The following is a 143,743-nucleotide window of genomic DNA, read 5'->3' as shown; positions in this document are numbered from 1 at the left end:
CACAGTGTGGGTACAGGTCACCCAATACACCAGCATGTGCAGAAAATTATGCCCAGTAATGGATTAATCCACTGCTGAAGCTTTGGACATGAATCCCACTATAGAAGGAGAGAGCACTATGGCTTCACAGGGGATTTACAGTAAGGACAGCCACTATTCAGAAGTGAGTGTCCTATCACCTTACACCTGGGCCTGTCTCCATCCGAACTCATGGCTCTGGTGGGTTGACTTTTTGATTCTCAGCTGAAATTTCACTGCATAATCCTGTAAACCGCAGCAACTTTCTGCCCATCATTTGTCAATTTCATCATTAGTAAAAGTTACTACAATTTCTGCTGGATCTATTCCTGCTAATTGACCAAAATCTCAATTTTCCTTTTAGAATTATCTGAAAGACCTTTTCCACATATGTTTTTAAATTTTTTACTCTGTTTATGTGGTAAAAAAAAATCTATTCTAAGATAACATCTTCTCTCTATGTTAATATCCCTGTAAGAGAATGCATAGAGGGTAAAATAATCAGAGTGTAATTAAGATCTGGATCCAAATGGTCCACATGTACATCCTGTAACTTCTTTTCTACCAATGCCAGTTCTCTCTCAGCTTCAGTTGATAATTCTCTTGGACTGTTTAGGTCCTTGTCACCATTTAAGGTTTTAAACAAATTACTCAATTCATCATTATTTTACCCCAATAGTGGGCCAAAGATTAGAAATGTCTCCTAGCAAACTTTGAAAGTCATTAAGAGTCCGCAATTGATCTCTCCTAATTTGCACCTTTTGTGGCCTAATTTTTTTGGAGACCTATATCTTAAATAATTAATAATTAAAAACTCCTCTTTGTAGTTTTCCAGGAGTAATTTGTAATTCCTAGCAAGGCAAAGTTTTTTTTTCTTCTTCAAACATTCTAAAGTATCTACATTTGAATCAGCTAGCAAGACATTGTCCATGTAATGGCAAACTATAGATTGAGGAAATTGCTTACATATTATTTCCAATAGCTAACATACAAAATAATGGCACAGGGTGGAGGCTATTTAACATTCTCTGTAGGATAACCTTCCAATGATACCTCTAACAGGCTGAGAGTTACTATAAGTAGGCACCATGAAGGCAAATTTTTTCTCTATCTTTTTCTTGTAAAGGAATATAGTGAATAAACAATCCTTTAAATAAATAACTATAAGAGGCCATCCTTAGGCAATAGGGAAGGCAAAGGAATTCCAGACTGTAAAGAGCCCATTGGCTGAGTCACCTTATTATTAACTCTTATATTTGTTATTATTCTCCATTTTCTAGATTTATTTTTAATAACAAATACAGGAGAATTCCAAGGGCTGGTTGATTCTTCAATATACTTCTGTACCAGCTGTTCTAAAGTCTGCAATTTCTCTGATATTAAAGGTCATTAGTCAACACATACAGGTTTGTCTATTAACCATTTTAAAGGTATGGCTGTTGGTGCCTTTGAACGATCAGCAGCTGTCATGCTCTCTGTTCTTATACAACTTAAGTGGTTGGTGATTGGTCTATATAACACCTTCCAATATTTTCCCCAGAGACATATGTTAATTTATGGTTTATTTCTAGGATTGGGGGAATGTTAATCTGAATATTCCATTGATGTAGCAAATCATGTCCCCATAAATTCATTGCTATGCTAGCTACATATGGCTTTAATTTTCCTCTCTGTCCTTCTGACCCCCATACATTAAACCTATCTTGTGCTCTGTTTTACCTGAGTTAAAGTTCTAATCCCTAAAAGCTGAACATTTACCTCCTGAAGAGGCCAGTCTGGATGTCAAGATTCTGGTGCAACTATCATTACATCCACACCTATATTTACAAGACCTTCAATGACAACATCATTTATTCATATTTTTAATTTTGGTCTTTGTTCATTTATAGACATTTGCCAAAATACATGCTTTATGGTTTCTCCCAAGTTTTTTGTTCTCTCATCTATAGTTGTTATATTATCCAGAGCAGTATGGTTTCTTACATAGGCATTCGACTCTTTAATTGCTCTGGGAAGGAGTTTCCTCCATGATTACAGGAAATGGTTAAACTGAATTTGGCATGGGAGCCTACAAGAGGCCCCTCAAGGTATTTCTTAATGGCAAAGGGTTATCTTGACTGTCCCTTGATGATTGACATTCACTAGTCTAATGCCTACCCTTGCCATACCTTCTGCATAATCCAGAAAGGAGGGCATTCTATTTGAATTATGCTTAGAAAAAACATTATCTCTAGGAATGCCCTATTTAAAACCCCCCTCCTTTTATTTTTTTTGGTTTTTTTTTTTTTTTTTTTTTTTTGAGACAGGGTTTCTCTGTAGTTTTAGAGCCTGTCCTGGGACTTGCTCTTGTAGACCAGGCTGGTCTTGAACTCACAGAGATCCACCCACCTCTGCCTCCTGAGTGCTGGGATTAAAGGCATGTGCCACCACCTCCTGGCCTTACAATCCCTTTTTAGGTGACCTTTCTATTGCAATTGAAGCACTTGACATTTAATTTTTTTTAAACCTCTGGAATCCAAGCATCCTTTCCTATCCAAGCATTAATGGGCATGAGATTCAGTATTGATTGTATCTTGGATCCATTCCTCCAAGGATGCTAATTTTGCCTTTAATGGCCTAATTATCCCTTTCCGTTGTACATTAGCATTCTCAAAAGTCAGAGATTTGATTATTATTTGTCTAACTTTTGAATTTGGAATCATTCTAATTATTGCTGAAGTCAATCTTTGTAAGAAATCAGTGAAGGTTTCTTTTGGACCTGTATAACTTTAGCAAATAACTCAATTTTCTTTCCTACTTCTTCAATTCTGTCTCAAGCATTCAAAGCTGCTGCATGCATAAAGCATCGTCATCATATAGAGATTGCCTTTATACATTAGCATAGTCTCCCTTTCCAAGAAGTTGGTCTTGGGAGATTCTCATACCTCTAGCCCTACTTCGTTGTTCAATGGTCTTAGCCTCATCTTTCCACCAGGCACTCTATTGTGATTGAGGATCAGGATCCAGGTCTGCTGTAATCATGTCTCTCCAGTCTTGAGGGATAATTCTATTACAAGTTGACAACAAGTTTAACATCTGTTTCACAAAAGGTGAATGCATGCCATATAAGACTATCGCTTCCTTGAATCTCCTTAAATATAACATTTCCACAGGAGTTCATTCAGTCTTGCACAGCCTTGGGATATCTATCATTTGGCAGTTATTCCTGTAAGGTGACTGGATAAATAAAAGTTTGTTTGTTTGAAAAGTGTAAGCTGTTCCTTTCCAACCTTATAATGTAACACTGAAATTGGTTCTCCTTTAAATTCCTCTGTCTGGATGTGAATATCTCTATGATCTGTTTTAATAACATATCTTAGCACACACATTAACCAACTTTTTTAGTGATAAAAAATGATAAAACTGATAATGTTTATAATTGACATTACAGAAATCCCATCTAAATTAGTTATCCTCTCATTTAATTGTTCCATTTTCAAACTGTCCAGTATATTATCATGCAGAGACCTAACTACCTCCAATGTAATAGTGCTTTCCATTTTAATTTAATTTTATTGTGGGGGAAAAAAAAAACTTTCTTTTAACTCCCTTTAAGAACTCCCAAGCTGGGCGGTGGTGGCCCATGCCTTTAATCCTAGTACTTGGGAGGCGGAGGCAGGCGGATCTCTGTGAGTTCGAGGCCAGCCTGGTCTACAAGAGCTAGCTCCAGGACAGGCTCCAAAGCTACAGAGAAACCCTGTCTTGAAGAAAAACAAAACAAAACAAATTCCCTGTTGTCTCACCAAGTCTGCTGCTCATGACGATTCAGATGAAGGTTAAGTGTGAGGCTGATTGCTGCTGCATAGAATAGTAGAAGCTTGAGTGGGTTTCAAGGCAGCTACCTAGTTTGGCAGCAGCCCCAGGAGGGGGGTCTCCAGAATCCACCTGGAGAAAAAAAGAAGCTGCCAGCCATCTGTATGGAGGAATGTGTGAAAGCGGCTAACTCCTGCAGCATTTGGAACCCAAACACCTGCGGAGTTTGCTGCAGAGAGACTGCCACAGAAGAAATCAAACTCGCTCAGAGGGCTTGGGGAGACGAGGAAAGGAAAACATCACAAGTGGAGCGGTGACCCAGCCGCGCAGCTCCAGCCTGTGCTGATGGCTGTAAAGCCACAGGCAAGCGGCTTTTTTGTGAATTCATGACCTAATGTTGGATGCCAGATGTAGTGCAAATTCTAATTGGTCTTAATAATAAAAACCCAGAGTCAGATACGGGGTAAATGTTGACAGATCAGAGAAGGAGAGCAATCAGCCGTTAGAGTTTTTACACCTCTATGACTTCCCCAGACTGAAAAAGAGGCTGAGCTACCGTCTCCTCCTGCCTTATATTCCTCTCTCCCGTCCAGCCACATCACTTCCTGTCTGTCTGTACAGACCTCCAGACCTCTATGGTTAACTAGTGGCTAGCTCCTTCCTCTGATCTTCAGGCAAGCTTTCTTTGTTAGAGTACAAACAAGACATCAGCACACAGCACAGCATTAAAGGGTCACGGTGTTGGGAAGGCTGAGAACCACCGGCCTGCGCCTGCGCTGTCAGTTCTTGGGTGAACCCAAGGTGCCCCGTATCTATTTATGTGGGAAGCATTCTGACTGCAATGCTCAGGTCTAAGGCTTTCACCTTAGTCCTTTCTGGCTTAGCGGTGTGACTGCCAGGGGCCACATGAGATGTCTGTAGCTTTAATATACAGCCGAGCTGCTTGGATATGAGTAGGCTTGCAGATAATCAAAGCGTGGCTCGAGGTAGAAATTGAATGTGAGAATCCCAGGAAGGGCTGGCAAGCCATATGTGTGCTAATGTGGCAATTTCAACCTTGGACTTAAGGTCAAGACTGATTTAGTTAAAAATATTATTCTGCAGTGTAATAGCTGCCTTCAGATTGGATTGTGGGGGATTCTGGAGGACGTGTGACTGTGGGGTGTAGACCACCCAGATGGCTGAAGTAAGAACTGCTTCAAGGCAGGGTGCGATGGCTCACAATAGTTTCTTCTCATGCATAAGAAAATACTTTTGCTGGTCGGCTGCATTTATTTTGGCAATTTTGAGAAATAACACTTTTTTAAAAAACACTTTTTATTATAGAAAATGTCAAATATTCTTTAACTTACCCGTAGCTCAACTTCTAACTAATTTTTTTTTGACTTTATGATGCTGTGAAAACAATACATGCCAGCGGAAACCATGCTTGGAAATTGAAACTCGGATCCTTTCCCTGGTCATCGCTAGGCTCTCTAATCCTCGCCAGTTGCACCTGTGGGTCCCAGTTCACCTACCGACCACAAGAGGACAAGGCTCCACAGTGCAGTCCTGGGCCGTGGGGTCGGGGAGATGAACTCAGCCACTTTCAACTTGACAATATGGCCAGTTTAAAGTAGTTTTAGCAGGGCCATCCTGAGTCAAGGAGTAGACACACTGAGTGAATGTTCGGCTGAAGTTGGTCCGCTTCCTCTGTAGTGAGCCAAGAGCGCATGCTTGGGTTTCTCAAGCCACGTGCCTCTGTCTCTGTGATTCAGCTCCGCTGTTCCAGCACAGACGCAACGCCAGACGGAACCAACACGGACAGATCGGAGTGCATTCTTTTTTATCCCTGTGAGACAGAGTTTTTCTGTAGCTTTGGAGTCCTGGAACTAGCTCTTGTAGACAAGGCTGGCCTCGAACTCACAGACATCCGCCTGCGTCTGCCTCCCGAGTGCTGGGATTAAAGGTGTGTGTCATTACTGTCCAGCCAAGTTGTTTTTTGTTTTTTTTCTTAATCTTTGAAACATTTGTCTCTTTCACAATTTTGACCTCTTGGGGCTGGATCTCTGGAAGTGGCATTGGGGTCTTAAAGGGTAGACGCATACGTGACTTTGCTTGTTGCTACTAAATCCCCCTCCATAGGTGTCACATCATTGTTGTGGGTTGTATAAGAAATGTCCCTGTAGGCTCAGACATTTGAACACTTGGTTCTCGGTGAGAGGTGCTGTTTGGGGAGGTGGTGTGGCCTTGATGGAGAAAGTACGCTGGACTCTGAGAGTTCATAGCCTTGCCCTATTTCTAGTTTGCTGTCTGTTTGTGCTCATGGTTGAAGATGCTGCCTGTATGCTGCTGCGCCTCCCCGCCACCGCTGGCTGTATGCTGCCCTGCCTCCCTGCCACGCTGGCTGTACGGGTCTGCACCTCCCTGCCATGCTGGGCTTTTACCCCCTGGAACTGTAAATCCAGATAAACTCTCTCCCTAAGTGTCCTTAAGCCAGTGTCTTGTCACAGCAACAGCAAAGGAACCGCCATTTTGCATTTGACTGGAAGATGAGACCCTGAAGGTTTGATTCTTATGTTTGGCCTCATTAAGTGTTTTTCTTAAAACATACATGGTTTGTCTTGGCAGCGTAGTGCTCACTCCGGTAAGATTCCTCCCTCGTCTTCATAGGTCATGGCACGGCTAGAATATGATTTTTCCCTACTAAAAGGTTCATGCTGACCCTTTTCCTCGAGGCGACAGTGTTAGAGGTGACGCGGCTAAGCTCCGAAAGTGAGTTCAGCTCTCTGTCTTTCTTGCTTCCACTGTTGCGTGGGTGTTTGGTCTTTGCCGTGTGTCTGCTTCTGCTGTCTTGTGACACACCGCAAGGCTCTTACCACAAGCCGAGAACACCAAGAAGATGGGGGCCTCCACTCTTGAACTTCTCCATCTCCAAACCCACCACCAAAATTAGCTATTTTTTTTAAAAAAAAAATTATAAAATGTTTGACCTTAGGTCTCTTGTTACAGCAAGAGCAGACGGGCTAAGGCAGACAGGGAGATGAAGGCCCCCAAGACCTCAAATGCCCTGCTTCACGGTGTGCTGGTGCCACGCTCAGCCCAGGAGGACCCTTGGGCCAGTCCCAGTGTCCTGCCTTGGGTATTTCCAGTGTGGCTCTCCACCTTCTGGTCTTGATTTTGTTTTTCAGGTGCATTTGCTTTTCTCGCAGCCTGAGGGGGAGAGCTGGTTCTGGCAGAGTCCCCTGACCGTTTGTGGTCACTGTTTGAACGCATGGCACTTGGCCAGAGGCAGGCGTCTGACAGTGAGGATGTCGTGTGGTCCTGTGTGAACCACAGCAGAGCCTCAGTTCCCAGGGAGGCTCTTCAATGAGCAGGCATTGACCGGGATGGGTAGGTAGTAGGGTGGCCCAGGGGTGCTGGGTCCATACAGAGGGGAGGCTTAAAGAGGAAGAGAAGTCAAAGGGGTTTCCCGGAAGATGTTGTCACTAAGCTGAGCCCTGAGAGTTAAAATCTGGACCTATGTAGAAGGCCATTGAAAAAGAGACTCTAGAGAAAAACTGGTCCAAGAATCTAGAGGCAAAATAGTTCATACAGAGCATGAAGAAATTGCGTTTCTGGGGGCCTTAGGCTCCATTGGTTATGATCAAAACTGTAGAAAAACGCACTTCTAAAGTATCGTCTGTGGGATGGATCCGTTTAGAACTATAAATCCCCACACGCTGAGTTCCTTCCACCAGCACACTCCGGACACTAGGGAAGACATGTCCACCCCTAAACTTCCTTCTCCCAGGGGTTGCCAGTCCCTGTGGGTCAGCATTGGGAATGTTGCCTTGCCAGTTAAAGGCAGCCTAGAAATATGCAGAGTATGAAAATATCAAAAGATGATACGATTATAAAAGCATTCAATTGGGGGCCTGCCTCCCGGAAGACAGAGGAAGGAAGACGTAGCTCCTAAGTGTGCTGGAGAACCTGAAATTGCAGTTGTTGGCTATACCAGAAAGTCAGCTGGCGAGTTAATGGGCTGATAAATACTCTTCTTCTCTGTCAACAGGTTCTCAGGGTGCAGGCAAACGGAAATCCAGATCTCTGCTCGGAGATCAGCCATATCCTGGACATGCCTGAAAGGGGTCAGAAAAATTAAATGAGATAAATGAACAGAGAGGATTGAGTGAATGCCTTTGATTTGTGCAAGAGAGCCATAGAAATAAAATCTCTGGGGCCATTTCATCTTACATCAGAAACCAAGCTTGCCTCCCACTATACAGGGTCAGCATGGTGTCTCTCTCAAATGTTCAAGGAAGGGGGCTGAAGGCCCGGGCACATGAAAGCATCCTTGACTGAACCTGTGATAAATGGCTTTCAGAACATTGGAACCTGGTGCTATGAGCGTGCCCTCACAAAGCCTCACGTGTCCCAGCTGTAGGACAATAGCCCCAACTGGAGCTGTTACAGAGGGGGTGCCTTGCACGGAACAACAAATGAGTTTGGACAGAACACTGTGAGACGGACTGACTTCTGCTGGCCCCACATTCCAGAAGCCCAAGGCTTTTTATTCCCCCTCCTAGCTGGGCTAGCTGGCCCATGGGTGACACCGATGACAATGACGAACTCCACATTTGTATCCATAGCCCATGCTCCCCTCTGCATGTCCCCAAAGGTCTGCTCCACATCACCACTTGAATATCTCACTGACCCCCTGTTTGTCCTTTGATTTGCTTCTGGTGAAAGGCCCTACCTTCAACGACTTAAGTCAAGTCAAAAATGTAACAGTTTTAATGCCACCCCTCTTTGCCATAAACTTTCTCACTCCCAGAACTTGGGGTTTTTGTTGTTGTTGTTGTTTTGTTTTTTGTTTTGTCTCTGATGTCAATTTCGCATTCACCCTCTTATTCCCACCAGCTCCCCCATCCCAGGCTAAGTTAGCTTCTTCGTTGTTCTCCCTGCTTCCCTCTGCATTTCAACTCCGAGCTCAGCCTGGCTCATGAGTGCAATACTCATGGACGCCGACGCCATCCCATTCCCTGTTGGGTCTCACGAACTGGCCTGGACCTTCGTGTGGCCAGAGACTGTTACATGGAATGCAGGGCACAGTGCATCCTGGTGGGTGAACGAATCAATCACTCAGCTCACCTATGGAAAGAATCTTTGATGTCTCCACAGGTTCACCCAAATGGTTTAAAAAGAAGCTCTGGGGACCGAAAAGAGAGTGTTTGACACCATGAGGCATTCTGAGACCATTTCAGATGTTCCAAGGCACACAGCGCAGGAAGACATGTGGGCATGAATGTCGTCAGTTTGGCGGTCAGCTCTCTGTGTCTTTTCCTGCGGGACCGTCACTGATGTTGCAGGACCATGAGTATAACCAGCCATGGTGTTCCTGACTCACCTCGCACACCTGTCAATTTTCACTGAAGCAAATCTTGTCTCCGACGGCTGTCATCAAAATGTGTTCTGAAATGGCAATGCCATCGTGGATGGGTTCTTCAGGATGGAGCTTTTTGAAGCTGGCGCATGTGACAATCTCTCCTCTGTGCAGTGTTCCTGGGCTTCCATGGTCATTGCAGGGCTGGTCATTTGTTAAAATGATTTAGGCACAAATGTCAGAGGAGAATTCAGTGTCATCAAATAAAAACGTCCTCTAAGCAGAGACCGATGAATGTGCTGAGATCTGCTCCCAGCCATTCAGAACGAACCCTGAATGAATAATAAACTAGCCCATCAGTGACGTCTACAGAGGGGAAGGACACCATCCAAGCCATTGAGATCTCTGATGCTGCAGAGGGGGAGAAATGAACCAATTTTCACATTCTGTAGCCACCTCAGGGAATTCAGCCAGACCACAGATAGGTCACAAATCAACTGAACTTTGGTGTCTTGTGTTAAGCAAGAGTCAAGTTTGCGGTGAAGAGCAGATGTGTGTGTGTGTGTGTGTGTGTGTGTGTGTGCGCACGCACACGTGTATGTGTGCATGTGTGTGTACAAATATTGTATATGTATGTGTACATGTACTTGCTTATATGTTTATATGTATTATATATGTGTGTGCACATATGTATATATGTATCTATCTGTATGCAGGTACATTTGTATGTATGCGTATGCTTAGTGTCTGTATGATTGTATAAGTATGTGTGTATGTGTGTTAGCCAAGGAAGATTTTACAAGTCGCTTGCAATGTTTCAGTCCAAACATAACTCCCAGAGGCAATGACAGAAATAGAACATCCAGGCTAAGAGGGGACCTCAAAGCAACCCTCAGCACAGTGTGCAAATCAGCTGCGGAAAAGAAATGGGCCTAGAACTCCCTAGGAGAATCTACGGGGACAAAAGCAGCTCGCAATGCCAAGAACTGTGGCCTGGGGCTAGATGGACAGCTCAGTGGTTAAGAGCACTGACGTCTCTTGCAGAGGACCTGGGTTCATTTCCCAGCACCTACACTGGGTGCCTCATAACTGCCTGTAGCTCCTTGCCCATGAGGGCATCTGAATTCTGAATGCATGTACACACACACACACACACACACACACACACACACACACACACACACACGCAAATGAAAATACATTTTTTTCTTTTAAGACTTGAATCTTTATTTTTTGAAAAACAGGTATTTCATACAATCTTTACCATGTTAATGCAAAGTAGGCATGTGTTTTTTATTTTCCAAAAGATGCATCACGGACATTTTCAGGAAGCTGGTGTGATTTATTCAACTTTTAAATCTTAAATACAAGCACGAAATTATATCCATCAGGAGGCATTACAACAGAAAGAGAGAGAGAGAGAGAGAGAGAGAGAGAGAGAGAGAGAGAGAGAGAGAGAGAGAGAGAGAGAAAAAAAAAAATGAAAATACATTTTAAAAAGAAAAGAAGTGTTCCACACTAAGCAGGACAGAACTCCGGGACAAAGCCTGGCACACACGGGTCACAGCTCTCCTCTCTACCCTCTTATGGGTGACTGGGATGGCATTATTCTTCAAGCAATGCCTGTGACCAAAGACGATACTCTTCCTGATTTTTACATAGAGAACTTTTTACATAGTGTTGGGCATTTTTTCCCCTGGAATGGAAGACACGAAGTGACCTACCTAGTTAAGGGTGGGAAAAGAGCTTGGTTGTCAGATTTAGCTCCATGTTACAGCTTCATCTTTCTACTACGTGAAAGAAAGGCAGACCTCTACCTTTCTTCATCCATCAGGCAGCCTATGCTGCAAAGGTAGATTTTAATTAATCAGGCCCGATCTTGACTGTGTGATGCACTCAGGAGGTCATAGGAGGACAGTTTGTTTGAATGATTTCTTTCTGCTATGACTTCTCCAGATGTTCTCCATGCATGTTTTCGAGATTACAGACCTACATTCTGCCTACATCCTTCCCTTTCCACACCTAGGAATAAGATGGAGAGTAGCTTTAAAGTAATAGAATGAACAGTATCCCTTAGCATCACCGGTGAGCTCTGAAAATACCCTGGAGCCTGGACCACTCCCTCCCACATTTACAAATCTGAGACTCTGGGGGCAGGGGCAGGGGCAGGAAAATGGTTCCAGGTGATCCCGAGGCCTTCCCACTGTAGACAGAGTTGAAAGAAGCCCACAACTTCTCTCTCAAGACCAAGGTTTAAAGGAAATAGTCATAGGTTTATGTTTTGGAGGAGAAAAACTCCTCCAAACTTCATTTTTGTGGCATCAACTAAATATTATTCCAACGCTAACTCAAAGCCTTCTATGTGAGTAGAGTAGCCACATACATTCCTTGTGAGCATTTCTGATCCAATGTGTAGCCAGCATCTGCAACCTTGGCTTTCCTGCAGTGGTCCTGGGTAGCTGCCCCCCTTCTAGGGATGTTCTACTCTCCCTCTTTGCTCTGCTCCTCCAATCCAGGGTATCCTCCCAACCAACATCATTTCTTCTGCGAAAACACTGGTGACATTAGCTGCCTCTCTTCCCGAGAATCCCTTGGGCTAGTCAGAGGCATATAATTTAACACTTAATTGTTTTCTAATTGCTTCCGATCTGTTCTGTTCCCTCACCCTATTATCAGCCGCTCAAGGGTGGGGACCACGGCTCCTTCACGGTGTCTTTAATAAGGCTCATTCCCTGCCTGGCTCACCATGGTGGCCCCTGAGGCCCAGCCTGGCATGAAATTGGCTTTCCACGAATATTAGTTGAATTAATGAATTTGTTGACAGAGCAGGCATTGGAGAGTTTGATCAGAAAATCGCATCCAGAAACAAATGGCCAGCTCCCTTCTGCTGCATTTGTACAACATTTCATAGTCAGGAGCTAAGATCCAACTTCGGCACTACTCTGGGAAACTGGGAAGATGCTTTATTGACGTAATAAATGTGAATTTCCAAAGAAGGAAAAAATCAGTTTTTGAGAATGGAGCTGGTTTTCCAGGCTGTAGACACTCACAAACAGGACAGAGAACACTCTGGTAATAGCCACAGCCTAGAGAGATTTAGGGCGACAAACCTTGGCCTACCTGTGACTGGGCTCTGTAATCTCCTAGTTTTATGTAGCCCAATTTGTAAGCCAGAGCCAGAAGCAAGGCAGTTTTCTCTTCTTCCATGGTTCAGGGCCTTCCTCTCCACATTTTCAGAGTGATAAGACCCTCTACAAACTGGGCATTGTTGCTTCTTTAAATGTTGGATCGGTAAGTGTACACGAACACACGTGTACACACAAGTGCACACACGAACATATGTGAGATGGGGTCTTGCTATGCATCCCAGGCTTGCCTTAAACTTGCAATCCTCCCGAGTGTTGGGATTACAGATGTGAGCTACCACCATGCCCAGATGTTTGGATGCTTTTCCCATGGAAAACTTAACTCTGGTAGTGAGAACCAGATGTGGCCATGCCTTGTCTATCGGTCTCTTTTGGTATCGTCTCTCTTCATGGAAGAATCTAGAACCAAGATTTTGAGGCCTCCCTCTAGGCCCTTGATCTGCGTGTATCCAGAACTTGGCAAATCGGTCCCAAGGAGTGCCAGTGTTCATTCTGCAGAAGCGAATCCTTCTGTGCTCACAGTGACTTTGGTTTTTGAAGCGTAGCAGGTCTGTCTGTCCTTCCGTTGTCACTCTCTTTTGTGCACACTCTGCGGGCAGCAGCAGGCATGCCACCCTAAGCCAGTGCCGCTCTTCTGCGAGAACTCGGCTTCAGCTGCTCTCACTGGTGGTAATTATCCTGTGACCTGATGATGGGAGATGCAGCCTGCGGAGATTTCAACGGTTAAGTAATTAGGGCTGGAGCCGTTCCACAGACCATTAGTGTTGCCTTGGGAAGCGGGCTTTTTACAAACAACGTGGCAGGTACTTCATCTGAGATCTTGTATCTTTTCAGATAGAAATGGATCTCAGAAAAAAAGAGCGAAAGGGGCTGAGATGTGACTAAGAAATGAGAGAGATAAATCCAAATATGGGTGAAAGGGGGGAGGCAGAGGGCAATGGAGGTTTCTTAGTTACTATGGCCGTGATGAAACCCCATGACCAAGCTGGGGAGGAAAGGGCTTATCTGGTTTATAGCCCATGTTGAAGGAATCAGGACAGGAACTCAAACAGGGCAGGAACCGGAAGGCAGGAGCTGATGCAGAGGCCAGGGAGGGGTGCTGCTTACTGGCTTGCTCCTCATGGCTTGTTCAACCCGCTTTCTTATAGAAGCCAGGACCACTAGCCAGGGATGGCACCACCCACAATGGCTTGGGCCCTTTCCCATCAATCATCAGTTAAGAAAATGCTCTCCAGCCGGGCGGCGGTGGCGCACGCCTTTAATCCCAGCACTCGGGAGGCAGAGGCAGGCGGATTTCTGTGAGTTCGAGACCAGCCTGGTCTACAAGAGCTAGTTCCAGGACAGGCTCCAAGGCTACAGAGAAACCCTGTCTCGAAAAACCAAAAGAAAAAAAAAAAAAAAAGAAAAAGAAAATGCTCTCCATGCTTGCCCCAGCCCATCTTAGGGAGGCGTTTCCTGAGTGGAGGCTCCCTCCTCTCAGACTTCTCTAGCGTTGGCAAGCTGGCACCAAGCTATCCTCCATAGAGGGCACTAAAGGGTGGAACTGAGTTACTAGCCCAGCCTATAGGAACACAGGTCTGGGGTCTGTCACCCAGGTAATCTAATTTGCCCCGTGGGACTCTTGTGCTTTGGCTAGGCAGTGACCCCAAAAGTCTCTATGTTAGCCACCTGAAACTAGCTGGTGGCATTATTTAAAAGTGATTGGACCAGATGTGGTGGCACACGCCCTTAATTCCAACACTCAGGAGGCAGAGGCAGGCAGATCTCAGTGAGTTCGAGACCAGCCTGGTCTGCAGAGTGAGTTCAAGGATAGTTGTGGCTATACAGAGAGATTGTCTAAAGATGTGTTTTGTTTTGCGAGGTGATTGGAGCTAACCTCATCATTGGATTAATCCGTAGATGAGTTCATAGCTGACTGAGCTGTCGGGAGTGATCACTAAATGGAGGAAGCAGGCTATTGGGACCCGTTTCAGAAGGGCGTCTACTTCCCTGCTTCTGCGTTCTCAGTTCCCTGACCTCCACGAAGTGAGCCACTAACCCCACTGAACCCTCTCACACACCATGGGCTGAGACCTCTGAAAGTGTGTGCCCACACTAACCTTCCCTCCTTTTAACACGTTTCCCTTGGGTGTTTGTCACAGAGGTAAAAGATAGCTAACAAAGGAACCCAGCCTGATGCCCGATTCTGTGCTCAGCGGGGCTGAGAGTCATGGGGCTACTGTCTAAGATCCCTTTGATCTGTTGAAAGCCAACGATAATGAAAAGTGGTTCGGGGTGCAGCAGACAGTAGCATGGGGAGGAAAGAGAGGTTCTGGCGGGATAGTTAAGGTACATGCCGGCAGGTCTTGCTCTCATTCACATGTCTGGGAAGGAGGCAGGGTTGCGGCATGATGATGTTTTGGAGACTACGCATGAGGGTAGAGATGAGTCTAGGTATGCCACCTTTCCCACCTAAAGTGAGGTGAGGGAGAACACACTAGCAGATGGTAGAACCACAAGGCTGGGTCCTGCCTTTTTTTTTATTCTTTTCTTGTCACGGGTGTTTTTGCATTAGTTTTGATTTGTGTGAGAATATTATTTTTCATCGTTGGGTTTCCTTTCTGTTTTGTGTGGAGGGCTGGCTCCCCGGGGTCCTGGGTGAATCTAGCAGGGGTACCCATCCTCTAGACCTTGTAACATGGTCCTTGCCATTTGCAAATATGTTGGGTGGCATTCACAGCTACCCCGGGGCAGCTGGTGTGAGCCTGCGGATTGGGTACACATGCTAGTGGAGGGACGTGGTATTTAGCACGGTGTGGGTGGGAACAGTTCTAGAGTAAGGGAATGGGGCTGGTTTGGGGCAGGACCCACTTGGATTTGAATCTCAGCCTCGACTCTGCCTCATTTTCTTTCTCTGTGGATTGTAACTTGTCCTGGTTGTTTTGGGGCAGCTGTTGGGGTGAGCATGCCAAGTGGAACGCAGAGGTAGCAGAGGACACAGGGCCCACCTAGCACCCAGGGATGACCTGGAGAGGGTGCCTCAGCCCCTGAGGTCCTGGGCATAGGGGCCTTGAAAAGAGAGAGTAGTGGGATGAGAGGGGGCAGGGCGCTTGCCCTTTGTCCCACGGGGTGGTAAGCAGCAGATGGCTCTTTCTTTCTTGGTGGCAAGGTGTGAGTTTCCTTGGCAGGCGGTACCCTCCAGGCCCTCTTTCGGTCTGCCACCACCAACCCTTCTGAGGGTTCCACGACACCATTGTCCAACTCCAAAAGCCACTGCGCTCCGGTCCCCACAGCACACAGAAGGACCCTTCGTCTCTCACCCCCCACCTGACTGTTGCGGAGATGAGGTGCTGACGGGCGCTGCTGGCGCTGGGCCAGGGCACTTCCAGCTGTGTCGTTTGTCATGCCTCTGCCAGAAACCGCCTTATCCAGGGGCAGCGGGCTGGGTGGCCCTGGGAGGCCTACTCGGGCGTTTTTCATTTCCTCTCCCTGTTGATTTTTAAACAACAGCTGTCTGCTTTTTGGTTCCAGGGACTCTCTGGGTCGGGCCTAGGCCAGCTCATCAACGCTAGCCCGGCAGGACTAAACACCAAGCTGCCACCCTGTGTGAGCTGCCGCCCAGAGAGTTCCCTGGCAGGAAGGGATGTCCTCTCACCTCCTTGGCAACTCTTGTGTTCCTTCCTGGAGGCCTGTGCCTTCAGTGGGCACTGGGAGGTCTTTGGATTCCAGGCCACTCTCCATTACTGGTTCTACAAATGTAGGAGGCTGTGTTAAGGGAGGTGGGGACGCCTATGGAAAAGACACATAAGCAGCAGGAGCCCTTGTCTGGGTGTCCGGACTAGCAGCTCCCAGAATCCCTGAGCATAGCAGGGCTCCGGGAAGGATCCAGTGATCTTCGCACTGGGAGGGCTCCGCCTGGGGTTCTTATGTTAAGGAAGTCCTGGTATTTCCGAGCTCTTTCTCTTGGGGGAATTTGTATGTGGGGTCCTTGTTGCTAAGTGGTCCCTGGAAAGTGGGGGCCTTTGGTACAAGGGTTGTCATTGGGGGTTCGTAACATTAGGGATTCCTGGCATTGAGGAGCCCCTGGCACTGGGGAAACCCCTGGTTCGGGGATCCCTGACTATTTAAAGCTAGTTATTGGTTCAACTACACATGTGAGATGCCCGAGGTAGCTTCAGTGAGAGATTTCTGTACCCAGAAATTAAGTCTCTCTGCCGAAGCAACAAACCAACCCAAGCCAAATTACAATTAAAAGTCCAGGTTTATGGAGTAAAACGCTCCTAGATGGTCTTCCAGCCCACAGAGAGGAGACAGGGAGAAGGAACCAGAAAACCATGTGGCCTTTCCTTAAGGGACTGTTTAAATACACTGTAGGCGTAGTCTTGAGCATTTCTGGGGGAGAAGCTGTCGTTTCTGGGCTTTCTGAAACTGGGCAGGGTTTGGAGTTGGGGGGGAGCGGGGGAGGGCAAGGTGGAGCGCCACTCAAATATTCAGAGTGAGAGTTTCCATGATCCCTGGCCTGGGATGGTACTCGATTTTCTCATTTAGTTGAATATGGCCAGGCGACCTGTGATCAAGGAAAGTGACTGTTCCCTCTATTTTCTTCTTGAAAAACCTGTGCCTTGCTTTTCAGCATCCTTTCCCTTTGCCATGGTAACCTGCAAAACTCTCCATAGTACCCGCCTCTTCCTGTACCTCCTGCCCCATCAGCCTGAGTCTTGGAGTTAGGATGAGGACCTGCTGGCCAGGCTCTGTTTCAGCGGGGGGTTAGCTAACCCTTCCCATTATGTACTGCCAGGGTGCCCCCACCCCCACCCCTGTAGGCTGTGGGACTAAGGAGAAGAAAGACCTCCTCTTGTCCTATTGCAGATTTGCAAAAGGTTTTTCTTTGTGTCCGTGCAGAGGGAAGTATCTGAGGCAGGTCTGAGGAGTCCTCTGGAAGCTCGGAAGCACAGCTCCCCCGCCTCCTCTGCCTTGTCTAGCTATTTTGAGAGGAAATATTATTTGTGCCATGAATCCTCCACAAATAGGGTAAACAGGCTTAGCCTGTAAAACCCCGGGACATCTGGTTTAATTTGAATCTCACATAAACAGTGTGAACAATCCATATTTTTTTGGTATAAATATAATTGCCCACCATATCCGTGGGTTCGGTGTGCAAGGAGTCAGCCAAACACAGACGGAAAATGTCCTCCGGTTGCGACTGCACTGAACATGTGCAGAATTTTTTCTTTCTCGTCATCATTCCCCAAACAGCACAACTGTTTACATACTTTACATAGCACGAAGCCTTACAGCTCGTTTACCGAGAACGCCAAATCTCCCCGCAAATGTATGGAGGTCACATGCCAAACTGTACCCTTCTGTACAAGGGGCTCCGGTGTCCATGACTTTGGCATCCTCGGAGAGGTCCTGGTGCCAGTTCCCACGGCATTGTATTCCAAGCAATATTGGTGGCATCTGTGCTCTAGGTAATTATGCAGCTAGCTGAAGTTCAAATCTCACCGCTCCCCTGTGTTCTCTGGCAGCCCTCTCTACAGATGCTTCTCTCCTATGGACTAGTTTAGCAACTCTGGCTGTTAATGCCTAATTATATCTTATTATATCATCCTATTGGGTTTAGACTTCTTGAGACCACACCTATATCCCCCATGTAGGTCATGTGTGTGATGTGTGTGTGTGTGTGTGTGTGTGTGTGTGTATTGAGGGTCACTATCTCTCACTTCTCAAAAGACTGCCCAAGACGCAGTTGGTATTTCCAGGGTCCCTGAATCCTCTTTGGGAGAGTGTGCTACAAACTTTTGTGTCAGGCTGTGAGAGGCCCAGGACTATCTGTTTATTTATTTATTTGTTTGTTTAATGTGTATGGACGTTTTGCCTGCATGCATTTGTATGCATCACATGCATGCAGTGTCCTGGGAGGACAGAAGAAGGTCCCTTGGAACTGAAGTTATGGGTGGTTGTCAGTTTCCACATGGGTGCCGGAAACTAAAGCTGTGCCTTCTGAGGGCAGCAAGTTCTTCTAACTGATAGCTGTCTCTCCAGCCTCCACTTTCTGGGCTGGGAAGACAGCTTAGTTAGCAAACTGCTTTCCTTCCAATCGTGAGGACCTGAGTTGGCTCTTCAGATCCAACGTGAAAGGTTGGCCATGGTTGCAAATGCTTGTAATCCCAGAGCTGGGAGGGGGAGTAGGAGGATCACTGGGACTTGTTAGCCTAGTTAGCCTAATTGGTGAACTCCAGGCCAACACACGCACATATGCACGCACGCACGCACACCCACATGCACGCACACATAACTCCCTTGACCTAGCACCTGAATGCACCCTCCACGGAACATGTTACTGACACTATCTATTCTGAGGCTTCCTGGGAACAAATTCATCAGTAACTGCGCTGGTGTTTAGCTCACACTCTTGCGGGCTGGCCCCTGGGCAGGGATGTGCCTTTTGCCTCCACGCTGCCTTCATTCTCCTTCCCTGGTGGGAGCCAGCTTCTCTTCCCGCTCACGTCTCTACAGCCACATGATTCTCATGCTTCTGGGTTATTACAGGGAAGGTGGAAACAGACCTAATTTTACTGACTGATATACCTGCCAGGAATGGATGCTGCGTTCCCACAGGGGGAGTTTCTTTATCCTGGAGCATGTCCTCAAATTCTTCAGTCCAGTTCTCTCCTTTCTCTCAACAGCTCCATCCCAGAATAAACAGGGACAGCTGTTACTGGAGTTACAACGAGGGGGCTCTTGGTGTTTTATGGGGTCCTGTATTTTCTTCTGGAGAGCTTTGAGTATGTCATCTGCACTAGACCCCTTAAAACGAGCCCCGATGGATCTGACAACTCCCAACATTCTTGGCACTTGGAGCCCTGGGAATGTTCCGCAGCTGCCAGTATCCATGCATTGTGTATGCACAAGCAGCCACAGAAATCACAGGCCTGATGAGAGGACACGGGGAAGGGAGCCTGAGCTCTGATTTTAAACATATGGGCCCATCTTTTACATGGTTGTACAATTTTCACTGCTAAGATTCCTTCCCTGATGGAGACATAGGCAACATCTACTCCTCATTCTGATCTGCTGCAGCTGGTGGCTGTTTCTCTGGAGGGAGGGATAGTCCTGTACAAGTATAAAGGACGAAAAGCATTGACATTGTCAAGTCAGACAATTAGGGATTAATATAAAGCCCCTTCTCAAATCACTATCCCAGGACCCAAGTGAAGCCTAGAGCAGCTTCCTCCTGCTGCGGAGACGCCATCCTTCCTCACAGATGCCTGGAGGAAGGGCCTTTAGGGAGGTTTTCAGCACATACACGGAGAAAGAGAGGGACATAAGTCCCCTGGGCCAGGACTTGCACTGTTTTGGTGCCCACTGCCGCCTCAGCCTCTGTACCAAGTCCACTGTGTACCCCACAGCTGCCGAAGGAGAGATGATGAAGACAGGAACACCATGAGCTTTCCCTTGGGTCCCCGTTCCTCCTGTGAGTCCCCTTTCACCCACAGGGACCAGGAATGATGGGTTGTGTTAAGATGTACGATTACAGAAAGGTCTTGGGGATGTTGCCCCCATTGGGCACTTTCAATAGAGCTCCCATTTGTTCTGAATCTCACTTTGCTCTTGGCACCTGCCCCTGAATTGGTATCAGAATCTCTGTGGAGGGTCGGCAAGAGTCTGCATGGGGCAGATACAGCACCCTGGAGCCCTTGCATGAGGCAGATACAGCATTCTAGAGTCCTTGCATGGGGCAGATGCCATGCCTGGGAGCCTTTGCGTGGGGCAGATGAGGTGCTCCGGAGCCTTGCATGGGGCAGATGTGGTGCCTGGGAGCCCTTGCGTGGCACAGATACAGCACCCTGGAGCCCTTGCATGGGGTAGGTACAGCACCCCAGAGTCCTTGCATGGGGCAAATATGGTGCCCCTGAGCCTTTGAATGGGGCAGATGCAGTGCCCCAGAGTCCTTGCAGCCCACTCTACCCCTAGGTTGGTCATCAAATGCCTAAACATTTTTTACAGAAAACTGAGAGGAAAAGGGTCTGCCCACCTCCAATGGTGGAATGAGAGCAGCACACGGGCAGCTGAACAGTTACCGCGTTTCTTGGCCATTTCTACTTCCCACCATGCCACTTTTCTCTCTGGGATTTGGCTGAGTACATAGCAACCATGTTTTTCAGCATTTGTTCATCCATTAATTCATCCATTCATGTTGTTTAAGTGCCTCTGGTGCGCCGGCTCTGTGCGCAGGCTCACTAGAGGCTCCCCAGCACACACATCCGACCAAGTCGTTGCCCAGATTGATTCTGTAACTGCTGGATGAAACAGATAACTAAAAATATAAGGTAAGACAAACACAGAATTACAAACTGTGATAAACAGCAAGGGAAAAGAGGGAAGCCTTCCAGAGGAAATAAAGGAGACCAAACTTAGGGACATGTCGGTGGTATGAAGAACCACAATCTGAACTAAGCTACATTAGTCCTAAGGAGGAGAGTCAACCCCCAGATCTCAGGGACTCAGCATAATTCCGTTATACCTTTTGTTCACATCACTGGGCTGAGGGTCCGGGAAGGTCTTCAGGGCAATTGTCCTCCATATGTGACCCCGGGTTCCAGGAGGCTTTGATGTGCTGGCACTTCCACGTTAGCTTGCCCGTGACAGGGAGAGTCAGAAGCTTGGAGGTGACACATGTCCCTTCCACTGACATGTCCCTGGCTGTAGCAAATCCCACATCACACATAATTCCTAGGAGACGGGAGCCTCGCAGGAGAGAGAACCAGAGATCTTATTGAGTGCTGGTGACGTCTGCCATCTGGGCCCACCTGGGCTAAGCGTGCCTCAAAGGGCATCTGATGTGGGGAAAAAACAAACTAGGAAATGGGGGGGGGTGACTACCAAAGATGGAAGAGTGAGAGCAGAGGGGTGGTCCACAGGTGTGCTATGAACTCTCAGTACACAGCCCAGGCTGACCTCCAAGCCTTGATCTTCCGGACTCACCTCTCCCTCTCCCAAGTGCTGAAGCTACGCCTGGCTGACCACTGACTACTTTACAGCAGGGTGTTAGGGTAACTAATTTACAGTTTACAGTGGTCATTTGGCTTATTGCGTGGAGAGATGGAGAGGGAGGTATTGAAACCGCCATGACTAGCAAGGATAGCAGTTACAGCTTTCTAGGGTAGCAAAGGTGGAGAGCAGCAGAGGGGTTGAGTGGTGGTAGAGTTGGCGGGGTGGAGTGATTGACGGGGTGGAGTGATTGACAGGGTGGAGTGATTGACAGGGTGGAGTGATTGATAGGGTGGAGTGATTGACAGGGTGGAGTGATTGACAGGGTGGAGTGATTGACAGGGTAGAGTGATTGACAGGGTAGAGTGATTGACAGGGTGGAGTGATGGACTGGGACAGAGAGAGAAGGGTCTAGGACAGCAGGGTCTCAGCACTGAGAAAATCAGGGGCTAGAAATGCTAAACATGGAGGTAGGGGCCTGGGGGAAGGGCACGATGTGTGTGTGTGTGTGTGTGTGTGTGTGTGTGTGTGTGTAGAGCTTGGATTCAGTCTGCTACCGTGTAGTGAGAGATACGTCAAAACACCCCTCTGGGGATGTTAGCTCCAGGAGACAGGACTCAAGTCCCAACATTACTGTCATAGGGGTAAAGACTGTGCTATTACAGTAACAGAGGGAGATCCTAAAATGACGATGATGGTTCTCTGCCCTTTTTCCCTGGGCACGTGCCTTGCTGTCTATTTCAAAACATAGCATTTTCATAGGAAATTAGAGCCATAGAAAGACCAGCAGATGAAGAGATGCCTGTCGCTGAAAAGACAGGGCATTGCTCACAGCTCCATTAGGGGGGCATGCCATGGCATGGGACTGGGCATACGGGGCAGCACCCATGTCTGTCAGGAGGTAGGAGCATAGGAGGAGCCGAAACTCATTATTATGGCTTCTACAGGAAAGAATAAACGAGGTGAGGCAAGCAGGATCAGGTTGGGCTAATTCCGAGTATTTTCAGCAGCCCCGGCCTGCAGAAGGCACCCCTAGTTTTCGAATCTTGGGGACTGAGGTAGCAACGGCAGGTGAATCGTGGCTTTTGGATAAGAAATCCACAGAGGAGTTTGGACTCTGGACCTGAGACGGACTGACCTGCATTTTCAAAACAGTTGGTTTTACTTCGTTACCCCCCCCCCCCAAAAAAAAAAACCAGCTGGGTGAGTTGCTTTTTCTCTCTGGGACAGGGTATTACCTGGAGGAGCTGTCCCTGCATGGTCATCAAAGTCCAAAATGCCAAAGATGTATAAAATTTCACCCCCCCCCCCACACATCCAAAACAGATGCCCTCAGTGATTAGAAACAGAACACACAGGGACAATGAACGAAGCCTTGGTTTGAATTTGCTCTTCTGAGAAGTGATTTTTTTTTTTTTTTTTTTTTTTTTTTTTTTTTTTTTTTTTTTTTTTTTGCTAACAGAGATGGGTTGCCTGGGAGATGGAGCTACCAGGTCAGGTTTTCGGTTGTCTCTAAAGCAACACGGACTCTATAAAGCAGCATTTTCACACACTGGACCAGCTGCAGAGAACACCTGGGGGATGGAGATCCCAGGAGGTGGCCTCTGAGCGCCCCTGCTCACGCTCACCTTCTCCTGATGCCTGGCCGCATCTGAGCGGGTCACACAGACACAAGACAAGTGTTACGTCTTAACACTCCACAGTGTTGAGGAGTTCTCAGCCCTTGACCCTGACTTTGAGGCGGCTGTGAGTCTCAGTGGGTAGGTAGGCTTCACTGGGGTGTGGGTATCACGACCTGGGACTTGAGGCAGAGCAACTGGCACAAATACACACCATGAGAGTGCCACAGATTCCATCTCTGTGGGTGTCCGTGGACTCGGATGACTCCCAGGTGGTGTGCAACCTCACCCCAGCCTCAGGGCATGATACAAGAACCCTGATCTTACATTCAAATATAAGTAGCGTGTCTGAGGACACATCCGTCAGTCTACGGAACAGGGGACCTTATTCCTGGGTGAGCCCAGAGCTCGCTGTTATACAGGGGAGTCCAACTTCTAGTCCACTTGCATCTTAAAATGTTGGTTATTCGCGCGTGATGACATTCGTCTAAAGAAAGAATCAAAGTGTGGACAGAACATTCCACTTTTCAGCCTTGGTTTATGTTTCTGGCAATTAAAGATGATTTGTTTGGGAAGAAGAAGAAAAGGAAGGTGAAGAGGAGGAGGAAGAGGAGAAGGAGGAGGAGGAGGAGGCGGAGGAGGAGGAGGAGGAGGAAGAAGAAAAAGCAGAAGACTCCTATTGCAGGAATCAGTCACTGGAAAGGGAGACTTTAAAGCTACTGACAATGTGTGGGCAACTTCCCTGGGTGGAGACCGACATTTGCTCTGGTGGCTGGCTTTCTGTGGAATTCATTTTGAAGCCAGCTGACTAGGCTAGTCTCTCTCTCTCTCTCTCTCTCTGTCACACACACACACACACACACACACACACACACACACACCACACACGTGCGCGTGCATTCCTGTGAGCAGGTGTTGAAGGGAGCAGAAATAAGGCGTGCTGAGTGCAGTGAGCAGAGAGTTCTGCCCTGCAGCCTTCTCTGCCTCAAGTTTCCCTTGCCTAACCACGGAACTGCCCTTAGTCGACAGGGCCTGCCGGCGGCTGCTCTTCCTTGTAGTGGGCAGAGCAGCCCAGCATCGCCTTCTGTCTTCAAAGCATGGCAGCATCACAGCTGCGTTCACTTTTAGCCTCGGCACCCGTGCTTAGCCACGGGAGGCTTACATTTCTGAGAACCGCATGGTTAGAAGACGACAAGCCCCATGAGAGCTGATTTACTCTCTCTCCAGAATTCTCCACTTCAGGCCTGCCAGTGAGAAAGGGATGGCGCTAGGAGGGGCCGGCTGTGGCTGCCCTTACTGGTTGGGGGAAACTCCCTAGCCCGGCAGCAGCCCTGGTGCTGCACTAGCGCTTTCTAGGGGACACAGGAAGAGTGGACAATAAAGCGGATGAGTCTTGCTGTTCTCTTGTCACACCGGCCAGGGCTTCAGGTCACGTTCCTCTGCAGTCAGAATTCCCCACTGCTGTGGCCTCATTGCTCGGGTAAATAAGAAAGACAGAACTGTGGGTTGCTCAGTCCTTCCGTCAGTGCGCTGGAGCCAGAGCACGTGATGCTACAGCTCCGAGTCGAGGGGCTCTGAAGGAAGCCTCACATTTTGCATCTTCATAAGCTCTCAGATGATGTTGATGCTAGTGGTTCAATGTCCTAGCCCCAAACCCCCAGCCTTCCCATCATCTTTCTGCTCTCCTCTTCCTGGTCCCTCCCCTTCCTCCTTGCTCGTCTACTTTCATTGGCCTCTCTGTGCTTCACCTCAGCAGGTGAGTTCTACCTCGGGGCCTTTGTACAGCCTGTTTCTCTTTCTGTCTCAGACATTTTTTTCTATATAACAAGCATATTTAAAAGCCACTTGTGTCTCTTTTAAAAGGAAATCCACTTGAGGAACACTTGACAAGTGACCGAACAGCTATCGGCAACCTCACATGATAAAGTAGGCCGTTGTAACATGGGTTTACAAGCGTAAGCATTCAGGTCTACCGTGACAGTTACATGATATACATGGTCGTGAACAGATAAATTGTGTTCTTAAAGAGAGCTGTCAAAAAATGAAATGCTTGAATGCATCCTACTAGGGCCGACAGTTCTGTGTACCCGACACTGCAATTGGTCACCTGCGATATTGTAAAAGATACCCCAAGTTGTTCGATGGGGTGCATCAAAACTGAAAAGGGCAACAAGCCATCGGAGGAGCCAAAGCTTGTGAAAATTCTGCCCTTCACAAGTGTAGATACACAGAAAGGGCATGTCTCCATTTATTGAGAAAGCCTGAACCTTTTCACACACACGCACAAAGATCATATATACACCTCAGGAGCACCCCACAATACTTCCCATATTTCTAGCATTTATTTCACCTAACAGCAAGTAGCTCGCCGGAGTGCAACTGAGTTTGTACTCATCTCTCCCCAAGTTTCTCCTCCCCTTGTGGAATCTTCTTATAAGAAATGAATTGCAATTTCCAGGATTTCAATTTTTAGGATTTTCGACTTGTAGAGATTTAGACTTTGGAGACTCAGATCTTTCAGAATTACGATATTTGAGATTTTTTTCATTCTACATTTTTTTTTTGTCTTTCTGGATTATGACTAGTCACCGCTAGCCACTTCATTTTAGCTTCTTATCAGTCTGTGTTCACTGCCTTTGCAGCCGAAGGACGGGCCACGAGTTTATGTGACTCATTGCCGTGTTGTAAGCAGAACACTCAGTGTCTGGCATGTGGTCTGTCTCATGTGACCGTGTGGATGGCAGGCACAGAGAATGACTTTGTTCTATGATTTGAGCATGTCTCTATCCTGGATATTTTTCCTAGCTGTGCAGAACGGGTCTCAATTGCCAGTCAATGACCTAGGCCTCGCCTCGCCTCATCAGCAGCAAAGACCTGTGCCTTGTAAGGCAAAGGCGGAGAGCATCACGGTGCTTCTGGGTGGTGGCTCTGCTGGAAACACGCTCGCTCTGTGCCCCTCGAGCACACTGTCAAAACCAGAAAACTGGAGATGGATTTGTAAGGGCCTGTCATTTCATGAGTTGGGAGAGCAAATCTTTAGAAAAAGGGCATTCCGTTAGACTCAGAAAGCATTTGCAGGCTAGGCAGAGGTTGGCATTTCGAATAAGGCCATCTGGGACACAAGAGTGGGGAGAGATGGGTGTGGAGCCCACGAATGTTATAGGCTGTCACCTGGAGACGGGGAACTCTCTCAGAGGTGAACGATCCGGCCTAACACATATAGGATTGTGAAAGATTAAGAAAGAACCCTAGCTTGGGGGAGTTTGATGGTTTGTGTAAGTTCGCTACCCTCCTGATAATCATCTCATGATTAAGGTAATGTCACCAGGGACCTCCTTGGGGCTTAAGTCAGGCTTGCATCAAAACTCCACTTCTACAGCTTGGCCAAGTCCTCACCAAGTTCGCGCACAGCCCTGGATGTTTCTGCTTCTTTTTCGCTGCCTCTGGCAGCCACCTTCCTTTCTCTGGGCACCCAGGAGGGATCATCTCCAGTGTCCTCTTCGCTGGGTTTGGAGTCCCATAGAAGACACACCTATGGATGTCTCCTGGGCCCTTAGGTGACTTTCCAAAGTGATGAAATGTTGTGAACCCAGTACAGTTCCTATGGCTTGCTGTCCGAGAGGTGAGACCCTCCCTTTCTTCCTCCCTTTCTCAGCCTGGGATGTCTGTGCCCAGGGGCAAGTCCATGAAGACAGGCACAGTTAGTTCTTGTAGCCAAGGCACACCACTGCACGGGGTAGTCACAGTGAGCTGGAGCCTGACCTAGTGACCTCTGCCTCCAGCCCCCAAGGGAATCTCCTGAGACCCACATGGGGGTGGGGGACCATTTCCTCCGCTGAGGTTTCTCAGCAGGTGGGTGCCCTGAGCCCTTGGTGTCAACTGTGACACAGTGGCTCTGTGGTTCTGCACGAGCCCATGTTTCTGCTCTGTTCCCTGTGGTCTCAGAGCAGGAGATGAAGACTTGGGTGAGCAGGGTGATATAGGCTACCTTTAAGGCTTCCAAGCAGAACCGGGATAGCACTGGCTGCCTTTGGCCTTGTCACAAATTGTCCCTAAGTGCAGTGGCTTGGAACTACATGCTTTGAATATCTCCCACCGGAGTCTGCGATGGCTTCTGAGGTACTTGTCCTGGCTCTTTCCTCGGGCCAAGCCTGACCCGACTTTAGGTTGTTTGCTCAGGGCGAGGCTGGAGCTGCCTGGCACAGTGTCCACTTGGGTCAGATGGTTCACCGGAAGGGGTCTGTGTCTGAGCTCTTGCATTGATTGGTGTCCTCAGAAGCTGTTGGCTTGAGGGACTCTGCACCATTTCTGGCCTTCCTCACAGTGAGTAGTGATAGAGTCAGCGCGAGTTGATCAGATGGCTCTCTCACCTTAGCGATCCACACTGGAGAAGCTAGGAGACATCTGAACAAAAGTTGCTGCAAGAGCCACCTGACACAATCCATAAGCCGGGGGGTCTTGGGGATGGGCAGCAGACAGCCACCGGTGTCTCTAAGTCAGGGCTTCTATAGAGAAGACACTGGGAGATAGCGTCTTTAGAGAGATGTGCTGAGCCTTGGGCTTGGGATCTCCACCCTTCAGGAAGCAGAATCTAATAAGAGATAGACAAAAGGAAAAGGAAATGATGCAATTGAGCCATAGAAGTGCAAGGTCCCATTTCATGTCAAGAAAACTGTTCCCTGAGAAGTTTCCCCACAGTGAACCTACCAGTTCTCAAAGCTCAGCGAGAGTCCTCCCGCCGCCCCTCTAACAGATTTTCCTTTAGATAGCCATTGTATCCGGAGGGTGGGCAGCATAAATACAGAATCAGCCACATGGAAGGGAGAGGGGGCAGACCTCCCCCCACATCCCTTCCTGGGTCTCTGTAGGTGAAGTGCTGAGCCAGCAGCCGGATGTGCTGCTGGGAGCTCGCATTCAGCATTCAACGTGGCTCTGCCATCCTCTGGAGATAAATCCCCAGCCAGGAAGCCAACTGAGAAAAGGGGCAGTAAAACAAACAGAAACAAAGGACAGAACCATAGCCAGACAGTGAACGCGACTGTGTGTGGTCTGCCTCCTGCTTTCCCGGGCTTTCCCCAGGCTCAGGGCTCTGGCTGTTCTTGCCTTCATTCTCCAAGTAAATGTGCACAAACTACCTTATTGCATACATTCAGATCTTAAAAATGTATGCTTTTATTTTCAGTGCTAGCAACTAGGGTTTCATGCATGCCGGGTACGTGCACTAGCAAGGGGCCGCAGCCCTTGGCCTAGGCAGGAGATGTTTGCTGAGCACCGCCAGTGCTGCAAGTCCCAGGGCAGGTGCTGGTGTGAGGAAAGGAAGCCAACGGTGGCCTTGATTTCTAAGAGTTGTCGGTCTGGAAGAGTAGACACACATCACCATGTGACCATGCCGCTCCGGAGACCTGGAGCAGCAAAAACAGACCGTCTCTCCTTAGACAAGCTTTGGTCAGGTTCAGTTGAGTCCTTGTGTAGACTTGGGACTATAGGTTCAACCTTGACTCTCACCCTGTCCTTGCCCGATCTGGGTCCCTGTTAGCACGATTCCTGTTCAGTCAGCTTAAGAAGAGACTCCCACACTTGATAGGGCAATTAACTTTTTATTCCCCACTGCCAATCTCTGATTACTGCGGGCCTGTCTTCAGCAAAATTCTTGTTCAATGGTGCTGTAGTTTGGATCATGAGTGTTCCCCGGAGCCTATGTGTTAAAGGCTTGGACCCTAGGGTGGCATTACTGAAAAGTATCAGGACCTTTAAGAGGATGGGGTCTAGAGGGGAGTCTCTGAGTCATGAAAGTGTGTCCTCAGCTGAGACTGTGGGACGCTGCCCTCTTTCTTCCTACCCCCGATATGACATAAGCAGTTTTACCCTGTTGTATGTTCCCATCATGTGTGTTCACGTGTGTTCCCGAACCTGGGTCTCAAAACAGTCATCTATTAAAACCTCTAAGACTTTGGGACAAAAGAACCTTTCTGTTTATAGGTTGGCTCTCTCAGGTAGTTTAGCATAGCAATAGAGGGTGGACTAACACACCTAGTTAGAGAGGAGCTTCCCATCTCTTCTTAGTAATATTCAACCCCCAGGCCCTTTTAGCATGATTATTGATCAGAAAGCCCCACTCGTGATGGATAACCTTGGTTGTCAACCTGAAACACCGGGGACGTGGTCACCTCAATTGAAGAATTGCCTCTATCAAGAGGGAGGGCCCAGCCCACTGTGGGCAGTGCCTCCCCTAGGCAGGTGGGCCTGGGTTGCGTCATAGCATCTATTGTGACAGTCCCGAACAAAGTCTCCCTTGCTGCTTTGACAGGTGTCAGGATGATATTTTACTGCAATGGCTATGAAAATAAAACATTTGATTTCATGGAAGAAAATGAACAGGCAATCCGACATTGGGAGGCCAAGAAAGGTTGGTGTGAGCGTTTGGGGTGTTCTGTCCTGGTTAAGGCTCATGCTGTAATCGGGTGTCCTGGTAACAGCTTTGGGAGGTGTGGCCAGCCACGACTGGACCCGCTCTTGAGAAAGTGGACTGTGTAAAGTAGCCTCTTCAGTGCCTTCATCTTTCCCACAGCGCCATTCCTGCCCATCTCCTCATCACATGATAGATGTCATCTCCTTCGTTGTGATGTAGCAGGAGGCCCTCACTGGATGAGGCTGTTCCAAACTGAACTTCCTACCTTCAGAACCATGGCTAAATAACACCCTTTTCTTCATAAATAACCTTGTCTCGGGTGTTGTGTTACAGCAATAGACAGTAACTAGGATAGTTTCTTTTCTTTTCTTTAATATTTATTTATTTATTTATTTATTTATTTATTTATTTATGTATTATGTATACATTATTCTGTGTGTGTGTATGCCTGCAGGAGGCCAGAAGAGGGCACCAGACCTCATTACAGATGGTTGTGAGCCACCATGTGATTGCTGGGAATTGAACTCAGGACCTTTGGAAGAGCAGGCAATGCTCTTAATCTCTGAGCCATCTCTCCAGCCCACTAGGATAGTTTCTTGAGAAAACAGTACTGGAGGTGAGCTCCAACTTTCTAAGGCAAGACAGAAGTTAGGAGTTACCCAAAGCTTCGATAGAAACAAGAGGACGGTGGCTGCCTTTTCAGGGCCATGCCTTAGGGCGTCATCCAAGAAGCCCATGCAAACACAACCCAATCCTCTATTAAGTCTGGCCTACTGTTAACTATCAATTCGGTATACAACTGTGTGACATTAGATGTTAACTCGCAGAATACTGCTAAGTTACAAATTATGATTATTGTTATTTGAATGTATGAGAGTGGCAGAAACTTCTGTTCTGTAGAAAAGATATAACCTAGGGAACTGCAGGGGTGGCTCAGTGGTTAAGAGCACTGCCTGCTCCTGCAGAGGATCTGGGTTCAATTCCCAGCACCCACATGGCAGTTCACAACCATCTGTAACTCCAGTACAGTACCAGGGGATTTGACGCCCTCTTCTGGTCTCTGCAGACATTGCATGCACGAGCGGTGCACATATCTTCATGCAGGCAAAACACATACACATAAAATAAGAATTAAAAGAATTAAGGGCAAAAAGCTAAATTAAAAGGCTAGCTTGTCTGCATCCATCTTAATGAACATTTGAAAATTCTTTCCTGAGAATGCAGGCAGAGCCAATCCTACACATGTTCTCTGAGCCTGGGTTTCCATCCTTTGGCTCCAGCATGCATTTTTTTTTTCTCTTAGCTCTTTGGGGGCCCTGCCACCCAGCTCCCAAATACATACATGGAGACTTATTCATATCTATGAATGCCCAGTCTTAGCTTGGCTTGTTTCTAGCCAGCTTTTCTAACTTAAATTAACCCGTTTCTCTTCTTATACATTTTGCCTCTGGGCTTTTTACCTTTCTTTATTCTATGTATCTTTCTTCCCTTCTTACTCTGTGGCTGGTAGTGTGGCTGTGTGGCTGGCCCTTGGCATCCTCCTTTCCTTTTGTCTATCCTCTCTTTATGCTCTCTGACTGCCAGCCCCACCTATTTCTCTCTCCTGCCTAGCTATTGGCCATTCAGCTCTTTATTAGACCAATCGGGCGTTTTTAGGCAGGCAAAGTAACACAGCTTCACAGAGTTAAACAGATGTGATATAAAAGAATGCAACACATCTTTGCATCGTTAAACACATGTTTTACAGCGTAACTAAACAAAACACACCTTAAACTAACACTCCACAACACCAGCGGCAGGCAGGGAGGCAAGCCCTTTACAGATGCTCAGAGAGTCAGTTGTTTATCCTCTGCCATCTACACTGAGGCAGAGGTGGGGGAAGATCACGGAGCAAGTGCTACCGGCATCTATTCACTATGCACACGGGACCATGACTTTGGAGAGCTCTGAGGATACCCAGGAATGTGGTACTTGTGTCTGTAGAGTGGCTGACCACATGGGTGAGAAGTGAGAGCCTTGATGGCTTAGGAGAGCATCGCCGGCAGAGTTACATGGCTTCCTGCTGTCGCTGGGGGCCGTTGCTGTGTGCCTTAGTTAACTTAGACTGTCATTCTGATTGGACTGAGAGCCACCCAGGAGACTGAGAGTACACCCATGGGCAAGCCTTTGAAGGTGCATCTAGAGACAATTCAATGGCAAAGGCTCTTAACTAATGAACACTCTGATCCATTTGATGGATTCAAAATTTCTAGATGCTTGGGAGGCATTGTGACTTCCTGCCCGACTAGAGGAAGCAGGTCACTGGAGGTATGGCCTTAGGGGCTGTATTTTACCTGGTCACTTTTGGTGACTCCCCTGTTCATCCTGTCTGTTCTGCCACACTATGCCCTCCCTGCCACGATGGAGAAACCCCTCAGAAAACACAAGGCCAAGTCAGTCTTCCTTCCGGTAGGTTGTTTCCTCAAATATTTTGGTTACCAAGGTGCAAAAGTAATCAATCATGTGTCCATCATTAAACACAACTCAATGCCTCCTGCCTCTGTCCCCTTTCCATACGTCGCTGGGTTTTGTTAGTGAGACATTCTTCTTCTCCCTCAACACTGTGCGTTGTTCTCTCTCCGTCCTTGGCCAGTCAGCGAGGAAGCCCTGGGGGGCATTTCCCTCAGCTGGTCCCTCAGCTGCCCTTCCTCCTCTGTACCACAGCCGGGACCTCCTCCAGTTGCTGGGGTCCTTGAGGGCTGTCCATAAGAGCCTCACGGATCTTAAAGTTTTCAGCACTTTCCTCTCTATCCTATTTTGCAAACTATTACCAAGATCATCTTCTGTCTAAAATTGATGATTCCACCTGTCACCTAGTTTAGAGCCCTCGGACGCATTTGCCACCACGACAAAGACTCATTTCCTGGTTTCCATAATCTTGGTATGAGGTAAGTAAGCCAAGTGCCGGCTCCTTATGTTTGCTCGGAACGCTCAGAACATCTTTCCCGATGCAGCCCCCACCCTCCCGAGGAGGGCATCTCAACATAACTTGCCAAGCTGTGAGACCCAGTAGATGGACTGGACCAGGGGTAAGCACTTGATTCACGGGCAGCTAGCATGGGCGGCTCATAAAGAGCTGCCTGTGCAGAACAGCCGGTGCTGGACGGAGGCCACCGAATCCATTTCAACCTCTCCTGGGAGCCTCATTCCTGAAGGGAGCAGCAGAGGCGAGTCAGCGAGGGGCTGAGCATGAGTCACCAGATCCAGAGCCCTGGAGTGACAGCCGTAAGGATAACGAGATGATGGCGCTGCGAGACTCTCTGTCCCGCATGATCTCACGCGGCACTGACCAAGCATTTATTTTCTGTATTCTGAAGATGTTTTGACATCTGGGGGCTTTGCGGACTCTGGAGCGGAAAGTCCGGGAATTAGTAATGAGTTGCCTTCTCCTTTCCCAGCCCTGCACGTCTTTCAGATGCAAACCAAGCAAAGTCCCTACCCCAACCACCTCATTCTCTAGGGTTCTCTGCTGGCCTCCTTTCTTGCTCACTTCTAGTCCAGATACCAAGCTAGATGCAGTGCCTAGATCCCAGAGTTATGAAGCATACATTTTAGCCTATGCCGAACCTGCTTATTTTGCTGCCCCCTCCTCCTGACCGGGTGCAACCCAGTGCTCTCCCTCTCCCCCCCCCCCCCCCCCCCCCCCGCCCTCACCGCATAGCATGCTACATCCTCTTGGAACTGGAATGAACTATCATGTCAGTAGCAGCATCTTCCTGATCTGTTAGCTTTATCAGGTCTCGTGTCTAAAACACTGGGTTCTACAGTCATGCCCGTATTTGTGGGGTCTGGCTGTGTGGTTGTGGTTGTCCCCACTCTTCTTTGAGGTAAGACTGGGGCTCTTCCTGTCTTGCCCTAGGTGAATATACTTAAACGTGGTCCATCTGCCTTTAGGTGGCTTGTTATTCTCCTTCATAACAGATCTTTGCTGAGTGGCTCACCCCCTGCTCAGCTCTCTTCTGAGCTCCACCATGGAGCTCCCCAGCCCAGCTCCCCAAGCCTGGGAGTACTGCTGTCTTGGTAAACAGCCTTGTGTTCTTGTCTCCTGTGTCTGATCAATGTAAGGCCACCTTTCAGACCAACTCCTGCCCTCTCCTGGGCTTCAACTATTCTCTTTAGTCAAGATTTCACAGTCAGCGTTCCCGTGATGGCCCCTGTGACCTCATGTGTCCTTCTCTTCACATCATCATTACCCGTGTGCGTGTGCGTGTGTGTGCGTGCATGTGTGCATGTGTGTGTGTGTGTGTGTGTGTGTGTGTGTGGCCGTTCCCTGATCTGTTGTCCAGAACTCTCTCTCCACAAGATTTTCTGTGCTCTCGGTTCAGGGGACAGACAGATGTTTGTTAGTTTGCTTGATAAGAGGATGCATTACTATCTAAGCAACTGACATCTTCCTTCTCATCAAGCTGGATTATAAAATCCCCAGATAGACCAACAGTTACCACGGATTGACTCAGAGGCTGCCCGGAGGGGAAGCCCCATCTTATCTCCCTTCTAGACATCAGGAAGGCCAGCACCTAGCTTTCTTTAGTGGAGACGGTGTCCTTCATTTCCCCACACTTAGGGAAAGATTTAAGTTTCTTCATTTTACAGTCAGGCCTGGAAGGGAAGGCGAAGTACAGAAGAAGGAATGGGGATGGGGCGGGGTCAGGGAAGCTGGAGGGGGTGGCCCAGTGGAATTTGAGGACTCTTGGGTTGGGGAACTGGGGCAGAAGGCAGGACAATCAAACGTGTCCCTCACAGTTCAGGTCTGGCTTTGACCTGTTTGTAATAAAAACATTTGGTCTTCCTTGGGAGCCGACCGTGATGCAAACGATGAAGGATTTGGGGCCACATTCCTGATAGTCCCCCTGGGAACTCCTTGACAAGGGGGTGGAACTGAGGAGTTCCTGGAATCGTCTACCACCCTAGACATCACATAGAGAGTTACAACTACGAAAATAATTCAGATACTATAACGAAAGCCCTAACCATCCCTCAAACCCAAAACAATTTACTTGTGTCCGGTTCTATGGACTGTGTCCCTTTAAATGTACGTTCCATTCCTGGTTGTACTGTAATCAGCAGATGGCCCTACCTCACCGGCTCCCTCCTCCTCTCTTAAAACAGACCCTTCTAATAGCTAGCATCCTGCAGTGACCAAAGCCATTAGAAGGATTAGACCATTACTATCCTGTCCAGCACACACATAATGCTCCCGGGATTGCCTTTCTTCCTCTTTGCTTGATGCTTTTTTTTTTTTTTTTTTTTTTTTTTTTTTTTTTTTTTTTTTTTTTTTTTTTTGGATAAAATCAGGGCCTAACGGTGAAAAATCAAAAAATGAGGAGGGCAGAAGGTGACAGTCATTCTTTTTAAAGGACACCTCCCAAGCAGCTTTCCCTATTTGAGATTCCTTTGTTAAGGTGACAGCGGATGTCAGCCTTGTGTCTAAAGCAGGCACTGAAAGCACGCGGACAGGTTACAGACCCCTCTTCCGCGTTACCATAATGCTGAATGCTCATCCTTTCCCAAACACGACAGCAAATCTGTTCTCTGCCTCCTCGCCCACTGTTGTTTGTGCTGGAAAGAACCTGGGCGCAGCCCAGAGCCACGTTGCAGGGTCTCAGGACAGCTCTGAAACACTGCCACCAAGTGGCGAGATGAGGTACGACAGTTACGCAGCAAGGACGACGGGACTTTTGAGCTTTTGAGCAGAAAAAGCTCAAAGGGGAGGGTGGCAAAAAAATCAGTCACAAAGACAGTAGCCGACTTGGAAAAGGCCAAACAGTGCAGGCGACAGGAAAAAGGGGCGGCGGGGGGCGGGGGGCGGGGGAGATGGAGCGTGAAGAGAGGAATTAGCAGTAACGAATTGGTAGGCGTGAGCAGTTTTCCCTGCGAGCTAGCGATGCGGGCAAGAGCTTCGAGTCAGCCTCCATGCGGATGGCTCAGTCAGGCTTGCAACGGGTATTCTTAAGGATCCTGGGGCTCTGTTGAGCTCGGGGAGTCACAGGGCCTCAGTGTCCTTGCTTTGTGGGCTGAGTCAGCCCTCTAAGTCTCCCTTCAGGTGAAACATTGTATGAATTTGTAATGCGGTACGGACTGCAATCCTTAAATCACTTGTGCGACTTCCGGTTGTTGTAAGGGGAGACCTAGACACTTCCATCTTGCCTGTCTTCCGCATTCTGATGCTCAAGACTCCTCGGGAAAGTGTAGCAGAGAGTCCTCCAGGAAGTGGTAACTGGGAACCTGCTGTCAAACCAGCTGAGGAGAGTCAGCTCCCAGCGATCTGGAAGCTTCCAGTACTTCAGTTCAGGGGGAGGTGGGGCGGTGGGGGTGTTGGGAGGGAACTGGCCTAGAAGTGAAGGGGGACTCTAGCCTCTCTTTCCCGCAAGATTCACTTTTTCAAAGGAAAATTTCCGTTAGAAGGCTCCAAGGAAATCGGAAACGCAAGGATCCGGGCAAATAGTCGGGAAGCTTCCCGGTCCCCCCACATTATCTGATGATTCTTATCTTTTGTCACTCGCTGGCGTTTCTTGGGGAAAATCACACTGGCTGGCTGTGTGATTTGAAACACCGGGAGAGTCTCTTTCCTAGCCAAGATCTGGAGGAAGATGCCGGCTTAGGCTCTGTTTGAAGAGATCCCGGTTTTATTTCCTCCTCCATTTAGGGTTTGATGGTCCCGCTTATCTAAAGTGTTCCCCTTGAGAACACAGCGGCAGGGCTCGGCATTTAAATTCTGTCCTGATGGAGTTCGAACCCCAACAAGCTGCCCAGTGCCACCCTCTAACCGGAACCGTCAAGCTCGCTACAAATAAATACCTCGAGGGGTCCTTGCTCGCTGTTCAACAGAAATCAGTAAAATGACAGGCAATTGACTTTGGAGATAGCTCTCTCATGGCTGAGTGGCTGGAGCTGCTGGAAGCAGATGAGCCATTTTCCTGTAAACATGCTTGTGATTAGCACCAGAGTAAACAGTGGGTTGGGCTGTGTCTTCCAGACTCCTGCCTACCCTGGGTTCCTCATTAGGCAGAAATCAACAGGCCCCTCCGTGCGCATGCGCGTACGTTGTCAATGGGGAGAACTAAGTTTGTGTTTCAACACCTGGTGGGTGTTTCCCCCAAGGAAAACAAGGAGACTTGGTTTGACCGTGGAGAGGTAAAACAGGAGTGGCAGTAGCCCCTTCAGTGTGAAAGCTTGCTGATGCCATTTTACAGTGTTTGGCGGGGCTCGGAGTTTACCTTAATGGAAAGGAGCAATTTTTTGAGAGATTGACACCTGACAGTGTCCCATGATGTTACCAACTTAAATACCTAAAGACACCAGGAAGGTCACATGGACAGATACGTGGATGGTACAGAGCAGGTAGGGACTGTCTGAGGAGGCCTGTGGCCTACTGAGCCCTGGGTTGTCACATCAACCGAGTTTCTTCAACGAAAGTTGGGGGTTTTCGTGGAGAACATTAAGTGTGCCAAAGCAAGTAAGTCTGCAGAATGTATGTATCCAGCTTATTTGTGACCTGGACTTTGAACTGAAACGTGCCCAATGCCACTGTATAAACTGGGAATCATCAAGCTACCTACAAATGCCTCAAGGGGCCCCTCATTTAGATTCCACTAAACTCATTCTGCCTATAGCAGGACTTTCAGTTATTTAAAAGGAGAGAGAGAGACAGAGAGACAGAGACAGAGAGACAGAGAGAGACATGCACACATACACAGACACACAGACACACACACACACACACACACACACGGGAGATCACAAGATTGCAGACTTCCTTAGTAGAGGAAACCTTACTACAGCAGGATAAGACCCCCCCCCCAGCTCCCCAAACCTAGTTGTTTTCTTGCTTTGTTTTAAAAATCCCAATTTAAAGCCGGGCGGTGGTGGCGCACGCCTTTAATCCCAGCACTCGGGAGGCAGAGGCAGGCGGATCTCTGTGAGTTCGAGGCCAGCCTGGTCTACAAGAGCTAGTTCCAGGACAGGCTCTAAAAAAAGCTGCAGAGAAACCCTGTCTCAAAAAACCAAAAAAAAAAAAAAAAATCCCAACTTAAAACCTTTCATGCTACAACTCAAGCCACTTAAGAAAGTTTAACCAATAGAAACAAATCAATAAAAATGTAAATAAAATGGCTCAGCGACACAAGGATGCCCTGAAGTCACATGGACATTCCATGCTCAGCTGGCTTTTGCCAGGAGGAAGCCCTGGTGGCTGCCTTGGGGCCCCATTCCTCAGAGGTTGCTGTGTTAGTGGGAGAAGCTGGCGCTGCTGGCCCAGGGCAGGTCCCACCTGCTTTGAACTTATTTCCTCTTTAGAAAGTGGGGTGTCTTCACTCCCTGGATTCCTGCCCTGGAGAAGGCATGGCTTAGCTGACTGTAGGGAGATCATACCATCCTGCCCGTGATGTGGGATGCCTCTCTTTATGCTGTGAATATGTTTTATTACCATTGGTTAATAAAGAAGCTGCTTTGGTCTATGGCAGGGCAGAATATAGCTAGGTGGGAAAACTAAACTGAATGCAGGGGAAAAGAAGGCAGAGTCAGGCAGATGCCAGCAACTGCCCAAGAAGCAAGATGTGAGGTAACAAACCACAGGCCTCATGGTAAAGTGTAAAATAATAGAAATGGGTTAGTTTAAGATGTAAGAGTTAGTTAATAAGAAGCCTGAGCTAATAGGCCAAGGTATGTAATTAATGTTAAGCCTCAGTGTGTTTATTTTATAGGCAGCTTCGGGATCAGGCATTCAGAGAAAACCCGGTCCAGGGAGACCAGCTGGATGGAAAATATTTGTAGCCACAGGCCTGTGGAGCAGGGATCTGTAACCACTTTCTTCTTGCGAGTCTTGGCACACCCTTTTTAACCATTCTAAATCAGAATGGCTCTGTTTCCAAGTCGGGGTTGAAATTGGGTTTTCTCCATAGCTGGTGGCAAGGATTAAAGGGAGCCTTCTAGTTTCTGGGCTTGGCTCAAGACCAGCTGATGGGGAGGGCAGGAAGGCTGGGTCACCGATGGTCATGGCCAGGAGGGAGGAGCGCAGAATCATTCTGGGTGACCCTGTGGGTGACGAAGGCCTACCTTGTGTTTGCCTTTCTGAGCACTCGGGATCAGGCCTGACTCCTGGGAGCAACAGTGAGTTGGGCACCACACTGTCTGGGGGGTGGAGGTGGGTGATCCAGGTGCCCTGAGTGGGTGTGTTCCGTGGGCATGAGAACACAGGCCATATGTGTGAAGGGATCCTGCCTGTGTCAGAGACATGAGGAGGGGCGTCAGAGAGTGTAATTCCTTCTGGCCTGCTGGGAGGCTCTAGCTGGTTCTGACCAAACATGCTTGTGCTTCTTCTCCTCCCTGGCTGCCTTTGAACTTTGAACCCAGTAATATCCCCAAATGGCAGCAAAACCACGCAGGGAATCAGTGCTTTGGGGGGACTGTGTCCACGTGGCCCGCCTTGATTTCCCGGTTCCCCATTCAGCTGCTCCGGACGCACAGTGGCTCTAAGTCCCAACGTGGAAATAGAGTAGCGTGCAATATGTTGTTTTGGCAGAAAGCTAGGAGTTTTCGTCTAGGATGTCTGTCACCCGAGCCCATCCAATTAACTCGCTTGTCGGGGAAATCAGAATAAATAGCTTCAAGGAAGCAGCTGAGGCTATGCGTGCGCGCGGCCTTTATTTCTTGTCTGTCTTCCAGGGTAGGCTGGTCTGCAGTTGCCGGGTCAGAGAAGGAAAAACACGAGCCTTAGTTCCGGCTTCGCCCTTGCAGGGAAGAAAGGGGAGAGCTCCCATGCATTTTTGGAACTAGGGCATTCTGCCAAGCTTCCTTTTTAATAGGAAGCACAGAGACACCTTGGCAGAGTTCTCCTGGCTGTGACTTGTGGTAGGGATGAGTCACGAGCAAGGCCTGGAGGAGTTGGTACCCTCCTTGACAGAGAAGGTGCCAAGTTGGCAGTTTATTGGGTGGTGTCATGGCCCTGAGGGCACCAACTATGCTGGGAACCTTGGCACCCGCGGAAGTCCCTGTGAGAGATGCCACCCCACTGTGCCATCAGAAATCTGTTTGTGTGGGTTCCCAAGGCCAGCACCCACCAGCTGCACAGGGTGTTCGCAGAGAACTCTGTGGATAAAGCCTTGGCACTCCCTGGACATGTTCCTTTGCTGTTCTTCCTGGGGCTCTCAGAATCCTTGTCACAGTGAGATGAAACCCAAAGCCATTTTCCCAGGTAGCCTGCCATCTCCAGTTCTGAAGGAACCTAAGGCAACAGGGTTGCCGGCTAGGGGAGTGTTTGCAGCTGTCCCGGAGCCAGGGCATCGTCTGTACGCCTTTCATAGGTCCAGGGTGCTTCTCACAACCCTCCCCGCAATCTCAAAGACCTGACCTCCCTTTCCCAGGATGCACCCCTGGACCTTGCATGGGTGTTTCTTCAACAGTGATGGGAGAGCCCCGTCCAAGGCAAAGGCGTGGTTTGGACCTCTCCTCTCTGCAGCCAGGCACCTCAAATAACGGCGCCTGAGAGCAGAGAGGGGCACGCCTGCTGTCTGTTGTTCCCGGCTCATGGCAGGCAGGAGTCAAAGGCGCTTTCTTCAAGGACTGCCCATTAAGTTTGTCTTTGTGCTTCTAGCTGCTTCCATTTCAAAGGCTCTGCCAGTGAATCCAGGGAGTCATTCCTGGACCCGGCAGGCGTCTCCATGGTGACAGCTGAGCAGGCCTGAGGGAGAGAGGCTCTAGCGGCGATTTCCCACAAACAAGTTCCCTTGTTTGATTTTTTTCCCCTCCTATTTTTTCAGCAGTGACTGAGGCTGAAATGGCTTAAAATATAGGATAAAATGGGAACTCCCTAACTAATCTTATAAAAAAATCTCATTGTATATAAATACATCCTTGTCATTACCCCACCTCAGAGGACTATAACATAGCCTGAGAAACACAATTTCTCCTTTTCCTCTCTCTTCCTTACAACTGTCTGAAGAAGGGATGGAGTCTATTTCTCCTGTCTTCCTCTGTGTACAGGCTCTGGTGAACCGCTACAACCTGTTCGCTGATGCCGGCAGCCCCTACTCCCACCCCAGAGAGTGGGATACCTGCCCAACCAATCGCTGCGCCAGTACCCAGAGGCTGACCCGGAGTTTGTAAACATCCCGTTATTGCTTGGCAGACCCACCAGAACTGGCGTGTTGTTATGTTACTCCCGGTGTTCACGTGTGTAGAGTCTGCCCGCAATACGCTGGGAGAGTCGCTGTTGGTTGATGTCACTGTGCAAACACTGGAGAGGTACTTTACAAACTAGAGTCTGTAGGCCGGTCTGTCACAAGGTCCATTTCGTACAACGAAGAGGCTTCTGCAGCTGGTAGCAGCCGAGGGCGGCTGCTGTTGTGGCGTGGCCACTATTTACAGTAAACTTAAAAAGAAAAAGCTTTATTTATAAGTAGAAGGGATGTATTCTAAGTATCCATAAAATGTAACAGAGAAGCGACATGAGGGGTAATGTGGTTTATCATCTGTTGAGGAACCAGAGTTCTCCAAAGAACCACGCTTATAGAAGATTCCGCAGGATGACTGGCCAAGTTGGTATGTTGCAGATGAAAAGTCAAAATTATCCGGGGCTCTTTGTTCCCCACCTCTGTATCTAACACGGCATTCTTTTGATGTTGTGGGCATTGAGGTTCCATGATTCCCTCCGAAGGATTTCCACGTGCTTTTGTCTCAGAGGGCTGGATTGGGCGGAGACCTGTGGGTGGCTGGTAGCGCTGACTGGAGAGCTAGCCTTCACTGAGAAAGAAGGCACTCCTAAGGGAGGAGGTAGGCCAGCCCTGAGGGCAAGTCTGGAAGCTCAAGGGCATCCGCGGTACAAAGGGCGGAGACTTTTGCGTCGCCCAGCGTGGCTTTTGGCTCATTTGCATAGCGCAGGATTTCCCACAACCGCAGTTACTAGCTCAGAAAATTAGCATTTTAAATCTCCACCCAGGGGGTGTGTTTTAGTATTAAAATGAGCCGCTGGTCACCTTCACACAGGCTGGGGTGCCCTCTGCGTTCCAGCCAGTTCTAGCTGTTTGGGACTGACTCTCACTCTCTGACCTAGACTGCCCCATTATTTTGACTATCCGGTTAAAAGCATTTGTAATGCGTTAACTTAGCAGACCACTAGCAGAACTCAGAACCTACGGCAGAACTTCCCTTGTTTGCTCTGACCCGCTCACGGAATGCATTCAGTCTTGTTCCATGACTGCTAAGTTGATGTAACCACTTCCGTGGCAGAACGTATTATTTGAAGCAGCTTGAATCTATGTCTACGGGCCATGGCCACTCATACTTGGCTCAGAATAAACCATTACTCCCTTTGGAGGGAGAGCTGTTTGGTGTTGACGCACCATGATCAAGAATCACGTAGTGTGCACAAATGTATACGCTGAGGTACAGGAGGTGTGTTTGCACTAGCGTCAGCCCAAACGTGAGTGACATGCTGTGCTATCGGCCGTGCCTTCAACTGAAACGCTTGACTAATTAAAAGATATACACATATATATTTTAGTTTTATGAATATGAGTCTTTGCTGGCATGTATTATTGTGTGCAGAACCCAGTAAATCCAGAAGAGGACGTTGGATCCCGTGGAGCTGGAGTTATAGACAGTTGTGAGCCACAGTGTAGGTGTTGGAAATGGAACTTGGGACCTCAGCCAGCACTCTTAAAAGCTGAGCTATCGCTCCAGCCTCACCTCTGGCTAATATTTTATGCTCCATGACACACAGATATTACTGTTACCATTTTGGCCACAAGAATCTTAGCATGAATCTAAGGGATGTTTCAGACTGGAACTAAATGCCAAAATTGTCACTAATTTACTGCAAAATGATTAGCATGCGGATGTTTGTATGATCTGTTGAGAAGATCTTTTATATATTTATATAAAATTTGCATCTTTTATATACTTATATATCTTTCATATTGCTTCAATACACCCACATCGGTGGGTGGAAATAGCTCCCAGCAACATGAAAACTAGAATTCCTTTACTGCTATTATTCCTTCAGGCTGACGCGGGACATTTAGCCTGGAGCTCTACTTCCGTCTTTTTCAGAGACCCCAGGGGTCCAGGGGTGCCTCTCCATGCTCTATTATACACCGCATGCCTGTTTTCCATAAGCGGCTGTTGTAGGAGTGTGTGTGTGTGTGTGTGTGTGTGTGTGTGCTAGAAAGATGCCTATGTTACTCATGAGAGGGCAGCCCCAAGGCAGGCTGCTTAGGCCTCCCTCCCTATCCCAGATTTTTAGTTTTTCCTCACAATGCCGTCTCCTTACGTCATCCGCAGTGCTGCCCGTCCTACGGGCTCCAGGGACCCCAGCAAGTACAGTCCATATCTTTGTACCTAGGTTCTCCCAGACAATGGAGCCTTTTCTAATGGGTCAAGCTAAGGCAAGCTCGCTCTCAGATCTTAGGACATGTTTTTCTGGGAGCCAAAAAAAAAAAAAAAATCTCTGAAAGATTCCTCACCCTTTCTCAGAAAACTGTGCACACTGGGGACATTTCACAGAGAAACTGTGGGGTTATGGCCTACCAGGAAGAACAATCTTGCCTCAGCAAGAATTTTCTCTCTAGAACTTTCTAGGTCCAGCTGTGGAACTCACAAGCTGCCAGACACACCCAGCCATAGACAAGTCCCTTGTGGGTGTGGCTCAGGCCCTCAGAACATGTGCGCTTATTTCCAATATTTCATAGTTTTGTATCTGCTGAACATACATAAGCAGGAAAAGTAATATTGCTTATTTAAGTCATCCCCCAAGGTCTGCATATGGAAGCCTCATTCAGGATTCCTGCAGCTGTGAAGGGAGACTTCCAGACAGTGTCTCTTCGAAGACACTCATGAGAGTCCTGTGTTCTTCCAAAATCATACATGCACAGCCTGGTCTACAAGAGCGAGTTCCAGGATAGCTCCAAAGCTACAGAGAAACCCTGTCTCAAAAAAATCACATGTATAAGATGGGATATGATGATACACACTTGCAATCCCAGCACTCAGAAGGCTGAGGTGGGATTGTGGGGTTGGTGCTAGCCTGGGCCACACACTAAATCCCATCTCACAAAGCAACAGACAAGATCACACGCACCCTTTTATGTTTCTGCTTGATGTTTTCTTGGTCACAGTCTAAGTTTTATCTCGCTTTTTCTGTCCTGCACATCCTTCAGCTCCTAGGTACTGTTTGTATTCATCGGGGAAAGCAGCTGTAGCTAATTAACCCAAACGTGGTGACTTGAAATAACAAAAATCCATTCTCCCACAGTTCTGGAGGGCAGATGTCTGAAATCAATGTGTCAGGAGAGCTATGTTCCTCCTGAGAGCTCTCAAGGGGATCTTTTCTAGTTTTGTACATCTTCTGATAGTTGCGGAGATTCCTCTCCAGTGACTGGAGAATCTCAGACTCAAACTTTACATAGTTCTTTTCTCCTCCTGAATGCCCCTCCTGTGTGTACCACTGAATTTAGGTTCTGCGCAGCTACTCCAGCGTAATCTTCCTCGTCTATGTCACTGGACTTGGAGTCACCTAGGAGACACACCTCGGGTCGTATTGTGAGATGTTTCCAGGGAGGCTGACTTGAAGAGGGAAAACAAACCCTAAAATGTGGGTGGCATTGCTCGGTGGGCTGGGGTTAAGGGCTAGACAGAAAGAGGAAATGGGGAAAGGGAGTTCAATGTCAGCATTTATCTCTCTGCTGACTGACTGCAGACATAGCGTGGACTGCTGCCTCTGCTCCTGTTTCTCGCTGCCGTGATGGATCACCCTCAAACTGTGAGCCAAAACAAACCCCTCATTGTTTAAGTTGTGTGTTTGTCACAGCGATGAGCAAAGGAACCAAGGCACCAGGGTTCTTCATCTAACGCCGTGTGGCTTGTGTAGATCTAAAAAGGGCCCCCCTTCCCAAGTGAAGTTAAATTCACAAAGAATTCAGGTTCAGTGTGTGGGACACTTTTCCGAGGGTCACTGATGTCCAACCCATCCTAGTGTTGTGTTCATAGCTAACAGGGCCTGCACGTGGTCATAGTTCATTGGTTCTGCTGGTTTGAACTTACACTTGGACCCAAGGGCTCTATCTGCATCATTCCAGGGCTCCATGTCTTTGCATGCCTTGATTATAAAAATAGCAGCTAGACAAATTAGTTTCCTAGCTCCCCTTGGGTTTCTGTTGAAACATTTTATACCATTGTTTTACTCCACCACATTTCAAGTATGCCAGAACTTCCTAGAACTTCCTTTTTTTCTGTGAATCGAGTCTTCTTAGACTTGGAGAATCTGAAAGTAAATTGATTTGATTGAGATATCTTTCCGTGTATGAATTTCATTATGCTTAGGATAAAAGGTATGCATTTATAGGCTATGTATGGCTATATACATTAGAGTATACACGTTGCTACGGTGATATTTCGTTTGTGCTATAACAAATAAAGCTTACTTGAAGATCGGAGTGTGTAGCTAGCCACTAGTTAGCCATAGACACCAGGCAGTGGTGGTGCACATCCTTTAATCCAAGCACTAGGGAGGTAGAGATAGGAAGGGAGAAGGCTGGGCAGAGAGAGGAATATAAAGCAGGAGGAGACAGGAGCTCAGGGCATTCAGTCTGAGGTTTTGTAGGGACAGGATTCCTCCAATGATCTGAGGATTCAGTAGGGGGAAGAACTAGTGGCTGGCGGCTCTGCTTATCCAATCTTCAGGCAAGCTTTACTTGTCACAGCACAAACAAAACATCAGCACATCCTACCCTATTTCTGGCAGTGACTGTGGTGGTTTGAATGCGCATGGCCCCTGTATGCTCATGCATTTGCATGCTTAGTTCTCTGTTGATGAGCTGTTTGGGAAGGATTAGGAGGTGAGGTCTTGTTGGAGGAGGTGTGTCACTGGGGGTGGGGCTTTGAGGTTTCAAAAGCCCACACCTGGCCTACTCTTGCCTGTTGTGGGACAATGGTCTTGTACCCTGTAAAGATTTGTAACTTGTATTGGTTTAATAAAATACTGGTTGGCCCAGTAGCCAGGCCAGAAGTATAGGTGGGGAGACCAGAATATGAGAATTCTGGGAAGAGGAAAGGCTTCACCTGCAGTTGTCACCCAGATAAAGAGGAAACAAGAAGAGAATACCTCACTGATAAAAGGTACCATGTCACATGGATACCACAGACAAGAATTATGGGTTAATTTAAGATGTAAGAGTTAGCTAAAAATATGCCTAAGCTATTGGCCAAAAGTGTTGTAATTAATATAGTTTCTGTGTTATTATTCGGGTCTGGGCATCTTGGAAATGAACGAACAGCCTATCTCTATTTCTCTACCTGCTGCCTATGCATCAAAACGTAAAGCTCTCAGCTACTGCTCCAGCACTGTGCCTGCCTGTGTGCTTCCTCCCATGATGGTGACAGACTAACCCTCTGAGACTGGAAACAAGCCCCTAATTAAATGCTTTCTTTTAGAAGTGTTACCTTGGTCTTGATATCTCTTCACAGCAATAGAACAGTAACTAAGACCATGATTTCTATGTGTTAGCAACATACTTTTTATTTTTGTAAAAACACAGTCTTGGGTCTGGAGAGACAACTCAGTGTCGAGAGTGTTCGCTGGTTTTGTGGAGGACTTCAGTTCGCTTCCCAGCACCAGCATGGCAGCTTACAACTGCCTGTAACTCTAGTTCCAGGGGATCAGTTTCTCTCTTCTGTTCTACACATGCCTCAGGCACACACATGAAGGGGAAGCCTAGCCCAAAACCTTGTTTTGTAAGGCGTGTCCCCCTTGGTTTAAAGGCGTGCCCCCCTTGGTCTAAAGGCGTGTCCCTCTTAGGCGTGTCCCTCTTAGGCGTGTCCCCCTTAGGCTAATATTGACTTATAAAATCTTGCGGGCCTGCAGCCTGCCTTCTCTTTGTTTTCCTGCCCTCCTCGCTGGAACCTTGGATTTGTAAGTTCCCTTTCCTTTCCTTTATTAAAACTGAATTATATATATTAAAGCTTGTCTGGTGAATCATAACTGCCGATCAACCACGCACCTACATTTGGCGTCCAACTCGGGCATTTGGGAGCCTTCAGCTCCAGTTCCCACACTGCGTGGCAAGGATTCGGCCTTGGGCTCTTGATTGCTTCAGAGCAGTTTCCCAGACTAGCCTGTCCCAGCCCCGCTTGTACGGAGCAAAGGACGTGTGTGTGACTCGGTTTGGCCGAGCGGTTATTGCCCTAGCGACCTACTGGCAGGGAACGGTCATTTCAGGTAAAATTTCTTTTGATTAAAAAAAAAAAAAAAATGTCTGACCATATCACCGTTGAAAGCTTCTGCAGTCTATTTAATTGTACTATGGTAGAAATATTACAGGATACATATGATATTCCCATAACTTGGATGTTTATAGGGCTTGCAATTTTTCTCGTATTTGGTTTCTCCCTTACATGGTTTGAAAATAGAAAAATGATAAAGTCCTTACAGAATGAAACCAGGATTCTTAGGTCAGAGGTTGAATGCTTAAGAAAGGGCACAACTGTTTTGAGTAACAACTTTAAGTCGGTCGAGGTATTTGCAAAAACAATTCAGACGGACTCCAAGAAAGAGTTTGAAGGTCTCAAGGAAGGGAATAAGGCTTTGTCTGATATGACTCGGTCAAATGAGCAAAATTTAGAAAAACTACAGTCTGATATTAAGGAGAGACTCATTGCTGCGGAGGAGAGAACAGCTGATTTGGATCGTAAACTTCAGTCCCTGTCTGAAACATTATCAGAGAGAATTAAAACTGCTGAATGTGAAAATCGGACTTTGTCTAAAGGATATGACAGATTGGCTGACAGATTGTCAATACAAGAAGGCACAATTCAGGCCATGAAAATTCTATCCAAGGATGAGACACTAACTCTACTGGACAAACTTCATGTTTTGGAATCCTCCATGAAGGCCTTGGAGCATAATTCTGGACAGGAGATCCAGGCCTTACAGAAGGCAATAGTAAGCAGATTAGAAAAGATTGAGGAAATTATAGAACAGGAGCAAACGGTACAAAGGCGAAATTTAACTCCGTCAATGAGTAAAACTCTCCGGGATAATTTCCATAAAGTTCTACCTGCCTTTCCAATAGTAACGTCAGAAAAGGTGACTGGTTCCAAAAACCCTAAAGTCATCAAGGAATATACATGGGAACCCGTCCGTATGAATGATCTCAAAGAAATTAAACAAGCTATTATGAACTTTGGGCTACATTCGTCCTTTGTTAGAGAGATGCTCAAAACTTGGTCTATAAGCAATAAGGCAACGCCTCATGATTGGGTACAATTAGTATCAGCTGTTCTAGAGAGTGGGTCACAATTAAATTGGAAATGCATGTTCAGACAAGAGGCTAAACTTTTAGAACAGCAGGAAAGAGCAAAGGGAATTGAGATCTCCCTAGATCAAATTCTAGGTGAAGGACTTTTCTCCGATCCTCTGGAACAAGCGAATTATGATGAACACACCTTATCCATATGTACTACAGCAGCTTTAAAGGCTTGGGACAGGGTTCAAGACCCAGGACAGAGACTGGAATCATATATCAGAGTTAAACAGGGTCAGAGAGAACCCTTTAGTGATTTTTTACAAAGGCTAACTAAAGCTGTACAGATAGGGATATCTGACCCAGAAGCAAGACGTATAATAATTGAATCTTTGGCTTATGAGAATGCCAATGTGGAGTGTAAAAGGATCCTGGGGCCTTTAAAGATGAGATCAGCGCCCTTGGACGAATGGGTCTTACATACAATGAATGTTGAATCATTTGACTATGGCACTGAAGCATGGGTCGAAGAAGCAATTTCTAATGCAAAAAGGAGGCATCAAGTTACCAAATGTTTTAATTGTGGCAAGATGGGACATATTAAAAGGAATTGCAGACAACGGATTTTCAGAAATAATAATAATAATAATAACAACAATAATAATAATAATAACAATAATAATAATAATGCCTCTTCTAGAAATAACAGACGTAGGAGGACTCAGCCTTCAGGTATATGTAGGAGATGTGGAAAAGGCAGACACTGGACAAATGAGTGCAGGTCAACAAGAGATAGACAAGGCAACCTGTTGCCACTGGGAAACTCAATGGGGGGCCTCTCGCAGGCCCCCATGGCGAATGTGGTCCAGTCATTTCCAGTTACTGCCGAGAACATGCCTCGTCAAGAAAATTAGAAAGCCCCATGCCTGCTGTTAAAAGCAAAAATGGCCTGAAAGATGAGTTACGTGTATTTTGGCAGACTTTTATAAATGAACAAAGACCAAAGTTAAGAGTGTGTGTAAATGGCGTTTTTATTACTGGCCTACTGGACACAGGTGCGGATGTAAGTATCATTACTCCAGAATCTTGGCATCCGCATTGGCCTCTTCAGGATGTAAATGTTCAGTTCCTGGGAATTGGAACCCTATCTCAAGTAAGGCAGAGCACGAGATGGGTTGAATGCATAGGGCCAGAAGGACAAAGAGCAAAATTAAGGCCATATGTAGCCAATATTGCAGTGAATTTATGGGGCCGTGACCTGTTGCAGCAATGGAATACCCAAATTAACATTCCTGCTGCTTCTAGAGCCTATATCACCGAGGGAAATATTAAAAGATATTACAGAAGGCGGAAACCGGCTGTTCGGGCTGTACAAGAATGCAAAGCAATTGATGGCCCTTCAGAGATACGAACAGCACTGCCTCTAAAATGGTTGACTGAGAAACCAATATGGACAAAGCAATGGCCTTTAGCTGAGGAAAAGTTGCAGGCTTTAGAACAGCTGGTACAAGAGCAATTAGATGCTCGACATATAGAAGAATCTACCAGCCCTTGGAATTCTCCTGTATTTGTTGTTAAGAAAAAATCTGGTAAGTGGAGAATGGTGACAGATCTCAGGGCTATCAATAAGGTTATTCAACCTATGGGCTCTCTGCAATCTGGAATTCCTCTGCCATCTTTATTACCAAAAGGATGGCCTCTCATAGTAATTGATTTAAAGGATTGTTTCTTCACTATACCTTTACAAGAAAAGGACAGAGAAAAGTTTGCCTTCACAGTGCCTACTTATAATAACTCTCAACCTACAAGGAGATACCAGTGGACCGTCCTCCCACAGGGCATGTTGAACTCTCCCACCCTGTGCCAATATTTTGTAAATCAACCATTGCAAATAATACGCAAGCAATTTCCCAAGTCGATAATTTATCATTACATGGATGATATTCTGTTATCTGATTCAAACATGGCTACTTTAGAAAGACTGTTTGAAGAAGTAAAAATACTTTTACCTAAATGGGGATTGCAGATTGCTCCTGAAAAAATTCAGAGAGGAGATTCTGTTAATTATCTAGGTTATAAAATAGGTTTACAAAAAATTAAGACACAAAAAGCACAAATTAGGAGAGATCGGTTACGGACTCTCAATGACTTTCAAAGGTTGTTAGGAGACATTTCCAGCTTACGACCAGCTGTTGGCATAACACCTGATATGATAATTCATTTAAATAAAACCTTGGATGGTGAAAAAGACTTAAACAGTCCCAGAGAATTAACAGCTGAAGCAGAAAAGGAGCTGAGAATGATTGAAGAGAAATTACAAGAGACACATGTGGACAGGGTGAATCCAGAGCTCAGTTGTATTCTCGTCATATTGCCTTCCAAAATTTCTCCTACAGGAATTTTAATGCAGAGAGATGATATTATCTTAGAGTGGATCTTTTTACCACATAAACCAAGTAAGAAAATAAAAACTTATGTGGAAAAAGTCTCTGAATTAATTATAAAAGGCAAATTGAGACTTCGTCAACTAGCAGGCATAGACCCAGCAGAAATTATAGTGCCTTTCACTGCTGATGAACTAAAAAAATTGTGGGAAGATAACGAACCATGGCAAAGAGCTTGCGCTAATTTTTTGGGAGAAATCAATAACAACTATCCGAAAAGCAAGAGGCTTAACTTTATAAAGAGAACTTCTTGGATTCTCCCCCGAATCATCCGTGATGCTCCAATAACTGGAGCACGTACATTTTATACTGATGCTAATAAATCAGGGAAAGCAGGTTACGAATCAGAAGATTTGAGTAAGGTGGAACAAAGCCCTTATGATTCTGTCCAGAAGGCAGAATTATATGCCATTCTTATGGTGGTAAGGGATTTTAAAGAACCGCTTAATATAGTTACTGATTCACAATATGCAGAAAGAGTAATCTTACATATTGAAACTGCTGAATTTATACCTGATGATACAGAACTAACCTCATTGTTTATCCAGGTACAAGACATGATCAGGAACAGGCTTTGCCCTATGTATATAACACACATCCGATCTCATACGGGTCTGCCAGGTCCTCTAGCAAAAGGTAATGCAGAAATTGATCAATTGTTGATTGGTAGTGTGCTGCAGGCCTCTGAATTTCATAAAAAACATCATGTCAATAGCAAAGGCTTGAAGAAAGAATTTTCTATTACATGGCAACAAGCTAAGGAAATTGTAAAGAAATGCCCTACTTGCTCTTTTTATAACCAAACACCACTGCCTGCAGGGGCTAATCCAAAGGGCACTCAAAGGAATGAAATCTGGCAGATGGATGTGTTTCACTTTGCAGAATTTGGCAAATTAAAATATGTACACCACACCATTGACACTTATTCAGGTTTTCAATGGGCAACTGCTTTAAGCTCAGAAAAAGCTGATTCAGTAATCACTCATTTATTAGAAGTTATGGCCATCATGGGTATACCTGCACAAATAAAGACGGATAATGGTCCAGCTTATGTTTCTAGGAAAATGAAACAGTTTTTTGCTTATTACAATATTAAGCATGTTACAGGTATACCATACAATCCTGCAGGTCAAGCAGTCATAGAAAGATCAAATAGAACTATAAAGGACATGTTAAACAAACAGAAAGGGGTGGAAAATACCCCTAGAAATAGGTTACATAGTGCTTTATTAACCTTGAATTTTCTCAACGCTAATGAGAAGGGGACAACGGCTGCAGAAAGACATTGGATAATGGAAAAGTCTGCTGAATTAAATCAACCAGTTTATTTCAAGGATGTGCTGACCTCGCAGTGGAAGCCAGGAGATGTGCTGCGTTGGGGAAGGGGTTTTGCTCTTGTCTCCACAGGAGAGGAAAAATTGTGGATACCGTCAAAATTAATAAAGGTTCGGTTTGAAGAGAAGAAGCCCCTTGGAAAAGAAAAATAATTCATTCACAAGGATGATGATCATACTGATGGTAAGAAAAGCATATAGGTTGGGGGCAGGGTTCTTTTCTTATCTCCACAGGAAACCACTCATCTTCAAAGAACTTAAGGGACCCTGGATATTTAAATACTGATGCATGGACACTAGTTACAACCTAATATGGATCAACACAGAACCCGAATATGTTTAGTAAGTATAAAACATTTTTTTACATATATACTGTGCCTTTATTTATATGTATATAGAGCTGGTTTTGGAGTTGGACTATGGCTCAGTCCTTCTTCAATTCCAAGCCTGTTTATAAGAGATATCTCAGAGTTTCTGTCTCAGGTCAGGAGCCATGAAATGGGACAGAATAATAATAATAATAATAATAATAATAATAATAATAATAATGATGATGATGATGATGATGATACTTGATAAACTTTCTTTGCCTTTCCTCATATCTGTCTGTCTTTATTATACCTTCCATCGAATATATATGTCTGTATATGTCTTTGTAGATAATGTTTACCTTTCCTGTAACAAACAACAAATTTTCCTTCAGTAATCTTTGAAGTTTCCAGGATGAAGATGGGGCCCCACAACATCAATTTCACCTGGTTACTATGACGTCATGTTTTTTAATAGTGCTAAAATTAGACCTTTTTTTGGTTTTTTTTTTTTTTTGGTACCAACTACACAAGACAGTTTCAAATGGTGTACAATTTTGACAACACTCTGGCCGGACCTCCTCAAAACACTCAGAGGCTAGTTACAATTTCCTCGACAAAATGTTATTCTGGGAATTTTACCATCATTTGCTTTCATGGAACCCCCTGAGAAGAACGTCGCCCCCATGTCAGCTAGAAGCAATCTTAGAGGACGACGCCCCCTCTCCCAACAGAGTTTGCCCTCTGGTTTAGGGACATCATTTGGTAGATGGTATAGGGTTGAGGGGATGGGGGAGGTATTATATGGACTCAGGGGTGTTTAAAAAAAAAAGGGGGGGGATTACCTGGTTTGATGGGATGATTGGTATTTGTGAATTATTGTTATTAGAAAATTGCATTGGTGTTGATTCTTGTATATTGAACATTGTATGCGAGTATGCTTCTACCTCTATTGTATGAGAGTATGCTTCTACCTCTGTTTAAAACAATTGTTATATTGAGATATTTATCATATTGCAATGTACATTTCTACCTCTGATATTATTTGTATAATGACATTGTTTACGTTTGGGGATATTGTCCTCATTTATTGCACAGTTGTTTTTCAGGTTTTTTAGATACATAGAAATTATATTTAGTATAGATAGTATAATCTTCGACCTCTTTGAAGAGCTGTAGAACATGGCCTTTAATCTAACCTAGAGTTTGGTACTTATGAGACACAATCACTCCTGGCAACACCACTCTACTCCCGAGAGAATGTTGAGCACCAAAGACACTCCACTGGGAGCTTGTCTTCTTCTTGGCAGAAGTGGCCTTTAGGCAAAGAAAAAGCCCATACCTCGACCACTGACAGAGTTTCAGAGTATCCGTAAATGGATAAAAACAGGATTGTCTTATCTTGCCAAGACAGGGTTGGACAGTTCTACAAAAAGTTCCTTGCCTTTGAAAAATGTTATGTCAGTTGTGTTAGGCCTTAGCCAAAGTTGGTTGCCTCAACATTGCAAAACGAAACTTTGGGTGACTGCCCAGGTAGTTAGTTGTCTCTGTCATTTGTTGCACATTTTGGAAGTTTCTTGTTTGTACTTCCTGGTTGCTTAAGTAATATTACTTCCCTTCTCAGATCTTTGATGGGGTTGAAGATTAGATAATTGTAGTTACCCTCTACATTATTTAGACTCCTTGAAATAGAATACTTAGTAAAACTTTTGTTATATGTTTCTTCTTAATATTGTTTGTAATTTTATATTTATTATTTGTTCCTATTGAATATAGTTGTATTTGGTTTGGTTCTGTCTTATTTAGACAAAAGGGGGAGATGAAGGGGAAGCCTAGCCCAAAACCTTGTTTTGTAAGGCGTGTCCCCCTTGGTTTAAAGGCGTGTCCCCCTTGGTCTAAAGGCGTGTCCCTCTTAGGCGTGTCCCTCTTGGGCGTGTCCCCCTTAGGCTAATATTGACTTATAAAATCTTGCGGGCCTGCGGCCCGCTTTCTCTTTGTTTTCCTGCCCTCCTCGCTGGAACCTTGGATTTGTAAGTTCCCTTTCCTTTCCTTTATTAAAACTGAATTATATATATTAAAGCTTGTCTGGTGAATCATAACTGCCGATCAACCACGCACCTACACACACACGCACGCACGCATGCACGCACGCACTGGGTATATATACTTTGCAGAGCATCCATAGAAATAAAAATAAATGAATCTTCAAAAACAATAGCTAGGTGTGACATTTCTAAAAAGTGAAGGACAAATTTTAAGCTTTCATATTAAAATGTGCTGGGATAGTGGTTTTCAACCTGCATAATGCTGCAACCCTTTAATACAGTTCCTCAGGTGGTGGCGACCCCCAACTAGAAAGTTATTTCTATTGCTACTTCATAACTGTAATTTTGCTACTGCTATGAATTGTAATGTAATATCCAATATTCAGGATATCTAATATGTGATCCCTGTGAAGGGTCATTCAGCCCCAGAGGGATCATGACCCACCGGTTGAGAACCTCTGTGCTATGACTTTATTACTAGCCTTTCAACTGGAGCAGTGTTATTTGACAGGGTTAAAAGCAGCACTGAGAACAAGCTTGACTCTACTGGCAGGAACTTTGAAAAACAGCCTGTCCCTTTTGTGTGTAACTCGCACGGTATGTACCTTGACGCCGAACAGCTGGTTGTGTTTGATTTATGAAATGTTTGGAGACTGGAATCCCAAAACAGGAAGCATCTGAATTTTTTTCTTCCTTAATCACAGTGACGATTATTTCAATTTGCTTCATTTCCACGGTTTTTATTCCAAATTCTTTTCAAAATCATGCTTCTGGGAGCAGAGCCGTATTAACAATTTTTTAATCATCATTTATCCATTTCCATCGAGCAAGCCACAGAACAACCAGAAAAGAGACAGAGGAAAAAACAGATCCCCTGTCTGCAATGCCCAAAGTGTACCACACACAGCTGATCAAGAAACACTGGTCTGTGGGGCCACGCTTCAAGGAAGCGTGCGTTGTGGTCTCAAAGTTTAAGATGCATTAACATCAAGCCCTTCAGCCTTATGCAGTAATAAAAGCCAGTAACAAGGGCATCAATTGACTAAGACAGACTTTGCTATGTGAAAAAGCCTTCACTTTGACCCAAGGGAGCCAGGGTCTATCTATGTCCAAGAAGAAAGCATGGTCAGATCTGTCTTCTTGGTGTCAAGTTCCCTCTTCTGCACGACTGTAGGACCCCTAGACATCTGTCAGATTATATGCAATGAGGTTAGTTCATCTGTAGAGAACCAAACAACTGGTCAACCACAGAGCTGGACGCTTTTGCTGTTTCAGAGTACTTTTGTGTTTTAGTTTGAAACCCATTGTCAACTCTGTTTTGAACTTCTTGGGTTTAGTTGTTTGAAACTCAAAAGCGGTTTTACAACAGCAAAACATCCCCTCATCAGTAGATTCGTATCACCGTCTTAGGCTTCTTTCCTTCCTTAGTACTCTCTGACTGCAGGCAGAAGAGTGCCATTGATGGAAAGAGATGCTCTTTACTGCCTTGGGAAAGAAGGCAGCTGGATTTTTGCGGAGCTTTGTTTGGTTATATACCGAGGTCCCTGCCAAATGGGATGAGGCAGGAAGAATTGAGTCTAGACTCCCAAATTCAGCTGAGGTTGAGGTCATACACAGCTGCAGATGGAAAGAGACTTTGCCTCTGTCACTTGGGCCCTGTGATGTAAACTTGAAAGCCATGGTCTTTTTTTTCCCTTTTAACTGCACTGATTTATGGCGGAGCGCACCCACACATAACGATGTGAATGTGGAGGTCAGGGGAGAGCTGGTAGAATCACTTCTCTCCTTCTGCCATGTGGGTTCTGGGGATCAAATTCAGGTCATCAGGCTTGGTGGCAAGCTGAGTCATTCTACCCCAAACCGTGATCTCCCAAGGACCTTTAGTTCACTGCTGTGTTTGAGCCTACTTTCCCACATGCCAGATGGGAGAGGTGGCTATTGAGGGTGGAGAGTGTGTGTGGATTGTGTGCAAGGATAGAGCAGCATGCTCTGGCACAGGTACACAGAATTCTTCTGCCCCTGGCACTACCAAGAACTGTCCAGGCTACGTGTATGCTAGGAATGCTAGCAAGTGAGTTCTCCTTGCTCATGGTTCTGATAAATTCAGGCTGATAAATGTTTAGACTCATCCATCCTTCATGTTGGCTCAACCCATTTCAGTTTGAAGCTGTTTCTGGACCCAAGGGCTCTTTCCCACACTAAGCTCTTTTTCTACTTAAGGTAGACCTACTTGTTCTGCCCATCTCCACCTACAGTTACTTCAGTGACTTAACAGTCCCCCTCCTGTCACCTAAGCTCCTCCAGGGAGCTAAGCTCCTCCTCGCCTCTTTCTATTCACATACATTTGTATGTACAGACTCGTATTCACTAATGAAGAGGAGGATCAGATAGAAAGCTGGACTCTATAGTCCTCTTTATACGTACAAACATCCGTTGGCTAGTTTTCGTGTATCTTATTGTTAATCTGATGTCTTGTGGGCTCTCCTGAATCAATTAGCAATTAGTGAGAAAATTCCCGACAGAAATGCCCAAGAGCCTGTCCCAAGTGTGTCGTGTTGACGACTGAAGCTAGCTATGCCACAGCCCTTTCCACTCTAATAGCTATGTGCTCGGCATGAGTTACTGTGCTAGCTATTTTTGTGTCAACTGGACACAAGCTAGAGAGTTATCGGAAAGGAGGGCACCTCAACTGAAAAAAAATGTCTCCATAAGATCCAAGTGGAGCATTTCTTAATTGGTGATTGATGGGGGAGGGCCCAGCCCATTGTGAGTGGCACCATCACTGGGCTGGTGGTCCTGGGTTTTATAGGAAAGCAGGTTGTGCAAGCCGTGAGGAGCAAGCCGGGAAGCAGCATCCCTCCACGGCATCTGCGTCAGCTCCTGCCTCCAAGGTCTTGCCCAGTTTGAGCTCCTGTCCTGGCTTCCTTCAGTGTCGTAGACTACCATGCGCAAGTGTAAGGCAGATAAACCCTTTCCTCCCCAGCTTGCATCTTGGCCATGGTGTTTCGTTGCAGCAATAGAAATACTAAGAGAGTTCCTTCCCATCTCTGTGCCTGTGAACTGGAAACACTACCAGTGCCTGCTCCCTAGGTTCTTACCGGGACTGAGTCTCCACAAAGCAGAGTCTCTCATCACTGACTATTCAGCCTCTTAGCTATTTCTCCTAGTCAGTTCACTTGCTTATTTCTTAAGGCATTATCCACGGTTTTAAATGCATTACAACCAAAAGGAAACCAAAGCTGTCTACACAGGTAATGTCCAGCTGCTCCTCAGACGCACCAAATAGCAGTCGTTGGAGACTTGCAGCTTTGGTGCCTCTGGATACTTGATGGCACCAATGAAAGCGCCTCCCAAACAGGAGCTGGGTAGGGTGTCCCGCCCTCTCAACCTGAGTCAGGAGTTCTGTGTCTCGACAAGTCTGTGTCCTCAGGATGAGACGGTGGTAATACCTGCCTTGGGAGCGGAGAGCTCCTTCATAGCATCTGTCATGGTACTTAACTTGGTTGCTAAAAGAAGTCTGTTGGTTGTCCTGGAGACCATGCAGCTAGCTTTTCTAGGGGCGTGCCTCCCTACGCCAAGAATGCAAATCCATGTCTTTTCCCCTCAAACCTGGTCAAGAGAAACACTTTTTCTGTCTGAGAACAACCAGGGCAGGAAAACCAATGTCAAAGGCTGAGAGGGCAATCGGCTCCCATGCTGAGGTGTGCCTGATCTCTGGTAACTGAAGCGGAGGCAGAGGAAAGCAGAAAGGATGGCTAGAAAGAACCAGGAAGTTGCGTCAGTCACCAGGGGTATGGTGTGAACTCTCGGAGCTCTTCTTGGGCGAAACAGAGACTGAAGGTTCTTCTGGATGAGGAGCAGAGCCAGGGGGATTCTAGGACCATGGTTATGTCATTATACCCTGATTCCCTGGAGTGACTTGCCAGACTGTAGCTGCCTGAGGAACTGGTGCTTGCACACAGTGGTGCTACTGCCTGTTGATCTGCATCTGACTTCTAAATTTGCCTGGTTTCCAGGGTCCATGAGGTAGCTATTTCCATCCACTGATCTGGACATTCCCTGCCTATATGCGATATGTGGCCATCCTTGTTGCCGCCCATGTCTTGTGTTCAGTGGCCTCTGCGGAATGGCAGCTAGAGAGCTTTGCCCTCCCCTGCAGCAAGTGAGTCTCGGAGAACTCCATGGCTCCCCGTCCTCAGTTTATTTTGTGAAAACGAACTTGGATCGTAACCTTCTCCTTTATTTCTACTTGCGCTCAGGCTACTAACGGAGAAGTAATGTTCCGTGACCTTTAAGTGGGGCGCCAGCTGCCTCTCCGCCCTTTCCCCTGTGATTTAGAACCACACAGCCGGTTCGGTAATACTTTCTGGAATTTTAAACTCCTTCCCGGCAAGCGATGACTAATGGCAAGGCATTGCACCAGAGGTTCCTGGGCAGAGCGAGTGCTCATTGGGAGCATATTCTCCAACACCCACATCTGTCCCTGTGGCAGATTTAGTTAAAAAAAAAAAGTTCCCGTTTTGCCCTGAAATTTCAGTTCTACACCATTCAGGGATGAAATAAAGATTTCAGAAATGCCGAATTCTATTCCGTCCAGGCCCTATGATGTCGAGGAAGGAGTGGCTGTGGGTTGGGCTTGGCACACACTCACTCTTGGCAGAAGCTGTCCAGCATCACCATGTTTTTGCTCAGGCAAAAGCAGTTTTTAGTGGCAGCCTCAGGGGCTATGATGGGGACAAGGAGGTGGTAAGAGAACTTGCCCTAGGATTCCCTAAACTTTAAAAAGAAAGTTTAAGTTGTTTTTTTCTGTGTATGTGCATTTTGTCTGTCCTGTGCACCGCTGTGAGCCTGTTGTCTGAAGACACCAGAAGAGGGTGCTGGGTCCCCTGGCATGAGAGTTACCGATGGTTGTGAGCCACCATTTGGGTTTTGGGAATTAAACCCAGACCATCTGGAAGAGCAGCCAGTGCTTTTAACCGCTGAGCCATCTTTCCAAGCCCCAAATACTCAGAGTTCCTTCGGTCCCTTTCCCATGTCCTGTGACCATTCCACCCTCCACCCAGAAGCCTGTTCTGTCACTGCCGAGGACAGTCTGCTTCAGTTTCTCCTCCCCAGCTCTGGAATGAAAACTGGATAGGGTGGGGTATAGGGAACTGGGTTGGGAACTGGATGTTTGGACAAGTTTAGGATGCAGCTGAGCAGCTTCTGCCAAGAGTGAGTTTGTGCCAAGCCCAACTGTGGGCAACTGTGGGGCAGACCGGAAACACACAGAAGATGGTGCTTTCTTTCCGTACATGGTAGATGACGCCTCTGGATCCCCTCTGGCTTTTAGAAAAAGTATAGTTGACATTATTTTACTCACAAGATTGTGATTGAGCCCTCTTGGGCGGAACGGGCTTTGAGCAGCTCACACCTGTGTCTGGATTTGAGGCTTGTTCATCTCAGCAGGGCAAGCTAGGAAGACGTGGGAGTCAGACTGAACCAAGGAGGGAGGTGCGGGGAGAGTTGGGTGTATCCAACGGGTAATGGTGAAAGTGGAGATGGGGTGTGGATGGCTTGGGTTTATATTTCCATGGCATTTGCTGTGGACTTCACACCTTTCCTGGCTGTGGAGTCCATGTGGCCTGGCCGACAGTGACTTTACTACAGTTGTCCCCACCATTTGTACTTGGAAGTGGGGCAGGCAGCACAGGGACTCACCAGATTTAATGTCCATTTATAATTGTCTTTTTGCTGGAACCATCTTTTTGGATAAAAAGACATTACTTCATCATGAGCAATCCCATCCCCACAGGATGAAAGCATCCTTTCTCAGTTCGTTATCTTTAGAGGGGGAAGGATGCGTGCATGGGCCCCTTAGACAATTCTGTCCCACAGCAGGAAAAGTTAACTTTCTTGTTCCTGTCTCTTTCTCTGCTCAGATGGGTCTGGAATTCTTGCGTTTGGCCATATGGAGTGGATATGCTGAGAGGAAATTATATCCGGCTTTCTGTTTCTGCTCAACTCCTTTCACTGGGTTAAGTGGATGCTTTGAAGTAGCCCTTTCCTTACCTCAGATTCTGACATGAGTAACTGATCACCTTTCAGTCTACGCAAGATAAGGAGCCATGTCTCGAAACTGTGCAACTCTCTTAAGTAAACAAGAGCCAAACCACCCAGGGCACTTCTCCAAGAAGGGAGAGAGTTCCCCACATGTGTTAAGCATTTTATTCTTCCCTCGAACACTTGGCCCTGTATTATTGTGTTTAAATTGGATAATGTCTACATGAAAGGGCTGTGTCAATTGTATCAGTAACAAAAAAGGTAAGATTTTGTAACAATTACGGATTTGATTTTTTTCTATACAGACATCTAAGGCTTGGCAAGAGAATGTTACCTGCCTTAAATTGCCCACTGAAGGGAAATTGGGCTCCGACTGTGGTCTGTTTTCTAATTCTGTCGGTGTGTTCTATTCTGTAACAGACACCACCCACCTGGGGACACCAAAAGAAAAAATGCAGGGCCCTGGGCAGAAGGCTCAGTGGCTAAGAGCACTGGCCACTCTGGCAGACCATCAAGTCTTTGTTCCCAGCCCACAGAACCATTTGTATTTCCATCTTCAGGGGATCTGGCACCCTCTTCTGGCCTCCCGGGACACTGCAAGTACATGGTGCACATACATACATGCAGGCAAACACCTATACACATCAAATAAAAATCAGGAAACCTAAGTGGCAGTGTTGGAGGGAAAATACGAAGGAGAATAAAACAAGTCTACTCTTGAAGGTCCTGACTGGTGTCACTCGTGACTCTAGACTGGCCCCCAAAAATGTTCAAGGCAGCTGACCAAGAGGGCAGGTTATGTTTATAACCAGAGAGAAGGAAGTGAGATGAAGAAGTTGGATGTGAGGTAGAGACAATCTGACTGGTTGCAGCTGTGTCTGTCTTATTTGAACTGTTTGACTGGCTGTTGGTGACAGGCCCAGGCTCTGGGATTTATTACAAGGTGGGTTCCACATCACCTTAGGCTGCAGCTCAGTATTTGTGCAGAAACCTTTTTTTACCAAACTTAAACTTAAAACCCTGTGCTGGCTAGTTTTATGTCAGCTAGACACAGGATAGAGTCATCAGAGAGGAGGGAGCCTCCAATGAGAAAATGCCTCCGTAAGATCAGGCTGTAGGTAAGCCTAGAGAGCATTTTTTTAATTAGTGGTTCATGAAGGACAGCCCAGTCCATTGTGAATGGTGCCACCTCTGGATCGGTGGTCCTGGGTTCGATAAGAAAGCAGGCTGAACAAGCCACGAGGAGCAAGCCAGTAAGCAGCACCCCTCCATGGCCTCTGCATCAGCTCCTGCCTCCAGGGTCCTGCCCTGCTTGAGTTCCTGTCCTGATTTCCTTTGATGATGGACAGTGCTGTGGAAGTGTAAGCCAAATTAACCCTTTCCTCCCCAACTTGCTTTTGACCACGGTGTTTCATCTCAGCAATAGTAAGCCTAAGACACACTCCCCAGGCAGTTTTAATGCCAACAGGTTCAACGGGTATATCCACAGTGGAGACAGGAACCCCTCAGATGCTTCCCTGATGTGGTCCTGAAGTGGTACCCCGAGGAACCTTCCTTGCTCTGCTGTGCCTCTCACTCTTTCTGCTGACTTCCCTCAAAGTCACCGACCTTTTTCTCTTGCTTAATTGCTGTTCCTCAAGGCTTCGGAAGATGTTGTCCAAGGTAACAAGAGCCTTATTGTACCCCATATATATGAGTTTACTTTTTAAAAAATATCTGACTTAGCTCCCAATCCATTTCTATTTTTGGAGAAGACCTTAGTGGATCTTTCTGGCGGGATGCTGCATTCAGTTCCAAGTGAGTCTTGAGACAAGATTGAGAGCATCTCCGCTGCAGCAGCTGTTGGAGTCTCCCTCCCGTGGGACGCACTCGGAGGCAGCAGAATTTAGTGAGCCCACGTTCAAGATGATCCTTTGGAGGTGATTAACTCAGGAAGGAGTGATTGCAGAGTCAGTTCTAAGAACCCGAAGAGGTCAGGGTGACTCCGGCTGACAGGTGATCCGATAACATTTGTGGACAGAAAAGGGGACGTTGCAGCTAGAGAATTTGGCTAGCACAGAGATTAGCTGGTCACTCAGCTTCTGTGATGGCCCGACACTCAGAGTTTAGTTGTCAATTCCTGAGGGAGGTTTTAAGTTTGTGCACCGAGTTTGATTGCAGTTCACATGCAGGGCTGTGCTGAGGCTTTGAAAACCCTATTCAGCTTAACTCAACACTGTCAAGGCTAGAGAACCGGGCATATTGATTGGGAATCTGCTTTCTGAAATATTGGTGTGTGTACATAAGATGAAATTGTGTGTGTACTAAAGAATAAATAGTGTATGACCCTTACGTTCTTACGTGAGGTTCTTAGACTCATCACAGAAAAACAGAGCTTACGAGGGCTGGCGTAAAAATGGGAGTGGTGTGTGTGTTGGTATATGTATGTGTCAGAATATACACACCTGTATGCAAGGCCAGAGGAGGCTGTCAAGTGTCCTCTATCTATGTTATTTCTTTGAGATTAGGGTGTGTCCTTGAAGCCTGACATTGGCAGTGGCCTGCCCTAGCAATCTGCCCACGGATGGTGTTGTGTGTTCTCTGCTATGTGTGGCTTTTCATGAGGCTGCTGAAGATTTGAATTCAGGTCCCCGTGTTGGTGCAGCAAGAACTCTTGCCCACCAAGTCATCTCTCCACCCCCTACAAACAGAGAAACTCAGTTTGGAAAGAAGAAAGTGTTGTGGAGCTGGGCAGTGGTGACCATCACCCACAACACGAACGTATCTCATAGTGCCGAACTACACACTTAAAAGTGTGTAGTTAATATGTTTGTTATGTGTATTCTTATTGCAATTTAAACAGCTTGAGTGTGTGGTGATTTCCAGGGGCAGACAGGCCTGGAAGAGAGTTTAGAGAACCATCCCCAGGGAGGACACCCTCTTGGTGATGCTCTGTTGATATAGAGGCTAACTTGTCCTATGGAAAAGGACATAGCTCCCCACCTCCGCAGTATGTGAGGACTCTCAGTAGGCACATGATATCCGGAGGATGGAGGAGGGCATATCTGACTTCTTCCAAAGGACCATCCATTAGGTGGTACATCTCTCCCAAGCCATTCGCTAGCATAGAAATCAAAGCATGCCCACCAGGGTCTACAAGGGCAACTCTGTAAGTCATGCCATCCTTCCAGAGGGTAAGCAGAGATGCCCTGTGACCATCATTGACTATTGCTGTGATTTAAATAGCATCCCTTAACAGCATATGCAGTAAAGTCTTAGTCTAACAGGGTAGTACTGATGGGAGGCAGTGCCTGATGAGATGCCCTTGGGTCACTGGGTATGTGCCTTTGAAGAGAACTGTGGCACACCCATCTCTTCCTTTATCCCTTTGACTTCTCTCTCATCAGGTAAGCAGCTGGCTCCCCTGGCACTGCCTGCCCTCAGTGCCTGGTCCTCTCATCAGAGACCCTTGTCTTCTGGATTTTGGACACAAGCCTCCAAAACCATGATGGAAAACTGACTAACATCCCTGAGGCAACAGGACAGACACTCGTCCTCATCGCGTCTTTACTAGCATTTTTAAGATGTTGTTTTCAAAGGCACCAAAATTGGTTCCAAGCTCTTCCTCTCCCACAGCCGTATACCTCATAATGACATTCCGGTCAGCAACAGGCTGCACAGGTCGTGCAAGTCTAATAGAGTATAACGGAGCTGAGAAGTTCCCAATGCTCTGGGATGCTGTAACCATGGTAACAGCAAGATGCTGTGCAGCTCTGATGTGCTTGCGCTGATGCTGGTGCAAACAAGCCTGTCCTGCGGTCCACTGTACAGAAACAGTATGTGTGTGATGTGTAATGCCCGACAGTGATGGTAAATGGGTGTTGCTGGGCTATGTTTTTATCATGTTATGTTTTTATTGTTATTCCAACATACTCAGTAGTGAGACGTACCCTGCAATGCTGGCAGCCGCCTCATGCGTCTGATTATATAATCTCTAGCTGCATCCTTTTCCCTTATTCTTGTGCAGACTGCTGAGAGAGCTGGTGGGTGTAGCCGCCTTCCTCGGCTCTACCCAGGCAGAACTCCCCCAAAACGCCTTGTCTCCTGTGCACCACTATTCCACCCAATGGAGGGTCAGACTTTGGGGCTGCCTCTGTGTAGGGCGGCAGGCCCCATCTACACAACTGAAGCTGTCTGCTCCCTCCCTGTTCATTCTTTCTATCTTTTCGGGGTGTTCAGTTTTCAGTCCCTCCTTAGTGTTTTGAATACCACCGCATATATTTTTGGCCATGTCTGGAAACTCAGGATTTTGTGGTTTTGCTGTCACGTCGAAGAAAAAGAAGGGTTTGAATGAAACCCGGGGAGCTGACAATGCAAAGTAGATTAAGCACTGGCCTGTGGTTGAAGCATGGCCACCGCAGAGCAAGCCTTCCCGTCCTTTCACGATGGCTGTGAGGAGCTGCAGAGAGCACGGTGGCTCTGGGGGCTGTGGTGCCCCTCACCGGGGTCAACAGCACAAAACAGTGCCGCCATCCAATAGGCTGTCCCTTCAACAGGGACAGGCCACTTTTGTCTTCCTTCTAGAAACTTGGGGCACTGTGAGGCCCTGCCTTGAGACTCATATTTTTATTCTAAGAGCTGATTTACAGAGATCTAAGTAAACAGAAAGCCACCGACCAGAGTTCAACGTTCTTGTTCTTTGAGCTCCCTTAAAAGGACTGTAGCTCGGGAGCTAAACAAGCTGAAACCCAGGATGCCCTTTGTGACAGCTATCCAGGACTATCTAATAACAGGAAGTTGGAGTTAGTGTTTCCCGGTGGTGACATTTATCTTTTATGAGCAGTTAGGCATGAAGGTTAAGCTCAGTGCACCTGGCTGCTCTCTGCAGAGCATAGTCCTCTGGGAGGGAGGTCTCGCAGGGATGTGTTAATGGCTAGATGAGGGGGACTTTATTTTATGCCTAGATATCAGGACCAGCTGGCCAGCAGTGTCCTAAGTCCTAAGCGTTGTAGTACTGAGTCCCCACTGGAGGTCTGGGAAATAGCCATCTTCTTGGAAATGTGGAGGGAACACTGCCCAACTCTCCTAGGTCAGGATGCCAGTCTAGTCCTGAAACTACCAGGGGTGAGAGGGCTGGGGCCGGTGACCTCATTTCTTCAGGAGTTCTAGCTCCAGAGCGTGCAGATGTGTCCAGATGGCCCAGGGGCCTTCCCACCAGGCATGCCGGGTTTGTTCTCACAGGTAGACCTCTTTATCAGTTAGTAAAGTTGACTTTTTAAGCTATAACTTGCAAAAAATTTTATTAAGTGTGTCATTTGACTCTCACATCTTCTTTGTAATTTGCCACAAGCACCCAGTCCTACAGGCTTGAAAGATGTGTGTTCTGCCCATTGTTTGAATTGCCTCCACTTGACAAAGGCTTTTCAGTTGCTTTTACTTTCAGGACAATACGCGTGCGGGCGCGAGCGTGTGTGTGTGTGTGTGTGTGTGTGTGTGTGTGTGTGTGTGTGTGCACGCACACACACACACACACACACACACTTACATTCTTGTAATGTTTATTAACAAGATTATTAACACAGACAAAAATGAATATTTTTGTGTGAGCTACTGAACGTATAGATGCATATTTGCTCAGGGTATGAGGCAGGATCCTGAAGTTGGGGCCACAACCTGGTTATACTGGAGAAGGGGTCTGGCAGGGTCTTCGGGACTTCCGGTGCTGAACATCTGTTTCTGTTCTCAGGGCTGTGGATTCAGAAGTATCAGAAGCCTGCAGAGGTTTCCGGATCAGAGTTATCTGTTGTCTCTTTCAGGACTCTTTGGTCCCTGACAGCACTGTTGCCATGGTGAAGCCACAGCTCTAAAAGAACACGATGCCCAATACCTGGGCTGAATTCACTCACTTCTATGGTGGCGAGAAGCCAAGCCTATTACAAACAAATTTCTGTTGTTGGCGTTTTGACCGTTGCAGTCTCTCTGGAGTCTTTCATCTAGTTGGCATGAAGATGACAGGTTCTAATAAAACAAAACAATCGAGGACAGCCAGGTCTACAAGAGCTAGTTCCAGGACAGGCTCTAGAAACTACAGGGAAACCCTGTCTTGAAAAAACAACAACAACAACAAAAAAAACCCTAAAAGTCGAACAAGATTCTCACTTGAAAACCACAACCAAGGAGACCTAAGAGACCCCACAGGAGCCCTGCGAAGAGTTCAAAGGGTAGGAGATTCTGGTAACCACCACAAAGTCCCGCAGAATGAGAAAGCGGGCCTGCCAATACTACACACTGTTTCACCTGGAAGGTCAGTGCTTCCATAGACTCTGCAGGCAGTGCTGGAAGCAACCGTGATCGACGAGGCCATGTTGTGCCCAGACTATGAAGAAGGGCCAAATGGGCTACACTCCAACAGGGCACCCTCAACCTTGAGCTTCCCTGAGATCTGACACCCACCCAACCCCTGTGAAAACGCCGTCAAGCTTTGCAAGAAACACTGATCAAGTCTTCCAGAGATCCCTCAAGGAACATCGTCACCCAAGAGGACAACGGCACTTGCTGAGGTAGTGTGAAATACAACTGGGTAAAGAAGCCAGTCCCACCAAGCCTTCCCATGCAGGCCTGTTACCCTCAGCTTATCTTGCGGCATTCCTGAGTTTACTTGAACAAGAACTCTGTCATCTTCATTGGGGTTTGACATGGATAGCCTCAGAGAATGTGAAGGAAAAGTCCAAACTGAAAGTCCTGAGGAGGAGTTCAGTGTGTGGTGGACCCTCAAAAGGAGGCTGATGCCCACATACTGTAGCCTATATCTAAAGAAGACACAGACTAGGCTGGACAGGCCAGCCCTGGTAGGAAGTTTGCCATGGGTACACAATACACCAACCCAGCAGACCGGCAATGGCATGTGGAGTCAGCAGCCAGTTCAGTGGTTCTGTTGACCTAGAGGAAGATGAAGTTCTGCTACCCACTCTGGGTTCTGTCAGAATCATGATGAGGTACTTTGACCAGGGTTCAGGGAACCAGGACTCCTGCTGTGGCCAATGAATGAGGAGTAGTATTCACCCTCCTGCTGCCTGCCCCCCCCCCCACGACAGTGAAGATGGCTGCCTTCTTACCCTCAGGACGGCTGTTGTACTCAAATGCTGTTTCCACATGACCAACCATGCTAGTCCCTTTCTGCTGCTGTGATAAACGCGGACGAAGGCACCCAAGGGAAGGAGAGGGCTTGTTCAGACTGCCCCTCCAGATCACAGTCCATCGCTGAAGGAGGAACTTGAAGCAGAGACCACAGAGGAACACTTTCCTGGCTCACAGAAAGGCTCGTGCTCGGCTTCCTTTCCTAGACAGCTCAGGCTCACCTGCCTAGGGGTGGTGCTGCCCACAGTGGGCTAGACTCTCCTACATCAATAACAATCAAGAAAGTGTCCCCATGGTCACACCTATGGACAAATCTGATTGAGGCAATCCCTCAATTGAGACCTTTTTCTCAGGTGACCTTTGGCCTTACTAGTCAAAGCTAACTAGGGCACTTACGCATCTAGCTGCTGGGCCAACTATGCAAATATTTCCTAATGTACAAGTCCCTCATTGGACCTATAGTCTTCTGTTAGATGTGTCCAAAATTAAAAAGAGACATGCAGTAACATAGCATACATACTGTATCGGTAATACTTTGGTGCCAACAGCTTACAAATCATGTTATTTTACCTCATTTTCAGAGTAACTCCACAGAGACAGTCGTATAAGCTGTTATTTCTCTCATTTCAACTGGAAGGAAACACGGGAGGCGTTGCTCCAGGGTAAAAACCCGAGTAGGCAGAAGCAAGCTATGCCAAGTCACACAGAGCCAGGAAGAACATGTCTGCTTTAAGGGTGTATTTCTGGCACATGTTATGTCCTGCCAACTGGGTGGAATACATGTTTATTGCACGAACAAATCAAAAAGCAGAGCAATGATATCAAAAGCAAGAAGGGATTTGTTTTGAATTATTGCTATGGTTTGAATATAGTCTGTCTCCTCTAAAACTCAGGCTTTTAGAGGCTTAAGCCCCAGTATGAGATATTAAAGGTGGGAGCATGTGGGACCTGTACGAGATGATAGGTCCTGCCCCAAGTGGTGGACTCAGTTCATAGGTGTTATGGTTTGAACCAGAGTGCCATCGCCCCCACAACTCCTGTGCTGAGGGCTCAGTCCTCAGATGTGACATTACGGAAGGGACTAGATCATTGGGGGACTAGCTGATGAGTTCATCTAGGAAGTGGGGTCTAGTCAGAGGGAGCAGGTCATGGAGGTGTCTTTGAAGGACTTGTCTGTCACTGCTTCCTGGCCTCTGCTGCCTGCCTGCCATGAGGCGAGCCACATTGCTTCATACATGTTCCCTGCGGTGTCATTCTGACCCATCATGCATGGACCCAGAGGTTCGGAAACTGAGTAACTCTACACGAAAACCTCTAAACCCCTGAACTGAAATTAAGTTTTCCTCCTTTAAATGGTTTCTTTCCAGTATTTGCTGCTACAATGGAAAGCACCAATGGTTAATGGGCATTCTGAGGGTTTGGCCACAAAAGCCATGTGGTACCGCAGGACACCCTGAGGCCCTGCCAACAAGAAGGCTATCACCAATTAAAGCCCCTCTCTTGTGCTATAACCAGGGACTGAAACAAACATCCTCTCTTTAGTGCTCATCCATCCTGAGGTAGTGTGTCACTACAACAGGAAATGGACCATGACAATTATTCATTCATTTTTCCCCCAAGCAAATATTTACCAAATGTCTGCTATGGGCTAGGCATGAGTCCAAGTGCTGGAAACCCATTGCTCTTTATGCCGGGGTGGTAAAAGAAAGAGAGAATTGTCAATATCTTCTATGTCCTTGGGCTTCTTTTAAAGTTAAAAGATTATTTATATTTTAAAATCCTGTAGTGACTTGCTAGGGAGCATCCCTGGGCTTCAAAAGTCCTTTCTGTCTCATGTGTCTACGGCTCCTGTCCGTTTTACCTTCAGGGTAGAAAAGCCTATGCCTGTTTTATGTTGTGTGTGCTTAGCGCAGACTGCATATGGAAGTCAACGTCTCCCGCAGTATGTTACGATGGCCAGCGTTTTATATCTCTGGGGAACCGTTAAGAGCTGAATTTTATGCAGCTCTCGGTATCTGTTATAGTATATCAAGAGTCCATACTTCTCAGATGAAGGCAATATGCAGATTTGATATGTCCAACTGTCCAGTCACGAGAAAGTGGTAGGGAGACGTCAGGTGAGAAGAAACGGCACACCAAGCCTTCAGGAAGGAGTCTGAATGGCTTCCTTACACACGGATGCAGAAGTGAGAAAGGACATGGTCAAGAAACTTAGCTTATATCCAATAGGGGCTGGGAAGAGTTAAACTCATGGGGTCGATAGATGGAAATGGTTTTAAGATTAAAAAGAAACAAGACAAACCTACTGATGTTTTCATTCCTTTAAGTTCTTAGCCAGGTATGAAGCACAGGGGGTGTATGTTGGGTAATTTTTGGAGATTAAGTTTGGGAGCGCCATTCCCGAGAATGGAAAAAGCAAGACCTTTAGAGTGAAGCCAAGCAAGGGTTTTAACCCTGACCTCTGACAGTTTAGGCAACTTGCTTCATCTCCTCATTGGAAAGCCAATCTATTGACCCAAATAAGGCCAAGCTCGTAGGAAGTGGAAAAAATTATTTGTTTTCTTCTTTTTACGTAAGTAGGGCAGACTTGGGCTCGTTAAAGAGGAGCTGTCACCCTTACTTCCTGCTGTGGCTAAAATGTATGAAAACATGTCCCTTAGAGTGCCAGCAGCACAGAGAGGAAGGGGAAGAAGATGAACTCTCGACGCATTCCAGAGAATCAGAATGTCCTCACGTGTGACCACAGGCACACTGGAAGCATGGGGATGGAGCCTGCCTCTCGGTACCCACAGAGATGTGCCAGCTTTCATCTGAGCAAGCAGGAGAGGCCTAGCTCACATCCTTCACCACTGCTGCCTAATGGCTCAGGCTTCAGCTGCTGAGCCGCCAGCCCTCGGACAAACTGTGAAAGGGATGATGGTTGTGAGTTACTCAGCAAGTTCTTGGCTCCTGTTCAGACGTTTTTCAAAACAGTTTCTTCACTCTTCACTCGTAAACTTAGGCTGCTTGCCCCTGGGTGGTTTCTGTCATCCTGGAACACGAGTCTTGTCACACATCAATGGACTAAAGCCACTCATGTTCAGGACCAAAGCCGAGGCAGAATGGTAGGAGTCTATTAGCTCTCAGGAACACCCCACCCCCACCCTGCAAAGCCTCATGGGTCTAAGCAGGGCCGAGAGCATGTAGGTGAAGGCTAGCACCGGGGACATTTATCTGCCCCTTTCCCTTTATTTTTATATATATATATTTTTCATTTTATTGTAACCATGTATGAGCACCACATGTATGCAGAGGCTGGCAGAGGGCATCGGGTCCCTCGGGCACTAGATTATAGAAGGTTGTGAGTGTCCTGACGCAGACCGAGATCCTCTGTAAGATCTCTGTAAGGTGCTCTTCAGTGATGAACTTCTCCAGTCCCATATGCACTTTTTTTTGATTAAAGAAACTAACCAGATAAAAATCCACAGATACTGTGCAGTAGAAGCAGAGCTGTTGTGTAACAATAACAAATTTGGCAATCGATTTTCCGAGAATCAAAACAACCTAGGCAAGGTAAAGGTTTCTGCTAAAATACCTGGTTATTAGTAACTTTTTCTAAAAAGTTATAAACATTTTGTTTTATGTTTTAATGGTATAAAACAATCAATTTTGTGATAGACCAATGTTATAAAGTGTCCCTAAAAGCATTTTTGCTCTGTATGAGTCCAAGTGTTTTCCTGTATGTATGTAGATGCAGCATGTGTGTGCGTTGCATGCAGAAGCCAGTAGAGGGCGCTGGATCCCCTGGAGCTGGAGTTAAAGATGGTTGTGAGCCACCATGTGGATGCTGATAATTGAATCTGGATCCTCTTCTGCAAGAGCATCCAGTGCTCTAACTGCTGAGCCATCTTTCCAGCTTCCACAGAAGGGCAAAGGACTGACAGATTTTGTTTTATGTATCCATTACCAACTTGGATCACGCTCAGCTTATAGAGTCACTGAGTCTAGAGAATAAAACAGATTAGATTTAAGGAGGGGAAAATAATTGAAATCTGTTTCATTTTAAAGTATAACCATGAAATTGTAAATGAGTCGGAAGAAAAAGCAAGTTTATTATTATACCTTGGGGGATGGAGAAGGACCTTGCAATTGACATTGGCAGGGCAGCGGTCATAATGAAACACATTTCCAGCGCCTCCCACGTAAGAAGGTGAGGCAGAAGTGGCATCTGTGTGACCCAGTGAAGGGGAGCATCAGGATAAGGAAGAACCGACTCTGACCCAAAGATGGAGAGAGAGGAAGACATTTAGAAATCCACAAAACAAGCAGAAGGCTGCTTGAGGATATCAGGCACCACACAGGTAAATAGGGAGCTAAATATAGCTAGCTTCACTTGCACCGATCCCTGGAAGGTGAAGGAGAAGAGAATCCACATCCGAAAGGTGTTTGTTTCCCCCTCTCTGAGTGGCGCTCGGGAATGAGCCTTCAAACAAACGGCTACTTAATGAGAATATCTTCAAGGAAGCCAGAAGAGATACCTAAGCCAACAGATGCTCACAGCAGTTTGAATGGGAGTGATGCCCCAGTCTTGGGCATTCACACTTTTGCTCGACACAGTTAGGAGGTGTTTAGGAGGTGTGACTTTGCTGTGGGAATCACAGGTTCTAGACTCACACAGGGCAATGCCTATAAGGCCCGCATGTGTCGGGTGGGCAGAAGGCAGGAGTAAGGGGAAGGAAGGTTGAGGTTGGTGCTTTTATTGGGGTTTCTAGAGGAAGGTAAGACAAGGCAAGATGAATAAGTTAGGATTGGTTGCTTCAGGGTGCTGTTTGGATGGAAACGTCCCCTAGGGGTTCACATGTTTTCAAGCTTGGCCCTCAGCTGGTGGCCTGGTTAGGGAAGGTCGTGGGACCTCTGGGAGGTGGAGCTCCTTAGAGGAAGTGGGTCCCTGGGGACCAGCTGTGAGGCTCCATAGCCCTGGCCCACTTTACATTTACTACTTGACCCCTGCCTGGTGATACAATGTGACCAGCTGGCCTCCTGTCCTGCCACCTGATGCCACCTGTGCCTTCCCCATATGAGGGACTCATCCCCTTGAACTGTGAACCGGAACCAGTCCTCCTTTAATGGCCCAGGACTAGGCCTCTGATATGTAAAGCAGCCACGCAAAGGCAGACAGACCTCCAGCTGGCACGTCAGGGGAGGTGTCACCACCTTTCTGCCTTGTGCGGCCCAGGACTAGACAAGGAGACCAACCACCGTTGCTGGCCCAAAGCAGCCTGTCCTATCCCATGCAAGTGCCCTGTAGATTCAAACCATATCCCAGTGCCGCCCTTGGTTCTCATGAGCCAAACCAGTCTTCCCAGGAGCCGTTTGCGCTGCCTCTGGCCTGCTTTCAGGATCCCACGGTTTCCTGACCCCCACCGACCTCAGCACCCCAGAACACCAAGTGTCCCGCCCAGTGCTTAAGAAGATGCCATCAAAGAGCGGAGGAGTAAAGCTCACCAGGATCACTCCACAGGCCCCGGTGGGCGTGTGTGTGGACCCCAGAGGAGTGTTGATTTAGGCAGAACAGAAGCAGTGAGGTCAGCCAACTGCACAGCCAGAGCCCAATGAGGTAAAGCCTGAATGGGAGGAAGGAAAATTTTCCATTCTGGTTCAGTCATGACTAAAGCTGTCAGGAGTCAGCACAGTAAATATGAATGTGAACTTCTTTGCATAAAACATCTTTGCAAATCTGGGCTTTCACTGCTCCATATGTTCCTGCCTCGGCTTCCACACGGCTTTGACAGTTGTAACCACAGGGGGAAAAAACGATCTGAGGCATGCTCGCTGTATTTTGTTCGCTTATTTAACAAACATTCAATAGTACTTATTTATGCCTGGCACTGTTTTTAGAATGTTATGCATAACCATGACACAGCGCTGTTTATCATTTATTTATTCATTCATTCAGTGAAAATAAATTGGATATCTTTATGAAGCCACAATGTGCCTGGAATAAAAAGGCATGGGATGGAGCTGTTCTTTTCCTAGTGAGAGATACAGAGACACGCATGAATGGCAGCAGTTCTAGAAAATGGGGAGATAAAGGCGGGCACCACAGAGGTCATTTGCCCCTAGGAGGAGGAGGGGTCATCTGACTTAACCCCACGCGTAATGTCCGTCGCATTAAAATGTGAGCAGAGGTCTGTTAAGTGAGGTGAGAGCCACATGGCAGGAACAGCCTTTGTGCACCGTGGTGGAAAGGCCAGCGCCACCCCCCACTCCCCAAGGAGTTGCAAGCCACGTTTTCCAATTCTTAAGCATGTATGTGGGAATCAAGAGTCTGTGGGTTTTGCTGTTGTGAAGCATCTGAGATTGAACAACTTCAGAAGCACAGATTTAGGGGCTGGAGACATGGATTGGCGATGAAGAGCATGTACTGCTCTTAATCCAGTTCCCAGCACCCGTATCTGCTGGCTCACAACCACCTGTAACTCCAGTTGCAGGGGAATTATCACCCTCTTCTGGTCTCTGTCAGTACTGCATCCGTGGGCACAATCCACACTCCATCTTCCCATCACATACAAATAATTAGAAATAATAAAATACTGAAAAGCAAGGGCCAAAGAGATGGCTCAGCAGTTAAGAGCACTGGTCGCTCTTTGCAGAGGACCTAAGCTCAGTTGCCAGCACCCACATATGGTTCACAACTGCCTGTAACTCCAGTTCCAGGGGTTCTGATGCCCTCTTCTGACTCCCATTGGGCATTTGGCATGCATGTGGTACACATACACACAGGCAGGTGAAATATAAACATAAAATAAATACATCTAAAAAAACAGTTAAAAATAAAGCTTTCAAAACCTAAATAAAAAACCTTAAGAACCAACGAGTTTAATTTCTTTCACGCGTGAGTCTAGAAGGCAAGATCAAGGGACAAGTTCCGTTTCTGGTATCTTCCTGGCTTGGAATGACCCTAATGGGTCCAACGATGGTATCTCTTTTTCTTGCCTGCCCCAAGCTCTTACGAGCACCAGTTGTCACAGTTGCTTATCTGTTCCTTGATAAAATACTCGCCAAGAGCAACTTAAAGGAGAGAGGACTTGTTTAGTTTCAATCCCAGTCCGTCACCAGCTGCTTCAAGCTCCGGCTGTTCTGGCTTCTCTGCTCTGAGGGATGAACTATGAAGCCACATCCAGGGAAACACTGAAGAGCAAGGAGCTGAGAAGGAAGCAAGAAAATACCCGAGACTTGCAGGTAGCCAATGGCCTGGAGGACTGCGGTGGGGTGGCAGTGGAGGAGGGCCAGGGTGGGGAGGGTTGAAAGGCAGTCTTGGGTGCCTTCAGCATTCTGGAGAGAGGGATGGACATGCCCCACAGGATGATGGACGCATCTCATAGGATGATGGAGGTAGGAATGAGCACATTCGGTAGGAGGAAGAGGTTCCCTGGAGACACCGGTGGAAAGCCTTGTGGATGGAGTTGGGTAAACTGTCTGGGAGCCTGGGCTGTATCTAGATCTATAGGGATCATCAGCTTTAGGGGCCACCAGAGCCAAAGGTTTGAACAATGTCATCCATGAAAGAGGAAGCTGCCAAGGACAGAACCCTGAGACTCAGGACAAACGAATGGCCTGAGATGAGAGAAAACAATCAGGGATAGACAAGAGGTGGCACTGTCTTGTGATGACTTCGGGACGCAGTGTGTGGGCTGTCAGTCGTTGAACTCACAGAAGTCTCCTGATGGGGGCATCACACACACACTTGGGTGACGTTTGCTATGGGCTAGACACTGTTTACAGTGCTTAGCCTACAAGACCCACAGTTTACATGTGAAGCAGCTGAAACACACAGGGTTGATCCCAGTGTGCTCAGAGTCCAGGAAGCTCCTTGCACCTGAGCCCGTGGCTGTATTCCTGCCCTGCCACTCCCTAGTCTCAAATCGCACCAGATTTTAGAGGTGAGACCGTCTAAAGACCTAAGGGTTTAAGGAACTAATGACACAGCTAATGGGTTCCCAAGCCAGGCATTAAATTCTAACCAAGCGCATGAACTACCCCACAACTTGTTCAGGAGTTAAGAGGGGAGGGAAGGGCAAGGACAAGGCTGGTCTGGAGACATCGGAGCAGGAAATGTCTGCCGGCTTGGGCAATATGGAGGCCACTGATGTTTTATTAGGGTCAGTTTCAATGGTGCCCTAGGGTGAGATGGCAGAGAAGGGATTTAGTCAACTCTTTGTTTGAGTTTGACTTAGGGAAAAAATAGCTAATACAGGAGGTGAGAGGAAAGAATAAAGACCATTTGATGTAAGAGAGAGGAAGACAACAGATATTTGTATTTGCTGTGTGTGTGTCTTTCTCTCTCTCTCTCGTGTGTGTGTGTGTGTGTTCCTGTGGATATGTGCACAAATACAGGAGAGTTTTTAGCACGGGGATGCACCGGTGTACGTATGTGGCAGTCCCAGGTCAGTGCCGGGTGACTCTCTCGATCACTCTCTACCTGATTTTTATGAGACAAGATCTCTTAGTGAACCCGGAGCTCATCAGTTCAGCCGGGTTGGCTAGCCAGTGAGCTCCATGCATCTACTTGTCTTCCAGCATCTCAGGTCACAGACGTGTGCCCCTGTGTCGGGCCCAGCTTCTATGTGGGTGCTGGGGATCTGAACCCGGAACCTCCCTCTTGTGTGTCAGACACTTTGCTAAGCATCTCATCAGCCCCAGATCCTTGCGCTCTGACAGGAAAGTCTAGGAGTGAACGCAGCGGGGGTGTGAACTGGACTCTGAGAGTTTGTTTGAGTTAAGCTCTCTGTGTCACTCAAGGTTGTCTCGGAACCGATAAGATGAGTCTCTAGGACAAAGGGAATACACTAGATTGGCCTTTAGGATATGGCTGGAGTTGTGCAAAAATGACTGACCACCTGGGAGTTGCCACCAAGCAGTGAATCTCAGCAGCTCCAATCTGGTGCCAGAAACCTAGAGGATCCCCAGAGAGCCTCTGGCCTTCAGTCTATGTTGGAAACCTGAAGAGCATGGGTCTTTGGGGGAAGGAATCAGCAGCTGCTGCAGCTCAGAGTAGATGAATTCACCAGCAAGAGCGAAAGCCAAGCAAGGAGAGAAGGCAAAGCCTTCTTTCTTCCACGTCTTTTCATCTAGGTGGCCCATCAGAAGCACTGCCTGTGTTTGCGGCGGGTGTCCCCCCATTGATTAAGATGGTCAAACAATCCCCAGCAGACACACCCACAGGCCAATCTGATGGAGATATTCCATAGAGACTCACTCTGGGTGACTCTGCCTTGTGTTAAGTTGACCATCAAAGGTGACCATTGCAGTCACTGAACGGGACCTTTTATTTATTTATTTATTTATTTATTTATTTAGGTTTTTTGAGATAGAGTTTCTCTGTGGCTTTGGAGCCTGTCCTGGAACTAGCTCTTGTAGACCAGGCTGGCCTCGAACTCACAGAGATCCATCTGCCTCTGCCTCCCGAGTGCTGGGATTAAAGGCGTGCGCCACCGCCGCCCGGCTTGAACGGGACCTTTTAAAGCTTTGCAGCTAGAAGGCTGCCTCTTTGTTTTGATGACGTAACTAGCATCCCAGTAGGGCCACTTGAGGATGGCAAGATCTTCAGGCTGTCTCCTCTTAACTAGAAGCCTAACCATGCTCTCTCTCTCTCTCTCTCTCTCTCTCTCTCTCTCTCTCTCTCTCTCTCTCTCTCTCCAAGAGCAGGGTTTTCGGTGTAACACCAATGTTCTTTTGTCAACTTAATTGTAGTCTAAACAATTCAAATGCATATATTTAGCTGTGGGGTGTGCTTTCCCAGTATTAGAGACTCAAACCATAAGAATTTACTGCTGATGAGAGAAAGGAAAAGAAAGGTAGGGTCCCCTTGGAACACAATGACATACTGTAACAGGTTTTGTCAGCTCGACACGAATCCAGACATAGCCAGGAAGAGGGTACCTCAGCTGAGAAATTGCCTCCATCATACTGACTGTGGGTACGTCTGTGAGGGTGTTTTCTTGGTTCTTCATTGATGTGGGAGGTCCCAGCCCACTGTGGATGGTACTGTTTCCAGGCAGGTAGGCCGGGGCTGTAGAAGAAAGCCGGGAAGCAAGCTAGCATGCAGTGTTTTTCCGTGGCCTCTGCTTCAGTTCCTGCCTCCAGGTCTTGTCTTCCTTTGACAATGGACTGGACTGTAACTTGTAAGCCCAATAAACCCTTTCCTCCCCCAGATTGGTTCTGGGCAGTATTTCTTCATAGCAACAGAAAGCGGACCAGGACGGACAGGTATCCAGAGCCTTGCATAGTCTGGTGTCTCTTATCCTAATAATTCCGTTTCTGAGGGGTGGAGTGCCAAAAAGAATTAAAGTGTGACGATGTATCATTGTAGTAAGGGAAAAAACACAGTGAGTTCCGTGTTCCAGGAAGGGAAAGTCCAGACAAACAAGAGCTCATTCCCTTGATGGAAAATGGCAGAGTGGTTTGAAGTACAGTTTACAAAGTCAAAGCATTTGAAACACAGCCTGAATTTACTGTTAAAGAAGAAAAGAATAAAAATTTTACCACTCTGGAGGCTGAAGAGTGACCCAGGTTCAGTTCCCAGCACCCACATGGCACCTGTAACTCCACTTCCAGGGAATCTGGGCTGTGTTCTGAAGTGTTCTTCTGGATTCTACAGGTATTGTACTCTTACATGCAGGCAAACATTCATACACAAAAAACATCACTTAAAATCCTCAAGAAAATAAAGAATAAATGAAATATTGCAGAAAAGTGTTTGTTTGATTCAATGAAACCCAGGCACTATGGAGACAAATTGAATATAGTCTCTGAATTCTACTTGCCTTTCAGGTTCTATGGTCAGGTGTCCTCAGTGTTGCCAGGAGTCTCCTGCCCGCTCAGGCACGTTTACTGAGAGCAGAGACCTTCCCTCAGTCGGTGTTAACTGTTGGGAAACTTGCTTGCTCCTCCCTTAGACTACAAGCTTGTGGTTCTTTACCCCCTCTTCATTTAATTAAATTGAAAGGGACAACAGTCCTTTCATCCATTAGGAAACTTGTGGGCACATAGCTAGAGCACCCACATATCTATAAACTGATGATCAGATTCTCAGTCCACGAAGGAGGCCAGCTGGGAGTCTTCCGGCTTGAATCCAAGCAAATAGCCACCCAAGGTCCCTCCGGGCAGCGGAAACAAGAGAATCAAGAAATACAGTGCACAAGGGGATGCAGAAAGCCTCGTGGGAAAGTGGCAGGCAGCTCATGGAATGATGCTGGGTGGGTGGGAACCCCCGCCAGGAAGGGCTAAGAGAAGGAAACGCCAGGTCATCTAGGTGGAGAGGGAGGAAGCTGAAGATTCAGACTGCGCATGCGGTGGGGGAAATCTAGACGCGTATGGAACTCTCAGCAAGAGCTCTGACAGCCCCTGGGCCCCACTCAGGTGGAGAGGTGGGTCAGGGACCCCGGGAGCAGTGGTGCCTGAGGGATGGATGGGAGCTGAGGCAGGCCTGGGCATCTGTCGTGGAGAAGATGCTGCACTAGGCAGTGTGCACAGGCAGGGAGGGCCCCACGCGGGGGCTGAGTGTCTGACCCCGTGGGATGACTAAGTTCGTGTTGGCTGTGAGCAGGCGAGGTGGGAGAGCGCCAAGTTATGAAACGCTGATTGCTCTGCTGGAGTGGAGCATCTGGGGTCCTGCCTGGGGGCCGGAGGGGCGTGCCCGGCGCTTGATAAAAGGGGCTGCGCAGCGCGGGGACCGCTTTCTCGGTGCCCTGCCTGCAGCACTCCTCGACGGCGGGCAGCCAGGCAGCCTTAAGGGTGACAGGAGGGCTCCGGAGCGACTGCTGTGTGGAGTAGTTAATCATCCTACTTGGCCATCCTCAGTGTAGGAAGGGGACCGAGCCACAGCCTGGGTATGGCCACCGCAGCGTGCGAGCCTGTGGCTAGACCCAGCCTGACCTCCATTTCTTCCGGGGAGCTCCGCAGCCTTTGGACGTGCGACTGCGAACTGGCCCTGCTGCCCCTGTCGCAGTTGCTCCGCCTACAGCCTGGTGCCTTCCAGCTGCGTGGCGAGCAGCTCGTGGTGCCCGGGCCTGGGGAGCCCACGGACGCGCGAGGGGGCTTCAACGTCTTCGGGGATGGCCTAGTGAGCTTCGATGGGCAGGTCTACCGCCTCAGCAGCTACATCAAGAGGTGGGTGGCTACGCCGTTCGCCCTAGCCTGTAGCTCTGTCCCTGCAAATCTACCTGGCTGCTGTCATCTTTCCAGGAGACCTGGCCACCCTACCTGCTGTCCACAGCCTAACCTTTTTTTTTCTGAAGCAGCTGAGAAGGGTGTTTGTCTGTCTTGGAGGGTGCTTTTCTTGTAACAGCTAATAAGGGTGTCTTGCCGACAGTGTAGGAAGTACAGGGTGGGAGCACACTCAGCCCCACCCAACACTCCAGCTGGTGGCTGCTTTTTCCATTATGCCCATTAAATGGGTCAGATGAGCTCAGCCCGCTGGCTCACCCCTCAGGGGAGGTCTAGGATGCAGATCCTCACACCTAGCTGTAGTTGTGAGCACTAATAACTTTACTCGGCAGGAACGTGCAAAAAGGTTATTTTCTTGGGGGCAGTTGCTCTCTTGGTGTTTCTTACACCAAGCAACCCTAGTGGAGAAGAAAAGCTCCCAGAAGCCCAGGTTATTGACTCTTGGGTAACTAGCCAGCTTGGGCAGAAATAAGCACAGAGTGTATCTGCCGGGTTTGCTACAGAGCACTGAGAGATCCCAGCCTTCATCCAATGGTTCTCAGAAATTGTTGTGGCCAAAGGGAAAAACACCCCGTGATAGACTTGAAGGATGTGGAACTGGGCTTTGATCTCAGTGGCAGGAGGGAGGGCCATCCATGCTGGATTCCACTTGGCTCAGTGCCAAGGAAGACAAAGATACACAGCCCTTACACATGTTTAGTAGGGTTCTGAGTGTCCCAGAACCAGCTGTGTCTGAGTGATGCAGTCCGCCAGATGTGAAGACATAATGCCTTTGCCCCTGGGAAACGGTGATGTGTGTACTCTGTGGAGAGGGTGGACCCCAAGGGCCAAGCAAATGAGACGTTGATGCTGCATTCTTCCCACAGCAGGAAGGACCCTCAGGGTGGCGTGCATTTTAAATGCCTGAGAAAACGTTCCCTACCAAGACTTTCTCCTTGGTAGGGAAATAGTTTGTAAGAGGAAGAGGGGGGCGCTCAGTTAGAAAGCAGGTTTAGGCTGGGGAGACAGCTCGGCTCCTGAAGTGAGGGGACTTGAGTTCCGATTTCCAGCCCTCGTGTGAAAATGTCCGTGTGCCTGGAACACCAGTGCATAGGGGCATGGGGACAGGACTTCACCCCGGGGCTTGCTGGCCTCCACCCTGTCCCTAAACTGACAAGTTCCGGGTTTAGTGAGAGAACCTGTTTGAAACTAGTAAGAAGGACAGACATGTTTGCATTGGTGCACCTGCATGCGCTCACACATGTATACACACACACACACACACACACACACACGCACGCACGATTACAACGCTCCCAGTGACCTGAAGCCAAGGTAAGGCACTTGGCATCAATCAGCTCCCCAAATCTTAGTATATAATACTGGAAACTTTAGAATAGATTTAAGGCTAGTCATTAACTTTTTTCAGGATGCAAGTGCATTTTATACACCCTGGCTTCCCCTCACATACACAATTGTGCGAGGGCTTTCGTACCTCGGAGATACACAGTCCACTGAGATGTTTCTCCATTGAAGAGTGGTATTTGCAGCATGTTTTCTCGTAGGGGACATGCATGGTGGGAGTTTCTCTAACTGTGCCGGCAGTCTGAAGAGGGCTGGGAGCGAGCCAGTCTGACTAGAGAGCGTTTTCTAGATGGAGGACTGAGCTCAGGACAGCACCCGGGAAGTGGGAGCATCCCGAACTTAGCCTTCTCAACATTCTTTTGCTCCGATTAATAAGATGGATCCAGTTGTCATTGACCCTGAAGATAGCATTGTGGCACAGGTTTCACCTGGATGTTTCCAGATTCTTGGAATTTAATGAAAAGAAAAATGATTGCAAAAGTAACAGGGAAGCTTTATTTTTCCAAGAGACTCTCTTTCTTACTATTTTAAAATGATGTGTAGGCGTATCTGAGTGTGCGTGTGTGCGTGGCTGGAGTACAGGCTTGTGATGAGCCATCTCTCCAGCCCCTGCATAACTTCAATCAAACAAAGCAGTAGTACGGATTAGTCAGGAATACACTATTAAGAGTGACAGTGGACCCCTTGAATGAAGACATTCAAGGCCCGTATTGCCCGAGGCTTCTTCCTATGGTGGAAAGGAAGGTGGAGCTGGTTTCCTTTTCTTTTCCTTTTTTAAGATTATTTTTATTGTTTGGACGTTTTGCATGCTTGTTTGTATGTATGTCATGTGTGTGTCTGGTCCCCGTGGAGACCAGAAGAGAACAGAGGAGCTGGTTTCTGACGGATGTCGTTTGGGTGGGTCTGTTTTGATTGATGGGCTAGAATTATGTAGGCTGTTGCTCACTACACCCGCCCCTTTCCACGTTGCATCTGATTTTAATCATCCACACTGATAATACACGGGCATAAGATGGTAATTGGAGGATTCTATAGTTCATTAGAGAGCACAGCTTGCCTTATTGTGAATGTACTCAAAGCTAGTTCAGGTCGGATTGCCCCCCACCCTCCCAACTGGCCTGATGAGTGTATAATTAAATAGAATTTAAGTTCGATGGTTGTTAAATGGGGGAGAAAGTTATTCCACTGTTCCCAGTGGGAGCTGTGTCTCGATGCAGATGGGTGTTCTAGATTGCTAACAGGTTGCTAAGTGCATTGCTCTGGTGTGTGTGTGTGTGTGTGTGTGTGTGTGTATGTGTGTGTGTGTGTGTGTGTATGCGTGTGTGTGTGCAGTTTGTAGGTAAGGGTTGCAAGTGGCTAAGTGCAATATTAGAAGAGAGTGTGTGCATAGCCCAAACCAAGTGGATTCAGGATGTCTGTCTCCATAGCATATCCTACTTCTGTCAATATAGACACCCAAGCCATGTCTTCTCTCTGTATATATACATATACATATGCACATATAACCTATTTATCTATGTATGCATATATAATCTATCTATTTATCTAAAATAGCGTTCAATTTGATGTTATTGCTACTGTGGCATAGGGTTCACCGATTTTGAGTGTTGTTGGCATAACACTCCAGTTGGATTTTCTCAAAGCTGGGCAATTGGTGTAGGCGAGCAGCCTGGTTTCAATGTGTCTGGCATCAGCAGAGTCTGTCTGTTCACAATAGGAACCTGACATTTGTTGTAACAAGCTGAGGCCTAGCGGTGATGGACTTCAGAGAGTTTTTATCTTTTTTTGCAGCCACCACATTCCTGCCTGAGTTGCGGGATGGCATCTAACCAAGAATAGCTGCCAAGGCAGTTAGACTGAGAAAGGCAGGAGCAGGATCTTCAGCGCTTTGCACTACTGGCCTTTGAGAATGGTACACAGACCTTCTCAGAAATGGAGATGCAGTACCAGTGTCCCCGGCCAACTCAGATGCTCAAAGACGTGTGGCTAAGAATCCTTGCTCTACTAATTACTTAGATTTTTAGCCCCCACGATGAGCATTTTGTGTGAGGAATTGTCCATAGTGTAGTCAAGGTGCAAGGCCTCAAGGTGTGTTCTCTTCCTTTCCTGGGCTCCTTTCCCAAGAAACTCCAAAGTGCTAGGAGTCATTGCCCTTGGCACCCAAACGAGCCCCTCACTGAAGGCACCTCTCCTCCTTTCTCGGGTTCTTTTTTCTGATACTTAATATTTTTCTCAACACAACACTAAGTAAATTATGGAAGGCAAGCCTTTCCTGGTTGTTTAGTGATGGTCATAAAGCCCCTCTGAAAACCTGCTTTAAAATATTTGTTTTAATTTGTGGAGTTAATGAGCAAATCTCCACCATCAACATCATCATCATTCAAGATTTCTGTCCATGTCATATCTAAAGCCTGCTCAGGACTCTACCCGTATGTAATGGTCACAAAGACACTTGAAAGACAAACCCACATTGATCGTTGTGCATGCACACACACATTCACACACACATACATATAGATACATTCACACACATACACAGAAACATATACGTACATACATACACACACAGACACACATACCCAGACACATACACAGATATACACAGACACACACAGAGAGAGACATACATACACGGACAGACAGAATGACAGACACACATACCATCTTTCCCTTAGGATGCAGCCTATTACTGACATGCATTGGCAATGTCTGGCAAATATGACCTCTGCACTGTGCACGGCTCTCCTGGCATGAAAGAGGCTTCTGGGTAATCTAAATAAATAAAAGAAGTGTGGCTGCTAATGTTGACTTGAGTCCCCAGAAGGGTGCAAAGTATTTCGCCAGTATCATCGTGTGAAATCACACAACGTGGACACTATTGCTGTTGTTTGTTTTTTTTTTTATGAAGGGAAAATGAAGGTTAGCAATGAACCCATGGAAGACGCTGGCATCGGCTGAGCGAAGCAGGACTGTCGGACTATGCCCGTGTGCTCAGGAGACTGCCACAAGCAAAAAGCAGTTCTGCTTTCCAATGGAGTGGCAGCTTCTCACACTTCTGGAGGCCTTCAGATAAATAACTGGGTTTCCGTCAGTTGTTCACACAGAGTATAAATCAGTCTGATAAAGGAGCTAAGGGTGGGATTTTTAAGGAAGAAGATATAGAATCTGACTCTACCCATAGCCGACCAACTAGGAGATAAGCAACCCTCTTCTGTCAGGGCGCCCTGTGGGGTAGAAACGCTTGGGAACTGTGGGTAAAGAGAGTAAGACTGGGCTGTCCAAGCCTCATCTTCATCCCAGTGAGAAGTGACAACCTTCTGCCAGCTCTGGCAGGGCCGCAGTTCCCTGTGTCAGCATGGAAGTCTCTACTCGGCCAGCTGGGCCCGGTCCTGTGACCTCCTGCTCTCCCTCCCGTCTCAGATGTAGAAACTGACTTGTGCGGCATCCTTCCCCAGGACACAGCGTGACACCCATCCGTCTGCACCCTGAGCAGTGAGTAGGGTGAGAGCCAGCCTTGAGGAAGTGTATGTGAGCCCGAGCGGCAAGCCCTGCACTGCGTCTGGGGAGGGACCCTGGGACATTTTCTTACTTTTTGTAACGTAAGTTTTCTCAGCTGTCAAATGAGAATAGCAATCACCTTATAAAACGGGCTTAGTGAAGTCAGGACTTCATTCCCAGCACCCACAGCAGATGGCTCTCCACTGCCTCCAACTCCTGCTCCAGGGTACCTGATGCCCCCTTCTGGCCTCTGTGGGCACTGCATCCACATTCACAAACCCATCCACAGAGACATGTACATACATAATGAAAAATAAAACCTCTTAAAAATGAATCACCTCAGTATTAGAATTAGACTTGATGAAGTCCCAAAGAAACAAATACTGGTACATATTGTGCCTTTGTCAGCCATTAGTTTCTGTATCATTACTGAGCCTCATACTGGAGCCCAAAATACAAACCAAAAATGTGAACCGTATTGGATCTGGTCACCCTCATGGGAAGCTTGCCTGTTTTGTTGGTGATGGAAATGAGTTTCAGGAAAAGTTAAACAGCCTCAGAGATCACAGCCCAGCCACTCCAAGGCTTCCTGGCTTGGCTCCCCCAGAGCCTCGCTCTGGTTTTAAGCTATGCTACCTGCTTCTTAGTAGCAGCACACCCGGTCATTGTTAAATGGCTGCCTGCCTTCTGCCCTCTCCAGCTGCGCCTCCTGTCAGCTACAGCAGCCTTCTTGCTCCTTGCCTATGTGTATTTGGCCATCTCCTACCCTTACCTACCTTGGCTTTCCCCGTTGTCTCTGTGTGTGAATGATGGGCCAACTTTTAAGTTTGAGTGGTGGGACACCCTCTTCTGTTAGTGTTTCTCAAACTGTTGGCAACTTAACATGCAAGTTTCCTGGGGTTCTCGATGAAAACACAGGTTCTGGGTGGATGAAATTGGGCAGGGACTTGAGTTCTGCACTTGGATGAATTCTCAGGCAGGCTGATGCAGGCGGTCCAGGGACCACACCCTGAGCAAGAAGGACTTCTACCGCTATCATTGCACATTGAAATAATGGGTTGTAGCTGGCTCTCAAATGTACCACGTGACTCTTGCTCATTTTTGTGTTCGCAGACCCACCTCACAGCAGGTCACAGAGAGCTATGACTGACGGTCAAGGTTAGATGTGGCTTGGGGTCGCTGTGAGCCTTGGTTCTAGAATGGAGTTCACACATCACTGAGCTTGGACTTGAATTACATCTAATTTTGAAACATGGCTTTCTCTGACATTGTCCTGCCTCAGATCTTTGCCCTGAGGTCAGGCTTAGAAAGTGATAGTCTATAAAAGTAATTTGGGGACAGTGTAAAATGAAGACATGATCATTAGAAGGACCTGTTCTCTTAAAGTAACCTTAAAGCTGTTTACATTTTACCACCCCCTATGCTAACTTTAGCAAACATAATATTCAGGGCACGGAGGTGATATTTGCATTACTAATTCAGAAGTGTTTGTGATTAAACACGGAATAACTGGTCCCTAGTGCCAGCTAGTAAGACATCCTGAATTAAAAGCAATAACTAAATGTCAGGCAGACACGGAAAGACCTGTGGAACGGAATGGCGAGACCCTCTGATCGTTTTTGTTTTGTAATGATTTATATGTTCAAATTTTACAATCCTAAATTTCAAATAAGCACCCACATTTACTTATTTCACTGGGATTTTGACACGTTAGACAAAGGGACTATGATTGGGAACTGGGACTGAGATTAATGAGGTAGAGTGGCTGCCTTTCACTTAGGTGACTTAAGTGGTTAACATGGGTCAAAAACTAAACTGAAAGCTTCAGAAGTCAATGCATCGAACTTTTTAAATTGTGCACTATTGTGAACTGCACAGCGCAATCTTTTGTGTCATTCCTTCCCACCCCAGCACGTGGCTTATTCCTTTGTCCTGAGTGCCCAGGCTATATATGCTACCCATCTGCCGTCATTTAGACTTCTGGCTTCTCAGCTCCACTGTCTGGGTATTGCAGATTGCAGTACTGTGTGCAGACGCGGTGCCGTCCAATGGTTCCACGGCTTTCGGGGGGATAAGAAGGGATTCCTGTGGTTCTTCTTTGTAACCAGGTTAGACATAGGGAATGTATTCCATTTCTATAAATTATGCTGTCAAAATTCTCCGATATACAGCATTTGCACACACCCGGAATGGATGAACCTTTAAATGTCCTCCGAATCATCAAAGGCAGGCAAGTTCCGGTGCGCCTGCTTCTACCGTCCAGTTGTTTCCTTTGGCTCACACTCTACACGCAGTGCGTGACTCCGTATAGTTTACACACAGACTCGGTGTGGGACTTCCTAGATCCTCTCCTCTGCATCCAGCCATGACTCTCTGAGCCCTACAGCGTGGCAAGAGGCTTGTCACAGCATTCTAAGGGCCCCTTTATTCTTCTAGCTAATGATTGCTTCTGACTTGATGCTTCTTCTTCTTGTACTGTGTATGGGTTTGCTGAAGACAACTTGGTGATAGCAAAATTCAGTGATGAGAGAGAGGGGGGAGGAGGGAGAGAGAGAGAGAGGGAGAGAGAGGGAGAGAGAGAGAGAGCTTGGCATTGGCTTTTGAAACCTGCAGCCAGTGACACACCTCTTCCAACAAGACCACACAATTTCTAATTCTTCGCTAACGGTTCTACTAAGTGGGGAGCGAGCGTTCAAGCATATGATTCTATGGGGGCCACTCTCATCCAGACTACTATACCCTTGAAGGAAGCCGGTTTGCATTTGGATCTTTTTATTAACCATATAGAGGCATATGAAGGCTGTTTGGGAAAGTGGGAGGGTAGTGAAGGAAAGCTAACTCACAAGATGAGAGTCAGGACTGACTCAGAGAGAACTTTCTGGAGTAGAATAACAACACAAAACCAAGGAAGCTACATTTAATGAGGATATGGGCAGAAATCCATTAACAGTTTGGTTTTTGTAATTACATGACCCGAGAATGGAAGAAATGTGAGTTAGTAATAGTCTGTAGGAAAGATGATTAATGGCATGACCCATGCAGGAGGTTGCGCTTCTCTTGGGATTTCGGGGGGACGTGGGGAGGAGAGGGAAAATTCCAGACCTTTTAGGCAGGATGAATCCACTGAAGAAGGGTCAGCGAATTCTACCTCTTCTGTTCTGCGTTTTTTGTTCGTTTTTATGGTTAAGGGAATTTTTTTTAAACTATAGTTATGAGAGAGAGAGAGAATAGCCAGAGGCAGTTATATAACAGTCATGTGGAAGAGTCCAGAGCAGAGAAAGAAAGCAGTAGACTGAACATGGTTGGCAGACAGGACCAGGCCATGAGAGACAGCAGAGAAAGACGCACGCATGCGTGCGCGCACACACACATACACACGCACGCACACACGCACGCGCGAGGCGGGGAGACACACAGAGGAAGGGGAGCATAGAGAGAGGGAGAGCATGGGAGAGTGAGAGAGACAGACAGAGACAGGAGGGGTTGTTTATTATTGATCTGGGGGGGACTCAGGACTCTGACAGCTTCAGATGAACTCTTTGCTCATGTGATGTAGGGCATTGGTCTCATCATATTAAAGGCTTCCCTCAAACACATTGATACCAATCCACCCCAAGGACCACAGAACCCTCAGACACTCAGCAACGACTTAAAGGTGATTTCCTTATGTGTGTAAGATATGATGATCTTTATTAGGACACGTTTTAAGAAACATTCCTCAAAGGCTAGGGCTGAGGTAGGCTTATGTCCTGTCAGTACGTCACCTTCCTTATGTGGAAACAGGCGCTACATCTGCAGTTATTTCTCCTCTTCCCGCAGATACGTGGAACTGACCACCTACTCTGATTATAAAGACTACAGAGAAACCATATTGAGCAAGCCCATGCTGTTCTTTGCTAACGTGCTGACCAAGAAGGACACCTCCAAAGGTAGGTGTATAAATAGTCTTCATTTGTTTCTGTCTTGCTGGGTGGCAGGCTAAGGTAGGAGAGAGGCCCAAAGAAGGGAGGGTAGACGTCAGCCATGCCAAGGGCAACAGCGAGCAATCTGTTCTGTGCAGCCATCTGGAGCGCTGTACACAACGCTGGATCAGCCAACCTCTAATGATGGACACCCCCGCCACACACTTCTCACTTCCTGTTCAGGAAGGAAGTGACCTGACACGGAGCCTTCAGAGGTTTGACTTTCTTTCTAGACAGGAAATGATTTGACATTCTGGTCCTTTTGGGGTTGGAGGAATGGTCGGAGTAGTGAAACTCCCATGTATCAAATATTGTGTCTGAGGTGTGTTTTCTTATCACTAGCTGGACTAACAACCTGCGGGACCTGTGGTCCAAATGAGGATCTCTGGGAAAAAAAAAACCAATGCACTTAACCTCCGAGCCATCTCTCCAGTCCTTAAATTTCATTTTAAAATGTGTGTGTGTCCAGTGTAGTACATGAACATGTGTGTGTACAGTATCTTTGGGGACCAGGGGAGGGCATTGGATCTCCTGGCCTGGAGCTGGAGTTACAGGCAACTGTCACCCACCGGATGTGGGTGCTGGGAATGGAATCCAGGTCCTATGTAAGAGCAGTTTGTGCTTTTAGCTCGGGACTCATCCCTCTGTCCCCACAGTTAATGATTTTCCTATGATAAAGGTGTAAAGTTCACTGTGGCAGGATGCAGAGCCAGCATCCCTGTGAGGTACATATTCTGTCCTTGTTTTAAAGATGAGGGAAACTAAGATTTTTTTTTTTTTACCTTGAGGGTAGTTGTAGGTACTTTAGGTTTTGTGCTTCTGGGTGTTCCAGGACAGTCTCTAAAGCTACAGAGAAACTTTGCTTTTTTTAAAACAAACAAACAAAGAAAGAAAGACAGGGTTTCACTGTGTAGCCCTAGCTGTCCTGGAACTCACTCTGTAGACCAGGCTGGCCTCGAACTCACAGAGATCCACCTGCCTCTACTTCCTGAGTGCTAGGGTTAAAAATGTGTGCCACCACCACCTGGCCTAAGTAGTATTCCTAAAGTGAGTTCAAGGTAATAACCAGTGACTGGCTCATTTCAGACAGACTCCCTCAAGCCTCCCCCCACCCCCTCGGTTACTGGAGCACTCTCTGTTCATCATCCCTACTCAAAGTCAGAATGCTTTGTTTGCTGGAGAGGCCAGAGCACAGCCAGCGGTGACCAGCCACATGTGATCAGCCACATCCTGGTACCACGTGTGATCTGGTTTGGTGATGTCCTGGAAGCTGGCCAGGTCTCCAGGACTGTAACTCGCAGATGTACAAGTGCACCCCCTGACTTGTTCCCCCTAGGAGTGATCTAAAGAAAGAATGAGAACTCTTAGTTCAGCATTTTAATCAAAGTTCCGAGAGTGGCACAAGAAGGACTCTGCAAGAGGTTCAGAGAGCGTGCGTAATTGCATGGTAACGTCTACGGGTAAAGACATAGGACCACGACAGCTGGCCAGCTGGGAGAAAAGCGAGGGCGTGAAAAGGTTCTTTAATTATCAAAGCCAAAAGATGGCTAAGCTTGCAAGAGGAAGACCGTAACTAAGGCAACATGTCAGCCCTCCTGCCATTCTAGACTACAGTTTATGCACAGTAGGAGCTCCCCATCCTCCAGACAAGCTCTGCTGTCTTCTAGAAGCCTGTCGTGGTAAACACGCAGACCGACAGATCTGTGGATGTGCAGTGTGCCTCCTGCCTAGCTGCGGCACAGGCTGGACCTGGGCGTTTAATGAGCCTTTGAAAGATGCTGGTGGGTCCGCATGAAATTTGGTTCCCGGTTCCAAGTAGCTGTTCGCTTTATCCCTCGTCTCAAATAGCAGATAAGGTGGTTTCTATCTAAAGCTCCTTTTAAAAATTCAGGAGGAGGGAAAACGTGGGTCAGAAAACTAAAAATGAGTAAGATTTGTATAAAATGCATCCAGGGCTGGAGAGATGGCTCAGCAGTTAGGAGCACTGGCTGCTCTTCCATGGGACCGGGGTTCTAGTCCCAGCATCCAGGTGGAGCTATCACCAGCAGCAACTCCAGTTCTAGGCATATGGTGTCCTCTACTGACCTCTGAGAGCACCAGGCATCCAAGTGGCTCACAGATATACACGCAGGCAAAACACCCATATATGTCAATCGAAAGAAATAAATCTTCAAAAAAATGCACTCCTTAAAAATGTAAATGCTTGCCTTTGGCCCACAGGGTTTGTCTCTGAGATATCTCAAAGGTAATAGATATTCTCAAAACCATATAACAGCTGGTCTATGCCTGTAAGCAGAGGTGGGCATGCATGCTTTGCCTTGCTTGATAAACTAATTTGGGCTTGGTTCTTGGGCTGGGAAAGAGATAATTGGTTAATAATATTTCAATTTTTTTAAAATGAAGAAACAATCTTCCCTTTGTTTATATTGTATGTGTTGCGCAAGACTCATGGGGCAGACTCCACCTCCAAGGCCTTGGTGCTTGGGACTCTAGCCTGGAGCAATGGAGGTATCTTAAGCAGTAGTCCTCAAATTTCCTAATGCTGCAACCCTTTAATACAATTCCACACATTGTTGTGAGTCTCAGTCATAAAATTATGGTTGCTACTTCATAACTGTAGTTTTGCTACTGTTATGAATCATGATGTAACGATTTGACATGCAGGATATCTGATATCTGACGCCTGTGGGGGTCGTAACCCACAGGTTGAGAACTACTGGCTTACTGGCTTAGGGAGCCTAAATTCCATCCTGGAGACCACAATGTGGAGGCGAGAACCCACTGGAGCAAGCTGTCCCCTGCCTTCTGTGTGTGCACATGCATAAACACACACATATACACACACACACACACACACACACACACACCACACACTCGATAAACAAATGTAAAAAAAATTGCAGAAAGAACCTTTTCCACACTGAAGACACACTGTGGAGGGAAAGTTCTCGTGGAAGGGGCTTTTGATTTCCAAGGTAGCTGAAGCCCAAGCCTGCATTCACAGTAGCCCATAGCGTCATTCACATTGACAAGGTTCTAGGGAACATTGCTAGAAGTCTTTCTGGGCACCCGAGGAAGCTGTCGGGAAAGAGGACATAACACATGAAATCTTCCGAAGCGGCTACGGGCCTGATTCTGCTAACTGGAAGAAGCACGTTCGGGTCACACAGATACTCTTTCTGACTTCTGCTTGCCTCTTCTAGAAAGGACCTATGCATTTCTTGTGAACACAAGGCACCCCAAGATAAGGAGACAGATAGAGCAAGGAATGGACATGGCCATTTCCTCAGTGATCGGAGAAAGCTACCGACTTCAGGTGAGCCGGGCTTTAGTCAGGAGGGCTGCCTCTCCACAAAGCGACCAGCAGCCCTTGCTGTGCTCCTCCTCAGAGCGCAAGGTTGCGGACATTCGGGCTGTGGTTGGCTCTGTAATGTCCATGTGGTTTTGTACGCCATGTCACTTAACACTCTCTCTCTCTCTCTCTCTCTCTCTCTTCCCCCCTACCCCCAGTTTGATTTCCAGGAAGTCGTGCAGAATTTTTTTCCCCCAGGAACTGAAGTGCTGAATGGGCAGAACTTGAGCTTCGCCTACGAATTCAAGGCAGACGCCCTGTTTGATTTCCTTTACTGGTTTGGGCTCAGCAATTCCACCGTAAAAGTGCGTGGGAAGGTTCTGAACTTGACAAGCATGAACCCCGAAAAGAAAGAAACAATTAAGTTATTTCTGGATAAAATGAGCGAACCTCTAATCCGAAGGAGTAGTTTCTCTGACCGGAAGTTCAGTGTCACATCTAGAGGTATGTCCCACACTCCCAGAGGGTGGGAAAGATGGCTAGCTCAAAGGGTGGAGCCCGGAGCGAGAGCCAAGTGGCCGCTAAGTGAAACGCCAGAGGCCTGCCTCCATCCAAAGAGAACGATGATACCTGGGTACACGGCTTTAATCCCAGCGCTCTGGGAGCTCAGTGCCAGCCTGGACTACATAGCAAGGTCCAGATCAGCACCTGATACCTGCAACCTGGGGAGGAAGGAATAAGAGGTGTTTGTTAGCCTAAACGAGAAGCAGGGTACAGTGGTGTGTACCCTGTCTTATTAGCAGGATATGACAGTGAGGCAGGGGGATGAATTGAGCCCAGGAGTTTGGGGGGGCTAGCCTAGGCAACATGGGGGGGGGATCCTGTTTCAGACAAAAAGAAGAGAAGTGAACAAAGAAAAGAAAAGGGAAGAAAGAGGTAGTGTGTTTCCTGACATATCAGTTATTTGATGCAGCAAATGCAAAATGCTAATTTAAATGAAAAACTGTTGATTTAAGTATCTGTGCTCACTTCAGCACAGAGTTCGACTATTTTGGAAAGAGTGCTGCCTCCCCCATTCATCTGTGTGCACTCCCGGTAACAGCCATCCACCAGCTTGCAGGCTCTGTGGCCGTGGTCTCTGTCTTAATGGTGTGTTCCGAAGGGCTCTCAGATACTACAAGAATAACTCCTGGGAAGGTTTCATTTACCAACCGAACATGACATATGGCGGGCTCTTGGTTTTGAAATGTGCGTGGCTCAGGCAGATGGTGCCTTCCTCTGTGAGTCGCTCTCTGAGGGATAGCTAGCCTGGGCCCCAGAGCGCTTCCAGAATCAGGGCTTTCTTGGGTGGGTGTTTGCAGCAACCTGCGGCCCGGGGCCCTGCAGTGCTCTGCAGCGCAGATGTCAACCGTCTAGATTAATTGTATTTAATGACAGTTCTTTCTTCCTCTGTGTACAGCGGATGTCCTTACTCAGGGGCTTCTTATCCCGGAAATTGTCTGTCTCTCTCCCTCTCCTCTTTCCCCCTCCCTCCCGCCCTCTGCCTCCATCAATGCCCCACTCTTTCCCTCTTTCTCTTGTCTTTCTTTCTCTCGATCTCTGTTTCTCCCCCCTCCCCCCCATTTCAGCTTCTGTCTGTTTCATTCCCCCCACCGGTCCCCATCCCCGATCCATCTTGTCTTAGCTTTATCTCTCTGCCTCTGCTTTCTCCTTCACGTTACAATCCAAAGCTTTGTGTGTGGTCTCGCCTTGCTTTGACTGTGCCACCTTTGCCTGGGCCTCAATCTCACCCACTGGCCCCAGCATCCTGAGCAGCATTCCTAAGTCACTGTGACTCACCCTCTGTACCTGCGTTTCCACTAGGGCACATGTGGAATGAAAGTGTCGTGCTTCCTAGAAAGTTTCCCCCGAGCCAGGCCTAGGGCCTCCTCGGCTCAAGAGCAATGGAGAGGATGGCCCTGGGAGTTGGCCTGCATTGCCGATGGCACAGCTACGGCACACCTGTCGCGCTGGCAGGCTGCCGAGCCTGGCACCCAGCTCTCAGACTGACTGGCAGCCCACCAAGGTTGGCAGTCTGTTCTGTTGGTATCAGAAGCTGACCTCTAGCTGGGAATGCAGCTCAGTAGTAGGGGGCTTGTTTTCATCTTCCAACAAAATCTGACCCCTGACCTCTGACCTCTGACCTCTGTCCTAAGCATCTGTTTCTCAACACCTGCTCTTTACCCCAAATCTCCAGCCCTCTGGAAAGCAAGTAGTAGTCATAGCAATGGTGTCAATTAATATTTTTTTTTCTTTTTGATGGAGTATCACTATGTAGCCTTGGCTAGCCTGAAACTTGCTCTGTAGACCAGGCTGGTCATGAACTCACAGAGATCCACCAGCTTCTGCCTCCTCAGTGCTGGGATTAAAGGCACATGCCATCACACCCAGCCAGCAGAACTAGCACTGATGAGCAAAAATCAGCACATTTCTGTTTAGCTCTTTGAGTGTCCCCGCGGAAGCCAGGACTCGTTACTGAAGTGGCTATTGTGGATGAGTTTTGATGGCCCTTTCTCTTCCTGTCGTGATGTCATAATGAGCACCTTCTTTACTGTGTTTTAGGTTCAATCGATGACGTTTTTAACTGCAACCTGTCACCCAGATCATCGGTTACAGAGCCACTCTTGGCAGGATTATCATTTCCAAGTGTTCTGGAATCTGAAGAGGCATCTAGCCAGTTTATCTGATTGGTCTGAAGATTCTAGCTGCCGCCCTTTGACGAGGGCCCTGAAGCAAACAGTGGGTTGAAGGGGTAAGAGGAGAGAGGAAGTGGGCACTTCCATCCCTTTGCCAGCCCCTGGTCCTCCAAGATTCTATAAAGGCCTTTCTCCCCTTTCCCTGGGCATGGTGCCTGGCTGGCCCAGTGCACATGTCTTCCCTCAGGGTTATGATTATGGGATGGAAGGGTTCTGTCCCTATGGCATGTGGTGCCATTGACATTAAACATCTGAAGACTCTGAGGGATTCTCAGGGGACTGCCACCCTGGACTCTCCTGGAGGCACCTGACTGGGACCTTAACCCTGGTGCTTCAGTGGATCACAGAATGCCCTCTGCTTGGAGCTCACTTTTAGGTTCAGTGCCCAGCAGGCCTAGGGTAAGCTCTTCTCTTGCAAGTATGTTAGGCAAAGCTGGTACCATATTTCACTTGAAGACAAGTATGGTTTTTATTCTGCCCATGGGAAACCTCGAGGACATTGAAGATCCTGGCTGCTGGTGAATCTGCAGGGTGCCAGGATGTCGCAGCAATCCACCAGTGACAAGACCGTGTCCCCCTCCCTGCAGGCACACCATGCACGTTGGCATTTGAAAGACGGTTTTTAGCAATCTTAATGCGAAAAGGAGAGTAAGCCATTACCAAAGTGCACCTAACATCAGGGCATGTCCCGCCTTACAGCTAAAATGGGATTCACTGGGAGGAAAGGCGTGGGACACACCTGTAATCCCAGCACTTGGGAGCTGGAGGCAGTAGAATCAGGAGTTTGAGATCATCCTCGCTGCATAGGGAGCTCTAGGCCTATCTGGGCTATTTATACAGACGGTTCTGTCTCGTGAAAACAAACACGAAGCTTTGCATTTGTGGATAACTGCAAATAGTCACAGGAAGCCAGATGTATGGACCCTGAGTATCGTTTTTCTCTACCCTTTAATAACATTCCCATGCTCCATATTTTGATAACACTACTTACTGAAGGCCTGACGTTTGCATCTGAAATACTATCTAGTGCATACGCACAATTAAAACTTTCCTTGGCGTTCAACCTGTAAGTGATTAAATTTGTGGCCGAAAGGGTATGGGGTAGGCCCCTTGAGGTCTATAGGTGGTGGATTCTCTTTGTAGCACACTAGACGTCAGCACAGGTGTGGTTTTCAGAGTGACTTCCTCAAGGAGACACTTCAAGAGCGAGGCCAGGGAGTATTCAGAGAAAGAAGATGAAGTTTGTATGGAGAGAAGAGGAGCGAAGTGCTTCATGGGAGGATAAATACACCATTAGATTCAGGGAAAAAAAATAATAGTTAGAGCGGTGCATGGCGAGAATTAAACTCTTCCCCAAGGAAATAAAAACTCCATTCATAAGACTGACAATTTGCGTTTTGAAACTGAACGGAGAAAATAGCCAGTAGCATCCGCAGGAAGGGACTGGAGATCTGGGATGTTAATCTTGTCATTCAGATTTCTCGGTTGACTCTGAAGTCGCTAACTCTATTGTTCACCCAACTGAGTTTTATCAGTTGCCTGCCCCCAAATACACAGTGATAGTGTATTTTATTGGCAGTTATTTCAGAGAAGTGAGATTGGCAAATCTATAACTTGGTGATAGCTCCTCCTGGCTGAAGGAGGCCTCGAACCGGGCACACGTGCAGCCTGATGTGGACCAATAGCATGGAAGACTCAGGTGGCCTGCTCCCACCAAAGCTCCTGCTGAAATGGGATCCTCAGAGTCATCCGTTCCTGCACTTATATCAGCACTTGTTGGCAACACATAACAGTGTGTTTTACGATAATTTCATGCAGGTCCATGATGTGTTTTGATCACACTCACACACCCCTACCTTGCTCTTCTGCTAATTTCCTCCCCAGCTTCCACTCCTACGTCCATGGCTGTTTTCTGGAAATTTCTGTCTGAGGACAGTGATTCGTCTAGGGCTCCTTAGCTGCCACAGCCTCAGGAAGTTTCAAGGCCTGTGATGGTCAGTCAGTTCCATGTGTCAGCTTGACTGGACCAAGGAGCCTAGGTTTGGTCAGGCATCATTCTGGATGTTTCCGCGAAAGATGAAGATCACCTTAAATTAATGACCTCTGAGTAAGGTCGGAAGTCCTCTCTAATGTGGGTGGATCTCACTTAATCAAAAGATTCCTCCCCAGCAAGAGGGACTCTGCCAGTGCTCATGGCCTTTGGATGACAGTGCAGACGCTTTGCTGAGTCTCCACCTACTGGTTCACCCTAGATGGTCCACATCTAAGGATGCCCAACCCTTAAGTTCAAGGCTAGCCTGGGATATATGAGTCTTGTCTAAAACAAGAAAATACCCACAGGACTGGGGAGAGAGAGAGAGATACACACACAGAGAGAGATAGGGATGGGGGAGAGAGACACACACAAAGACAGAGACAGAGAGGGAGAATAACACAGAGGGAGAGCATGGGAGAGTGAGAGAGACAGAGGATGGGGGGGGGACTCGTGTTCATAATTAATCCAGGGGGGACTTAGGGCTCTGATAGCTTCAGATAAACTTTTTGTCCACATGAGGAGAGAGAGAGAGAATGAATGTTTTCCTGCTTATTAGTTTCTATAATCCTAACACAGAATGAATCCACAAATGGAGACAATTAGCTAAAAAGAACACAGTGTGCTTTTCACACATTCCTTGATGCAAATAACACACACCCCATGGTAGTAGTGTCTCGTCTACGTCAAAAAACAAGGCAGAGTAGCTCACTCAGTTCCTGTCATGGTTAATATAGATTGTCAGTCTCATCAGTTCTAGAGTCACCTAGGAGACACCTTTCCTCCTGCTTGGGAAAGTTTAGCTAGTTATCTAATTAATTAAGTCCAGGGTCCCCCCCCATGGTTTGGGACCCTGGACGACACAGAAGGAAGAAGGTTAGTTGAGTACAGACATTCATTGCTCTCGGCTTCTGACCTCAGATGCAAACAGACTCAGCCGCTGTCTTGTGATCGGCCCCTGCCATGATGGACAGTCAGCCAAAACAGACCCTCTTACTTCCTTCAGCTGCATTTGTCAGGGGTTTCAACATAGAAATAGGAAAAGTAGCTCAGACGATACCGTTGTGCTTAAAGTGGCAGGGGCATGGCTGTGGACTGGCTTGACCGGCTCTGGTCTCTTCTGGGCCCCTGGAGAAGCCATAGTGGAGCTCTTCTTCACCCTTGACTAATTCTCTCTGAATTTTCCCACCACCTCTTTCTTCTCTTCCTCCTAGTCAGGAAGTGAACTCCCAGTCTGCTCTGTATTTCTAGAGCATTGATCACAATTTCTAGTGTGGTCAGTGTGCATGCGTGTGTGTGTATGTGTGTGTGTGTGTGTGTGTGTGTGTGTGTGAACTTGACACAGGCTATGGTCATTTGGGAAAAGGGAACTTCAATTGAGGAAATTTCTCCATCAGACTGGCCTAGGGGCATTCTACTGGTTAATGACTGATGTGGGAAGATCCAGCCCACTGTGGGCGGTACCAACCCTGAGCAGGTGGGCCTGGGCTATATTATACAATGAAGCAGGCTGAGTAAGCCCTGGAGAACAGCATTCTTCTACAGGCAATGCTTCAGTTCCTTCCTCTAGGCTCCAGCCCTGATGCGCTGTGATGTGGAAGGGTAAGATGAACTAAACCTTTTCCTCTCCAAGTTGCTTTTGGCTATGGTGACAGAAACCAGACTAGGACCCTGTGAAACTCAGACTCAGAGGCATCTCTCCAGCAGGCCCCCTTCTTTTCCTGGGCCTCTCTGCTCTCCTGAAGCTCCGAGCTCACGCCTTGATCCTTACTCTTGGCCTACAAACTTGACCACGTCTCTCCCCTCTTAAGTAATAGTGTCACCTGAGTACCATTGGCCTGCTGTTCCAGGTCACAGCTTTCAATCATGCTGTTTGTTAACAATAAAGTCACACGCTATGTAAAGTTTTATTTTTTTCTGTTATATATAAAAAATCCCGATTTCCTTTGCTAGCCAGCTCTTGGCAATCACAGGTTCTTTTATTCTGATCTTAATTACTAACATTATCTCAGATTATATGTAACACTTCACACACTATATGTAGGCTATAGAATATATATGTGTGGGAGAGAGTATACATGTAAGTGTAGTTATAGAATATATATGTGTGTGTGAGAGAGTATACAGGTATGTGTAGGTATAGAATATATGTGTGTGAGAGTATACATGTATGTGTAGTTATAGAATATATGTGTGTGTGAGAAAGAGTATACATGTATATGTAGGTTATAGAATATATGTGTGTGAGAGAGAGTATACAGGTATGTGTAGATATAGAATATATGTGTGTGTGTGTAAGTGTATACACATATATGTAGGTATATAGAAAGGTATAAGAGAGATCACACACTTCAAAGAGACCTTACTGGAAGTAGAGGCAGGGCCAGTAGAAAGGTAGAGAAAGCCACTGCAGACGATTAGATACTTATGACCCCAGCTAGAGGTGTATGGAGGTGATCAGAGTAGAGCCACAAGATCACGGAGTCCAGCTGAGTCATGGTCACTGGATGGACAGAGCGACAGACAGAGGACCATGGTTTCGGTGGCCTGGGGAGACAGGTAGTGGGACTCGGTGATATGCTGAAGCCCCAAGGACAATCAGGAGTTTGGTGTGCACTGGGGGATGAGATGACAGGCTAGTGGGACCACTGTCGTCCATCGCTGGCCATCCTTCTTTATCTTTGGCTCAGGTGAGAGCATTTTATCCTTTGTTGGCCTAGTCTGTTTGATGAGCTCTTCGGCCTGGTTTTTCTGATGTATTAGTGGGTCGCTGTCCCCACTCTACTTGGTAAGTCTAGTGGGCTCGTTTAGGTGTAAGTCATTCATCAGTACCTCCTAGGGAGTGCTGCACAGCTCCTGGGGTTCAGCCGGAGTGAGGTGCACACTCATTCTGCCTCAGGATTCGTGCCTTCAGCGAAGCTAAGTGCAGTACGAAGTCATTTCAAGCCAGGAGCAGCCTGCAGCTCCTTTAACCTTCTCCCTCCCTCCCTGCTGGAGATTTACAGCTTGACAGCTGTGATTGCTGTCTGCTCACTTTTACCACCCACTGTCTTCACCGCTTCACACTGTGTGTGCAGAAAGAGAGATTTATTACAGTGACATTTGTTGGAAACAATGGATTAACATTTTTTTCAATTTACTTTCTTTACCGACTCTTTGGGAGTTTCACATCATGCACCCCAATTTTGTTCACCTCCTGGTTCACCCTCCCCTCACCCCTGCTGTGCCCTCCCCCCACAAAATAAAAATTTTAAGAAAACTCAAAACAAAGCAAACAGCAAGCAAAAACAAGAACAAAACAAACCAAAAAAAGAAAGAAACTCTTTGTTTCTCCTTTCGTTTCTCCCTCTCCCCCACTTCATCGGCACTGGTGGCGCTGGAATCCTTGCGTGCTATAGCGTAGACCCTCTTGTCCAGTCAGCTTTACTAGCAAATGTTGGCTGTAGCGAGTCACTGCTCTGGTCCGAGGCCTCTGGTTTCTGGCACACATCATCCCTGGGTCCTCACTGGAACTTCTCTGGGGTATCCTGAGGAGGCCCAGAGTCATAGAAATCCTGCAGGCATTGTTCCCCAGGACCAGTCCCTTCACAAGCTCCAGCAGGTCCTAGATGGGGTAGATGTTAGAGCCGTCAACCCAGGGCCTGGCTGTGGGCTCGAGTGGTAGCTGAGCCGGTCAGTCTGGGTCCCTGGGGCCACCTGACTCAGGTGAGCCATCCCCTCCTCCCCCGCGTCAGTTTCCCTAAGCCCATACCCTCAGGGTCGGCTCACCCCTGCCTGTGGGGTAGGGTGGGTTGGGGCCATCTCTCCCAAGTACAGAGGCCCGCTCTCCCATGAGGGCCAGCTCTCTTGCTAGAATGTTTAGTGAGAGATAAGGCTAGCTTTTCTTGGACCAAAGAAGCACGGAGCCAGCTCAGCATGGTTCCTATGAACCCCGAGGTGACACAGTCCTCAAACATCAACACAGATACCAGCTACAGTTTTACCATGGACCCAGACATGGCTCTTGGCAGCAACTTGGGCCTGGACAACATCTTGACTTTGGATGGAAGCACAAACAGACCATCCTGACTCGGGTCGGGATGATTTCAATAGTAACGTGGTTCCTGGACACTACCGATGCCTCACATTGTGGCCCTAACCCTAGGCTTCTATGTGACCTTTGGTGGCAATATGGGACTCAGACTTAATGCAGACCCTGGCTGCAGTAGGACTATGAACCCAGGCTCCAGGTAGATGCCCCACCCACCCATTTCAGGATGGCTCTGGCCACAGCATGGGCCCTGGACACCAACAAGGCTATAGGTTGTGGCCCAGACCCAAGGGTCCATGTGGCCTTTGGTGGCAGCTTGGGCCATGGACTTCAACACAGACCTCAACTACGGTAGGATCATGAACCTAGACATGGTCCTCAGTAGCAGCCCGGGTCTGGTTATCACCATGGACCCAGGTGGTGGCAAAGGTCACCCAGATTGGCATGGTCCCAGGGGCAGCATGATCCCTGGACACCAACAGACTCTGGCTGCAGTAGGGCCGTGGACCTAAATGTGGTCCAAGGTGTCTGATCAGACACCCCCGGGCAACCACATAGTCTTTGACAACTGATTAACTTTTAACCTACGAATCCACATCTCTGTTGTTTGAGATCTATGCAAAACTATCGAGGCAAGTTAGTGACCTAGATGTTTTGCTTCCTGAGTGACAGTTCTGAGTTCTCCTAAAGTTCGGCTTGGTACCTTCATTCCACTGGGCACTGAGCAAGACACTAATTGAGCCCCTGCCTCACTCAGGTGACCTGTAGCTCCGTTGCTGGTCTTGCAGAACTCAGTCCTGTTGCCATAAGCTCTGTGCCTGCACCCTCCCCTATCACTCTTTGCAGCACAGCACCGAGAAAGTGCTCAGCATCTCCGGACTCCACTTCTCTTCTAGGTGTTGCCCCCTTGAGATGTGGGAGTCTTGTCTTTGCGCATGCTGGCTCCACGCATCCTTGAGACGTGGGCGTCTTGTCTTTGCGCATGCTGGCTCCACGCATCCTTGAGACAGCACATGCTGTCTGCAAGCCCCTGTCATATCTAGGGTGCTGCTTTCAATGTCATCACACAGCTCATATTCAATACACAAGCAGTGTTTGTTGAGAGGAGAAAGAAGAAAGGAAAACACACAACAGAACTAACCAAACAGGCAATGGCTTAATCAGTTATAGGCTTGCCTCAGGCAAACAAACTTCAAAGTCAAGAACCTGGCCATGCCATTCACAGTAATGTAGACCCAGACCAAAATATATATGTTGAGCAGAGATGAGGAACTATAATAAGAATGGAGACATAGAGTAGAAATGAGGAAAAAGAGAAATACCTTCGCTTGTGTGGGTAACCGCTGATAAACTGTGGTCAGGGTTATGTCTTTGTAAGCCCAGTGTTTACAGACAAGAGACCTGGAGCTCACAAAAGGATCTGCTTTCCCCCAGAGGGAAAGTGACAAAGATGGCTTCTGGATTTGCATTCAGTGCACACCCCACATTTTAGCTAACCTAAGAGGAGACAAATCTAAGATATTAATAAGAACTCACTTTAAAAATTCTATCTGCTCATTGCTCTGCTTTAAAAATATATTTATCTTAAATTATGCTATGCTAATCAGCCCTACCATTTCCAGACAGCTAATCTGTTATTGGGTGTCACTTTCTTAATTTAGATGCCACTACTAAACCCTAATTTAGACTCATTCCTTTTTAAATACCATTGACAGAAGTCTGTGCCTCCTAACATCTTCTGCTGTTTACTGCATTAAAATGTGCTACATTCCTGACATTGTGTGTATGAGGCTCCCCTACCAGAACGTTCTGAATTAGTTCTTAATTTTAAAGATGATGCTCTGTGGTTTTTGCAGAGGACCAGAGTCCAATTCCCAGCACCTACATCCAGACTCCCCTATCCACATCCAGTGACTCATAGCTTCCTGTAACTCCAGTTCCAAGGGATCTAATGTCCCCCTTCTGATCTCCTCAGGTACCTGCCCCCCCATCCTCCCCTCTCTCTCTCTCTCTCTCTCACACACACACATACACACATTTTAAAATGATAAAAATAAATCAATAAATCATGAAAATGTTGCTTGCGGATACATTTGTGATCTTTGATGCCTACTCAATGTTTCCTGATAAAATAAAGTCCTCTTTGGGAGGCCTTATTTTCCTCTAAGATCTGATGTTACAATTATTCCTTTTAGGGTAAATAGGAGTTGTAAATTGTTGTTTTTATTTCCTTTTTTTTTTAAAAAACAAAAAAACAAAAACAAAAAAACAGGATTTCCTTACCCAGCCCTGGGTGTGCTAGACTCATTATGTTGATCAAGTTTGTCTCAGATTCTCAGAGTTCCACCTCTGCCTCCAGAGTGCTGGGATGAAAGGCCAGACTGTCAATCACCTACTAAACAAGTTTCCAGAAATTTCCACTGTGTATTTCCTGAGCCCTCTTCCCAAGAGTGAATGGTAGCTGTCTTCTTTTCTGGAGCCGTTCAGTAGTTACTAAGCACCTACTATGTGACTGATAACCAGCAGTTGCCAGGAATATGAACACAAGATACTGTCTGCACCCAGTGATGAACACGCAGCTTCTTGTGTTATGAGGGAATGTTATGCCCAGATCATGGAGTTCCCCCAAAATCAACTAGGAGACTGAGTTCTGTATGCAAAGGCAAAGAGCCTTTATTTTTACACAAGTTCACAAACTCGGACTCTCCATGTATCCATAGTATTGGAGTGGTCAGAGAGCCCTGAGCTCAGTTAGTGCTTGTTTTTATGGTAGCAAAGGTGGGGGTGAGGGATTTCAAAGGTTCAGGACCCCTGATTGGCTGACATTTGTCTAGGGGTGTCCTGGTGAAAAAGATGGGTGTGTGCTGGCAGGTGATCCTTTCTACAATGGTTGGAATGTTAGGAATTTCCTTTGGATGTTCTGTTCCTGGCTGGTGCCTAGGTAGTCTGTTTGTGGTCTTTCTTGGAACCAGGTAACTACTGAGAGTCAGGCCTCTATTGAGCTTGTCATGGCTGGTCCTACAGAGGGGTCCCATGAGTGAATGAGGGACTGCAAACAGCACTAAGTTTCCTGAGTGTACAATGTTAAATGTTAGTTCAATCAAAATCAAGCATGTAACCTCAAGACCCTGGAAGCTTAGGGTGTTTATCATACAGAGTTGAACAGAGAGCTTGGTTATTACATAGATCTGAGCAAGAGACCAGGTTGTTACATGGTGATAAACAGGGAGTCAGGGTTTATGGTATCCATGGAGACAGATATAGATCCTAATAATCTCTGGAAAGAAAGTTATAATGCATGTTTTCTGCACACGCTGTCCACATCCATACTCAGACCACTGAGGAAGGTTTTGCTATTTTCCTCTAAGCCTCAATCAGGAATACTCCATTTAAAAAAAAAAAAAAAGGGCTATTTGATTTGCTGAGTTGAGTTTCATAAAAATCCAGTAATGAGTTTTGACTTAGGGTTGGGGCAGAACTTCCATTTTTGGAATGGGCCTAAACACACTTCTACCAATTTGTACTTGGTATTTATGCAAAATGGTCTTCCGGTGTTGGTGATTACAGAAACCAAAGTTCTGGCCAACGCTGAGAAGAGCTGAAGACAGTGAACCCAGAAGCATCTAATATTCAGCCAAGATTTAATTCTTTATATAAAACAAACAAACAAAACCATCTCATTAGTATGAAAATTTGCTTTTATCTTTCATAGATGGTAAAATTATATGCACAGCAATGAATTGTTTTAAAATAAAGTTCCCTGTGGTTATTAATAAATGTTTGACCTGTGTATCTGTTTTGTAAACCTTATATGCCTGGCTTGCATAAACATTTCTCAGGCACAGAGTGGTCACCAATGGGAAATAAAAAGTCAGACTCTAGCATGCATACATAGGTGGGCAGGTGGGTGGGTCAGCATACAGTAGCGTATTGGCCCTCACTGTATCGGATGGTTGGTACCGGGAATGCAGTTTGTACGTTTTTATACTTTTTAAAAACAGGATCTCCTGTAACCCAGGCTGCCCTTGAACACACTATGTAGTAGAGGATGATTATGAACTCTTGGTCCTGCTGCCTCTGTAATGGAAAAATAAAAATTGCTGTGGATCCCTGAGTAGCTGGCTGTGGGCTCCCCGGCAGCGGCAAGCAGTGGGCAGGGGGTCCCAAGAGCAGCCAGTCCTAGGCAGGGACTGTGCATGAGACCATGCTGCAGGTCTCCGAGGTGAGCCAAGTGGAGACAGCAGGTGAGAGAAAGACAGATAGGCACACCATGCAGTGAGGTTGGATATTTATTCAGGGGGTTATGGAGGGGAAGGGAGAAGGGGAGAAGAGCAGAGAGGCAGAGGGGGGAGGTCGAAGCTGCCTCTCCGAGAGGAAGATGGAAAAGAGAGAGAACTCAGGCTGGAAGCTGAAGATCAGCTTGCCTCAGGATGGGGGAGGGAGTGGGCGTGGCTTGTTTCTTAAAGAGACAGATCATTACATTCCAATCTCTTTTTTATAATAAAAAGGTGGGAGGTTAGGCACCATAGGTTGAAGGAATTGGGGCAGCGGATTCTTAAGACTTCTTCCTGCTTATTTGTGGGCGTTGTCTTGGGGGGGGGGAACCTGAGAAGGCTGGGTATTGGTCACATCCTGGCATAGTTGGGCTCTTTGCTCCTGTCCAGTGTTTGTGGTGTGGAAATGTCTGGTGTCTCTTACACCTGTTTAAGGTATTGGCAGAACAGAGGACAAAGTTAAGTTAAGGAAAACAATTTTAGGACCAGGGAATTGAGGGGGGTGTATCTGACCTGTTTAAGGTAGATCCTTCAATTCGGCTCCCTGGAACTCACAAGAATTCTTTGGGTTTGTGAAAACAGAAGTTTTAGACATATACATTGTATAAACAGTAGCATGTTTATGTCAGAATGACTGTGACAGATGTTTTTGCACAATGAAAAGTATTTTTAAGACTATGGAAAGCAACATGAGAGAGAAGTCTGATAACTTGTATTTGTCCTCACACCTTTATAACTTGTAGGTCTTGTATTTGTATTTTACTGAAATTTGTTTGGTCTCAGCTGTCAAACTGCATCAGAGATCTTTGAGGAAGATAAAATTTTACTTGAGTTACTGATTAAAAAATAACAGAGAACTTACTTGGTCAACACCTAGATAGAGCTGCTCCTCAGGGTCCTCCATGGTTGCTGAATGTCACATTTGCCTTTTGCTGTTTAGCACAGGGCCTGCCAGGCTCCAGAAGATCCTGAGGGCTAAGAAATCTGTAGGAAGACAAGTCTACCTTGACCTGAGCAGCTAGGCTGTCGATTCCAGTGATTCTGTCCACATCTGGAGATCTTTAGTTTAGATGAAAGGCAGTTTTTCCCAGTGGTCAGCACTTGGCAGTTACAGCGAATTGCGGGTGGACATTTCCAGTGCCCATTTTGTCTTCTGTCTTCTTTGGAGGAAGTAGAGCGCTACTGCTAGGAGCCAAACTGTCTCTTTTTGTTATGAAAAGTTTTTTTTTAATAATTAAATATTTAAATGTCATATTCCTCAGATCTCTGAGCAGTTGAGGGCTGTTTATCAGGTATAACTACAGTATAGAATCTGCCTGGAGAGCTGGGGCTGAGCTTGACTGTACTGGTTCTCAACTTAACAGATAAGATTCACACTTGTAAGAAGACAGAAGGGAGAAAAAAACAGCTTGCAATAGAAGGTTAACGGCAGAACTGACAATAGTAGAGAACATCTTAATATATTTTAAATGAGGGATGGATAAAATATGAAGTATTTTTGTAAGAGACTTAAAAGTACATACCAGTTTAAAACATGAGACTTATTGCTTTTGAAGTCTGAAATGAGATGCAATAAACAGACAGTTATAACATATAACAGTAAACATGGGTGCATTTAAGTTGAACACACAAACACAGAATGAACAGGAATTGGGCAAAGTGGATGCTCTTGGTGGACCCTACCAAAGGCATGCCACTTCGCAAAACACACATGTAACAGAGTCAGCGAGAAGAATTTAGAGACAAAAACATAAGGAAAGTGGGGGACAAGGCAGGGTAGACTTCAGTAAAGATGGGAGAACTTAGTCACCTGACCTGGCTCTCAGTTCTTCTGAAATCAACCAGTATTTTTAATATTTTTAATATCTCTACTAAACTAGATCACCAAACTTGCAGAAGAGATTAAAAACAGCTAACCTGCCAATCACACACACACACTTCCAAAACTAAGCTATTGTATAAGCATATCTAGCATTTTGGGGCTACTCTTAGTTAAAACCTTCCCTCCTGTCTCAGAGATATTTACATCAGATTAAGACATTTACAAATAGTCCATAGTGAATAACAGCTGAACTAGGATTTATCTGTCCTGTGTAAAGAACTCAAGCATTTGAAAGCTTCTAAGAAACCCAGTGCATTCTCCAACATAACACAACTACTCTAAGTGGTTTACATTTCCTTCAGTGCATATTTCCAAATGTATTAAATGGAATGAAATTATGTTATTACATGGCTATATCAACAATATTTAAACATCTATGAATCTACATCACAATTCATTTGTGTTAACACTATAAACCACTCTAAAGAAACAACAGGCACACACAAAATAGAGAACAAAATGTATGTTTTCTTTAAAATAAATTTAAGGTATCCCATCTACTTTAAAACATACTAAAAGATATACTTTAACAGAACAGCCAATTCCCAAAACCTGTTGTCTAAGTGAAGCATAAGGAAAACTCAATCCATCCGAATCTTCTGGTTTGTCATCCTGTAAATGATGCTATCATATCCAGGATCCATATTCCAAATGTTGTAAGAGGTGATGATCACAGCCAAGGCCAAGCCGATCATAATCCACAGTACCAAGTTGAAAACCACTGAATACTCCAAATTATAATTATATGCAAGGTTATAGGGATTTGGGGTGGTCTCTTGTTTTGCCTCAAGGATGGCCCTTGACTTCCTCACAAGGGATGTGTCAAATGATTTGACAGTCACTAACTCTACCACTGCGTTCCCACCATAGAGACTGTACATGTCATCTGCAAACGTTTGGAGAGCATCCACAAGGATCCTAGAGGCATCCCTGAATTGTTCAGAGTCTTCCCCGTAGCGCTTCCCAAGTTCATCCAATCCCGCCAGTTCCAATGAATACAAGTCGGGAGAATAATCCTTGGCTAGATGCTTATGACGAGACAACAAGCTCGAAATATCACATAGCACTTGCAGTTCAGAGAGAAAGAGCAAGTCAGCTTCCTTATTCCTGCTCAGAGAATTGAGGGGAAGAGAGCTGAGGACGGAGTTTTCCTGAAGCAGACGATTACGTAGCTGCTTTAATGTGACTGAAAGGTCTTCAAAAGCGGAGTTTGCTTTCCCCACCATATCTATTCTTTCCTCACGGGGAGCCAACTTCAAAACCACGGGAGCTTCTTCAGAAAATAAGGAGTGGATGGAATTCGCAACACTGTCGAGACTGAAGGGAACTGCATTCTCCAAAGGGTAGGAGATGGCACTGCCCGAGGGGAGAGCCAGTTTGTCCACACCCTTCACCACCACCATGATGGTAGCCCGTGGCCGGTGGAATAGGTTACCCACGGCAAGTCCTGGCCAAGATAGGTCTTCTTTCACAGAGAAGCCCATGGACAAGGCAGCCACGTCTGGGATTCGATCTCCTGGTATGGGCCAGTTTCCACTTCGGAAAACAACAGACCCTGGCGACTTTAATATGCTAAATTCATTCCCCAAAACACCCATCACCTGCAAGGACAGGAGAGCGATGAGGAACACAGCCATGATGCCACAGCGGCCGTAGCGGAGATGGGCTACACGAAAAGGGACGCTAGGACTCGAGGGAGCACCGCAGCCCAACCGAGTGACGAGAGAGAGGAGAGAAGAGGGAGCCGGAAGCTGCTTCTCAGAGAGGGAGCTAGAAAAAAAAGAGAGAACTCAGGCAGGAAGCTGAAGATCAGCTTGCCTCAGCGGATGGGGGAGGGAGTGGGCGTGGCTTGTCTCTTAAAGAGACAGAGACCATTACAGCCTCCTCCTCCCAAGTGCTGGAAATGCAGTCCTGTGCCACCAGGCCTGAACACCCCTTTGGACTTGTACTCCCCCTCCCAAAAAAAGCCTCAAGGCAAAATAAGCTTTTCTTTGTAATTAGCCCATGCCTAGTGTTTCCTGGCCTCAGCTCTAAATTGACCTAGCAGGGACCTGTTAGAGAACCTCCGAGAGCCTTTCCACTTATACCAGATCCTGTAGCCTGCAAATTTCCAGGCCCACCTAGCCTACATTTGCTTGCCCTGAAATTTATGAGTGGACACAAATGTGTGGTTGGGAGTCTGGCAGTACACTTTGGTGTTTTTAATACTTGGGGCATTCAATATTTTGAGGCAAGACATCTCTTTCCGGGTCTGGCCTCCTTCCTACCTTGGCCTTCTAATTCTGGGGTCACACTCACGCGTGTGCACCAGTACACGAGGCCTGAAACTAGATTTCAGTTTGCTCCTGTTTGCCAGTACACAAAACAATGGCGTGGAAAGTATTGCTCGGACTAGAGAAGCCGGTGGAGGCCAGGGATTCCCCCCAACCCTCCGCTGTGAAGCGTCTACCTTCAGAGCCCTGGCGCCGGAGACTCAGTGGAAAAGAAGGCTGCGGGGTGTTTCCATAGCGACGTGTCACAAAGGCACCGCTCAGAAGGTGGGGCTCCGAGTGGAGTATTTCTTCTACAGGGGGACGGCCTTTTGAGACAAGATGGCCCAATGTAGTGACAAGGCTCCGTGCCCCACTGAATGTGACCCCAAGCTCCAGTCAAGTAAGACTGCCCACGCTGCGGGACTGCGGGGCAGGGTGTGTCGTGTGTGCGGTGGGGGTGTCTGAAGTTGGGTACTTTCTGCTCAAGGGAGTCCATCTTTAGGGGTGTTGCCTCGCTCTTAGAGGAGGGTCTAACCCAAGGAGGCACAAGAGAGTCACCTCGTAACCTCGCCACTCTAGGGTGCCCCTTTAAACACTTCAGGCATAATCCTGAGAGGACACGATAAAAAAAAAAAAAAAAAAAAAAAAAAAAAAAAAAAAAAAAAAAAACCCTACACTGTCCATGCAGAGATAACAGGATCGAGACAAGTGAACAGAACCAGGAAGCTTGGGAGGGAGAGAAGGAGCCAAGCTGGTTCTTTAGTGGTGGTCTGGCAAACAGCAAATACTGTGGGTCCGGGAGGGGAGGGGCGAAGTCTGTGGGCGGGGCGGCGGGAAGGGTGGGGGTCAGCGGGTCTGGGCTGCTCTGGCTGCAGACTGCGCTGCGAGCTAGCTGGGCCTGTTTCAAAGGCTCTCTGCCAGGTGACAGATGGAGAGCTTTTCTCTGTGGTTCTTGCTTGCGGAGGCAGCGGGAGTTTACCAGCTCAGCGTTTTGCGTTCGCGGAAAGACAACCTCCCCGACCGTTAGCTGTGACACCAGTATCATGATTACTAACTGCACCGTCAGCTCCTCCATTCCTTCCGAGCCATAATGGCCAGCTTCTGCCGTCTAGCCTAGCTGGTTATAGGGCTGTGCAGATCCTTTAGAATTATGCTTCTAAGAGAACAATGAAGTGTGTGTGTTTACATTCCAATCTTGTTCTCTGTAAACTAAGAATGGAAAGTGAAAGCCAAAAAAAAAAAAAAAAAAAAAAAACCCAGTCCAAAACCGTCAAATGTTCTCAGATTCTATGGGAGAGATGGAGTGGGGACATCTCCCAGGATTCCCAAGGGGACTCCTTAATTCCCATTTCCCTTTCTAAGCGCTCCGTCAGGGTTCACTGTCGGTATCCGCCCTCCTTGTCTGGAATAGGTGAGGTTAGGAGTCCCCCTCTTACCTGGGTGATCATCCTCCACAGGACTTCCCCCGCTGCACAAACTGCCAGCGACGCTCCTCTTGGTCCTCAGCTCCAGATGTTCAGATGGGAACTATCCAGCTGTTGACCAGGCGGTTTCATGTGTGTCCCAGAAGGGCCTCTACCTCAGCATGTACAAAATCCCGTTCCTGTTCTCCTCGGAACCTTCCAGACACTGAGAGCGTAATGCTGAGGGCCCAGGCTGTTAGAGAAGGCAGTTTTATTGGTACCTTAATTTGTTTACAGAGCTCTTTGATTCTGCCTCCACTTTTTTTCTCCCGGGTCATCTTGACTCTGACCCTTCAGTCTGTCACAGCCACTCACCAGCCCCATCTTCTGTTGCTTATAAAGTAGCACTCCTAAAGGAGCCACTGTGTGTCACTATTTAATCTTTGGTCCCCAAATAGATAGATGGTACCGTTTTTTTTTTTTTTTTTTTTTTTTTTTTTTTTTTTTTTTTTTTTTTTTTTTTTTTTTTTTTGTCACTCCCATGACTGAGTGAGCAGTTCTGGGGTACTGTACTCTTTTTCCATGGTCGCTGTGCAAAACCACAGACTTAAAATAACTTCAATTTAGGAGCCTGCTGGCCAGATATAGATTCTAAGTGCAGGCAAGGCCTTGTGCCTCTGGAGTCTCCCGGCCAGGAATCTTCCTTCTCTCCTTCAGTTTTAGCTGACTGCCAGTAGTTGTTTTGGTTTTAATCTATTCATTTTTGAGAAGAGTCTCACTAACTAGTCCAGCCTGACCTTGAACTCGTGATCCTCCCTCTTCTGCCTCTGAAGTGCTCTGCATACTGGCACGTGCCTCCACCCCTGCTTCTGTAAGCATTCATAACCATGGGCATGTCATCAAATCTCCGCTTCTGAGGTCCCAGTGTCTGTCATAGGGATACTTGTCTTGGCATTTAAGGTCCCAGAGAACAATCAGGATGATTTCCCTATTCCCAGATCCGTGACTGTATGCTTAAGGATCTCTTCATCTGAACACCGTCAGTTTCCAAGTTCCAGGATTTCAGACAAAGACCTCATGAGCGCATGGGTAGTACGTATTACTTAGAGCGTTTGGTCATCTGTCGAAAACCATGCCATGTTGGGCTGCCGCATGTCAAAAGCCAACTTCAACATAGCTCACACGTTCCAGGGTAGGAGCATAAGGATTGGAAATGTTAGGAACAAAGATACAGAAGAACTAAGACAGAAACACAGGACAGCATTGGGACATTCCGCGGATACTGAATTCCTCTCGTTTGTTCTTCCATGTGCTTATATACTTCACTCCAAACGGGGAGGGGGAGGCAATGGACTTCGCTAGCATGACACAAGGAATAGACTTGAGTTCTCCGACCTCTGGTCCAGGTGGAGCAGACCTGCTTCAACACTCACAATACTAACTAACCACACCCTAGGCCGAACTCGCTCGATTGCAGCCGCTTGTGCTGTTAACAACTTTGCAAGAGCAGAAGTAATCTCAAACTCTCTGACCTTCAGACAAGGTGGAATAGGCTCACATTTCCGGGTCTCCACAGTCTTCAAACGGTGAGAGTGAGAACTGACAGATGCAGGGCTGGAGGAATGGTTGGGCAGCTAAGAGCACTGACTGCTCCTGCAGAGGGCCTGGGTTCGGGTCTCAGCACCAGTGCGATGGCTCACAACCAACTACAGCTCTGATTCCAGGGAATACCACAGCCTCCTGGCCTCTGTGGGCCACTGCAGACACCTGGTACACACAAATTCACACAGGCGCACATATACACATAAAAATAACAAAGGAATCAACTGTTAAAAAGAATCATTTGATGTTGTTAGTACCTGTGTAGTCAGCCCCCCAAATAATGACACAGCCCCCCAAATAATGACACAGAGACTTCTTATTAATTAGGAAAGCTTGACCTTAGCTTAGACTTGTTCCCAGCTAGCTCTTATAACTTAAATTAACCCATTTATTATTTACAGATTACATATATATTATAGAGTATATATAATCTACAGATTATATATATAATCTACATTCTGGCATGTGGCTCGTTACCTCTCCTCCATACTATGTGTCTGACTTGCTCTGCTCACTGGCAAATCTCACACGCCTCAGATTCTTCCCAGAGTTCCTATCTCTGTCTGGAAGTCCCATCTATCCTCTTCTGGCTAGCTATTGGCCGTTCAGATCTTTATTAAGCTAATCAGCAGGTGCCTTGGCAGAGACACATCTTCACAGTGTACAAAAAACATCATTCCACGGCATACCTGCCTTATAAGCCCATATAAACATACTGGCAGTTTCATGGGTGTCCCAGAAGGGCCTCTACCTCAGCATGTGCAAAAACATACCAACATATCAGACTGTTGAGAGAACCAAATAGTATACACAGAAAACTTTGTATAGTTTAGTACAATATACACATTAGTCACTATTTAATAATGTAATAATAATATATCATTTATCTTTTTTTTTTTAGACAGAGTCTCACTGTGTAGCCTTGGCTAACCTGGAACTCTCTGTGGAGATCAGGATGCTTTCAAATTTAATAGAAATAAGGGTGTCTCTGCCTCCTGAGGGCTAGGATGCAAGGCCTCTGCTTCTGCACCCTGATTAACACTATTAACACAACCATGAACACCTTGGGTAAGTCACCATGGTTACCAGGCAGGGTAAGGCTCTCTGAGATAGGCACTCAGCAGCCAGACTGTCAGTTTCACTCACAATGGGCCCTTGGGTGCTTCAAGCTCTCTAGCTTCTTCTGCACATCAGGAAATGCCTTCTTCACATCTCTTTCCCTGTCAGACCCTATCAAACTAAACTACAACTCAGATGGTCTCCCTCCCCCCACTTGATAAAATCCCTCTGGGATCTGACCTTGCCCCTCCCCCACATCTGAGCAAAAGGATGGCAACCTTCTCAGGGTGCCAGGGGAGCGTCGGATGTGAGCCTCCTGCTGAAATCGTGCTCCCGTGACTCAACACATGTCCACCGTGTGCTTTTCCAAGCTGAGAAGGGGCTCTGTGTCCCAGTGTTGAGCACCACATTGTCCCACACCGGGGGCGGGGGAGGTGGATGAACTAGAGCTAGAGAAGAAAGAACCAACCAGGAGGACAACGGCACCACAGGAGAGATGGGTTTGGGGCCATTGAGAAAGCCTTGGGGATTCCGCCGACCTCTGAGAGCGCAGAAGAAACCAGTGGCCTGCAAAGATTTCCCCGGAAAACAGTTTGTGGATGTTGTCACTGTGGATCATGGGATGCTCAAGGAAGGTAGAGGAGTAGCACCGTTTCCAGGACCTTTGTCAATGCAGATCAAGCCATAATGTGTACAAAACTGACAGACAGGATTGCAGTAAGAAGAGCATTCATCAGGAAACGGAGGTACACTGGGAATCAGAGGGGCATCCGAGAGCGCTGGGATGTGAGGACAGACAGAAGCTGGGTTGTGCTCAGGTGGCACGGAAAGGAGACCTTCTTGGCCTCGGGCCCTAGAGGCAGCCAGGCATGATGCTCCTGTTCCTCTCGACTCCTAGAGCCAGGCGTGCAGTAATCCATGTTGCCAGCTGCCGGTCCTCAGCTGTCCTCGGCGGAGGAAAGACCCCTGTACAGGAACATGTGTCTGTGTGATCGACTGGAAGGTACTGCCTGGAGCGGTCTCACCGGGGTTTTCAAGGCGTATCTGGGTCCGATGAAAGAAGTCTTGCCTCTATACCGAACGGACACACATGTACACAAGAAATTCCAATCCATATTCTTACAAAGTAAAAAAAGCGACCAATAATAACCCAGAAATGCAAAATGAGACCATGACTGAATTTTGACTTTACAGTGATCACCTCTGGAGGCACTATGCTCTGACATCATGTTTGGTACTGGCCCCACATACGACCCACTGGGAACTGCCAGAAAGGGTCTGGGTTACTACTGGGCAGGCAGTGTATGCAGTGTGGTTATGATGGACCACGAGTGGTACGCAGCCAAAGCTGGAGGGATCTGGATGGCCCGAGATTCTTATCACTGAACTCAAAATGGCATGCGGTTTTAAACTTACAAGTTCATTTCTAGAATTTTGCCTTTGAAGTTTTGGATGGTGGTTGACTAAAATATCTTTCATTAAAATTGCAGATCAGGGAGACTGCTGTATTCTTAACAAATTTTATGGCACTTTGTTGATGTAGGGAGCTGGTGTGTTAGTGTAGGGAGCTGGTCTGTTGATGTAGAGAGCTGGTCTGTTGATGTAGGGAGCTGGTCTGTTGGTGGAGAGTAGGTCTGATGATGTAGAGAGCTGGTAGATCTCAGCATCCTTCTGGAGTCATTGGCTGACATAGGAAGTTGGGCAGATAAACTCTGCTACTGCTGATGCTCACTGATAGATCTCAGCATCCTTCTGGAGTCATTGGCTGACATAGGAAGTTGGGCAGGTAAGCTCTGCTACTGCAGATGCTCACTGGTAGATCTCAGCATCCTTCTGGAGTCATTGGCTGACATAAGAAGTTGGGCAGGTAAGCTCTGCTACTGCAGATGCTCACTGGCAATCTCAGCATCCTTTGGCGTCATTGGCACTGTTTCCTCTGTCACCTGAAGTCCCTTTCCTTGCCTTTCATGACACCACATGTTGTGTTTCTCCTGTACTAGCTGGATGCTCTTTACAGCTCCTTCACTGCGTTCTCTTCTCGGTCTTCAAGTTCAGGATTTAGCCTTGTAAGCTAACTTCCCTGTTGATTTACCTGTACTCATAGTTTCAGTGACACCCATGCTACAGAATTTTCGTTATTAAGAAGGCTGAGTTATTATGCCCCAGGTAAGTCACTGTAAGACACTGATATAAGCAAAAGATACCTTTCATATATAAATTCACTTTTGTAAATCCAAACTGTGAGAGCCAAGTCCCACTGCCTTAGTTACTTTTCTATTGTGGTGACAAAACCCCGCCACCAAGGTTACTTATAAAAGAAAGCATTGAATTTGGAGGCTTGATGTTCCAGAGGGTTAGGGCTCAAGACCATCATGTCGTGGGCCATGGCAGCAGGTGGGCAGCGTGGTGCCGGGAGCAGTAACTGGGAGCCCACAGCTGATCCACATGTGGGGCACAGAAGGGAGTGAGAGGAAAGAGAGGAGAGAAAGACACTTGGCCTGGCATGGGCTTTTAAAACTTCAAAGTGTGCCCACAGTTGACACACCTCCTCCAGCAAGGCCACACCTTCTAATCCTTCTCAAACACTGCAGACTGGTGACTAAGCGTGCAAATATATGTCTATGAGGGCATTCAGACTCAAACCACCACGCCCAGTATGTCTATGTTTACATGTATGCATATATTTCAGCAGATGATCACATGCCCATGTGTGCATGCCAGGGGAGGCAGAGACACAGTTCCATGGGGCTGCCTTCAGCATCCAAGGAGTTACCTGAAAGGCAGGTCCTAGGAGCTCCACCGCAGAAGGTATTTCAATGAGCAAGCATATGATGAAGCGCTGGAATTTACTAAAGACACTTCTAACATGGACTTTAAGCATCAGGGTTAAGAGAAAGAGAAGCACTTAGAGAAAGAATGACACATAGCTGAGTGTGGGTATGGGCTTCCCCAGGAATCCCCTGGCTTCACTGTCTACAGTGAACTCATACACATGATCCCATGGCTTTCTAAGTTACGACATTTCAAGGGTGTCATTTATAACATAGTTTAATGATTAAACAAAGCCTAGAATTTAAATAAAATCTAAAAATTAAGTAAAGATATATACGCAAGCTTACTTATTTCTTGCATGAAGAATTTCTGGTGGAGTTGAGATTTAAGGTAGCTTTTATGTTGTTTAAGGTGGTTCTGTGTGTAGATTTAGGGATGAGTGAGGAGATCTCATACGGTAAACTTCTGGCCCTAAGCTCTTGTTGTCTTTAACATCCTTGTTTGAAGTCGCTTTGGTAAAACATGCCTGCTCTCTGCAGGCAAAAGTCCCTGTTTCCTCTGAATTGTCTTTGTATTCGGCCTCATACAGCTGTGGAACACAATAGGTAGGACTGCTAACATGGGCTGGCAGGAAGGAAGCCTGGGGAGGAGGGTGGCAGTGGACACGAGGATGAAGAGGCAAGGGGAGATGCCAACGTGTGCCCGTATTTTCCTAACATGGCACAGACTGGTCACTAAAGTGTAATAGGGGCCCCTTGAAGGTAGAACTCACGTCAACTTTCTTCACACTGTCGAACAAACACGTTAGAGTTGTTAAGATAGCGTGTATGAGGGGCTGGAGGGCTCCCTCAGTGGTTAAGAGCACTGACAGCTCTCGCTGTCAGAAGACCCAAGTTCAGTTCCTCATTGGATTGTTCAGAATCATCTGGCCCTCTTCTGGCCTCTTCAGTCACTAGCTCATGTAACATACGTTCACACGTGTGTGCATTCACATACACCTAAATTGAGAAATAGCACATACAAATGCTCAGGAGAAGCGACTAGCCTGTTATAATGTTATAAACCCGATAAATAAGTCCACCTTCCCCTTTCTAACTGAGACCATCAATTGACCCTTTCGGCTCATTGGACCCTAAGATGAAATTACTGTACAGATTTTCTTTCTTTTGCAGTCTTATTTTAGTTATGGAAACAACATCTGGTTGGGATATTCTGCGTTTTGCCACATTTCAAATCACCCTGGTGTCCTTTTAGCAGGTGACACCAACTGGGATTCCTATGCTACCACCATGAAGACAGCATTCACGCCTAAAGCAGGAGCGGTGGCCAATTTAATACGGTAGGTGTCTTCTGGTGTCACGTCCACAGACCCTTTGCACCTTGACTTTGTCTTTTGTTAATCAGAATCCAAAACGAGTAGAAATAGCAACTGGAGACACGGGTAGAGTAGGACCTACCATCCTCTCTGTGGTCATCTGCATAGCTTGAGAACCCACCTTTCAAAATTCAGCCAGACTTTCTATAAAGAAGCCAGAACAAACCCCCACTTGCTCTTCCCAATGTCGCTGAACACTGTGCGTTGCTGTAGGCCTGTGTTGACAGACATTAGAAATGACTCGAGCACCTCCCATAGACTACAGCAGGCAGGCAATGCGGTGGCTGCTGAGTGCATGGATGAGTGCATGGGAGGACATTTGTCACGCTGTCACCTGAGTTGTCCTGGAGGCTCATACAGCTGTCCTCTGCCTCCACTCTCCCAGTTACTGCAGTGTTAGCTTTCAAAACTAACACTAGATGCCTGTGAGCTGACTAGATGCAGGTGAGCTGAGGGCTGTGGGGTTTTGGACCACTTCTGAGCTCAGTGGTGTGTATGCATATGTGTGTGCATGTGTGTGTACATTTGTGTGTGTGTGTGTGTGTGTTACTTTTCTGTTGCCATGATAGAAGAGCTTAGTTAGCCTCATGGTTCCAGAATGTTAAGGAGGTGTCAGCAGGCAGCGGGAGCAGGAAGCTGAGAGAGCTCGTCTTCACCACGAAGCAGATAGAGAGCAGTCTGCAAGTGAGCTAAGCGATGAGCCCACCTTCCCACAGAAATGCACTTCCTCCAGCAAGCATCACCGCCTAAGGGTTCCATAACCTCCCCCAAACAATGCCACCGAGTGCTGAAATACCCGAGCTTATGGAAGACATTTCTCATTTAAACCACCACAGTGAAGGAGCAGGGAGGGGGGGGGCAGTGCTGTCTTTCACTGCATGACCCCTCGATGGGTCTCCACGGCCTGTGCTCACTCTGGGAACCAATTTCGTGAATGAGAATGTGCCCTTTAGAGTTGATCCTGGGAAGTCAGGTGGATTGTGAGCAAACTTCTGGCTTGCACTTCTTATCTCTGCCGTCCAGGAAGGCATCACACCACCCATGCCTCGGTTTACCTGTCTGTACAAAGGGTACGATGATCCTCGCCCAGCGATGGAGGGTGTTCTCAAGCCACTCACTGAGCAATTAGTTCAAAGATGCTTTATTCATTTTTATTTCTAGGCAAACAAAATGACTGGTAGACCTACAGCAGCACAAGGCTGCAGGGCTCCTAAGGTCTGAGCTGCCGGATGTCCCACAGAGCTGGGGAAGTCACCACTGTCCTCTCCTGAGGAGTATGCCAGGCCCACGGGCTCTGACGGATGTCTAAAGAGGGGGCGTTTGGGATGAACGCCAAAACCAGAGGCATCCGGTGATTTTTCAAATTCACATATTTTTAAAGTTTTCATAGCTGCAAAGGATGATACTTCCAGTCCGATCGAAACATTGATATTTCAAAATAAGCTTTTAAACATCCTCAGTGGGTACTTCAAATGCCTTAGCACATTAATACTAACTGGAGCTATCTAAGTAGCTCAGGTTACCCTTGAATCCACCCCCCTTTCTTTACCTCTCAAGGGTTGTCTTTTTCCTGAAGTGCTCTACTTTTCCACAAATGCTCCTGCTGTTGTGACATGTTTATTTCTCTCTTATTAATTCACTTCTTCTTTTCCTCCCACAACCCTTTCCATGTAACCCCCTTTGATCTCTCTCAAATTCGTGGCCCCTATTTATTTAATTATTGTTTCATATGTATGTGTGTGTCCATATATATTTCTAAATATGTAACTACAACCTGCTTAGTCCATATAATATTACTTGTATGGACATGATTTCATGGTTGACCACTTGACTAACTGGTGCGTGCTTCCCTGGAGCAGACTATTTCTCCCGTTCTCAGAATTCCGTAGCTGTCTGTAGCCCTTTGTCTAGGGTTGAGGCCCTGTCGGATTTCTCTTCCACGTTGGCATATCTATTGGTGTCATCCTTGTTCCGGTCTTGTTTAGGCAGCCACTTTGGCGAGACTTCACAACTGTAGCTTCGCTGATGTTTTTAGGAGATGCAGACTCACAGCAAACGTACCGTTCCTCTGGCTCTTCCAATTGCTTCATTCCCTCTTCCACAGTTACCCCTGAGCCTCAGGTGCAGGGGTTGTGGTGAAGATGCGTCAGCTGGGGCGGGGCATCACCTAGTCACTTGCTCTTTGCATTTTGATAGGTTATAGTTTTATATAATAGTCTCTGTCTGTTGCAAATGTTTTCTCTGAGGAGAAGTGAGGCATATAGTTGTATATGAAGATTTGGAGTTAGGAACCACAGAAAGAGAGAGAGAGAGAGAGAGAGAGAGAGAGAGAGAGAGAGAGAGAGAGAGAGAGAGAGAGAAACAGGCAATGTTTGTCTTTTGGGGTTGGAGTCACCTCACCTAATACGATCTTTTTTAGTTCCACCCATTTACCTGCAAAGTTCATGATCTCATTTTTCTTTATATGCTGAGTAGTATTCCATAGTGTATGTATACCACAGTTCCTTCTATCCACACTCCAGCCGAAGGACATTTAGGTTGTGGAAGCAATTTATTGATCACCCTATTATACTTCTTTGTAACTGAGTATATTAATTGGAAATAAGTTTTAAACATTATCTATGACCTAAAGATTTTAGTTACCACAGTTATTTTAAGCACATAATTGCTCAAAGCAAGACATATGAAGCTTATAATAAATACATTTTTTATAAGACAATTTATATATTATATATGAAGTTAATCATTAATAAATTAAAAGTACTTTTAGAGGAACTGTGTGCTGAGATAAATGAGCTTATGCATCCAGCCTCCTGTGTCGTTTTTAGGGTGATAGGGGCACCTGGGATCTGCGTCTTTCCCCTTTGGTTTTTTTTTTCCAATGTACAGACGCTAGTGCCCAGGAAAATGGTCCGTCTATAAATGAGCAGATTGTGTGTGTGTGTGTGTGTGTGTGAGAGAGAGAGAGAGAGAGAGAGAGAGAGAGAGAGAGAGAGAGAGAGAGAGAGAGAGAGAGAGAGAGAGAGAGACAGAGAGAGACAGAGAGAGGAGAGGGAGATCCAGTGCCAGAGTGTCATCTAGATGCCAGAAGTCCCAAGGAGACTGTTAATGACTGATCTGTTGATGGCTTGGTGGCGGAACCCCTCCCATTTTATTGAAAGCAAATGGCCATGGCCTGTCATCCATTCACTAAGTTAGCCTTGTTGTCAAAATCTGGGAACAAACAGTTCCTCCGAATCAAAGACCGACTGAATTATGCCTATTCTTCTACTCTGATGTAACTTTAAAAATGTCATCTAACATATGACAGACTTGGAAAACAGAAGCAGGAATTTTGACAAGTGTGTTTGTGTAGATTTAAATTTTTTTAATTCATTTTTATTTTATGTGTATGGATGTTTTGCCTGCATTTATGTCTGTGCCCCATGTGCTCGCCTGATGCTTGAGGAGGCCAGAAGAGGGCTCTGGAGCCCCGGAACTGGATGTTACGGGTGGATGTCAATGTCATGTGGGTGCTGGGAATGGAACCCCGGTCCTCTGCAAGAGCAGCCAGTGCTCTAGCTGTCTCTCCAGCCCTTGGCAGAATTTTTTAAAGAGAGGCTTACTACTATCTCCGACTTTAAATACATTTTGTCTAAATCTTGCAAGCAAAATTTTAGCTTGTACGGTTTATGCCATCTTTGTGTACCTGGTCAAATCAGTTTTTATTGCCAAAGATACAAAACTATATTATTTCCTGTCAAGACGAAATCTACCTACACTTATTCACATAAATGCTAATATGTATGTTAAGGAATATTAAGAGTAATATCGAGGAATAAATTATGGAATAAATTTCTTTAGAAAAGATTATCAAAAGTAGGCAAGAGAAGTATAAAATAATATAAGTTTCGCATGATTAACTATAGTGAAGTAACCAAAAGAAAGAACCAAACCATGTATGTTTTCCATAAACTGAGGAGTATTGGAGAAAACAATATGGTCTGGGTTTGGTGCCACAAGTCTTTTAATCTCTGTGAGTTCAAGGCCAGCCTGGTCTACAGTGCGAGTTCCAGGCTGTCCAGGGCTACCTAATGGGACCCTGCCTCAAAACAAACAAATAGGCGACAGTCCCTAGTTTAGTGTGTTGGTGTATAGAACACCATGCTAAACTTCTGAGAATAAATAACAAAGTCAGAGTTAGCCAGGCAAAGTGGCCCATGCCTGGAATCCTAGCACTCAGGAGGCTGAGAAAGATGGCTGGTTTGAGGGCCAGGCTGTCTGTCTGTTCATCTGTCTGTCTCTCTCTCTGTATCAGAAACAACTTCACTGATTTATAACGCAAAAGAATAAACTAGACCACAATACTTCAAACTGCGATTAGATTAAAGATAAGGTGAAAATACCTTGCCAAGCGATGAGCGCAAACCCTGAAAGGTATCAAATAGCACGAGATTCTTAGGAACTAGTCTTGGGCGGTAATCTTGAAAAGCCCCGCGGCCCAGAAAAAGTCTAGTTCTATTTAAAGTCGTCAGCAGCAGCTTGTGCAGCTTCCTGCGTTCAGTCTCGTCTTCCTCTCCAGATAATGACATTTCCCAGGGATTTTTTTTTTTGGTGCAGTTGAAAAACAAATCTGCTTATCTTTAAATATGTGAGGGGGAGAGCCATTTAAAGTATGCTGTACGCGCTGCCGTCTTCGCAGAAGCTCTCCTCCCCCTCAAGACTGATGGACATTTTATAGCCCTTGGAACACGGGGATCCCGATGTCGTTCAGCCAGCCTACCTCTGGCTTGGGAATCTGCAGCATCCGGTTCTGCCTGTGGTACCCAGACCCCAGCGCCATCCTTTACTCTATAGAAACAACTGCCACAGAGGATGAGCCCTGGCCAAGCGTGGAGGCCGAGTGACAAGCAGACTTCCTTGAAAGCTCTCTGACCAGGATTCTCCCAGTGACTGCCTTTCTCTCCCTTTCATGTATTTCCTGTAATTCCATAATCTAAAGGTTTCAGTTGATTCTTATTTTGTATTCTGGTAAAAAAAAAAAAAAAAAAAAAAAAAATTTGTGGGTGGTGGTATAAAATGTCCAGGAGCACACAGAATCTGGCGGTAATATCTCATGATAATATCACGTGGGGGTGATTCCTGGAGATGGTGCCATGGGTGGTAACAGCTGATGATGATATTTGGTGTCCTCTTTTTGAGCTGAGTTACATCGCTGGCAGCAGGCATTTCACTGGGGACTTGCACATGGAAGAAGAATATCCAGCCTGGAGAGATGGCTCAGTGGATATAGCTCTGGCTGCTCTTCCAGGGCACCCGTGTTTAGTGCCCAGCACCCACATGTGGCCTCACAACCATCCAGTTCTAGGAGACCAATGCCCTCTGCTGATCTCCTTAGCTGCCATATGTGCCGTACAGGCAGGCCAAACACCCATGCACATAAATTAAGAGGAATGTTTAAAAGATAGCAACATCCCAATTTCTACATCTTTCCCTTTAGCCTGTAAGAATATTTCTCTAGAGATATGTTTCTTTTCACCAGTTATCCAGATGCATCGAAATAATCTTTGTACACAAGAATCTGGAACTCTTTTAAGACACTAAGATAGAGTTTAGAGTTATTCTTCATTTCCTCTTCTCTCTCTCTCTCTCTCTCTCTCTCTCTCTCTCTCTCTCTCTCTCTCTCTCTCTCTTTTGTTAAGTATCAGCCTAACTTAGAGAATTGATTTCATTAAGGGAATCTGAATATTAAATAATATCTGGCAAGTCTTAAGCCAGCAAGTCTTTTAAAAATTGTAAAATGCATACAATAATTTGACATGTGTGTCATTGTGGGATGTGGTACTTAGTCTATTTGATGGTTAATGCTGTCATCTTGATAAAACCTAGCATCACCCGGGAAACAGGTTTTGGAGAATGCCTGCAAGGGGATGATGCTGGTTGTATTGACTGAGGTGAGAAGGCTCACCCACTGTGGGCAGCACCATTGCTACGTGGCTGGCTGCTTCCAGCCCCTGCCACCTTGACTGTCCTGCCATGGTGGACTGTGCTCTCGGACAGTGGGCGCAGCATTCTTTCTCCCCCGGGTTTTTGTCACCGTAACAAAAAAGGACACCAAGACAGTCCCTTACTCTAATCTCTACTTCTTGTCTTTATAGTCCAAAGAGCACCAGAAGATTGGGCTACACCTACTCACTTAGTGATCCTATTCTGAATCAGACACTTTACAGTGACGAATATTCTTGGAAAACATATGCGAAAGAAAAAATGATAAAAAGTGGGACTTCAAGAGGAATAAGGACCCATAAAGCGCATCTCGGTCAAGTAAGACACCAGCTACTCGTCTGTTGGATTTAACACTGTCTTAAACCCGTAAGAGCCCTCCAAAGACTGTCCGTCTGTCTGCAGCGGTGAGAGCCATGCTTCTCTTTGGACTGCCTTTACAGTCTCACGTTCCCCTATTTCTAGTCCCTAGAGTTCAGAGATCTTAAAAACTGAAATGCTATTCATGTAAAATATAATTAGCCACTGCAGTGGACAGTTAGTACGTTCATGTCGCTGTGTGTCTACCTTATAAAGCGTCTTCTTCATTCCAGAAGGAAACTCCATGCCCATTAAACAACCACTTTCATTCCCTATTCCCTTACCCTGGCAGCCTCCAATATGCTCCAAAAGAGACTTTACCACTGCTGCTTCTCTTTAGAATCCCCTCTTCCGCCCAAAGGGAGCCTCCCTTCCATTTCTTCATGGCTCAGTCCAAAGATCTACCCCTCGCTTCCCCACTGGACAGAGGTCCCTGATCCTCCAGCTGTGGTTCCTTGGCACCGCCCATTCTCCCATCACAAGAGGCTCTGTTGTAAAGGGTTTCATTACCGGGACGGCTGCCTGGGTTGGAGCCACCTGAGGGTGTCTGGTGACAAGGTGGAAGAATGGATGTTGCTGATGACTAAGAGGGAGGAGAGGAAGATCCCGTTCACATTTCTGACTTGTCTGTGTAATGCTGATGCAGCAGACTGGGCTGGATGGACTCCGTGCAGTGCTTAAAGAACAGGAGATGGGAAGACACACTGGCTGGAGATCTGTCCGGCAGGTGGATGAGCTGGAGATGTAGACTTGAGGCTCAGAAGAACAGGCATCATGCCACATTTGATTTGTCTTCTCTCAGCTTCCATTGACTCAGCCATTAAGAGCACTTGATGCTCTTGCAGAGGGTCCAGACTCAGTTCCCAGAACCCACATGACAGCTCATAACCATAATTCATAATTCCAGTTCCAGGAGACCTGGAAAACTCTTCTGGTCTCTGAAGCACCAGGCGTGTACATATATACATATATATGTCTATATATATATCATATATATACATGTATAGACATGTATATATATGATATATATATATATAGACAGACAGACACTCATACACAGAAAATAGAAGTAAATATTTTTTCCAAGCAGATTTTTTTCTCTGTAGCCCTGGTGGTCCTGGAACTTGCTATATATACCAGGCTGGCCTCGAACTCAGTGATCTGCCTGCCTCTGCCTCCTGAGTGCTGGGATTAAAGATGTATGCCACTCTACATAGCCTTAATAAATCTTAAAAATTAAAAATAATACAAAATAATTTGTTATATTTACTTAAAATGTATATACATACACAGTCATAAATCTTTAAAGTACTACTAAAGACTTCAGATTTTTGTGTGTGTGTGTGTGTGTATAGGTATTTGCTTGTATGTACGTCTGTGCACCATGGTGTATCTGATGCCCCGGGAGCCAAAAGAAGGCATTAGATCCATGGAAACTGGATTTACAGATGTTTGTGAGCTTCCATATGGGTGCTGGGAATCGAACCTGGGTCCTCTGGAAGAGCAGCCAGTGCTCTTAATTGCTGAGTCACCTCTCTTGCTCCCTATTAAAGATCTTTAGCGAATGTTATCGTGGTGTTCCTAAGAGTTCTCGGCCAACAAGAGCTAACATGTCGGATGCGTGTGTACTTCCAGACAGTGAGAGTTGGTGTGTCAATTGTCCTCTGTGCTCTCAAGCAGCAAGTGTTAGCGCCAGACTCTGGACACTATTAATCACTGAGTCCCAACAGCTGCTACCATTATACATAGAGAAACAACATACATCATGTGGCTCATTCTGTCTTACCCAGACATCACTGATAGTCTGTGCTAAGGACTCTGCCTTCAGTCTATGACCTGGGGACAGACACTCACTAAATAACACAGTATGCAATCAACACAATCCAGACAGAGGACCTGTACACCCAGTGGTGTCTTCAACACATACATTAAGTTTGTAATTGCTCCCTACAGAGGACAAATCACAAAGGGACGAATGGGTACTGCGAAGCACAGGTACCCATAACTATCTTGTAGAATTTTGATGCAGTTCTGAAAAGCACTTTCCTCGCTGCAGGGGGAAGGGAAACGGAGACAGGGCTTTCTCTGAAAGGCAGGGAAGCAGGCTTCTTTTGGTTGGTGGCAGCCACCCAGCAGAAAGGGAGAAACTGAAGTTTCAAGGCCGAAGTAAAAACTGTTGGAGAGTGCTGGCCTTGGACCCTGCTGGGGACACCTCGAATTCTCTCACCACTGCCATTTCCTACCGTATCAGCCATGAGTCCGGCTGTGGTGCCTGGGGCCTGGCATGGTGGATAGCAGAGCTCTCTGACCGGCGGTGCCATCTTCTGAGGGAGCGGGAAACATGGTTGCTTTTGTGTCACTGAGATGAAGCACCAGGCAGGGACAGCCTGAGGAAAGAAGGGGTAACTTGTGTGACTCGGGCTGTCAGTGTTCAACCCATGATATCCTCGCTGCATTTAGCAGAACATCCCGACAGCAGGATGGGGTTGGCTCTCACCCCTACACGTAACTCTCTCTGGAAATGCCTCCTGGACACGTAGGAAGCATCTCTTTGATGCTGTAAAATCCAACCAAGCTGACAATGAAGATTACCTGTAACACACAGTCATGAGAGAGGAAGGTGAGAGGAGAGATCGGGAGGCGATTTCAGCATGTGTAGTCCCTGGCTGTCTGTGGAGGTGAACAGAGGAGAGTGCCTCCCTCTATAAGGGAGGAAGGGACACCAGACACTATCTCTGCTCCTTACAGATGTGTCACCAGGACCAGAACTAACATGCCTCAACAGGTGAAGTTGACAGTATTCTTCTCTTGTCAGTGTCAAAGGTCAAAGCAAGCACACAGAGGTTATCTGTGATGGTTGAATCGTCATTGTTAACTTGACCGGATTTAGAATCCCATCAGAGACATCCTGCCCTGTGTGTCTTGGAGTTTGCAGAGATATTTAACTCAAGAGAGATAGATACACCCTGAATATGAGTGGTTGTCATCCCTGGTGGCTCTGAATAAAAAGGAGTGGGGAGGAAGCTAACTGAGCTCAGACATTTATCTGCCTATACATCCCAACTAAGGATGCAACAGGACCAGCCACCTCTCAATCTTGCATTCTCCACCACAATGAATTATAACCTTCAAACCATGACCTAAAGAAACTTGTCCTTCCTTTAATTGCTTTGGTCAGCTATTTGTCACAGCAAGAAAAGTAGCCAAGCCAGTACTTGTGCTATGGCTCGTAACTGCCAGGCCCTCTTGCCACACTCTCTGTATAGGCAGCTGCAGCACGACCGCTGGTTATAAGGCTTCCAAAGACTACGGACACACAAACACTCACAGGTATTCTCGACTCCATGAGGCGAGCCTTTCTGGATTCTTACTAAAACCGTACTTGCATTGATTGACAGGAATTCTTTCAGTGGACACTCCCCAAAGGGAAACCAACCCACACCCTCCCCTGGATAGTCCCTCCACCCATGGAAAAAGTCCGGGAGGCGATAGCAAATCAGTTTGTTTCCCACACCAAGAGGGACTTCGTGGATGTGACTCAAGGTAAGCAAGTGCCCCTCTTTCCCTGGGCATGGGCCTGGGTACTGCCACAGTGCTGGTAAATGGCACGGAGGTAGTCTTTCTCTTACAGGAACTCCCAAGCTAGTGTGGGACAAGAAATTTTACCAACAAGATACACGTTGTAAGAAGCATGGGGGGCGGCTGGAGCATGGCTCAGTGGTAGCAGTTTTGATCCTTAGCACTGAAAAACGAACAAGCAGATAAATGTGCATTGCTACGACTGTCTATCCCAATAGAATCAAGAGTCTGGAAAAGACTCCCACTAGTCAGGAATGGTGGTGAATATCTATAACCACATCTTTGGAGGCCAAGGCAAGAGGACTTGGAAGTTTAGCTTGACATGTATAACAAGACCCTGTCTCAAATGACAAAGCAAGGAGAAAAGAAAAGAGAAATGGGAAAGAGGAGAGAAGAAGAAAGAAGGGAAAGGGGAAAAAGAAAAACAGATGCCCCTTCCCATTCCCAGAGAGTGATTGGAACTAGTTGTGGAGAGTCATGCCCAGAGATGCCTTCCCAGTTGGCAGCTGGTTTAAATGAGTGATGGGGTGATCGTGTTTAGAAGAGGGTGCTTGTAGAACTAGGAGGCTAAGCACGTGACTGCTGGGCTAGAAGGAGGCTGGAGAGGGAGGCATTGAAGTCTTCTTGGCTGACGAGCAGTCTTTAGCCTCTCTCTTCTCCCAACCATCATTCCACCCATCTTCCTCTGAGTCCGAAGTACACAGCTCTGAAAGAATAAAGTGTTTTGAGACTGGACAAGTCATTGAGTCACTACATCAACCCATCTGTGCGATGTTTTTTACCTACGAGCTCATTACCATAAAGTGATTTTTGTATTAATTCCTTTTCCTACAAAGGGAAATGTCTGTGTTTTCTCCTGTAGCAGAACACTGCTGTCTGGGCACTGTTGAATGTGAGTATCTACACAGCTCATGTGTTGAAGGCTTGGTCCCCAGCAGGTGGCACTATTTTGAGAGCTAATTGAAACTTAGGAGGTAGGGCCTTCTCTGGAGGAAGTAGGGTTGATGGGGATGGACGTTTGAAGGCAGATCTTGTCCTGACCCTTCTCCATCTCTCTGTGTTGTTTCCTGGCTGGTGTGGGCTGAGAATCTTGGCTCCATCATATCCTCTCCACCATGATACCAAGGCCCAGCAACAATGGAGCCAGACTGACCATAAACCAAAATCCCTGAAACTGTGACCCCCCCCCAATAAAACCTTTCTCCTGCAAATTGCTGTCCTTATGGATTGGGTCACGGATTTGATGACTGACTAGGAATTTATAAACCACAGTTTAGTTCATGGTGCTGGAGGCTAGTAGGTCGCAGATACAGGGACTATATCTGCTGAGGGTCTTGGTGTCCTTAGAGGCTGGAGATGTTGGATCCCCCAAAACCTGGCATTACAGGTGGTTGTGAGTCAGCTGGCATGATGCTAGGAACCAACCTGGGTCTTCTGCAAGAACAGGAAGAACTCTTAGCAGCTGAGCCGACTTCCCAGCCCCTCTTACCAAGGGTTCTTTCCATTGTTGTTTTTGTTTGTTTTAATCTTTCATATTTGGTTTAAGACCCCTCTCCAGAGGCCCTAGCTCACTCGTGGCCAGTGAAGGGCTTGGTAGCTAGAAAGAGCTGGGGAAATACTTGCTGAATGGCAGAATGTATGAAAAACACTATTTTGGAGCTAGACAGGTATAAGATCAAAGGACAATGCTATCTGTAGATAGACATCGGGACCACTGAGAAGCATTCAGATCTCTGTTCTTTATGAAAAGCATGTTTCTATTCTGCTCAGTGTAAGCCAATCGCTGTTGTCCCACATGTAGGCAAACTCCTGTCAAGACTCCTCCTTTGTCTCTTACTCTGTCCGATTCTCGCCTTCCACACAGCCCTGGCTTGGTTCTGGGTGCCAGTGTCTCTTTTTGGATAGCCTCTTATCTAGCTCTCTTCCTTGGTATGTCACAGTGGGTTCAATGGTGTGCAAGCCGAAGTCATCTCTGGCTTACAACCCTCAGTGGACTCTTGTTGACTTCAAGACGAAAGCTAAATGCCTTAATCAACGTAATTTGGGTTATCTGGTCCTTGCCCCCTCTCCGTTGTTCTCCTCGGCTGCCCCCTCCACAGATTCACCAGGGCCCTGATGCTGCCTGCGGTCTACAATGCTACTTCCCTCCTCCACAATGCTCCACGTTTGACCTGCCATCTAAGTCTAGGCTTTGGAGATCTCTCCTCTCTCTGTCTCTCTCCTTCTCTCTCCCTCTCTGTCTCTCTTGCTTTTGTGTGTGTGTGTGTGCGTGTTTCCATTGTAAGAACTTTTTACAGGATCCACCACATAATGTTATTATATTGAGTTCACGTCTTTAACACTTTACACTTCTGAAGCAGAGAGCCCTGCCGTGGTTTTGAGTGTTCCTTGAGGAATTAAAGCAAATGAAGAGGCAGAGCACTGAAAAGTGGCTGTTTCCACGTTCAGACTCGGAGAACTCGGCTTTGAAGAATGAGAGCCGCATGTGAAGACTGCAAAACCAATTCCCCTTGTTACAGTTCATGTTTCTGGGGCTAATGACCTTGAATGGTCTTCTATTCTTACCTTTAGGTTGTGCCTTTCTGCAGAGTCTTTGTTTGACTTTGAGACAAGACTGCACTATGAAACCCTGGCTAGCAAGCCTATAACTCACCGTGTAGACCAGGCTAGCCTCACATCTGGTCAGGAAACACTTTTCATCATGATTCCATTAGGGATTGAACTTAGGACTGTCACCATGGAAACAGATATGATCACCATTACACTATGGTATTCAGATTTAAATGAGAATCCTGCTTCATGTAGCAACTCTGGACATACCCCAAGCCTCTCTCTCTCTGGTTCTCCCTGAAAAGGCCTAGAAAGACCCCAGCAGGGTTACTGCTGCTTTCTGTGCCCAGCAGCATGTTCCTAAGGACTCCTCATGGCCATGAGTATCTAGCCGTTCAAAAATGACTTAAGGTCTGTTGTGGAATATTACTTGAAGATGTGTTACATTCGTTTATGCTGTGGAACATTTGTTTAATGATGCAAAGATGTGTTGCATTCTTTTACATTGTGTTTGTTTAACTCTGTGAAGCTTTGTTACTTTGCCTGCCTAAAACACCTGATTGGTCTAATAAAGAACTGAACAGTCAATAGCTAGGCAGGAGAAAGGATTGGTGGGGCTGGCAGGCAGAGAGAATAAATAAGAGGAGAAATCTGGGGAGAGAGAGATCTAGGAGTGAAAGGGGGAGGGGAGGAGGACTCCGGGGGCCAGTCCCCCCCTACACAGCAAGCCACAGGGTAAGAAGTAAAGAAAGGTAAAGAGAAAGGTAAAAACCCAGAGGCAAAAGCTAGGTGGGATAACTGAAGTTAAGAAAAACTGGCCAGAAACAAGCCAAGCTAAGTAAGACTGGATATTCATAAGAGTAAGACTCAATATGTTTATTTGGGAGCTAGGTGGCAGGCCCCCAAAAGAACAAAGAGTAAAAACAAAACAAAACAAAAAAACAGAACAAACCTACCATGGCCAGTTGAGCATATACTCTGTGTCCAAGAGCGGAAATAGTTCCTCAATTGAAGTAGTCATAAAGTACACAGACTAATCCTCTAAACTCGAGGAGAGTCGTTTAATGGTATGCATTGGAAACTGCTGGCTGAAACGGTGCTGTGACCAGCCACTTGGACAGTTGACAAAGGGGTAACATTGTCTTCCTGTCTCACCTCAGCTAAGAAGACCATGAAATCTTTTCCCATGTCTCTGGACTGGAAAGAATTCCTTCCCCGACCTTTGGACACCGAATTCCGGCACCATTACCAAATTCCAGCTAAGATTCCCGAACTGCAGGATTTTAGTTTCAAATATGGATGCTACTCGAGCCTGCCTGTCGCTTCCCAGGGTCTAGGTAAGGAAGCCTTTGGGGATTACAAATGCATAGTGACCCCCTAAGGTTCTCAACCCGACGCATAGATGCCAACACTATGGCGCTGACTTTTGAAAAAAAAAGTTTTATTGTTATTAACTGACAAGTAGAGGAACGGGGTCTGTCTTTGATATTGTCCACTAGCAAGGAGACCAAAGTGCAGGGGATGAGGGAAGGAGGAGCTGGAACTTTTCAAAAAATATGTATGGCTGTTTTACCTGCGTGTGTCTGTGCAGCTCATTTGTGCCTAGGGAGACCACTAGAGGGCATCAGACCTCCTGGCACTGGAGTTGCAGATGGTTGTGAGGCACCATGTCAGTCCTGGAGATTGAACCCAGGTCCTCTGCAAGAGCTCAGTTCTTACCCACTGAGCCGTCTCTCCAGCCTCTGCACCTGGGATTTTTGGTCTGCTCTGGCATCCAGTGTTCAGAACCAGTTGTAAATTGTACATGCATTGTGATTGGACATCTCCGGTTTCTTCTTAGTCTGACCCACCGTTCCTGGTCCCTCACTACCACCTCTTGAGGTTCCCACCTCTGGGTCCTACCAAAGCCTGAGCCCTGGAAAAGTTTGCCCAGCAGATGTCGTTTGTTTGTCTTTTTTTTTTTTTTTTTAAAGAAGCAGTCATTGCTGCTATGGCTTGATGCTGTGAGCACTCTCAGTAGCTTGCCATCACCAGTTCCCTGCTCCAGTGTCAATGTTGCTCAAGGCCCTGGCAGCTAGTTTGGATAATGGCCACACACGCAGTCTGGGCCACTGTCGTGCCCAGTCTCAGGGCAAGGGAACTGTGAATCTCAGAAGACTGCCACCTTGTGCCTTAAGTTGATGGCACTCTGCCTGGGTGGAGCAGTGGTTGGAGTCGGGAGATGCCTTGAGGTGACAGAGCTGAGAGGGAATCCCTTTAGGCTTGCCAGCCACTCAGTCTTTGCTTGTGGCAAACTGATAAGCATTCGCAGAATCAGTTCCCATCCCGTCCCAGCAAACTGCCACGATCCCGATCCCTATCACTTTTGATAGGAATGTCTCACGAGTTCCATCACCGGGCAACCACTAAGCCACTCGTTAAGAAAATCTCTCAGTGGGTTGATGAGATGACTTTGCCGGTGAAGGTGCTTGTAGCCAAGCCTGATGACCTAAGTTCGAGACTCCAGACCTACATGATGGAAGGGCAGGCAACACAGACTCCTAGGCTAAAACCTTGAGTCATGAGTGAGTTCCAAGTGGTAACAATGAGGGGTGACCCACCTTTGCTAAGGGCTGCCCCTGCCCCTGTGTGTACACCCCGGTCAGTGCTCCACACTCCAAGGTAGTACCCTCATTATCTGATATCACATCTGCCTGAATCTTCTTCGTCCCCTTCCTAAGCTGGTAGCTGCCGATTCTGTTTCTTCCCAGGAGATTAAGGAGTAGAAATTTTCCACCCTGTGAAGACACAGGGTAAAGGAATCCTGAGAACCACGGGAGAGAGGGACATCAGTGCGCTTTCTCAGTTTTCAGACCCTGGCGCTCTTCTCCTGGGGGAGGGCTGAGGTCTCGTGTTCAGCCTGTTCCTCACATTTGTTCCTTTAGAAGGGGATGCCTGAGACTGGGGACAGTATTTAGGGTGTTTGTGTTTTACAAAAGTTGGGCCACTTATTTAAAAAAAAACTCACTTATTGAAACAGCATATTTCCATTATTGAAAATTACAGCTCCACAAATCTCAGGATCCAGTTTAATCTAATCATAATTCATATCAAATGTGAGTGGCTGGAGTTGCTTGCCCCTCTGACTGACTGGTCCCTCTGAATGGACAGCACATGCTTGCTGTAAATGTCACCCTCCTTCCAAAGTGTTCATCCTAAGGCTTTCCAGGTCCCTGGAAATGGGTCTCTTTGCGTGCCCCTCTGAGGATGCAGGGAGAGGTCCTGAGAGAAAATGAGACGTTTACATTCTGTTTAGCATTAAGAAAGTGGTAAACATTACACATAGTGTTGAGAGCAGATCTCTTGAAGAGCTGGGTTTCTGGACACGGTGCTCACACTCAACCCTGGACCATGTCTCCCATCCCTCCGCGTCCAGCATCACCAACCACAGCCGCTCGGCACAGCCCCTGGTCATTGGTGGGAGGAGTAGGTGGCATCCAGTAAGGATGCTGAGTAGGCTCCAGGCTAGGCTCAGGTATGAGGGTGTGTTCAGACAAGGATGACATTTTGGCTTACTGACAGCCTGTGCTGCTGCCCTGTGTCCCTGCAGTGCCCTCTGTGCTGCGTAGCTACATACGGAACCAGGAACGCACGAAGAATCAGACCACGTACGAGAGTGACTATGGGAAAGACTGCCTGGACTTCTTGATGATCTTAGACTCGTTCTCCCCCTCCCAAATCCACAAGTATCTGCAAAGTGTTTCCTACAAAGGTAAGAGGCCTCAAGTCACCGCTTCTCCTGTTTGCCAGCACAGTGAATGCCTTTCTTAACATGCTATTCCCACGCCTAATGAGCTGTTCCCATTTTAACCACCAGAATTGAATATAAAAACCAAACCAAACCAAGCAAACAACCCCGCCCCCAGAACAAACAAACAAAAAACAAAGACTACTGTCTTAGTGTTTTATTGCTGTGGAGAGACACCATGATCACAGCAACTCTTATAAAGGAAAACATTTAAAGTCCAGAAATTTAGTCCTTTATCATCATGGTAGGAAGCAAGGCAGCATGCAGGCAGGTTGGTGCCGGAAGGGGATCTCAGAGTTCTACATCTGGATCCACAGGCAGCTGGAAGAGACAGTGAGCTACCCTTGGCCTGGCTTGAGCATCGGAAACCTCAAAGTCTTTCCTTAGAGACAGACTTCCTCTAACAAGGCCACACCTACTCCAGCAAGGCCACACCTCCTAATAGTGCCACTCCTTGTGGGCCCATGGAGGCCATTTTCTTTTAAACCACACAACTACTTTTTTTTTTTTTTTTTTAAAGAAATCCACGATGCCATGCAAACCTTGGTCATTGAAAACTTTTCCTAAGAGGCTCACCAGAGTCCACTGCTCACATAGCTCCATGTCTAATGTGTCCGGTCCCACCTCACAGGTGGTTGAGCCTCGTGCACCTGCGCTGGGGTAACTTCCCTTTCCTCCAGTTGGCTTTTGTACTGTCTCACAATTTCATTGTATTTTGTTTACGTTTGACTTCCTGTTTGGTTGTGCGTGTTTATTGGCAGGCTATTTACACACAAGGATCTTCATATTTCACACCCCTAAATAGCAAGTGCCATCTCAGGACAGGGTGGAGTTAGTCCATGTAGCAAGCTTATCAGACCAGCTCTGAGATGTCCAGTCACCTGGGAAAGTATAACATGCCGACAAGGGAACAAAGAAGTTTCAGGACAGGAAGCAATCCTTCCCAGAGCTGCCTTGGTGTGTGTGTGTGTGTGTGTGTGTGTGTGTGTGTGTGTGTGTGTGTGTGTGCTTACAACCCAGTGTAGGTGAGTATTCTTATAAGTTTTTATGCCAAGAGGATCTAATATTTTCACATTCCTAAGATTCCTCCTATACCCAACTTTGTGAATAAGGCAATGTGGAGCCATCAGCTTCTTCCTTTTCTGTAATCAGGCCTTTGCTGCAGATGGCTCCCAGTTGCTCACTCTTCGATGGCACCCTTCCTCCTCACCCACCTCTGTGCCCCCTCCATCCCTAATCACCACTCCCCATTAGTCCCAGCCTTCACCCCTCCCCTGGCAAAGACTCTACCCCTACCACGAGACCTCCTGCTCCAAACAAGGCTGAAACCCTACGGTGTATGCATACACAGAAGCCTGAGGAAGCCTTGGGAGTCTTCCTCCTTCGCTTCCCATCTTTCTCTTTTTCTCAAATCAGAAGCTCACAGGATGGGTTGACTGACCAGCAAGCTCCTTGGGAGCCATTTATCCTTGCTTCCCAGTGTTGGGGTTATAGGCATTTGAAACCATGGGTGGCTCTTTTTATGTGTACAATAGAACTCAAACTCAGGTCCTTGGGCTTGCAAAGTAAGCGATTTTACTCACGGAACCATTGCTCTAGCCTTTCAAATGCTTTTAAGGATGGAGTGTACACACACACACACACACACACACACACACACACACACCTCAAGAAGAAGAAACAAGCGCCAGGCTGCTGGGTGTCAGGGAAATAGGTTAAGCAGCTGCTTTGCCTCCTATGGAAGCAGAAGTGTGTTTTCTTCTGAAAGCCTCATTCCTCCCAACACCTCAAGGCCAGGCTGTCTCTTCAGGAAGGACTGAGAGCCTTCTGGAAACCTGCTGAGCAAGTCCCTGAAGACACAGGGGAGTCTACCAGCAAAGCCAGGCTGCCTGCCTGCTCTCAGTTTCCATGCAAATGGTGTAAAACCACCCTCTGCATTTACAGAAAGCTCGCTTTACCTTTAAGAGCCACATCCCTTGGGCCCACAGAAAGGAGGATTTTGCTTCCTTCAGAAGGTGCTGACATCTGCCCAGGGATCAGGGACCGGCCATACCAGATGGAACCATCACACAGGCCTGATTTCCCACTCTCTGTATGTGTGCAAGCTGAGGCTTGCGTGGCCTTGTTCCCTAGGAGTGAGCGGAAGTGCAGGGGTTGGGGGATAGGGGAGGCTCCTCTGCTATGTGCTGTTAACAGCCAGCTACATTTGTCCATCCGGTCACCAGCCAGGTTAGCTCTGGGACAATTTAGGCTTCTGTTTCTACTTGGATGTCCAGGGCAGCACTGGGAGCAGATCCCAGAACTGTGCCACGATGCCCTGGGCTGCTGGAGAAGCCACTCTGTCCCAACTCCACTTTAAGGCCCTCGCTCATCGCTGCAGCTGTTAGGGGGCGACTGGCAAGTAGGCGTTTCCCTTAAAGTTTTCATGCAGCGAACCTTGTCATTTCTTAGTGCCAGGGACGATGGCAAGGCCTGTCAGCTGTGACCATCCCAGCAGCACCTTCACAGAGGGGCTCAGCTGGATGTCAGGATGGAGGGACCTAAGATGTCATAGGCTCACCTATTATTGGCTCAGCTTAAGTCATGTAGTAAGCTTCTGTGGGCTAGAAGACCACGGCAGTGGTATTTTGATGGAAAGAGAAAGATAGAGAGGGAAGGAGGGAGGGAGAGAGAGACAGAGAGAGACACCCACAGAGAAGGACGGAGAGAGAAAAAGAGACAGAGAGAGGTGAGGTGGGTGGGAGGGGACACTAGTCTTCCCCACTAAGTGATCTCCCAGGCTGGGGTGAAGAGCGGACAGGATGAGCAAGGGTAGAGGAAAGATCAGCACTGGGGAGAAAGAGAGGGACACTGAAGGCAGGCTGTTGTTTAGTACAAACAACTCTCCCGTGAAATCCGAACCCCTGTGAGTACCCATGGGACCACCGGGGACAATTCCCACACCTCACTTCACACCATCAAAGCACAGGCATGCTAAAAATGTTGCACGCAATTCTCCCAGGCTTGTTTCTGCAAGGCGTATAGGAAACAGAAGCAATTTTTGTGTTTAGACTTGGAGCCAATCTCCCAGAGACCTCACCATGTATATGCCCATATTCCCAAATCCAAGAAAATCGGAACCATTTTGAGTTCTGAGCATTTTGGAAGGGGGACGTTGAAGCCCATATTGAGTTTGTTTCTAACTTGAGAACCTCGGACTGTGTTCATTAGTGGACAGTCTAGGTTCTGAGTTATTTTATTCCCTGGGTTTGATTCCAACAAGTTGGAAGCTAGCAGTTCCTGCATATGTTATCTGCTGGTAAAACCCTGTCATCTGCCCACTGTCTTCCCACTTGAGTGATAAAATTATCTGAAAGCTGGTTTTCTCGATAACTTTTTAAGCTATGACTCCCTCCCCATTTTTCCACCGACATACAGCTTGTAAGGTGGTTCTCTCAAGCCCGTAATTCAGAATTCAGAATTGCACGGATTGGGACTGGAAAGATGGCTCAGTGGTTGAGAGCATTGGCTGCTCTTGGAGGATCTGGGTTAAATTCCCAGCATCTATCTGGCAGCCCACAACCATCAACAACTCCAGATCCAGAGAATCTGAACACCATATTCTGACCTCTATGGGTACGGCAAGCATATGGTACACAGACAGACAAACATGCAGACAGAACACCCATAAGCATAAGTAATTTTTAAAAGAATACATGTATTCACTCATTCAGCAAATGTCATTGGTTGCATGTCTATCACACTCACTTAATACAAAGATAAATAAAAACAAATCCATCCTAGCAGGGAACCCACCTTCTGGTGTGGAAGACAGAGGTATAGGCATAGTGACATTTATCACCATTAAAGAAATTGTTGGTTATAGGAAAAGGCTGTGTGAGGTGCTGTTAGCCCTAGGTCCACAACAGAAACCATAGAATATTTGTATAAGAGGGGATTAGCTCGCCTTATAGGGTAGGGGCTGGGTGGTCCAACCATGGCTACCTGGAGATAAAGAGAACAAGATAACTGTCCAATTCAGGCACTCCCAATAGGAAACCGCATTAAGTCCAGACATTCTCTGGAGAGTCTTGAGTCTATGCTGGAAGGACAAGGAAGTCAGCACAGGATGCCAGCAGCAAGACAGACACACTGACCCAGGAAGAGGCATTTATCAACACCTGCTGGCGGCTGCTTCTTCTAGACTCTTTTCATCCAAGCTATCCTCTGAAAGATACCACCCATGTTGTGGGCAGCCTCCCCCGTCCCCGCTCACCCATCCGTGAGTTGATCTTCTCTGGAAGTGCCCCAACAAACCCACAGCCGTGCCCTAGGCATGGCGGAATCCAGTCAAGTTGTCAATCAGTGTCAACCACCGCAGACACAACTGCCAAAGCGCAGTTGACTGACATTAAGTTTGGTGGACACTGGGGCATCTTGTTTTGGCTAATATGTGCCCAGTTTGATTTATGCTCTATGCATGTCTTTATTATAAGAAGGGCACTTTGTTGCTTCTATACTTCAATATAAACTTCAAAACTACAGACAAGCTGAAAAGGGAGCAGATTGGGTGGCAGCAGTTGGGGGTAACACAGAGCATCCAGAATTCCCACATGCAGGGGAGTATCCAATAGTGGGATCACTCTGGGGAATGCTCCGATGGCATCTTGCAAAGTTAAACATATGCCTACGTCATGGCTTAGAAATTCTACTTCTGGATATTGGCCTGAGGGAAATGGAGGCAGGCAGCTACAAAAGGACTTGCATAAAAATACAATTTCAGCCTCGATATCCCAGAACTGGAAATAGTCCCCACCTCCAGCGACAGGAAAAACGGATGAGGTGAAAGGGAGCACATTCCTGATCCATAAGACAAAATGTAGACACTCAAAAGACACTGAGCCACAACAAAATCCAAACGTTAAACAGGCGCTCCTATAGGATTCCGTTTATCTGAAAATCCACAGCAGGAAAATCTCATCCACGGTAAAAGAGATAGGACCAGAGGCTGTCTTGGGGTCAACGGTATTGCCTGGGAAGCATCTAGAAGGACTTCCTGGGTGGTGGAAACAAATGGGTGTGGCTCATCAGTGGTCAAATGTCAACTGGCAAACATTGCACATAAGGATAGCGCATTTCATTCCACGGGAGACACAGCTGAGTGGAAAAGTACTGGGACCAAGGGAGGGGGAGGATAGAGTAGGAATAGCTCACAAACAGATGCAGCTGTGACTGGACAGAACATAGGCTACATTTCCGCACTGTGGGAAAAGACTAACCTTGTTGGCATCACACAAAGACACACAAGAGAAAATGAAAGTAACCTGGCAAAGGCAACTCGTTTTTGCAAAAATGTAGGCTGTGACCGAGACTGGGCTAGCAGGCACCCAAGACCAAGGTGGCCTCTGTCTTCCATCTCTGATGCGAGGGGAACTTGGTGCTTTCTCTCTGACTATGGTTTGACCTCATAGTCTACTTTTGATTGGAAAGTGGCATGAGAGAAAGAAAGAAAGAAAGAAAGAAAGAAAGAAAGAAAGAAAGAAGGAAGGAAGGAAGGAAGGAAGGAAAGGAGGAGGAAGAAGAAAACTTCAAGAAACGCCCATAGAAGCCCGCTCCCACTAAAGCCTAACACGACCCTGCACTCCAGCCATCCAGCCTCCCTCCCAACACTACCCCCCCCCAAGAAAAGAAGCCACACTCCCCTCACCTACCCTCAAGACATGAAGGAGACCCCGCCAACCAAGACAAAGAAAGGGAGGAGTGAGCGCTCCCAGCATCAAGTCTGGGAATGCGCCAGGGCTTTCCATGAACAAAGTTTTACTGGGTAGAGGAGTTAAAAATTTTGAGTTCCTTTGCATAAAAGTTTACAAGGTGTGAGAAAAGTGTGGTGGATTGGCCCTTGGTGAGCTAGTTATGTTTGATAGAAAAGTTATTTTTTCTTAATACACGAGCATACGCGAGTGCACGTGCACACACACACACACACACACACACACACACACGCACGCACGCACGCACATGGAACCTTCAGCTACTGGTCTCAGCTGGCATTGTGACACCGAGGAAGAGGATGAGTGACAGATGACCCTTCTGGGAATGAGGAGTTTTACAGTTCCACCCTATGTGAACGCTGTAATCAAGACTGGGGAGTTACCGGTGTTCAGAATCAAACAAGACCCCGTCACAGCCCAGGGCTTCCCAAGGGCAGGCAGGTACAACTCAAGGACAGCAAAGGCCACCAAAAGTCTACAATTTTCTTCACCACTGTTTACTACTGTGCGTCCTATAAAGGTATATATGGCTGCTGATTAATTAATGACACATTAATATTATGTGACATCACCCATAGTGTGCTTAGCCCTTCCCACAGGGTGAGGTAGGCATGCGATCTCCATTACGGGATGAGGGACAAAGAAGGGTGTTAAATAGCGCTTGCTGGCACAGAACCATACTGGGTTCTGTTTCTTTGCAAACCCACACCCTTTGCGGGGAGCTCAGAACAAGTAGGGCCCCGGGGTGCTCTACACCATACACAGTACCCTCCAATTTTCTCTCATAGCAAACTAGTGCATAGCATACTCCTACCAGATGCTTGCTTCCTCCTAAGATCTTGCTGCTTCATACTTAAGTTGGAAACCTCTGCTTTTCTTCCTTGGCAGACAGACAAATTCTTGATCGCTTCATCCATTCTCATTGTAACATTGGTGAGGGGAAAATTGGGAAAGGGAAACGAAGCCGCGGGAAGAGACCCTGAGATCAACGGACGCGCCCACCTCAGCCCAGTCGCTTGCTAATGGTCAAGGACAAATAGGTGAAATTGCTCCAAATAGATTGTGGTAGTATGGATATGTATGCACTGCTGTGATCCAGTTTTAAGTGAAATCAGCTAAAGTTACAAATCACTCCCGGCACACAGCTTTAGCTGTGTCTCGTAGATTTTTGATGCCACATGCTTTCTTCTTTTTATTTATTTGTATCGTTTTTGGTTTCAATTTTTTAGTTTCTCTCCAGAGAAGTTTCAACTTCCCAGTAATGAAAATATTTTAAAGATGTTTCCAATGTTGATCTTCGTTTTGGATGCTGTACAAAACAATCTCCACTTTGGGGACTTCTTCAAAGTTTTGCTGTATGTTTTAATCCAGCATATGATTATACCTTACAACAATTTATGAGAAAAATTCATTTTTGTACTTCTGAAGTCCTTCTTACTGTTGCCTTACTATATTTTGAACTGTCAAGTTCTGGAAAAAAAATGTTAAAGACATGACATAATAAACATGACCTTGTCAATCTCTCCCTGCATTTTGGGGATTTATTTTCATTTAAAAAAAAATATTTGGCCTGGTGATGGTAGCACACACCCTTAATCCCAGCCCTCAGCACTTGGGACACAAAGGCAGACGGATCTCTGTGAATTCAAGATCAGCCTGGTCTACAGTGTGAGTTCCAGGACAACCAGAACTATTACATAGAGAAACCTTGTCTCAAAAATAAATAGATGAATTTTTTTTTTTTTTTTAAGTTTACGTGTATGGGTGTTTTACCTGCAGGAATATACAAACTCCACATACAAGTAGTACCTGGGAAGGCCAGAAGAGGGCGTCCGACCCCTGGAACTAGGCTTAACAGATGATTATTAGCCACCTTGTGGGTGCTGGGAACTCCATCCGGGTCCTCTGGAAGAACATCAGGGCTCTTAACCTCTGAACCACCTCTCCAGCCCCCTCTGCTTTATTTTTGACCCTGAGATTATGCAAAGTGCTTCTGCTGACTAATATTGTCCTTTTTAAAAACTTGGTTCTTTTGAAAAATTTGGTTCTTTTTAAAAACTCGGTTCTTGCTTTTAAACTGAATCGCATTTAAATTCCTATGAACATAGCGTTCATCTGTTTCTTTTCTCTTTGTCTCTGCTCAGTGCTCTCCCCTGCTCTTAACCTCCAGTCTGGTTCTTTACTTTCTCCTTGTAAATTTTGTGTGTTGGGAGGTTGTTTGGTCTGCACAATGAATGTGACCATGTGCGTGCTTGGTAACCTCAGAGACCAGAAGACGGCACTGGATCTCCTGGAACTGGAGTTGCAGCTGGTTGTGAGCCATGCTGAGGTTGCTGGGAACCTGGGTCCTCTGCTAGAGCATCCAGGCTTCTAACCGCTGAGCCATCTCTCCTACCTTCAGTCTGATTTTGCAGCTTGCTTTCAGGGCCTGTCCAGAGAGACTGACTGCCTTTTAATATGGCAAGCTGTGTCTTTTGACACTAGAAATTGCTTAGCCCCACAATGACAGTTTTGTTCACTTGCTTCTGGGTTTTCTGTACCATTATTGCCATTTCCATTCTTATTCTTCCCGTTTTCTAGTTTTCTCTGCCTTTCAAGAATGCAACTTTTTTGTTTTCATCTTTTAATTGCACATTATTACTAAATTTAAATTCCTCCACCCATTGTGTACGTAAATCATATCATCTCTATATTCTCGCTACCTTTAGCTCCTTACCTCTCCCCCTGTTTACTGAAGAAAACACATGTCATTTTTCCATTTTGTTTTTTTTTTTTTGCCTCTAATTCCATCCCCTGCACACAGAGCAGGAGCTCACCATCCCCTCCTGTTTAGATACTGAAGTAGTTTGGATTTTGTTTTAGAAGAGATTTTCCCTGTTTAACATTAAAGTCATGGACATTTTATATATTCTCAATCACTTACCAATATGATCTGTTCTACCCTGCGCCCCCTTATTTCTCTCTGCGGCGAGCTCCGCTCATGGATTTGCTCTCATTTGGAGGGAAAATCTCCCATATTCTTCTAATCTTTACTTGTTCAAGCACAACTTAGAACTCAGAGATCCATCTGCCTCTGCCTCTGGAGTCTGGGATTAAAGGTGTGTGCCAACCATGCCCAGTTTATATTTTAATTTTGATGTTTCCCTTTTTCCCTCTGTATGTTTCGTTAGGTTAACCCATGTTATTTTTTATTATATCACCTTCACTATCAATTTATTATGTTGCTTATCTAGTTATTCGTTGTCCCGGTTTTTCCAGTATACATCTTGAATTAACCAGATTTTTGTACCAAACATTTCCCCCAAAGTATTTCAAGGTCCTTTACCTGTATGTACCCAGTACCACCATCCTTTGCCTTTTGCTAATCTCATGTCCATTTTATTTTTTACCTGGGGAATAAGCACACATCTCTGTGGATTTTAGATGGATAATTTAAGCAGAGTTAGGTATTTTATGTCTTTACATTGCTACGTTTGCCACCCTTCCAGCCCTCTTCCCTCTGTCTGCAGATCTGAGTTTGTCTGTGGGAAGATTCTGTGCCATTTTCATAGCTTCTCTTCCTGATAGACCACTCCTGCGGTGATATTAACCTAGTCTGAATACAGAGTGAGTCTAAGGTTAGTTGTTGGGGTTCGCAGAGCATCAAAGGCTTCACACTTTCCTCTCTCACTCTGTGTTTGCCTAAAAACGCCATTTCTCCTGGGTTCATGAAAGGTAATTCTTCCAGGTACGGAATTCTTTTCCAACAGGTGTTTCAGCCACTGATTGCTCAATTGATGGTGTCGTTTCTAAAAGGGAATGTTCTGGAATCCTTGGTTCCTCCATGTCTGTCTTCTCTTGTTGCCCTTCTCAATTTCCATCTCTGTTCCCAGAATTTTGAATATGCTATAAAGTGGTTTCTCTCTTTGGCCAGCTTTGGTATGTAGCCTTCTAGTTGTTCCCTGAGCTTCCTAAAACAATGGTTCCTGCCGTTAACTCTGGAAAGCTCTCAGCCACCAGGTCTTCAAATATGTCTCCTACCTGTTTCATTTGATGCTGTCACACAGTTCTGGAGTGCTTTTCCCCTGAGTGAATTTTACCCTTTATACTTCATCTGGCTTCTGCTGAAGCATCTATTGAAAGTGGCAACCACAGAATGTCTACCATGGTCACTGGTTCTCCTCTTATCTGAATCAAGTCTACTGTTCAGCCTTCAGAGGGGCTCTTCATCTCTGCTGCTATATTTTCAGAACGAACATTTCTGTGCCTGTCTTTCTGTGGGTTTCATCTTTACTGAAACCCACAGTATTGTGTGTTGTCTGTTTTCATTGGAGACGTCAGCATTTTAACCAGAATTCATTAAAAATTTAACTACTGGGGGCTGAAGAGATGGCTCAGGGTTTAGTGTCACTGACTGCTCTGGCAGAGGACCAAGGTTCAGTTCCCAGCCCCCACAGGGCAGATCACAGTCCTCTGTAACTCCAGTGCCAGGGATCCAGCTCCCTCCTCTGGCCTGCTCTGGCACTGCATTCATATTATACACATGCACACATGCAAGCAAAACACCCATACATGTAAAATAGAAAGCAATCTAAAATGTTGAAAGTAAAATTTGATTAACTGTCCCATGTCTGTTTGTTTCTGTGTCATTTTCTTTGTGCCTTGGTGTGTTGTTCTTGTTTCCGGTCACACCCACAGCCTGCTGCTTTCACACAGGGGAAGTGCTGCGTACTGCCAACAGTGCCCTCAAACCACAGGGTTTTCTTACCTAAAACCCCCACACCCACACACGACAAAAGTTCATATGAGTCTTCAGAACAGATAGATACCCGGCAGTCCGATTGCCTGAGTCCCGATTGCCCGAGTCCCGATTGCCCGAGTCCCGATTGTCCGAGTCCTCAGAAAGAAGTCAGTGCGGTTTCGTGTTTAGCTTCCTAACACTAAACCCAGGAAGCTGTTCAAGCTCCCATCCAAACTCTCCTGTTGTGCCAATGGCCTTCTGGCCTTGTAGAAACTTCAGTGGGAGGCTGAGCTCCAGGCTTCTGTCATCCCTTTCAAGGGAAAACACAAAAAAGACAGGAATGGTCTTTGCTCCCACCCACCCACCCCCCCCCCGCCCCAAACTGCCTCCCACCCACTACCACACACCCCCACAACCCCCCCACCCGCCCCCCC

At 46.8% G+C, this 143,743-nt stretch overlaps 3 protein-coding genes across 3 annotated transcripts; 2 read left to right on the top strand and 1 right to left on the bottom strand.

Moving 5' to 3' along the window:
• The first annotated feature begins 78,634 nt into the window (after window positions 1–78,634).
• On the top strand, window positions 78,635–95,059 carry Medag (mesenteric estrogen dependent adipogenesis). The gene is made up of 5 exons (XM_038346333.1): window positions 78,635–79,012; window positions 87,731–87,840; window positions 91,077–91,189; window positions 91,384–91,669; window positions 93,767–95,059. Exons 1-5 carry the CDS (start codon window positions 78,735–78,737, stop codon window positions 93,889–93,891), a joined length of 912 nt encoding a protein of 303 aa, XP_038202261.1. The 5' UTR covers window positions 78,635–78,734; the 3' UTR covers window positions 93,892–95,059.
• Window positions 95,060–106,566: 11,507 nt separating this feature from the next.
• LOC119825155 (renin receptor-like) lies at window positions 106,567–107,876 on the bottom strand. The gene has a single exon (XM_038345851.1). The coding sequence runs from the start codon at window positions 107,753–107,755 to the stop codon at window positions 106,700–106,702; it is 1,056 nt and encodes a 351-aa protein (XP_038201779.1). The 5' UTR covers window positions 107,756–107,876; the 3' UTR covers window positions 106,567–106,699.
• An 833-nt stretch (window positions 107,877–108,709) lies between these two features.
• Window positions 108,710–139,572, top strand: Tex26 (testis expressed 26). Its single transcript, XM_038344512.1, has 7 exons — window positions 108,710–108,770; window positions 116,464–116,545; window positions 122,719–122,884; window positions 126,322–126,466; window positions 130,213–130,389; window positions 132,642–132,803; window positions 139,478–139,572. Exons 1-7 carry the CDS (start codon window positions 108,710–108,712, stop codon window positions 139,570–139,572), a joined length of 888 nt encoding a protein of 295 aa, XP_038200440.1.
• The last annotated feature ends 4,171 nt before the right edge of the window (window positions 139,573–143,743 follow it).

The sequence above is a fragment of the Arvicola amphibius genome, chromosome 10 (assembly GCF_903992535.2).
Source record: "Arvicola amphibius chromosome 10, mArvAmp1.2, whole genome shotgun sequence".
NCBI classification, from domain to species: domain Eukaryota; kingdom Metazoa; phylum Chordata; class Mammalia; order Rodentia; family Cricetidae; genus Arvicola; species Arvicola amphibius.
The sequence above is the reverse complement of the archived record's forward strand: the minus strand, read 5'-3'. Positions and strand labels throughout refer to the sequence as shown.

Coding starts and splice junctions, on each gene's coding strand:
- Medag (XM_038346333.1), top strand. CDS start 78,735: ATGGCCACCGCAGCGTGCGAGCCTGTGGCTAGACCCAGCCTGACCTCC. Junction 87,841..91,076: donor CAAGAAGGACACCTCCAAAG/GTAGGTGTATAA, acceptor TGCCTCTTCTAG/AAAGGACCTATGCATTTCTT. Junction 91,190..91,383: donor GAGAAAGCTACCGACTTCAG/GTGAGCCGGGCT, acceptor CCCTACCCCCAG/TTTGATTTCCAGGAAGTCGT.
- LOC119825155 (XM_038345851.1), bottom strand. CDS start 107,755: ATGGCTGTGTTCCTCATCGCTCTCCTGTCCTTGCAGGTGATGGGTGTT.
- Tex26 (XM_038344512.1), top strand. CDS start 108,710: ATGGCCCAATGTAGTGACAAGGCTCCGTGCCCCACTGAATGTGACCCC. Junction 130,390..132,641: donor TGTCGCTTCCCAGGGTCTAG/GTAAGGAAGCCT, acceptor GTGTCCCTGCAG/TGCCCTCTGTGCTGCGTAGC. Junction 132,804..139,477: donor GCAAAGTGTTTCCTACAAAG/GTAAGAGGCCTC, acceptor CTTCCTTGGCAG/ACAGACAAATTCTTGATCGC.